This window comes from Patagioenas fasciata, chromosome 2, assembly GCF_037038585.1.
Source record: "Patagioenas fasciata isolate bPatFas1 chromosome 2, bPatFas1.hap1, whole genome shotgun sequence".
Taxonomy (NCBI): Eukaryota; Metazoa; Chordata; class Aves; order Columbiformes; family Columbidae; genus Patagioenas; species Patagioenas fasciata.
The window spans coordinates 101,795,651-101,939,829 of NC_092521.1; the positions used below are offsets into that span (position 1 = coordinate 101,795,651).

The 144,179-nt window shown below is 38.5% G+C and overlaps 1 protein-coding gene across 2 annotated transcripts; it reads right to left on the reverse strand.

Annotated features, from left to right (window-relative positions):
* Positions 1-3,210: 3,210 nt before the first annotated feature.
* On the reverse strand, positions 3,211-115,868 carry CTDP1 (CTD phosphatase subunit 1). Of its 2 annotated transcripts, none has more exons than XM_065832162.2 (13): positions 115,318-115,868; positions 99,650-99,733; positions 96,738-96,831; positions 95,139-95,267; positions 93,655-93,805; positions 88,260-88,350; positions 86,921-87,087; positions 84,218-85,303; positions 74,726-74,867; positions 72,075-72,305; positions 65,919-66,081; positions 41,597-41,775; positions 3,211-4,217 (listed from the first exon to the last, which is right to left on the reverse strand). In XM_065832162.2, exons 1-13 carry the CDS (start codon positions 115,638-115,640, stop codon positions 4,076-4,078), a joined length of 2,982 nt encoding a protein of 993 aa, XP_065688234.1. In that variant the 5' UTR covers positions 115,641-115,868; the 3' UTR covers positions 3,211-4,075. The 2 variants fall into 2 exon arrangements, with proteins under 2 accessions (XP_065688234.1, XP_071660745.1); XM_071804644.1 differs by lacking the exon at positions 115,318-115,868 and adding an exon at positions 114,724-114,779.
* Between the last annotated feature and the right edge of the window lie 28,311 nt (positions 115,869-144,179).

A 144,179-nucleotide genomic window follows, 5' to 3' on the forward strand; every position in this document is an offset into this window, starting at 1 on the left:
AAATAATGCACAGCTTTCCTCCTAATTTAACTTTCGTATCACATAAACACACTTTTGTTTTGTTTTGTTTTGTTTTGTTTTGTTTTGTGTGGTTATCAATTTGACTTGAAGGTTTAGTTACCAGGGAACATTTCTACTTCAAAATACCCTGTTTTTAAGAACTTCTATGTGTGCTTTTGTTTTATAATTAAAAATGGTTCATGAATGCTTTCCTTTTGGCTAAGTCTGATTTAATAATTTCTGGGAGACTTCTCATGCTGAATTTTCAGCTACATGAAGAGATCCACTTTTCTTAACAGGACTACTATATATTCATTCTGTGACTTGCCATCTACTGCTATGTTCACTGTAGTAAAAATAGGCTGAGCTGTGAAATCTTTAGGTGCAGCTCCAGGTTTGTGTGTGTGGATTTTCACGCTCATATGACAGTCACCTGTTCTTGCCAGCAGGAGCGCCAGGAAGGAAACTTGAGACTTTCCACCCTCTGCAGAGGATGTTACTATCTAGCACTGAGAAGACTCACACAAAGCCTGAAAGAAAAAGGATTTGCATTCTTGGAGTTCTTCACATCTCAGCGCTGTTCCCTCGTCTTCTCCCCTCTCCAGTACAGGCACAAAGAGAAAATTTGGCCACTACCCAATGCTTTTTGCTTTTATCATGGGTCCCACCATGTCCTCTACATACAGCTGTGATGTCTTCCCCTTCTCTTAAGAACTGCTGAGGGCAGATTGAGATGGAAAACATAAAACTGCTGGTCTTTAAATGGAAATGACTGCTCTTAGCTGTTCTTAAACTGTCAGACCTTAGGAGTCATCTTTCCTGGAGAGCAGCAATAACACATGCGCAGAGAACTTACTAAAGCAAGGCGTGCTCTATGCCCCTTCTGTGCTCACTTCCATGCCTGGTACCTCTTCAGAAACCAGCCCTGCTCAGTAAGTTCAGCTGCCTCAGTGGGAGTCCGGTCTTTGCTTCTGCTCTGTGAGAGCCCTTGCTGGCAGCAGGCCCTTGCTAGCTAGCTACCTCACATCCAGAAGCAGGTCAAGAAGCTAGGATAAAACAACTGGTCAAGAGATGTGAGTCACTTAATAAAGAGTTAAAAGCCATTTCACAAAGCACATTTCCTGCCTTTCCTAGGACGTTCCTGCATCTTGAAAAAAGCCTGGTTTTGGGACTAAGTATATCAAAAGACTTCTTGTTGGCAATTTAGCCAGAGCATTTAACTTATCACCTATTACATTTTCAGTTTCCATTTCTTTCTCCTGCCTGTGCAGAGAGAGAGGCTGGTGACCAGTTTACTAATATAACCATCTAAAGGAGCAGGAGTCTTCTTCTAGACAGAAAGCGCACTCAGTGCCTTCTGGGTTGCTTTGGCTCTGAGCAATGGGTGGATGCCTCTTGAAACTCCCTAACCTAGGTCCCCTTCACACCTTGAGGACTGGAGAGCAGGGGTCCGAATTGAACATTAAGAAAACATCTTCACAGAAAGGGTTGTGAAGCAGTGGAACAGGTTGCCCAGGGAAGCAGTTGAATGACCAGCCGTGGAGGTGTTTAAAATGTGAAGAGATGAGGTTCTTAGGAACATGGTTTAGTGCTAGAGTTAGGTTATGGTTGGACTCAATGATCTTGAGGGTCTTTTCCAACTGGAATGACTCTATGATTCTCCGAAACCTACCGGAGTAATTAATGTCAAAATAAGAATTGTCTGTGCTGTAACGGTCATTGGAGAACTGCTTGGCTTTAATTCTGGCAGCACAATGCCTGCTCCCCGGGTCTCTGTGTGCAGCACTAACTGTGGGTTTCACAGCTTTCGTAGAGGTGGAGGAGTCTGCACTGACATCAGACTCCTAGATAGATGCAGCTCTCAGTCTGGTGGGGAGCCCTCGCTTGGTCTTTACACAGGGCTCCACATGATATTTGGTCTAGGGGAGTGCTGATCACTTTTAGGACTCCTGCCTGGACACACACACGCAGCTAAACCCCAAGTGGCAGCCATAAATTAAACTGGGAAGAGGATACAGCCTTTCACAGCAAAAAGCTTCTCAAATTGTACATGTATGGAACCACTCCCTGCAGTGCTACGAGACTGCTGTGCCAGGAGAGCAGCATCCAACAAGCAGCTTGAACTGAGGCAGAACATCTCTGAGCTAACAGCAACCTACTCCGTTTTGCTGGCTGGCTGTGTTTGCATTCAGAGCGAGCTCGAATGCTGCCACAGAGCTGCGTGACGGGCAGAGAGCATCAGCCAGAACGAGCCTCTGCTGAAATTTGTGCTGTCAAGTCATTACCAGCATCACAGTGACCTGAAAAGTTGCTATGATTTCAACTAGGTTTATTTTAGGAAAACAGAAAACATACCCCACAACCCCTGACATTTTAATATTTAATTGCAAGGAGTCATCCTCTGATGGCTGGGGAGGCTGCATTGAAGTTGCTGGAAAAAGTACTTTGATTTCCCATTTTATAAGACCTAGTCTTCTTTTGTTATACAATGCAACTCACTTGGAGAATTCCTTCCTGTTTTCATGGAGAACTACAGTAGGCAGGTCACTGTAGACTTCAGCTATGTGGTACCTGTATAAATGTCCAAGAAGTTTAACATTTTCCCACAGAAAACACTGTTTTTGTCTTGTGGATGCTGACCTTGCATTCTGAAGCAGAAAAGCAGTGTGAATTTGATAAGATTCTCCTATTTTCTCCGTCTTCCTTTCATTACCATTATGAAGCTTTGAATACTAGGCTGTTCTTTGTAAACCATCAAGATTCTGTTGAATCTTTTTACTGCTAAGTGGCAAAATTAAGTATTTCTGCACCAGAGAGTACTACTTTTTAACCACGACATCTGAGTTAATGAGTCTTCTTTTGCTAACACGTTCTAAAAGGATTTGTCTCTCCAGTTTCTAACAATTGAGAATAAACCATGGTTCTAGCCTCAGAAATTCCATAACAGAGCAGTAACTCTTACAGTATCTTCAGAGGCCACTCAAAGAGACCCAAGAAAATGTCAGAATGTAAGAGTTCACATACCAAAGAAAAGGGAATCTTCTGAGCTAGTGTTTCTCTCCTCTCCTCTTCCTCAGTTACCTGCCTGAATCTACAATTTTGCAGTTGCTTTCAATGTGTTTCATTATTTTCATTCAGAGTAAAGGAAAGATAATACGGAAAGGTGCCTTGGATTTGATGAAAGCAAATGAACAGGAAGGAGAAACAAAGTGTACAAAATGAATTTTTATTAAATGAAAGAAAATCTGTTTTGTGGGTCAAATATGAAATAGAATATACAAAAACTTTACATCAGATCTCTCATCAAAGAAATTACATCCTATCTAGACTGAAGTAGCACTCATTCTTTCCAAGACAACACGAATGGGTGAATATGCTTCTTACGGCAGTACAGGATCACTCAGTATGCTGTGCTAAATTTCCGGTTACAGAGAAGGAAAGTTTAAAATCTAAACGATGTCCCTAAAGAACCCAACTATTCCACAAAGTAACTTAAGAACATGAGTTTTGATCATTATGTATTCTCTTAGAAGCAAATGACAGGTGGGTCAAGTGCTGAGTTCACAAAGCTTGCATATCACATTCTCTGTTTCTATACAAATATAAATTGTTCTTCTTTGTTTTAAAAATCCTTCTATATTTGATAGCATTTATTTGTGGAAAAAGATGACCAGTTCATCAGGTTCCTGCTGTACCACCCAGACTCCTCCTTTTTTTTGAACATCGTTACCCATAAGCCACAGACTGCAAAAGTTGCTCTATGTTTAATCACAATCGTTCTATCACTGTTCTGTAAATGAAGGTTCTGATGGGCTCCTAACATGTCTTTGGCATAGCACACCAAATCCCATTTAATACTTTTTTTGCTTAAAAAAGTATATTTTCCTTTAGTAAAACACCTTAAAAACATCTATTTCCGATTTTGTAAAATAATGTATCACCTCTTGTGTTGCTTTGCAAAATATACACACACATTTTGGAAATACATTGAGTACTGACATAGTGGACTCATCTGAAGTCCGATTTGTTTATGAGAAATAAAGTATAATTACAAGCTCCATCTTCTGCATGAACGTCACATGAAGTCATTCAATTCAGCTTCAAGCGCTGCTGCCATTTCATCTGCTTCAGAACTGCTTCCTTCCTCATCTTCGTTGCTAGATTCTTTACTGGATTCACTGGCAGCATCATCTTCATCCAGTTTGCGCTTATGACCCCTGGAAGGGTGGACAGAGATAACGTCCATGAATCGAGGTATCTCATTGCTTATTATCACAGACCACTATTTAACAGGAGAAAAAAAATGGGGCTAAAGGACTCAACTGCTTTTCAGGTCTAAACAAAAAGTACAGCACTTGCTTTTAAATGAATGAACGGTAGTCAGTTCACGCAATTGATTTTTAATTGCTGTTACTTACTGTCAGCTGTAGGTGCAAAGAATAAAGTACAAGGCTGTTTGAAAATAATTAGTTGATTTACTTTCCTCTCACATCCCAAAAGAAACAAATCCATTGTGTGAACAAGAGATTACAAAAATACATTATATGCTGTTATATGATTTTGAAATATCCAAGCTTCTGCCTTTTTTAAAAAATAAAATCTTAACTGATAAACCAAATCTCACTACACCGGCTTCTACATTTTCATGCTTCCAAACATAGGGGTCTTGTTCTTCCCTTTTACGTCTCTTTGGATTAGTACTACCAGGCTGAACAACACATTTCTTAGCATCTCCAGAGAATTAACCAGTTTAAACAGGACGCCGATGTGCACCATACCCTGCCGAAAGAGTCATGTTCCTGGTTGTGAAAGATCTCCAAGGAAGTTCTAACGCTTCAACTGGGACACAGCCATAGCAAAAGAATTTGGATCTGTGGAGTCCTAAAATCTTTTTTCCTTGCCAAAAGGGAATTTTATATCAGACATATACTTCTGAGACAAAAATAAAGTTGAGACACTGCATTGCATAGAATTCATAACGAGCTGCAGAAACACCTTCAAAATCCTTCCTTGATCATTTGATCAAATTTCAAGTAGAGCAATATATGCAAAGGGAGTATCTCTTAAATAACTATCCTTTTCCTTGCTAGGTGAAGTTTCATTAAGAGGAGAATGCATTCACTTGCAATTATGAAAAATTTATGCAATGATCTTTTATCTTTTAGCAAAAACCAGAATTTTAACAATCCTGAGAGTATAGAAAAGTAGCATATGCCAAAAAAGACCTTTAATAAATACTGACTTCAACTAGGTTTATCCAAAAGAAATAAATACAAACTTACTAGCTTGTAAGCAACACTGAAATAGAAATCAATTTTTATTCATACAGACATTCTTATTACCACTTTCCCAGAAACATTAATTCTCAGGAGCCCAGACTACTTGATTCATAGGCTGGCTGAGTGACACCTGACATCCCCTTTCTCAGCTTTCCAGGGAGATGGACAAGATGGGGTATGAGGTCAGGAGGGGAGTCTAAGCCAAAAGGGGAAGCGAGCAGAACTATGTTACCCTGTTTATCCTTTCTGCTGCACCAGTGGGACCAAAAGATTGACTGCTGCTGCTTTACTGAGTGCTTCCTCACAGTAACAGCAGGTGGTTTTTCTGTTCAGCATAGGGTGGTAGGATTAATACTCCAGGGAAGAAAAGCTGAAGCCCTGGAATTCAGTGTGGGGTGTAAATTCCTAACAAGGAAAAATGGGATGAGGTGAAAGCATTTCCTGAACATTTTGCTACTGAAACTCAAATATGGCCTGATGAGGGAGTTACAGGGCACTAAATGCAGCCTAATACACGATAAAAAGCAGTTTCTCAGGCATAACACTGATTTCCATGCAGCCTACATTAGCATGCAGTTTGGATGAGGAAGCACTCAAACTAAAAAGGCCCAGTTAGAAGAAATCTTAGCGCATTTCCATTAAAAGCTATACAAATGTGTGGAGCGTTGAGTTGCACTTGCTCGCTTCACAGTGATTTCAGCCTTCAGAGATACAGCCCTACTTTAGCTATTAATGATACTATTAGCTGGAGAAAAGATAATTGGGAAGTAAAGAAAGCCGAAAGAGTCTTACTCAGCAAAAGCAGAAAAAAGTTGTGCATTTTATAACAAGTAGTGGATAAGAAGTATACATATAGTGCTAACTGAGAAGTAAAGATAAAGATAGTAAAGACACAGCCAGAATCTATATCACAATGTTCACAGCTGAAAACATTTGTTTCCCTCCCTTTATAACACTGCACCTATAGAAACTGATGGTATTTACCAACTGAAAAATAACATTAACAATCTAGTAGCTATGATTTACACATATGAAATGTGTACACACAACTGTAGATGATGTATTAAAGAATGTGGCAGGACAAGCAGGTTTTTAGAGCCAGCACAGATACTGTGAGTTTGCTGGGATCAAAATCTATAGCAAAGATCCCACAGAAAAAAGGGCTGTGAAGAAACATTTCACTGCCAGTTGGTTATTTCTTAAAAGCGAGGAACAGTTAATCTACTAAATAGTTGAGACAAAGACTAGCAAAATTAGTAATTTATGCAAAGCCACTTTTTTATTTAAATCTGCTCCATAGCAATTAGGTTTCAGTGAGGACAATCAACAAAATACAGGGCCCTGGAACATTGTAACTAGCTAATTGAAGAATGGAGTTCCAGTCTACAAAAAGACTTGCCAGAAAACTTATAGGGACAGTCCTGACATATTTTCATCCCTCACTCGGTTGTGTTAAACAGTACTGCTGGAAATGAAAGAGACTGAATGTGATCTGTTTTGTTAGATCTTGTTCTTTTGGGAAGGCTAGAACGACAGCCCTCTTCAATCTAGATATGAAAACTCCCTCACTCATGGGGGGGGAAAAAACAAAACCAAAAAAGAAAACACAGCTAGGCATTAGTCCCCTGCTAGAAGAAACAAAAAATTTCTTGAGAATGTGAGTTTTGTTCTTATTAAGATATAAACACCTTTCACTACTGATGTATTGTAAACTGCAGCTTCATAGCTATTCCAAAAACATTTAAATGAGTATTAGGAAATCAAATGCAAAGCTAAGTCTGATGGAAACATGGAGGAACAACATCAGTAATGTAGCGCTGCATCTTCTATTTGCAAATTCAGAAAAGAGAGCTAACATCCCATTAATCATTTATGTCTTCAGAGAGAGCAGTATATCCCCATGGCGGCTTATCTATAAACATAACAAACAATTTAAAATGTATATTATTCTCATTATTTTGTGCCCACTCCTTGTTGTTTGCAGTTTCAGAGCCATAGTGCATAACACTTTTGAATGAAAATGTTAAACACATACAGGATTCCTTCCTGATATTTAGAGAAAACAATTCAGCAGTATGTTGCAGGCTTCCACTAGCCTGATTTGCATTATTAAAAGTAATTTTGCTTGACTGCTATTAAAAAACCAAATAAATGTATAACTTAATATCTTTAACTTCATAAACAAACAATGAAACTTTCCAAAATATTTAATTTAGAACTTTAAATATCTGACAAATCTGTGAAAAAACTTGTACAATTCTTATTTATTTTGCCTTTGTATTAAATATTTTTCCATTATAATACCCAGTACTAGGAGGCCCATCAGTCCATGTGATGGAAAAATCTTTTTAAAAGAGAACTACATAGAAAAAATATTTAAATTCATTTTCAAGATATTTAAATAAACTATAAATGTAAATAGTAATGATATTAAAATTTTAAAAGCCTCATAATTATACATGTGTAAGAGTTATTTTAAGGAAAATTTAATCTACAGAATGCTAGTGAGGAATATACTTAGTGGTATTTCAAATGAAGAGACAGAAATAGAACACATTCCAAAGTTGCAACAGAGCATGGTATATGGTAAATAGCACAGGAAAAATTATTGAAAATAAAAATCTATTCAGCTCTTGATCTGTTAAAATGATCACTAAAATATGATTGCAAAGCACAACTATAGGTCAAATGAAAACTTTATTCTTATGATTTCAATTAAAATTCAGTTCATTGAAAGAGCCACAGAGAACAAAGCAATGACAAAAAAGTTCACTGTTTGTTGCTTCTATTATCCTAAGACCTTAATTTATAGTTAGCTGAAAATAAATGATGTTGGAAAAAACATTTTTTTCTATTAATTGAAAACCATATTGGCTCTGGTCTGCTTGCATTGCAATGGCACCCTTTTAAGATAGACAGTGCTACATTAAAATAGAAACATCTAACGAGCAGAGGAACTCCAAAGGCAACATAACCCTTGCTTAGAACAAAGCAAACCCAAACCTTTTCCAAACCTAGTTTTAAACCTGAAAAAGAAAATTACAGCAAGTATTTAAATAAATTTTCATGTATACTTTAAACACCAAATACCCACAAACCCCCATCTCTACTCTGATAACAAGTAAACTTCTAAATTACTATTGACCTGCTTTTTTCAATAGCTCTTAAAATTGGCACAGTAACAAAGTAGAGTCTCCAGACTAAATGTGTTTAGTCTTTTACAAGCAATCAGCTTACAGCACTGACGTCATAAATCAGGACTTAAATTTGGCACCAAATACAGTTAAGTTGCTCTCTAATGAGAATACTCCCATAGCAGCCACAAGCAGTTTGGAAGGCAATGGTTTAAAAAAGGCGTTTTGGAACAGTTTGCTGCCTTCCAACAGCATCACGGCCCGGCAGTACCACCTGTGCTGCCCCAGGCACACCTCTGCAGTCCCATGTGGAAGGTCTGTCCCAGCGTCCACACACACCCAGCCCACAGCTTTCTGTAAATCCTTCTGTACCAGAGAGAAGGGCGACGCTGAGTTTGGTAACGCAACAGGGATTTGACTCCCTTCTGTAGGAAGTGACTATGAGAACAATTTATTTAGATAAACGGGTTCTGTGGCAACACCCTTCACTTATTATGAATTAGAGTTGGCAAACCAGGAAAGCTATTCTTCAGCCAAATTTGAAGATGTCAGCCCAGTACTTGGCTGGCAAGGTTAAAGGATGTGAGATCTGAGAACACACAGATGGAAAATAAGTGTTGTGGGCATTTAAACATTACCTAGGACAGACAAGATTAAATTTTCAGGGAGATGTTCCAAGTTTTGCAGTTACATTTTCTTAACATGGGATACATGGCGACATCTTTCACATACGCTTGATAAAATAGTGAGCAATTGTGCGCACAGCAGGTCTGCAAAACTCAGGTGTCTACTATCTGGCAATTCCTCTCATGCAACTGTGCAGGAACATTGAATTTTCTGTCCTAGTGCTCCTCTCTGGGTCTGGCATTGCATGCTGCCAAGCACACAGCTTTTAGAGCAGAGTGTCAAACTTGTTTTCACCGGGGGCCACAGCAGCCTCGGGGTTGCCTTCAAAGGGCCGAATGTAATTTTAGGACTGTATAAATTTAACTACTTCTACATTTATGCCGTCCTAAAATTACATTCGGCCCTTTGAAGGCAACCGTGAGACTGATGTGTTCCCTAGTGAAAATGAGTTTGATACCCCTGACTTAGAGCAACAAACAGCACCAACTTCACACTGGCAAGCCGAAGTGTGCGTGTGTTTTCACTTTACTCTCATGCTATGACAAACCCGACAATGTCTAGTGCTGTAGGAACAAACACCAGACACCTCACACGTTTCCTCATGGACCCATCCAACGTTGTCTGCAGGATTAAAGGATGATGCAGAAATCTAATACGCAGAAAAATGCACAGAGAATGTTTATTGCACAGCCCTGGCGTGCAGAAGGACACCCTGCAGTTGGATGAACAGCATGTTTTGAATGCTCTTCACAAAAACGTCTTCACAGAAATCCACTGATTCCAAAACGTATTTTAACTCACACAACGGTAAAGTGAGATCTAATTAAATTCTGCACACTTGTACACTGTTCTAACAGTGAGAAAATATTCTGGAAACTTGTAAAACTATTTTAACAACAGCCTTATAGTTCTCTGAAGTAAAGACTCATTGTATATCTAAATTGAAAGTTTTAAAGTCAGGAAACCATAGAAAATCTAAAATAAATGCAGAAGTTACTACAATGTGTCAATTTTGTAAATTTTGCTAAAATCATCCATTTGGCAAGGCATTTTCCTGATATTTATACCAATGGTAAAATTTAATAACAAAAAAATTACCCCAACTCATTGAAAGCGGTTATTTCTTAAAAATTAAACATTTGCTTGGATATTTCAAAAACAAACAGTGTAGCAAAAAAGCTTTACAATGAAAAACTGTGCACTGACCTAATTTTCTCTGCACTGAACTAATTAGAAAGAGATAATAATTGAACTGGATAATGCAAAACAAAAAAATTGAATTTACAATTTTACTTACATAACTAAATGATGGATAAGTAAACTATGCCTCTAAAGTATTGTTATTTTATTAACTTCAAGCTGTTTAAAAATAATCCACTTAGCTGTTATAAGACAATACTTACAACACACAATATTGACTATTTCTTCAAAAGGCAAATACAACAGCTGCAGTTTTATATCACATAACAAATACTCTTGCAATTGATTCGCAGAAGACAACAGCAAATTAAATATACCTTTCAATATATGGAATGCTAGACTGTTACCTGACACTTTCATAATGGAAAATGTACAGATGCACTCTCTTAATTTTATTGTAAACAAGCAAAACCACAACAATCTATTCACCTTTCCTGAATAACCTCAGCCTCCTTCTAGACAACTGAATTCGAATAAGCCCTCAAGAGGGGAACAAGTCAATATTCAAACAAAAAATACCTGTGCATCAACATGTCGATATTTTTAAAGGTAATCCAGGCCTTTGCTGTTTGAATCAAGTTATCTCTCCAATTCCTTCTAGTTTACAGATATCACTAATTCTGATAGCAAATATCAGATGGTAGATTTATTGCTCTGTGGAGATTCTGGGGAGCTCTTGGAGGCCATAATAGGAGATATCAAGGAACAGCAGTCAGCAAAGGAAACTTCAAGCCTTCCTTCACCAGTGCCGAACAATTACAGTACAGCAACTCTGCCTGGATTCGGTTTGCAAAAGGTCTCTTGAAAATGGTGTAACTCAAACAAATTTCTGTTACGTGAAGCACTGCAGGAGATAGAACATTACTCTTCATCACTATCTGAGACTAAGTTTAATCACTGGAGAACTAAATATGAGCTGTTGTTTTAAAAATGGTAGCATGTAATAAAAAAAATTAAGATGAAAATTGGGAAAAAAAAAAGTAAGATGTATGGGCCATTTATAAAATTCAAAGCTACATCAAAATAAGGAGTTGGAAAAAGCATCTTATTTCTCTGAGAAAAGTCAAACTACATTTTTCTCACAGGTGCATACTGTGTGTGTGGAGGTACCCCTGTGCCAATACAGGGGAGTACAACTACAGTTTAAAGACCCAGTGCTGCAAAGTAATGCTTGGAATTTACCTGTCCTGTCATCCTGGCCAGATTTGTCAGTATCATCCAATGACCATTCTTCAAGAAGCATCATTGGGCATCTTAACAACTAAACATATACTTTAGCTCATAACACACTGGCTGTGCTAAGAAAGGAGGCTTGAAGTAGGTATTCCATTACTTATGTGATGGCTTTTAAAGTTAGATATTCACAAACTACTTTAATATTTATGTTAATATATATGTTATGGGCTACACTAAGTCATGTTGAAAGCTAAGATCATTTTGTCAAAGCTTTTAACTCTGATTTTTACTAACTTCTATTACACTTTGTCATTTTTCCAACAAATTATTGAGATTAAACTGCAAATAGCCAAAACTAACATTCTTCTCGGATGTTTGCTCACTGAATAATGGCTTTTCTCACAAGAATATTAACTAAGACTAGCTCAGTTTCATCATAAAATATTACAAAAATAACACAAAGCACATCACCAGCTCTGTATGGATACTGGTAAAACTGTCATCTCCATTGGAGCACTGTAAGAGTTGGTCTGATGAACAGTATTTGCCTGACCATCGCCATCAGGGAACAGATGCCCTGACAGAAAGAATTGGACAATGACTCGGAGAGAAGCCTGAGGAGAAAAATGGTGTTGTACAGGTCTCTCCGACCTGGGGGCTACTGGTAACCATAGCTGCTGTGTGGACTTCACCTGCTGCTTCAACCAAACTTGCCCCCCACCTCCTCCCTGTTACAAAGGCCAATGAAGAAGAGCATGTCCAGAAGCTCACCAAGGGTCTTGAGGTCACCCAACAGACCAGAAAGAGACCCCTGAACGTGAGGCGATGCCGGCACAGATGGGTTCTGGCAAGCAAAGAGAGGACTTTTCAAGCCTGCACAGCTAAGCCTGGGTTGCAAAACAAAAGTGGAGATTGGCCTCAACCCATGGGAGTGAGGGGGGGGTGAAGAAGCATAAAAGATGGTTCTTGACTGGACATCATTGAGATCTCCCCACCAAAGGATCACAGATCATGATAAAGAACCAGCAGGACGCTGTTCAGCACCTGGGACCATAGGGACGCCTTTGGACCCACGGTGGTAACCAACCTCCTTTCCCCCTTTTCTTTCCCTTTTTCTCTACTTTCTCTATCGTGTGCCGCTTTACAGGTAAAATAATAAAGTAACACTGTTTGATTTAATTTTAACCCCTTGGCATTTTTGTTGCCTTAATTTTGCGCTTTGAGATCAAAGTAAATGAACCATCATGAGTCCATGACTGAATGGACCGTGACAAGCATAAAAAAGACTTAAAATTCCTTGAACATGTTGTACTCAAAAGGAGTAAGATGCAAACACTCTTTCCATGCAGGTATATTCCTTCATGAAATGTACTAGCTTACTCCTGGCAAAAAAGGGAAGTCTTTCATCCTCCTCACATTTCCAGATGATTTAACAGGATACTCCATCAGTTCATTGGCTTTGCCTGCCTAATGGTGTGGAAGGCCAGTGAAATCTTCTAGCACAGCAAGTCCACTGTCTTTCTAGTGAGCTCTCAGTGAGTATCACCTTATTGTGCAGCTGTTGTGATGCTATGGTACTGCTCCAAACACAGGAGAGCGATCGCCCCGTCTGGCCATTAGCTGTGAGATTTACTTCTCTGGATCTTATAACGTTTTCCTGGAATATTACACTGCTTTACTACTTCTGGGTTTTTTTATCAGAGAAGTCCAGCACTCCTAACAGCAATACATGCCTTCTTGGCACTTCCCATCCTCCCACCTCCTCCTTCCCTGAATTCCCAGCCCTGTCAGCTTCTTTCTTTATTGGTAGGAATTTTATACAATAAATCTTTTTTCATGCAGTAAAACCAATTTGGGAAGACTTTGTCTTGGAGATACAACAGTAATAAAATATGAAGCTACAAAGAACGTAGGAAATAATTTATCAGTATTAAAAATTTGTATTTTAAGTCCACATTTTTCTTCAGACATTCCAGTGTGCTTCAAGATGTTTTAGAAAAGTCAGTAAAATACAAGATGAAGTGACACCAAGGCTGGAAGTCGCCTGTTGGAAGAAGAAATGTTGAATTTAAACTTGTTAGAAATCTGGGCTAGAAATTGCTATGTTTCCATGAGATACAGAGGAAAGTGATGTCAAGGCTTGATTTATGAAAAAGAAAAATCTGAATTAAAGCAGTAAGAGTATCTGACAGAACTACATGACTTTTACAACAGTTTTATAGGGTTTGTGTAAATTATATATACAGCATACCAATACAAGCAAAATGTCCAAAACAGAACACCAACCATCTTTAACTATGCAAGACTGTTAAGCTGCCTAAAAAAGCAGGTCTCCGTTCATTAAATTTGGATCTCTACACTACTAGGTCACGGAGCAACACAAGTTCAACCTGGATCAAACTGGCATATGCCAACCTATCTGCCAAATCAAATCATACCACTGAGAAGTCACCATACCTGTTGTTTTCATAGTAGCTAAGATATGACAGACTACTGCATGCAGCAGATTGCAGCTCTGCTGACTATCAGTACTTGATCCCATCTACAACCTGCTCTACAATTTTTTCTGTCAATATTTCCAGAACAAATTTGAACTAGCAAAGGCAGTTTGTACTTGATCTGCACTTTCTGTTGTGCAGTTGCAAATATTTTGATGGTACTGTCCAAAAACCAGATTGACTGTATTGTTCAGCTGCAGCCCTTCCCACACCTCTAATGAAGAAGACATATGAAGGAAAAGATGCTTCACGTCTATTATAAATCCAGAATAACAGGTTGCTACTGAACCTGGTCTTATCTATGTAGCAGTATCAGACATAGGCTCATATAAAGTACAATTATCAAGTTATATGGATACACAAGAGGAATGTGCAAAAAGGTATTTCTCTGGGCCCCAAATGACTACTGAGAGAGTAAAAGTACTTCAAACGTTTAACAAAAACTAAGATGGTAATAAGTTGTTCTCTTTCTAGTTGCTACCTGAGAATGAGATAGCCCCACTAGTGCAGGGACAGGAGCAAGGTCTGACATGCCAGGCAGAGGCATGACTGGAAGAAAAAACAGATGCTCCCCTCTGCATGACTTTGGGAATAAAATCACTTTGCAGACCCTCTCCAAACTGTGCAGGCTCCACAGCAACACTCTAACATCACACACCATCCTCCCTGCTCTGAGGGACTGTTATGACAGATAGAACCCAAGGTCATGGACTAAATGAACTCAATGAGTATTTGAAAGAGATAAGATGGACTACGGGAATAATACCTGTGCATGCATATCCATATCTATTTGTAGAAAAACTGTTATTGATTAATTGGAACGTATTGGTAAGTGTAAGACCCGAGCATGACACAAATGGTACAGAAGAAGAGGTGGAATGTGCTCAGTTGGCCAAGATAGACATAATTTTCACAGAAAGCTGACAATGTCTTGGAATTGGCTGGGGCAGAGTTAATTTCCACATGAAGCTGGGAGGATAACAAAGCCAGGGCAGCTGATCCAAACTAGCCAAAGCAGTATTTGATACCATGTAAGATCATGCTGAATATAAACTGGGGGCCTGACTGAGGGGAGGAACTCACTGCTTGAGTGACTGGGGTGCTTTTTGTTCTTTGGACCGGTGGTGCCATGTGATCATGTTTGAGCACAACCTGCTCTCTAGATCTCTGTTGTTCCAGGATTAGCGGTTTGGTGCAAGGATGTTGATGATCGGCACTCAGGGGATTGCTGCTCAGGTGCAGTTTGGACATAATTTTTCTGAGTTTGTGACTATCCTTCATTTTGTACACTCTTCCATTGTTATTATGGTTATTATCTTTTCCCTTTTTCTGCTCTGTTTAACTGGTTTTACCCCAACCCATGAGTTTTGCCTTTTATTTTGCCACTTGTCTTCCCCATCCCAACAGGGGTGAGGGAGGGATGAGTGAGTGACCATGTGGCTCTAGCTGCCAGCTGGGGCTAAACCATGATAACAATGCAGGGACAATTCTTCACAATCAGCTTGATATAACATACTTCTGAAATAAGTTCAAGTTTTCTACAAAATCTGACTTTATTTTTTCCCAATGGAAGAACCTATTTGGATTGCAAATGATGAATAAACTACTTACAAATGGGAAGATCTATCCATTTTAACTCCTACAGTTTTTTTCGTCCCCTGCAGTAAGAAGTAGCACTGTCTCTCTTCTACCAACATTTTTAGCATACGCCATTTTAACTGTTAAATACACTGCTGTTTAGCACTCATTACACACTTGTAAGGGTCAAGATGAATGCACATTAGTTATTACGTGAAGTTTAAAGTACTTTTAGAATTCATTAGGGAAATGAGAGGGTTGTAATATATCTTCTATTTTTCCTGATTGGAACAATGTTGCCTTACAGCATTCCTGCTAGTGTCCTGAGAACTATCTCAGTAGTGGCACAGAATAAAGGATTAATAACCTTTGTAAACAGTTGTTAATGTACTTCTTAGTTTCCTTATTCTCAAAAAATGTTTAGATAACCATACATCTTGCTGAGGCAAAAAACTAAATTCTTTAGTAGCTTATAAATTGCATTGAAGCATTTAGCCTGACTAAAGGAAAAGATGCTGCCTAAATTACCTGAGGGCCAATCCTAGGCTATTCTTCAGTCTTCATGCCAGTTTTTTTCACTGATACATAAACTGAAGCAGTATGTCACTAGTTTTCTTCACTCTGAACTTCTGCATTACATCTTTCTTACCCCTCTCCATTCCTTCAAAGTCACAGACGCAAAACATTAGTTTGTCAGACTGCTGAAATGGGGTAGCGGTGGTAAGAGTAAGTGCTCAAACATGCACTCAGTGCTGGGGGAACTTTATCTCCCATGTGAGTGGGAGCAGGATACTGGAGCCTGGTACTGTTAATTGCTCCTGTGGAGAAACAGAAATAACTCCAAAACAATCTGATGCTTACAGTTTCTTAATTGAATTCAGATCGCCCTAGAGGAAGAACTACCTACTGTGTGTGGCACAAGCGTTCTTAAGTCGAAGACAGAGTGAAATGTTTTTCCTATTTCTCCCCTTGTGAGTAAATACTGAGAGCTCAGTTTTTTTGAAATCCACTCAGGTTTCTAGTTGTCCCCCTCTCGCTCTAGCAATCATGGGAACCAAGCTGGAGCTGCTGATTCTACAAGGTGGCACAACAGGTAACAGACCCTTAAGTAGATCAAGTCAAGAACTCCCAGCTCATTTCCCATTATCCTAGTCTCTTGCAACCTTCATTTCTTCAGACTTAAATTGTACTCTTGCCATTTTTTGGATCTACGTAACACCTAAATAAAATGTTTCATGCAACAGCACCTCTCCCAGCTGGGCTACAGAGCCAGCATCAGATCACTGCCCTTTGTGCATTGTTCTGAAAACTCTCCACTCCTACCTGTGAGATAGTTTTGAACAGTCCCACAGCCAGCCATCTCAAGGGGTAGCACTACATATCAAGAGTTCCTCAGGGAGGTCCCTCAGATGAGGTCAATAGCCAGCTCCCATTTTCCCAGGTTGGGGTTAGGCTGGGATCTCATTAGGACAGCCTCTCCTCCTCTTTCACCACACTCAATGCTGCTATAGGCTCCCAGGACTTGCCCAGGGCTTTTCTGACTTCCAGGTGGCTTACACATACTCTTTCCTCCAACTCTGACCACAGCAATACTGATTTTACAATTCACTTAACAGTGATAGGCTAATTAAAGCAAATAAAACACCTGTTCTTGATTCTGAGACAAACTCATCTTTATTGCAGAAGCACAAGAAAAACAGAGCTAGATAAGAAGACAAATCTAATGTTCACCTAATTTCTTCTTCTTACCAGTCTAGATCACCCCTTAGGCTTAATGTCAGGGTCCTTGAAGGGTGCCAGGATCCTCCCCTCCCTGCTGCATATGGACTCTTCTCCAAAATGACATGTTGGTTTTCAATACTTCACACTTTCTTCTTCAGCTGGTCTCACAGTTCAACAAGAATCCTCTCCTAGAAAGCACCCCTCTGTGAATGCCTCTCATCACTTATCAGCCCTCCCTACTCCTAAAATGATAGTAACAAATATTTGATTTCTACACTCTGCTTCTACAAGATCCAGCTGTTGTAGACATGAGTTTCTTGCAGATCTATTACAGAGAAATATTTTCCCTCATGTTCTAGCCACTCCATTGTCCTGGGATGGAAACTATTAGATAATGGCTCTGCAACGATAAAAGGCAATGACTGCAGAAAGACTTCAAATACATTGGGAAATCAATTTCATTACTTCACCCAGAACTCTAAGCTATACATAGATTCACTAAATCATTACAGATGGTAAGTCAGAAAAGAGAAATGTAATAATACAAGCAATTCCCATATATACCTTAGTATTTATTAGCACATTTAAGGAGAGAAGGAGAATGAGGTAAATGCTCTTATGCCTGACAACCTACCTTATGGTCCCAAACATTTGGCTCCTGTTTAAACTAGAAAAAGGAAGCATCTTTAGATTCTCAGTTAATTTTGCAGATACCAGCCCACTTCTTATGGAAAGTAGAAGTGAAGCCAATTTATTGTTAAAGTAAAATGAGAAAATAAAGATTTCTTTTAACAGCACTTTCCTAATTTTAGCAACATACAGACTCTTAATTGCCTCTATCCTTCCCCTGAAGTATTAGAACTGTTAAAACTTAAGGTCACATAAACTTACACAGCTAAGCCACATAGTACTGAAGTAGGAAAACCCATAAGAAAAAAATTGTATTGACTTCTTCATTTTTAATGAATTCTTTATATATCAAGACATACTAGTTTTCAAATTTGTAACTGAAAAACAGTATAGGAGAAGTTTATGTTATTTTTCACTTTTCCAAAGACACTCCTCTTCCCGATCTCAGTTGAATAATTACTATGTCCATTAATAGATACAAGCTTAATATACATGGTCATGTGCAATTCAAGTTATATTAACTGCACATACAGACACACCTGGACTGGATAATATTAAATTATTGCATCTAAACAACCTCTAGCTATTTTCACAGCAGACAGTAAAATAAGCTGAAGGCACATGGTCACTCTAACCAGGCTGTATTTCAAAGCATTTTCAAACTTCTCATCTGACATGGTCTAACAAAAACACAGACAGTATAAACGATCACTTTGTGACAAAAGCAGTCTTGTGCAGTTTACATGCTTTTTAGCAATGATTTGAGTCCTCCATATTGCGCAGGGAAATGTGAAGATACCACAGAAGCACGTTGGAGTATCTCACACAAGTTCAAAAAACCACTGTTCAGCTATTGAATGATTAAAAAAAAAACTATAGAAATATAAAAACTTACATTATTCTTAATGTAAAATTGATCAGATTTAGCTGATAGTTAAAGTGGAAAACACCTCACTTACAGCCAAATGCTAAAGAAACTTGGCAAAAAAAGCAACACTGCATCCATACAGAGAGACTTTTGAAAAAAATAAAAATCACTTAGAAAAAGGGAAGATGATTAAAAGAATAAACTGCTGTTTACATTTGATATGTTACTGAGAAACAATTTATTCAAGTATTTTAGGAACTATAAAAGCAAATAAGATATTATCTTCAGAAAGAACCATCCTGGGAGAAACCAATAAAAAACAGTCAGTCCCCTTGAACTTCAGCTATAGTACCTGCCATGTAAGATTCATGAAAAAAATCTTATGTACTACTGATAATACTGAAGTTTATAAGGACAAGATCACCATCACTGACCATACAACAAACAGCAGTGTACTCCCATGCATTCTGCTGCTGCAGGGGTGAGCAGGTCACAAGCAGCCTTTGGAGAGCAAGTAAGCATTGATCTTGCACACCAGAGAGCAGAGCCAGCTCTTAGGACAGGTGCCATGGATATAACACGTGTAACTGCAACACTTTAGGACTGCGGGAATGGCCCAGCTACACCTTAAAGAGCTGCCTTGAGGTTAACCTGCTGTGGCAGTTGCACACACCCCAGTAAGATCCAAAGCTTTCAATATGACAGCAGATGGCTCTTTAGAACCTTTTGTGTCCTACTGTGGTTGTCCTCACGTACTCACCTCAATCCACACAGACCATCACATCCCCACCCCAGGTGACTCCTGGGAGAGCAGGAGGGGCATGACCTCTGAGACAGGATCCTCAGCCAAGGAGGTACCCAGGCCAAGAGAAGCTTCTGGATCTCACTTGTAAAGACTGCAGCCAGATCTGAACAGCCTATAAAACGGGGGGGACCCCTGCCAATGACACTCTCTGAGTGGTCTTCTCAGAGCAGCAGGACTGCAAACAGAGCCCTCCCCTTAGATCAGGGACATCATCCAAGGAGACTTGCCAGGAGTGAGTGCCCTCACCTTCTCCTTGGTGAGTGATTATTTTCTTCTGGATACACCCTTGACCAAGCCCTTCCTCCCCCCAGGTAAGCAATTACTTCTTCTGGGTACCCTTGAGTGAGAGAGGTCTCTTTTTGCAAGTGCATGCAGACTGTGGATCATCATTCTTGTGTGGTTGTACAGTAATAATATCCTCAACTTGTATATTGAACCTGCAGCTTATTAAGTGCTGCTCGAGTGTTTATTGATTTTGGATTACCTCTCTGCTTGCATGGGTTTCAGTCTGCTCGGTTTCAGTTCTGAGTTAAAGCTGGTTCAAGCTTACATTTGCTGGGGGTCATTTTGGGGTGTCTCTGTGACACACACACACTCTAAGGCAGGCCACAGTATAATGGAGCTGCTTGCTTTTTGCATTAATTCTGTGCCAAGGTTTGCTTGGTTGGGCCAGAGAACTTTCAGATTGCTCAGTTCACTTTCTGAAAGCCTCTAGGAGGCCGAGCAAACATGCACAAGCTGTGCACTTGCTCCTTGTAGGAAATGCAGAGAAATACAAGACCATTTCAGTCTCCCGCTCTAAATGTGAACCAGCACCTTGGTTAATTTTAGCTCTAGTTAATAGTCCAAACGTGTGAAAGTTTACACTCTCACAGTTCTCTCCTGTGACTTTTTTTTCTCTTATTCAGTTAATGATCTGAGGCTTTCCAAAATGCAGATATCATATTAGCCCTTTGCAATAACTCATCAGTTAGCAGCTCAAATTATTTCGGAATCTATAAGCAGCATTATACATAAAGTGAACGATGTCCTTTCGTGACCTCTCCTGAAGCAGACTTTACATCTCTGCCTTGTGCTATGTATATTAATGACAGACATGTGGCTGGATTCTTTGAACAAGGACCTTCTTCAACAGCTGAATAAACATACCTTTGTTTCCCTACTGATCTATGCACCTCTGAACACACAACAGACCTAGTTAGACTTATTTTTTCTCAGTTATATTTCAGTAAGTTTGAGAGGTTTGATATTCTTGTAAATGGGTATGGAACCAGGTTGAGTATCGCAACATCCCCCTGCACGACAAAATCCCATTCTCTTTCTCTGCATGTTAGGAATTTCAACACAGTAAAACTATGTTATCAAGGAGAAAGAAAAAATTCAGGATACATCTCTGACAAAGAGGAAGAAGAAAAAGATCTGTAGAATTATACGCAAGAATATAGCAAGGAGATATATACATATACACGGATGTATATATATACAAATAAAAATTGTTTCTCAATTTTGACATGAATTGTAAGCCTAGTTCAATAACTGGAAAACTGGAATTTCAGAGAATTACATCATGTTTGAAAAGCTTTACTGAAGAATTTTCCATGTTTTTCTGATACAGAACTCCCATTCAAACTCATGTTTGTTGAGCTCAAAGTTTCGAAAACAAGAGTATGAAGGCAAGGTGTCAAAGACCAGCTCTAATCTGTATTTCATGCAACCAATTTCATTATGGAACACTAACTTATGCCAAAATAACAGCATTAATATGTTATTTGCCCTAAATTTCTACCTATGACAAGCCACTTGTCAGACAATCCTTAGTCTCTTACAAAACTGACTTTCTTACTGCAAACTCTAGATGGCAAAAGCAACTGCTTTTCATTTTTTGAATCAAAAGGGGACTTGGAAAAAAAATTGCTATGTCCTTCTAAGGGCTGTATCACCCTCTGAAAACTAGTTTATTCCATGCTTATATCCTTCCCATTGCAGCATGGACAGTGACATTTTTGAGAGCTAGTCATGCATCATAATTTCCATTACTCTACAAGTTATAAAGAAACCTAGGGTACATGGCTGTCAGCATTGTTGTTTAACCTCTTAATTTAGTACATAAATAAGAAAAATATGTCACCATCAAGAATCATACTAAAAGAAAATTCAGGTAACGCATGCTTCCCAAATGAAGCTGCAAGCACAAAGCTTGCTTAATCATGTGACATACCTTTCTTAAATCCCCTCATTTTCACAGTATTCATCAATTTATTCTTAAGCATTAAAGATATACACAAAGAATATATAAGATCATATTCCAGAAAAGCATGTGAAATAAATTTTAATAAGAATATACAGTCAGTTTCCTACAAAATTCACTGATGAAGTCTCAGGGCAAAACAGGTCAAGAGCAGCACAGATCCTTCCATCTGACCCAGGTGTATCCCTCAGAACTGATGCCTGGGTTTTGGAGAGAATTCCCTCAGTTCCTCCCACCCCACCCCCCATATGTTTTTTTTCATAATTGGTTAAGATAAGAAGAAACTATGACTCTATATATTAAAAGCTGATCTCTTTGTATTAGTATCTGGCAGTTTCTCTATAAAAAACTATTCCCTTCAAAAATGCTTTATTTGCATCACATATACAAGACAGCAATCACCTAAAATTCCTTCTTACAGATATTGTTATTTTAATTTTTTTTATGCATGGAAGATAACTTTATGTCCATGATGCCCAGGAAATCATGGGTTTCAGTCTTCCCCTTCCCATGTCTTATGATTCTAGATGGAAAGAAAATTGAGACATACATAAATATACACATATGTGGTAAGGACTGTGACTTTAAGAAGGAAGCCATTTTGATGGCACAACAGAGTTGACAGTAGGGTTTTATCAATTGTCCTTTCAACAGACCTTAAAATTATCTCTCTTATGTAATGGAAACAGCTGACAACTCTGAAGAGTAAGGAAATAAGGAACATGATAGATTATATTGAAGGGAGAAAACAAGCAATCAGGAATACAAGGAGCATAAAAGCCTCAACCAGTCCACGGGAATTATTTATTCACGTTTTTATTTTTAGAAAGATGCAATGGCATTTCCATCTAGAATAGTGGTTTCAGGTGATAGGAAGACTGATCAATTACAGGGCTTTAAAGTACTACCAGTGGGACTAAATGACAGAATATCTAAGATGGGCACTACTCAGACTCTTAAGACATTAAGTGTATGATTCAGAAACTTCTCTTACTCCAGCTTGGGAGCCACTGAAAGACATATTAGTAGAAAATGCACCCATCCCATTATCACTGAAAGGGTTGCACCACTCACAGAAAGGGTGCACCACAGCAGAGAGTAACTCCAGTGTTGACTCTGTGTCATCGTTTAAACCCAGCCAAAAACCAAGCACCATGCAGACACTCGCTCACTGCTCCCCAGTGAGACGGCAGACAGACTCAGAAAGGTAAAAGAGAAAATTCATGGGCTGAGATAAAGACAGTTTAATAAGGAAAAGTAACACATGTAAGCAAAGCAAAACAAGGGATTAATTCACTATTTCCTTTGGGCAGGCAGGTACTTAGCCATCTCCAGGACAGCAGGGTTCCATCATGCATAAAGGTGACTTCGGAAGACAAATGTCATAACTTTGAATGTCTCCCCCTTCCATCTTATCTCAGCTTTACACACTGAGCATGATGTCATATGGCATGGAATGTCCCTTTGGTCAGCTGGGGTCAGCTGTGCCTCCTTCTCAACTTTTTGTACTCCCTCAGCCTACTCACTGGAAGGGTGGTATGAGGAGCTGAAAAGTCCTTGACACTGTATAAGCACTGCCCAACAACAACCAAGACATCCTTGGATTATCAACACTGTTCTCACACTAAATCCAAAACATAGCACTACAGCAGCTACTAGGAAGAAAACCAACTCTATGCCAGCTGAACACTCTGCTGTGCAAGGTGTTTTACTCCTAAAATACAAAATTTTGATTTACAAGAGCATATTTTCCTGTCTGTTGTCTTCAGGACTTGATTTTGCTGTGTTCTCTCCCCTTTGCCTCCTCCAGAACTGTTCGCTTACATCTACCATCCTTGGCTCTTCACATCTTTTCTTAGTTTCTCTAAAACTTGTACCTTTCTTTCTTATTGTATCTTCCTTCCTTTTCTAACTAAAAATCCTCCTCATCCTCACAAGAGAAACCCATCTCTGCAAAGACATCCAGCCATGTAAAAACTAAAAAGTGATAAAATAGAGAAGGGATCCCAAGCTCAGAAAAACACATTTATTTTTCAGTTGCTGGAAAGACAAAGACATTCCTTGATAAGCAATACGGATGTCATAGGCATTACACCCTAATATTCACTGTATAAATGATACTTGTGCCCTCAGTTTCTGGAAATAAAGCATCAGCTTAAAGCTCATATTTCTTCCTTTATGAGCAGTGAAGAAGGTTAAATCTGTATGAGGAGCTGGAAGGAAAACCTAATGAACACAGGAGATTGTAAAGGCCTGATGGGTTGTTTTTCGTATTAAAAATCTGGCAATGTTAAAACTGCATAAGGTGACAGCAAATATCAAACAAATTTTAATTAGTAGAGTGAAGGAAAACTTTCAAGGCCTGCAAATGCTTATGTCCCTGTTGTTGACCTCTTTTGGAAGATCAGCTTTTCTACTGAGAGGAACATGCCATTTCCCTCCCTTTCTTTCACACTTTGATGCAATGTCAATAGCATCTAGAGAAAGCTATTTTTGTTGGGAACAGCTTTTAACAACTGGCTGCTTTTGATCGAATATTTTTGCAGATAACTATCCTTCCAAAGAACATACTTGACTGCAATGCTCCCTAGTTGTATACATGTGCAAATCAGGGCAGCCAGACTATATGTGCTGAGGGTCACTTCCTTCCCCTTCCTTCCAGCAAGACATACAAAGACCAGACCGGTATATCATAGGACAGGCTGGGTTATCCTTGACAAGAGAAAACTCAAGTAACACAAGTAACACCAGGTGTAGTGGGAGCATAGGGGAAGAGACACTAAAGAAAATTTAGGTCCACTGATAAAAGCTGGGGCACCACAAGATTCTAGATTTCTCTACTGCAACTCCAGAGAATGTTCTCAGATGGGTGGGAAAAAAAAAAGGCAGAAAAAAGGGGAAACAAAACAATCCAAACCCTTCAAAGAGATAGCACACCAGAAACATTCTCTTGGAAACATTTAACTTGTACCACATGGAGCCACCTCAGTTCTTGGGGATTCATAAGCTATCCAAAAGTGGCTGCCCTCCTGGAAGTTGTGCAGCTTGGAGGTGTTAGACCTGAATTTGTGCTCAGCTTCAGCATTTCAGTGTCCATGATTATGTACCTAGCTCTTAAGCTACCCTGCTCAAATATTTACCCCATGTTCCCTGCTCTTTCATTGCACAGTATGGTCCCAGCGTTCTGTCTAAGCCCACCACAGTACTGCACAGCACCGAACCCAAACATCAGAAGAGGAGAGGTGATCTGATGGACCTCGTACTCACAGATGAGGAGAGGCTTCTTGAGGGCCTGAAGGCTTGGCTGCAGTGACCATGAGATGCTGCTGTCATCAAAGACAACAAGAAAGTCTTGTACATCAAATGGAAGACCAGGGAAAAAACTGTCCTTATATCAACCCTTGAGTTTTGCCTTTTTTCCCCATTCTCTACTCCACACCACTGTGATGGGAGTGAGTGAACAGCCCTGCGCAGTGTTTAGTTGCCTGCCAGATTAAACCACAACAAAGATGTTTATTTGAATGAAAGGAGCAATGCTGTCATCTGCTTAGAAGCCTATCTATGTAGAGGCAATATGAACTTGATTTTTAGTTTCTGTTGGGTACATCACAATTCTGGTGGGTTGCTTGCTTTCCTAGGTCAGCAACTTAAACAGGAACTTAGTTTATGGAGAACTGCCTTTTCATTATTGTAGCTTTTTGTCTTTAAGTCTTCCTGCAGACTGTAAATACAATTCATACACATGGCCAAGAGAAGACTTTCTAATATAAATTATATTTTTTCAGTGTAATTGGATGACAGTAGATTCTTACATCCAAAATATTATAAAAGCAAACTCAACCGTAAAATTGCAGAGAAAACTTCTCTGAAAAAATACTAAGGCAAACTGCAACCACTTCTGCGCTCAACTACTCAATATTTAGATTCATTTTCTCAAGTATTTTTCTTACAGTTTTCTTGACATCCACATGCACTCTGTGTACCAACAAGACTAATCAGCAGCTGCAAACAACTGTAATTTAATCTGCAAATTAACTGAAATTGCAGTAGGTATATTTCTAGTAACAGCTTGAAAGTTTAGGCGATTAAATTCATTAACAAGCTTGAAGATATGAATGTCTCATCTACTTAATTGAGTGCTTTTATAAAAAAAACTAAGCCATGCATTCATTTGGTTATATAGATGATTTTGCCATTTATCAGTTTAATTTAAGTAATTTACCACTTGAAATTTTAAAATGAAACAGTGTACTGCAATGTCCCCACATTTAAATGATCAAAAAGAAAAAAATTGTGATCCCTGTCTAGATATGAGATAACCAGAAGTGATGAAAAAGGAATCCAACCCTGAAAGCATACAAAAATTTAAAAAGAATATGTATTCCAGGTGACTTATTTACTACTGCCCTGGTTGACACCGTATGTACTGAGAAAGTACATTTGGCATTCACGCTCATGGCCCATAGAGCTGATTAAAGACAGAAACAGAGTTTTACTTTGGGCAAGCTCTAAGCTCATGCTGTGGATTGAAGATGCATTAAGTGGTTGGAGCACAGCACACAAACTCTTGGAGTTAACCCCCAGCTTAGACTGACATAAAGGCTGAACTCTGACCCCTCTGGGAGGCACACCAAAGCACTGCTCCAAAGGCACCATCCTGACCTGGGCTCAAACACTAATGTAGACACAACCTTTAAGCACCAGAACACACACTCATGGCCACCACTGCTTCTCTGCTTAGAGCTGAGATACTACATCCTACTACATACATAGAGAAGGCTTCTTAATTTCTCATAATTTCTTTCAAACATTTACCACCACATGCTCTAGTGTCTTATACAATTTATTTCTGAAGAAATTTGAAAGAAAACATGCATCCATTTATTTTATGCTTTTGTTAATTTTGTTTCCTGAACAGCTAGAGTAGCTCAAACTATGCTTTATGATTTATGAGTTTTGAGACTTGTCTACATGACACAAAGCTTAATTCCTTCAGGTTAGGAATGGAATAAAAAACATCTTTACCACAGCAACAGCAGAAAACTAAACACAAAAGCTAAAAGCAAAGGACACACAGACCAGCTCCGGAGGTTTAAGATATTAATAGAAAGATAACCTCTCTTTAAAAACCCAACCAAATTGGTATAGCTTATATCTCAAAAATCCCCCTGGGGAACAGTTCCTTCAATCAGATAGCATATAATAGCAAATGAAGAGGAAAAATATTTTTCACTGAGATGATAATTTTGAGGTTTTCACTTGTATTGGCGCACTTTATTCTGTCTTCCTAAAAAGAAGCGCTCAGTGCCTTTCTAACACTATTGTCCTCTTCCGTGGCAGATCCCCCAGATACCCCTTTCATTTGTGGATATTCATTATTTTAGTTGTGGGTTTTTTTCCCCTTTCTGTTTTAAATAGAAAAGTAACATTCCTTTAAAAGCCAATTAGGTCAGGCATGCCTTTTTTTTTAATATACTATCAAATAAAAAAAATCACATTGGAAATAGCACCATACATTCATGTTCCTTAGGCCACCAATAACTTCTAGCATCTTTCCATCCACTTGTGGGTTTACAAGGGTATAGAAAACCCACTCCTATGAGCCTTCATCTGCTACTGGCACACTAAAATCACAAAACCCTGATAAAACTAACACACCCATTTTTCAACCCAGCACTTCCATATGATTTAAAGTTAGTCCCCCAGGCATAAGGTACCACAGCTCCACCTCACAGGTTTCAGGAAGGAAGAAAAAACACCCACTAGTTTTACAGGGCAGATTGGAGACCTAATTTAATTTAATAATGAAAAAAAAAAAACTTGAAAAATCAAATTTTTGGCACAGAAAGACCTACAGAGACATTTTTGTTAGTAAAAACTTTTAAAGAAGATTATACAGAACAAAGCAGAGCAAATTTAGTATAATGCTTTCACAGCAATGGAATTTTGAATCCCCTGCGAAAAGCAATCTGTGAAGCATTACAGCTCCTCCTGTACATCCCACAAAGACAAGCGAACAAGTTGGCTAAAAGACATAATTCAGGCACAAACAAGGAGAATATTGTTGCTATTTTGGAAATACCATTATTTCAGATAGTGTATAAAAGTGCTACATGATTTAAAGTAAAAAAAATATTTGTCTTAAGAAAAGACAACTCAATCAGCAAAGCAGCTTTGAAATAGTATGTAGCATTAACATAAACCTTTAACAAAACACTATTTTCAAAATAATTTCTCTATGCATCTATTGTAACTAAATTCACAAAACTTCTGAATTTCTCTTCATACATATTTTCCAAATAGGAAAATAACATGAATGTAAAGCCGTAAGGTCCTTCAAATGTCTCATGGAAGGATGTGTGTGTCTATAAACCAGGTACAGAAATACATATTTAGCACCTTAAGTCACCTGAAATGTAGACCTAAAGAGAGAATCAATCCCTCACTGACTCTTACCCAATCTCTATGTTTCATGTACTCCTTTGGAAGAAAGCAGTATTTCTGCCCAGATAAGAAAAAACCTCCAGAACAAAAGCAGGCTTTAGACAGAAGTGAGCAGTACTCTAAAAATAGCCTAGGGCCAAATACTGTCTGAGGAGATTGGAGGGACAGCGCAGGGAGCTAAGGAGACAGTAAGGTCTTTCATCTTGTTAACTCCTCACTGAGCCTGAAAAACCTTGTTGGAGAGCAAAAAGTTCCAGATGAAATCTGTTTGGTAGCTTTTTTAGAAGGTAAATGCCTTCCCAGTGGAAAAACATCAGAATATTGTGCCAAAAAGGCAAAATGATTTCTACAGTCCGTCTCCATAGGAAGCACTCCTTTCCCCTCACTTGACCAAGTGACTTGCCCAGTTCTCTTGAACATAAGATAACTGTTAATTTTCTGATATAAGAAAACTGAAAAGCAGCAAGTGGTCAGCAAAGTAACTTGTTTTCCAAGGTACGAGTAATAAACAAAACTCACTTCTGGTTGCTGCAGACAAGAATAGTAGTTCTGCTCTAACAAAATGATCTTGCATGGTGGGGAAAAACCTCAGTGTCAGCCCTTTCCCACTGAGGACACAGGCAGATGCAGACACTGCCTGCCGCTGACAGCTCTTTGGGGCAGAAGTTATGCTGGATCTTCCATTTTGTCCTTATTATCAAAAGAAAAAAAGCAAGTGGTTTCTCTGATAAAACAGCTTAAAACAATATTCTGTAATAGCTTTAAATTAATTACAGAATAACTGAGCATTTTATAAGCATAAGCAATGATGCTTAACCTCAGCAATGAGGAGACAGAACTCCCCATCTTTCTGGTCGCGCTGTTACAGCACTCGTGCTGTTAGACACATACAAATGACAAATAAAACAAAAAAATTTAAAGAACATAAATACAGTGGAAATTATTGCTCACTTGTTAAGAGGCCTACAAGTTTGCTTCCACAATAATTCAAGTCTACTGAGCAACACATGGCAAAATGTAAACATGAACTTCTTTCAGCCAGTTGTTTAAGATGATTGCTTTTGTCTGTTTTACACGGGTACAATGTAACCCTCTGTATCATCAAAACAATATTTTAGAGGCAAATTTTTAGAGGTGAAAATACACATGCAAATTTACAGACTTGTATGATATTTGAATAGTTATTTTCTCTGTTGTAGAAGTCTTCAAATAGTCCTTTAAAAGAAAGACTGGCTTACCAATCTGCAATGTTACTTCTTGCAAATGAAGCACAATCTGTTATACATATTATTTGTGAGGTCATAGCGTAAGAATGACTTTAAGGAGTATATTTACAGTCAAATGATGTAAGTGGCATCTTTAAAAAGAGGGAAAAAAAAATCTAGTTTAAAGGTAAGTGGGGTGATAAACAGAAGCCTGCTGGCAAGTAGATGCAATTTTGAGAGTAATATTTCCAGCTCTCTTGCTTCCTCCTTCTATGTTTAATTGTCCACTGATAACCATTAAATGTTTCCAATATGGTGTTATAACAGCTGAGTTTGTCAGTCAGTTCTCTGGAGATCTACAATTATATTCTAATACTGTTGAACTTTTCTGCTTAAAAAATCCACCAAATTTTCAAATTTTAGCTAAAGCTCCACACATCAATGAATAAAGACACAGAATAACTCACCAGTGTATACTGAAGCTTTATCATAAAGATTGCTATAGGGAAGGAATCACTTAAGAGCTTGGATAGTTTTTCACTTCAATCAAATCTACTTTTCATGAAAAAAGCTACTCAAATGAAACAATGCATAGCCTATAACTCAATTTTTCAAGTATAGCTATCCTTTGCACAGTTTGCTATTAAAAATACATTTCTTTTTTAAAAGAGACAAGAAGAAGTAGCAAAGGGTAAGATTTAACTTACTAGGTATAGGCATTCAAAGTATACCTATTTTCCTCCAAGGAGTTTTGTGGATAGAATGACTCATTCAGATGTGCATAAAATTTGAGAGGTTAATTTTACCAGGGATATATATGTATATATGTGTGTCTGTGTGTGTGTGTGAGAGAGAGACAGACAAAGAGAGATGATATAAAAGTAGCAACTATCAAAAGAAGTTCTTACTACTTAAAGAATGTGGTTAAATGTTGACAGGATGCGTTACAGTTGCTCAAAGCAGCCCTAATGAACCTCTGAAGGTAGACACTGATCAGATCCTAACCTAATCAAAGACTACAGCTGAAGAACTCCTGTTTTTTAGGATATTTCTTTACCTTTAGAATCCCAAGTATTCTGGCTTACAGTACTTATAGTATCTCCAGTAGGAAACACTTGGTATAAAATACTTTTGTAACCATACAAAATGCGAAGAAGGGTGGTCTAACATGTGCCTAACAAACTGTGGGAGAAACACATATACTTAGAACTTCATCATATTTGGCCAGTTTTCAAAAGGGATGGAACAAAGCACATCTTCAATATTTATGTAACTGGTCACCTGACATCCAGCACTCCAAAATCAAAGGTTACCAAGCCACAAACTGGTTTTCGATACTGGAAAACTAGTGGAGTTTGTTTTTTAAACTTTCTCCCCCCAGCTCAAATGGCTGAATCTTTTTTACTTGATTTTTCCAAAAGCAACGAAGTGTGAAACACAGAGCAAGTCAGTATTTTAGCTCTAGCAGATTGTCTGGCAAAACTACAAGCCAGGAAAATGGAGTAGCGCAAGAATGAAGTGTCAGGCAACTTAATGCTACTGATGCCGCCTATTAAAGACCATTTCTGCAAAGACAAACTCCTATCACAACAACTTATCACCTGACAAAGCCTCCATTCTGCCCAGTTTGCTTTTTAGCCCTTTTAAGCTAAGTAAGTCCAGAACGACTTGGAATGTAACAGGCTCGTAGGCACTACACAATGTGGTTTCTAGATGGTACAACAGCAAAAAGTTAAAGGTTTGGTAAGTATTTTAGATATTTGCTCCACATGAAAAAATCTTTATCAGGCTGCAGTTTAATAATTATACAGTAACTCTCTGCCACCTACCTCCTTCCACCACTAGAATACATTTTTACAAGGCAACTGTGTGTATGTCAGCAGTTAGTGTTATATCCATAAGTATTTAATTACAACCCTAAATAAAAGTAATTAGGAATATTCTGTGAACATATTCAGATTCTGACATATTAGTTAAACAGTGTGAATAAGTGGGGTGAAGAGGGGGATAGATATAGTACAAATATGGCATTATCAAGTCCTCTTTCTGAGAAAATGTATTTCAAGTAAAAAAGAATTGCGTGCTCAGAAAAAACCCATAGTATCAATAATCAAACACTCATCTCCTGCGTGTTTTTGATTCTATTGTTTAATTTAAGGATCTATCAATGCCTTTTCTGCTTTGTTTTGTTTGTTTGTTTCCATTTATTCAACTCCTTGGAACCAGGATTTAGAATTTCCTAGCTGGCAATCAGTGAAAATGATTTGTTGCTTCAACATAGTACAGAGGGTAGAGCATTTGGGACTACAAACATATTAAAAAAAAACCAAAAACAAAACAATCCAAACTCCCCCTCCACCCCCCCTTGAAGAATGAAAAATCACATTCAGAGGGGAAAAAACACCAAACTAAAATGTCTTCAAAAAGCTGTTGCTGCCCCAATATTGATTTTGTTGTGTAGAAATTTCGCATTACACAAAAGCTTTCAATTCCTAAATGGAAAATAATGTTTAGCGTTTACAGTGGACAATCATTCAATAATAATAGTTAAGCACAGAAGCAAGTTACGCTTTGCACGCCCAGAGCCCTCTTGCTTCCTACGGCTCTTCATCAAAATCACTTCCAAAGAAAAGTGACATTGAAATTCCGAAGAACAGCCGGCTCTTGTGAAAACAGCAAGATGTGCTGCCAACAGGAGCACCTGTCTTTAGAAGCTGATCATGGATCTCAGTCTGGAGTGCTTCACCATTGCTTCTGGGAAAAAAACTGAACTAACTGAAGCTGCAGTAATTTTTGAATTGCTTATGTGTGTTACATACAAAGAGTCTGATTACTTCCAAGCTGTTAGAAATGCAAGGGAATTCAGTCATTTAAACATACCCTTAGCTTGTTGTAACTGCGAGAACTACCGTAATACCACAAAAAAAAATTGTACCATCAGGAAACAACAACAACAATTTCCACTTTGGAAACTGAATTCAATCAACATTTCTGTGAAAAAGAAAGTTGGAAGTTTCTTAATGCCTCAAAATACCCCTCTTGAATAGCCACCTAAACTCTTCACACAAGTACTGTACAGACCTGAAACACTAGCTAGTTCAGGTGTTGTATTGCCCATATCACTTAAGTTCTAAACCCAAGGAAAAAGCACTTGTAACATCACAAAAAATTAATTAGAATTTTGTGTTTTATAAAATAAATATTAATCACATTCTCTTATTATCTGAAGTATGTTTTCTTCCCCCAGATGTTGAATTCAGAATTTTGGATTAGACTGAATTTATAAAAAATTAGACTAATCATGGTAATAATTATAGAAACAAATTTGGATTGTTCTTGGTGAAACAAACTCAGACTTTTCACAACAACTCAAAACTTCAGAAGCATAACAATCTATAAAATCGGAGCCATCACATCATCTATTTCAAGCTTCCTTTACTTGCTCCACGTTAAGAACAGGAATTCCCAGGGAAGTACCTTCAAGCTGACAAATGCCACCTTATCACTGCAAATTCTTTAAGCAAATCAGTTTTTCCCACAACTGGGAGAGGAGGTGGCTGCCCATCAGGTATCTTTAATATTAGTACAGTTTAGTCTGTTTTTTCCCCTACTCAATCACTATTTATTGTCTTCAAAGGCTGAGTAAGTTTCCTCCTTTAGTGAGGAAACCTCTACTGGATCTCTCTAAAAGGGAATACATTTATTTACCAAATTACATCCAGGTACAACAATTTGCTGCTGCTCCTACCAAACATACTTTGTAGATTCATTATCTCATTGCCGATATCAACAAATGAGCTGTATTTGCTTTCTGAAGTTTTCCAGCAATCTGTATTCCGTGCAGAGATCTTAAGGCACCCAAACAAGCTGCAAGATTCAACCTAATTCACCAACACTTAACTGAAATGCTGCTTCTGCAATACAAAGCTAGACATAAGTTTTGAGGGAATGCAGTCTTTGAGATGTTTTCCTCTGTAATTCCTCAGCCCTTGACATGGCAGGCCCACAGCCAGAACCACAGTGCAGTTTTATAAATGAGTTGATAGTCCAGTTCTAGCCAATTCCAATAATTATCTCCAGTTCTCATAGAGGGAGATCTGGAGACTTACAAAAGGACCTCAGCATTATGCATGATTAAATTTTACTGCTCCAGAAACTTAAGTAGTTCAGAACAACCACAGATCACAGAGATTCAGATTAAATGTCTGAAGCAATTACTCAGGAAAAGATATATCAATGAGAGCAAAGTCAAGTTTTTCTCCAGATGAACGAATTTTTCCAATTGCCTACAATGGCATGCAATTGTTTACTTTAGGATGTTCTCTCCAGAATCAAGCATAATTTTTTCTTAAATATCCAAGTGTTGACCCAATACAGAAATATTGATCGTCTTCATTTTGCAGTTAGCCATCACTGGGTGTCTCTCTAAATAAAATCTACTGCAAGGGAAAGGAGCTAATGAGATTTCATTCTTAAAATTAACTTCATATAATGTGTTCTGTCTAGAGCAGGTGTGCCAAACTCATTCTCACCAGGGGCCACAGCAGTCCTGCAGTTGCCTTCAAAGGGCCAAATGTAATTTTAGGACTGTATAAATGTAACTACTGCTCCATTTACACAGTCCTAAAATTACATTTGGTCCTTTGAAGGTAACTGCGAGGCTGATGTGGCCCCCCCGTGAAAATGAGCTTGACACCCTTGGTCTAGAGTCACCTTACAGAGAGCCTCTTTATCAGACAGACAGCTTGACAATTAAGCGAGCTATGTTGGCGCAGCAAGTGATCCAGGAGGCAGAAAAGGATGATTCTAAACCACCAATATTTCTAAACTTGGATCTTCAGCTTTTCTATACTGTAAAGATGAAATCAACAGTATACTTGCATCACATAGAAAGGAATTCTGGAAGACTATACAGTGTGATAACACTAAGACTTTACTCATGAAAGAATGCAATGAGTTGCTTGGATAAGAAAACAAGAGGACCATCATTCTTTGGCAAAATGCTTGAATTTCTACAATTATTTTGTCAGCCATATTTGAGATATGCTGTTGGTTATTAAAAGTACTTCAAAAAGACTTTGATCAGTTAGTTTCTTGTTATGTTTTGAATAGGTTGCCTCTGAAATTGTTTTTGAAAAAAATCAGATAATGACGAATAACAAATGCAAGGTTGACAGCCTGGGAAATATTGAGCCATAAAAACTTAGGTCCCAAGATGCTCAAAGCTGAGTGTCTTAAGACTGGGAACCAGAAGAAAGTTATAGCACCAGTGAATATCCCGGTTCAATTGGAATGAAAGGTGTCATCAACAGACTTTTGCACAGGAGTTTGCAGCAGACTTCTCTGGCAGTACGAAAAACTACAATTTCTGCCTTCTAGCAGAGTGGCTGTTGAAAGAAAGTGCTATCATATTTGAAAGAAAACACTTAGAATCAAACACATCCTTAAGGTAGTACATAAAATATTACTGTTCCTTTAAAAAACCTAGTAAATGGGTACAGAAAAGATAACTGGGGGATTTCTGAGATTCTGAGCTCAGCTTTACTTGATTATGAACTAGCAAGTCCCTTCTACAGGTAGCTGAAGTTTTGCCTTATATCATGAATCACATAACACATCTGTTCTTCAGATTAAACCACTATTCTCATCTGTTATGACAACAAAGACTAGACAGATTGACAAAACCTGTTTTTGGAAGAACTCAAAGGACAGTTTTAGTATGCAGACTTGTTCTGATAGGACAGCCAAAAATGAATAAAGTAATTTGCTTTAGTTCAACCAGAGTTCAAAGATTTATTCTATGTTAGAGTTTCAAAGACTGGAGGCTGCCTGAAAGACTCCAGATTAATACCACTCTGTAGCAAAGTTCTTTCTTGACTTTAGTAAAAAATATGCACTAGAAACCCACAATGCGAATGTAGAAAAGCAAAAGGCATTTCAGATGTTTTGAAAATAAGCTGAAGTCCAAGCATAAAGTACCATTTAATATATATGTTTATAATTTACCCATTTGTTTAAAAAATTATCATTTCTCAATCAGTCAAAAATATGATCTACTCAGGACTGATGCAGACATTATCAGCAAGAAATTGAGCTAAAAAAATACTTCATGGAGCTATACTTCTACAAAGGAAGTTTAAATCCTGCAAGCAAATTTTTGTTGCTAATAGATATCACTTCTAGTTATCAGATTTATTCTCACTAGTTATTCAGAGAGGAATACGTCCTTCTCAAGATGAAAAACATGTCTTAATACAAGTGTTGAAATTTCCATTCCAAAGGAAAGAAATTCTCAGAAAAGCAACCATTAGCCCTTACATCAGACTTACACAAGATGAAATTACCAAAACTGGCAAAGCACTGGCCTTGGCACTGTGAATTGAGAGCACGCAGAAAGAAGTTTATTAAAAAAAAAAACAACAAAAACCAAACAAACAAAAAAACAGAGTGCACTTGGAACCTGAACAAAACCTATGAAAATCCAATTAAATATCTATACAAATTTTCAGTGAATACGTGATCAAACCAGTCTGATGTACATGAAGCCTAAACAAAGTTAACTGCTTAACAACAGATACAGACAGAAATTTGGTTTATGAGCATACTTCAAATAACCACCATACATTTTAGCTGTAACCTCTCTTGACTAAAACAATCCACTGAAACACTTCATTGCAGCACTGCATCAATCCACTTTGTGTTTGCAACCTTCTTCTTTCATTCCCACTCACCCACAGGGGAAGGTCTTATGTTGGTGGTAAACCTGTGCAAAAAAACCAACAGAACAAAAAAACCAACCCACCTCCTCACACTAGAAAACTGCCCTTTATCAAACACCAAGCTGCAAAACCCCATGGACATGGTGTGAACTGCACTTTGGCAGCAGAGAGTTGTACACCCAGCAAGCTGCCTCCCAGGCCCTGTGCTTCAGGGAGGCCCGACATGCAAGCCATGGTAGTTCACAAAAGTACCAGCACCCAGCTCTCCCACAAAGGAGCAGCTGCCTCTCCTTTACTTCTCTAGAACTTCCAACAGTAAAACAAGCTCTTAAGCTTATTAGAAACTGGAGACCTCTGAGGAAGACTCTCCATATCACATAGTGACATTAACAGAAAACAGAGTAATGCTACAACACACAGTTTGGCTTCCTACTTCAAAGTTATTAAAACCTACAACACAGATTCTATGAAAACTAATATTACAGCATAGGTAAATGAACTGCACAATTTTTTATTTCAGTGTCACTGCTGGGCTCATTTCCCATTGTTTAAAGTGCTCTCTGCTTGGACAGTAATTCCTCAGGCACAAGTGAGGCCCATAAAGAGGCACTGGATACCAGGGTGTTTGTAGACAAGTTATCTTTCAAAAATCTGAAGGTTACCATCATACTCTTTCCCTCAGGACTTAGAATCTGACTGCAAAGCCTGCACTAGAACATATGAACATCTGGAATGGTTCATCTGGACTACAAGTTCACAATCTCACATGAACATGACTACTCAGAAAGTGAATTAGTATTATGTGACCTATTAGAAAGCAGTGTAGGGGAAAGGGACCTGGGGGTCCTGGTGGACACCAGGATGACCATGAGCCAGCACTGTGCCCTTGTGGCCAGGAAAGCCAATGGCATCCTCGGGTGTATTAGAAGGGGGGTGGTTAGTAGGTCAAGAGAGGTTCTCCTCCCCCTCTACTCTGCCTTGGTGAGACCACATCTGGAATATTGTGTCCAGTTCTGGGCCTCTCAGTTCAAGAAGGACAGGAAACTGCTGGAGAGAGTCCAGTGTAGGGCAACAAAGATGATTAAGGGAGTGGAGCATCTCCCTTATGAGGAAAGGCTGAGGGAGCTGGGTCTCTTTTGCTTGGAGAAGAGGAGACTGAGGGGTGACCTCATTAATGTTTACAGATATATGAAGGGTGAGTGTCACAAGGATGAAGCCAGGCTCTTCTCAGTGACAACCAATGATAGGACAAGGGGTAATGGCTACAAACTGCAACACAAGAGGTTCCACTTAAATTTGAGAAGAAACTTCTTCTCAGTGAGGGTGACAGAGCACTGGAACAGGCTGCCCAGGGAGGACGTGGAGTCTCCTACTCCGGAGGCATTCAAGACCTGTCTGGACGCCTTCCAGTTCAACCTCAACTAGATGTTCCTGCTCTGGCAGGGGGATTGGACCAGATGATCTTTTGAGGTCCCTTCCAGTACCTAACATTCTGTGATTCTGCGTGATTTTTTTTTTCCTGCTAACTCCCACTCACCACTAAACACTTCCAATACCTTAAGATAAATTTTAGGTGTATTACAGAAAACCACACACCACTTCTATATGCCACACCACAGGAAAACAGCGATAGAGACTGCACATATCAAATTCCTGTTTTGTTGCCCCAATTCCTTTAACATTCCAATTTATTAAATTTATTAATAAATTTATTAAATTTATTAAAGTGCACCCTATGTCCTAGATTCAGTAATACAAGTGAAGCATTTCATCAGCTATTTTCAAAGTCTGCTCTGCATCAGAAAATAGCCAAGTCAATAGACACATAGCACATATACACTTGCTGTATAGGGCTTCACATCTCCACTAGAAGTTTCCGGGATCTACAAACTGAAAGAGGCTAAAAGCTAGCCTTTGACATATTGCTCAGATTATTTTATCAACAGCATTATTTGTTTCACGTGTCTGTCCATCCTTCTACCAAATATATTATTTTGAGACTGTCATACCCTTTTACCTCATCTTTCCTCTTCCTACAAAGACCAGTATTAAAGCACACTAACATGGAATATATTTGTACAATACATGTTATTAGGGCGACTACTTCACAATATGCAAGTTTAAAGCAAGGAGAAAGACAAGAACTGCAAATATGCTTGCTGTCACTCAAGTCTCTGCGGAGACAGAATGAAATCAAAATACACTTGAAAAATAAAGCAAACTGTGCACTGACCATCTAAAGCTTAAAATATCTCAACTAATTAGACACCTATTGTTGCTATGTATACATTAATACTGGAAACTAAACATTCAGTTTTAAGAACAAATTCTATCTGTGCTAGTCTCAAAAGCTTTTTCATGTTATGTACCACTAATCATTACTAACATGTATTTAAAAAAACACTCGTGAACTTTCATGGTTTATAACTCCTTATTTGTAACTGACAGCAATAAATTTAAAGTGTGGCATTCTGCATTAAGTGGAATTTCATTCCAAGTAGAAAATTTCAGTAGAACTGTAAGGGGGCTTAAGTCCAGCTTCTGCTGAGGTTTGGCTCTTGTTTGCTTCTTGTTTGCTTCAGCAAAGGCTGCATCAGAGCTCTAACAGCAATTCTTTCATTTAAAATACATATACAAGAAGCAGCTCAGAAAAATACTATCTACACAAAGAACAAGACTATTTAAGAATAAAAAATTAGTTTACCTCCTTTAGATTTTCTAAATAAAAGCTCCAAATGTATTTTATTGTTATGCAGTTCACAACCACAAGAGGCTGGTCCAATATGAATGTTGTAAACAACTATGCTTTTTAAAAATCTAGTAATTTGTATTTCATCTTTTTACACAGTATGAAACTCATATCCATTGTTTGGTCTATGCAGTACCCTTTTAACATGACATTTGTGAGATAAAGGCAAGCATTTTATTAAGTTGCATAAGAAGCTAGGATTTTAAAACAACTTTAGGCTGTCGAATTGCAACCTAACTGCATGGTACCTACCAAAAGTCAAAGAAAATGGATGTAGGAAAGATGCTGCATTTCCGCCTCCCCCTCTCAAAAAGTAACTGATTTTGTAAAGATTATTTTTTTAATCCACCCATGAGAATTTTAGAAGTGGCACCAATCAGAGAAATGATCAAGGTATTCTGTAGATTTAACAACGAAGACTAACACTCAACAGAAGTGCTAGATTTCTGTCTTATAAGTGCTATGATTCCGGTGTCAGTAACTACTGGAGAGGTGTAATTGCTTACCAGAAACCCACAGTCTCTGCAGGCTGTAACTCTGCCAGGAATGAGCTGAGCCAGAACATGAGAGTACTGGATCATATTTGGACTCCCTTTCTCCATCTTTTGCTTTCTGGAAACGCTCATAACTAAAATATGGACATCAGGGTGACCATAACAAGTTGCGAAATAATTATCTAAACAGCTGGTCCAGAGTGGATTTACATAATCCGAATAGTTGGGACTGGTCTTTGGAGTATAAAGCCTCTGTTTTCTTAATGTGGCAAGAGATCATGGTGTTCATGGTAACAGATAACTCGTGACATTAGGCTATATGACAGAGCAGAAATAATTGAAAATTATTAAATACGATTTCAGCTTCATTATGCTAACACCCCAAAGACTCCAACTTTCAGAACAGAAACCTCAGATCTTGATGGGCCATGTATGCTTGTGTAGCACCTAGCTTTTAGAAATGTGCCCCCCCTGCCGAGAAACAGTACGTAGTTTTTTTGTTGAAGTGTAATAAGCTCCTAAAGATTTTAATCCTGCTATTTAACACTAGTCTTACATTACCCCTCTGCTACAGTATCTCCTTAGCACATACAACACTAACTGACCACAAACTCATCAATTTAAATCTTCAAACAGTATTACGATCGTAGGCAGAGGTTCCTTTCTGTTAGAGAGGTTTTCCTGCCTAAAAGACACTGGGTCAGCATCTGAACCAGCACTTTGTAAGTATGTTTTCCAGTACTCTATTCAGGTTCAATCCTGGATGCAATTTACCGAATTGACAGGGAAACTCTTAAGAGGTAGAAAGATTAAAAATAGAAAAGCTACTTAAGAAGCCACTCGAAGGCTTTGTTCTAGTAACAACACTACTACCTCTACATGGCTTCTGAGTATAGAAGTATTGCCAAGCTTACTTAGGAACTTTCCTATATAGAGCAAAAGTTAATTACAAATGTACTTGCTCTGTCTTTGCAAATCATACATGGGGAGTGGTATTTAGCAATAATGCAAAGCAATATCCTTTAACATGATTCTTTCTGCCTTTTGTTTTTCAGATTTTGGTGCATTTTCTGTGCAACAAAACATCATAGTATTAGGATGAATTAACAGTGACATTCCATCGCTATGCCTTTCTGCTTCAAATGGTATTCTAAAAACATTAATTACTGGCTTGCTTTTCATCCTCCAAACTTCATTTAGGAAGAAATTTTTCTTTTAGCAATTTGTGGCAGATTAAATTATTTTACCTTTTAGACTGACATTTTTCTGAAGATGCTCAATTACTAGGAATACCCACAATAAACCAAAAGGCCTGTGAAAGCTTCCTATGTAGCTCTTTCTGCAATAAACCTGACAGAGCAACCTTGCTACCACAATCAAAATCTCATCCTCCTTAAGTTCTACTACTTATATTATCCTTCATTAAGGGAAAAACTACGAAAGCTTAAATTCTTATGACTTAAAACTGAGTCCGGTTACAAGAGTAGAAAGAAACTAAGAGGCACATCTGGATCATGTCTGGACTTTCAGCACTTTGTGATACAGGATGATGATCTCAGAAATTCTGCATTAAAATTGCGATAATCTCATATTGGTCTCTATTGTTAGGCTTAAAAACTACTAAGAGGTTGCAGATTGAGAACCATTTCTTAGCATATTTAAAATATACACTTATTTTACCAAGTTCTAGTTTACTCACAAATTGGTTGGTAGCCATCATTTAACAATAGTGGGATGCTAAAATCATTTTTGCAAAAGAGACTAGCAAGTTAAATTTCTTCCTAAGAGACTAAAGCAGAAAAACATCTTAATAACCTAATTTTTATGAATTTCCTGTATAAAAATCTCAAAAATTCAGGATGAAAAAAACCCATAGCTTCCCAAAACCACGCTTTATTTTACTTAAAGTAACACTGCAGAGACCATGGTCCTATATCTGACTCAGCATCAAACCTACTTGTGAATAAGTGCAGTTCAGCGGTCTTCAGATCTTTTAAAACTGGTGATATCCTGATTCTCAGACATTTACTATGCCCATTTCCTTAAATCCATCCCAAAACACTGCAGAGGTAAACATGACGATTTCAGAGTAAAAAAAAAAGGTACCTACATACAGAGGTTAACAAAACACAGAGACTGTTTTGTTAAAATCATACCAAATTGTGCACAAACGCAACGAAATATCATTAATGCTTCTTTTTATATTTGAGAAACTCATACCTGGGTACACTGCCTGTTAAGCTTCTTTCACTTGATGATGATGATGATGACCCAGGTCTCTGGTCTGTCTTCATTCCTAGAGTCTCTGTTGCACTCATCTGAGGTTTTTCACCTTTCTCTTTTGGCTTTTTTTTTTCACTATCACTTTCATCACTTCCTTCTCCTAAGATGTCATCCACCTGCCAAAGAAGTGGACAGTCAGTGTATCTTCCAACAGATTATATATCAGTCTTCCATAATTACTGGATTTCTCTTAATCTTTAAGAATAAGCTTCAGTTTTCCTTGGACATCTCCTTGAAAATTCAAATTCAACCTCAATGTCTTCACCACAGTTTCTGCAACAGCTCTAGCAATTAAATATATTTAGTCTGTGTTTAGATACATATATACTCACATACATGATATAGTCACATTTGAAGGTGTTTGCACTTTATTACAACATCAACAGCTATAAACAATAAAAGTGTTGTCTGTTTAAAAATTAAAGGGATAGGTGTTTTATACAATCATAACATATAATAACACATTTTATACATATTTTATACTATTACAGAATCACTTGGGCAGGGCATATTAAAATCTCTAGCTAATTAATATGCTTATATTTACAGGTATATGTTGATAAATATATAACTTTGAAGAAGTGTACTCCTAAATAATACAGTATGAATGGAACAGAATGTACAGAAGCCCACTCTAACCAGATTGTCTGCTTATGCTAACTAATAAAGGCAAAACTATCAAAACATTCACACATTTCAAATAATTGTTTGGTCTTTGCTTCTGAAAAGTTACCTGGGGTTTCATACTCCCCTAAGAACATGCTAATTTGCTCTGACAGGTCTGGAACTGCTCAAACCATCACTAAAAGCAAGTCATACTCATGAGCTATCCTTCTGAGCCTCAAAAGGTTATATTCTGTTTGAGTCAGCAATAAGCCTTCAGAAAGTGATGAAAACATGAGAAAACATGAAGATCCTACAGTGTCTCTGTTTTCCTGAAGGTAAACAACATGGTGAATGGTCTAGTTATTGTCATGTTTTGTTTTCTTTCATTTGGCACAAATATGGCATTCTTTTGACTGCCATTTCATATTAGAATTACTGCGGTGATTACACATGTAACATGCCTCATTTCTGTAGAAGGGCATTTAAAATGCATGTAGAAATCATAGAAATATGGCAAATATTGAAAATGTTTGCATATGTAAACAATTAATGTGGGATGGCCCTTATAAACCACTTTAACTAGAAAGGCACCCAAAATATAGATTCCTGCCTAACTATTGACTAAGCTGCAAACTGTGCTGAAAAAAAAAATAGAAAGATTACCATCTCCATCTTCCAGAATTCCCAAAAGAAATGGAAAATAAACTATGTTTTCATTGAGGCAGTGAGATTTAAGCCCTTCACTTGAACAAATCAATAGGTAAAAAAAAAAAGCACATTCATATTTAAGCAGCAACTATCTATCTAGACACACCACTAAACTTATTTTTTTTTTAAAAAGCTGAAGAACAGAGGAAACTTTCAACCTGGTTCAGACCAAGGCAGATACTGATGTACCAACTTCAACTTCTGCTTGTAACATTAGATTTTATATGATTAATACAAATGGAGCACATAGTACTTCAGAAGAAAATGCCAGCTAATACCAAATCTTACTGATAAGATACAGTGAGGAGATGTTTACTCCTTAAACAGTACCATAGCAGCTATCTTTAAAATACTTAGACTTTTATAACACAGCAGGAATGATTAACATTGAAAAAGAAAAATGATTCATCTCTTGAAGATGACAAATTGTTCCATTTAGCAAGAGAATGAAAAGCCTGACAATTCTTTTAAACACCTGATTATAAAAGCCAGAATGTCCATCTAATAAAAGCTATTTTTTCTCATTTAAGAGGAACACAGCAGACATGCACAAAGTATAGAGACCAAAGAGCAATGAGATTTTCGGTCTTGTATTCTCTGGTTATGAGCGGTAAAGTACCTAAAGCTTTGTTTAAAAGACATACAAAACCTTTGGTAGTATTAACAAATGAGATCAGCTGGAAAGTGTTCTTACTACAGAAGTTGAGTTTACACAAAGCTGAGTTATTAAACAAAAAAGCTAGCAGATCACCAGCTCCATCCAATTAGTGAGTAAACTGATGCTCTGCAAACAAATACCAGACTAAAAAAGGCAAACAGATGTTTCACATGTCAATTCACATGTCACTAACTTTAGCTGCACTGCATTTCTTTTCATCTTCTTTCAGTTAGCTGAATAAGTCTGACTCTGTGTTTCTGGTCAGGATGACATACCTACATCATAAATGTGATCAATACTGATTTCTTTTAATACATATCTCAAACTGTATGTGTTCAATTACTTGAAACATAATAGGCTGCTAGTCTTGAAATAAGTAATAATTAAATGCAGCACACCTTTTTTTGAATATACTTTAATACATTGCTGACAACCTGAAATCCCAGTGTGCTCAAAACTGTTCCTATGAACTGAAACAGTGCAGTGTTTGGGGCTGGTTTTGCTTGACATTTTCTCTTTTTACCAAAACATGTTTTGGGACAGATCTCCTACACACTTGCATGACTTATATGAAGATTTATTATTTGCTATTAAAGAGACAGTGTTTTGGTCTTATAGTTTGTTTCAAAACTACAGGACACAAACTGTTCAAGGCTGTAAATACACAGCATGTATTTTAAAAATTATCAAGTAAATGTGCACAAACAGGCACAGAACATGAAATACAGTGCTTTTTAATTCTATCCTCAATTACTTCTGAAGTATCTTAAGCCATATCTGCATGAGAAAGCTGTCCCTGAAACATGGGCAACTTCCAAATGCTTCTAACATCCTAATAGCTTTGCAGTGCATTAGCAATTCTGCCAAAAGATGCTCTTCCATGTAATTCATTGTTTCTCCAGCAGAAGTGGTAGGCATGCTGTTTGTGGATGATGAAAGGCTTCCCCAGAGGGCAGAGAGCTTGGTTTTAAAAGCTCTCATAATTCTTCATTCGCTCCTATAATCTTTACCCATTTCTACTTCCAGCATTCCCTTCTGCTTTGTCCCAAACTATTGCATTTAGTAGATCAGCAGAGTTTTTACATATATTTTACATGAAATGTTAGTGAAATCAGTGGACTATTTCAGGAACTTCAACTCAGCAGTAAAATGAGAAGATAAATAAAGAGTAAATGGGAAAAGTGACATTAAAAATTACAAGTTAAAGAAGTACTTCCGAGCCTGTGAAATTTACAGTGAACGACGGTATTAGAATGCAAATCAAATCAGAGAGAGTGGTGGTTTCATCTTCCTGGAGTTATGCACTGAACTTTCTAACCTTCCAGTGCAGAGGTATGAAATCAAAACTGTTCTGTCAGTGGCAAAATAAACACAAATACTACTGTTAAATTTATACTACCTCCACATTATCAAGTAGTTAGCAGGAATTAATACAGTACCAATAATTCTAAAGAAGGTGTAGTCATCTTCCTGTAACCCAGGCTGCAAGAGGCCACCCCACAGTGCTGCAGCCCTGGAAGATTCAACGCCAGCCAAAAAGTACATGCAATTTGAAACCAATGATTCTGACCATGCAAACAAGCCCTACACTGCCCCATGGCATTGTGGTTCACTGGGAATATATTACTGGCAAAGTATCATGGCCAAAGAAGGTAAGAACGAGAACTGTTTTTTAAAGAGGTTATGTTCTTCAAAAGGTTCAAGCAAGGCTGCCTAGATGCTGACACTAACATGGCACACAACTAACGTTATCTAGAATAATATTTATAAAGTTGTTATTATAGCCCATTCACAAATGCTTGTCCTCTCTTTCCTCAAGCTCCTGAAATCACACCCTAGGTATCTGGTAAAGCAATGAAAGGTTTATCTGGAGTGGGGCAGGAGAAATGAGATTCATGCAGCTGACTTGGAAAGTTTAACCCCTTGACACACCCAAAAAGCACTTTTGCAAGGAAAAAGAGACATCATGACAGGATTGATAAAGTGTCTTCATGAGCAGAGACATTTAACTTCTGTGGGCAATCATCTTTGATTTCAAATCCTGCTTGGTTCTATGCTGAACAGCTTAATACAGATTTTAGCCATATGTAAAAGTTCAGCAAGATTAGGTATTATTTAAGCATATGTGTCAGAGCAAAGTTTCTATGATGGCTGTTTGAATGTTGTCTTCCACCTAATACAGAAATACACTAATTTTTACATGTATTTTAAAGGTAACCAATTTGTGCTACATTGTATCCTTGATAAAAGGGGCTGAGTTCAGCAATATACCTATAAAATCTTTTCCATTTCTAGTGAACCCAAACAGGAAAAAAGAAATATCAACACCAAGGTAAAGAAAATGTAGCTGTACTGATACACAGGGTTCCACTGAAATTCCAAAAGCTAACAAACCTTTTGTAGAAACAGGAAAAAACATATGAAGTCAAGTGAATTTATCTTGATTACAGACAACCACAGTTATTCATACTGTGAAAAAATTCAAAGTAGAATATGATTTTAAAGGCTTAAAAATGGTTATATGACCAGCTTTCAGGATACCCAAGAAGTTTCAAAATAAAGGAACTCATTTTTCTTCATATTTTTTACCATCTGCTGTATTTAATCATTCTTGTTCTTTGTTCTTATATTCATGAACACACTTTTGTTTTCTCTCTAGCTTTCAGCAAAAAGACCCACCCAGCCTCAAAATCAGTAGTTTCTTCATTAGCAATTACAAATAATGAAAACATTTTACTTCATTTTTGTAATTAAAAAGTATTAATTAAATAATCAAAGACATTACTACTTTGTTCCTCAGCAGCAGAAGTCCCAGAATAAGAGATCTTCATTCTCAAATTTTATTACTGAAAATACACTTTGCTTTTCTTAATATCTTACAGTATATTTTTGAGCGCGGGGTGATTGCCTTTTTCCTCTGAAGGGGCACTATCCATGGATAGCTTTTTTTCAGTTTAGGAAACGAACAGATTTGAGTTATAGTAAAAGTCAAGCCTTTTCAATAAGGGCAAAACCAAGCCTGTAACATCTGATTCCTGGTACTCGTGGTCTGGAATTCTGTTGTTAACTGTTATTGAATTGCACACAGAAATATTATCAGCCTCTGGTAAAGACATACCAGTTTCAGGATGAAGAGTAATAATGTTAGAAAGCTACTTAGATTAGAAATGAAATAAAACATAACTTAGACATTATATACTGATATTGTTACTAAAACACAACACTAATAACACTGTATCATTGCTTATGACCAAGTGAGGCTGATAATTCTTCAAAGATCGTCATATAGAAGTTCTGAATATCTTTGAATTTCCCATCTAGAAAGCAATGTCTAGATTTCAGTAAAAACTTTGTTAACATTCCTGAGATCTTGAGGACAAATACTTGAAAGGGCTAAAAGAAATGAGAGATCAAGTCTTTCCTTGGTAATTAGGGTGTCTTGAGTGCTGACTTAAGGATTCTAGGCAGACCCTCTAAAACATTAGTATTATTATTCAGCATAATGAAAATTGCTTTCCTCAATTAAATCAGTAACACTTCATGATGTTGGAGAGAAAAAGCCCATTCCTAGCTACCAATATTTGAAATATAAATTTGCATGGACCAAAAGTTACTAACTCTAAAATACAGAATGAGCTTTCAATTCAAAGTCTCCAAAGAGAAAATGTTTCAAGGCAGATAATATGACCTCTCCAAAGCCATCCTGAGTCAGTAACATTGCTGCAGCCTGGAAGCTATGGCTTTATCCAATTAAAAAGTCATCCATATCTCTAGTCTTCCTTTCCTTTATTCTGTTTTCAAAAGAAATTTTCTGCCAAAAGTTCCTTAAAGAGTAATAGCCATGTAAATCTCCATTGTATTTTCTTCAAATGGTGAAGTCAGAGAATAGAATTAAAATTACCACAATACCTATGGCCAGAATACAGCTGTTCACCTGTCCAGCAGGATAGATTTGATGGGAATCAACGAAAAACAAGAAAAGCACTTCACCTCTGCCTTGACTGCACATTAGCTTATGACTAGGATGGAGAGGAAGGACCGCTTGATCCTAACAGAGGCAGCAAGGGTGAAGCTCTGCTTCTTTGATGGCAGCATTTCTAAAACAATAACCTAACAGAAATACTAGCTGTTCAATGTCCCTAGCTGTTCAATGTCCCTAGCTGTTCAATGCAATGATTCTTCAATGTAGACTGCTGGAAATATCCATGCCAAAATTCCAGAAAAGGTTCTGACAACATGAGTTAAAGGCCAGCAAGTGAGGATGATCTATAGTTACTCTTCAAAGAAAAAACTATGGGTTTAGTCTGTTACTGACCATTACTTACGAAAAGTTCTGGCTTGAGGCAAGACAAAAAGCCAGTAGTGGGAAGAGGCCTGTCCTGGGGCTCTTTTCAGGGAAACAACCCTCTGCTGACACCAGGGGAGGCAGCAAACAGCCTTTCAGTTGAGTAACATTGTTCCACTTGCTGTGCTGTACAGCTTAGTTTTGCAACATCGTTTCATGGTTTGCCTTGTATTACTTTAACAAGTCATTAATAGCTAAATATTATTAAACAAAGGCAGACCTGGCAAAGGGTCAAGCAAGACCCCGTCCTCCACTCCAAGCTTAGCTCTGTGACCACAGCAAGCATGCCAGGAGTCATCAATTGAAACCTCACTAACTAGACTACTTTGATTACTCTGCACCACTTCTACAGCTAAGTTGCAAGACCTTTAGTAGAAGAAAAACTTGATTTTGCGCCTGGATTTCTGCACTTCTTTGTGCCTCTTCCCCATATTTCTGAGTCCATTATTAATAAGTTTGGTTGAAATGGGCTAACAATATTAATTTATTCTAACTTCCATTTCTGTAAGCAGCTATGGGGCCATTTCTTACTAGACAAAAGAATCCACATAGTTTGACATCAAGAAATTTAATTCTAAACGTGGTGGCTAATCCAATAAGTTTTAACTTATCCTTGATCTTAAGTTTTGCCTCTATGTACAAAACTTTTTCATTTCACCTTTTTTTTTTTCCCCCCTCAATGAACTAAATAGCTTTTTACGTATATTCTTACAACCTGAATGCTTAGGAACAGTTATCTAAGGAGCAACACATTACAACTCATGTCTTCAAAAAAGCTAGCAAGCTTTTTAACATACTTCGAGATGTGATATGACATAATACATGTGAACAATTGAACTTTCCTACAAAGTCAGTATTAAGAGACTTACGATGAATTTAAATCACTTCGAAACAAAACATTTCCTTCTACAAAGTGGTCACTGGGAGGATAAACTGTCTAAAGTAGGTTAAGTCATCCCTCAGAACATGAAATCTAACTGAGAATGTGCGATATAACTCAGTCCCATTTCTTCACAGTAACCTCAGAAGAACGTGCCTTTCAAGTTCTGTTTCATCTATTCTGTTTCTTTGGTATTAGAGCATTTTTTCCTTTCAAATTTCTGACTTGATTTTGAGAGTCACATAATACATTCATGCATGTGCTTCAACATCCCTTTGTCTCAAGCACTTCATATGCAGATTTCACTGTTCTTGACAACAATTATCACTGGCTCATCTGAGCAGGTGGTGAATCAGTAAAATCAGAAGTGTAACAAAACCTAGTACTGTTCATCGCTTGAAAGAAAAAAAAAAAAAAAGAGTATTTTTTCCTCTACTTAAATCTCCATAGACTGAAAACTGTCTTTGTACTATCCTGTTTTTGATAAAGGCATGCTTCAGGTTAAAAAGTCTGGCAGTGCTATTGTATCTATGTTGATAGATCAGAAAAAAATAGCTGTAAACCGTTTAAGGAATTTACCAAATGTAATGAAAAAAGCATTTATGAGATTTATTTCACATATAATTCATGTAAAGATTGGCCTTCATGTCTTGGATCACTATATTTAAATTAAAATGCATTCTGCTGAAACAATGAAAGTAAAGCTGGTTGGAAAAAAAAGCTACGCATTTAAATACTTAGTCACGAACTGCATATTCTTCAGCATTGGTTTCCCTACTGAAATCAGAGGATTTGACTAGTAAACGTGCTCAATACTGCAAGCTTGAAGGAAATGGACACCATTTGAGCACTTCCATTAAGCAGAACATTAATCTTGCTTTCTCTATTTCACTTATCACACCTATTTAAAAAAAAGACAAACACCTTATGGGACATCTGAGAGTTTGTTAGTCTGTAAACACCAAGAATCACAGAATAATTTTGATCAGAAGTGACCTCGGAAAGACACAAGTCCAGCTCCCTGCTTGAAGCCAGTCTAGTTGTATCAGGTTACTCAGGGCTTTGTCCAGGAGAGTTTTGAGTACCCAAGTTCTATTCAATGAAATATGCAGATCCTTGATCACTAGTCCAAGGCTTAATCACCCTCAAGATGAAAAGACTTCCCCTTACATACAAAGTAAAGCATGTTGCAATTTGTGTCTGCTGCCTCTTGCCTTGCCACTGATCACCTTTGGGATGGGTCCACTTCTGTCTTGCAGTTGTTGAAAGCTGCTGAACTCGCCACCATCACTAAGTGTGTTTGAAACGGTGCATATTTTTAAGGGAAAACACTAGTCTGGATCTTGGTGGGCTCTAAGCAGAAGTATGTTTTAATATTGCACTTTTTTTTTTCCCTAGGACAAAGAACCAACCATTACACTTAATAAAACATTCATTTCTGTTCTCTGGAGAGCTGATGCTTTAATGACAATTGAAATAAAAAATATAAATACTATTAATTTTAAAAACATAGGCAAAAGTAGCATGCTAGAGTTTGGCTTTATTTTCAAAAATTCAAAACTTCTAATTTGCCTTTTCTCAGAGAGCCAGAGTAAGAACATTGAAATCACAGGACAAAAACTAAGCACCAAAAGGGATGAGGTGTTTAGTTAAATTTATCCAAAGTTTTTTCCCTGCCCTGCATAACACTACTGAGCATTAAACAGAAACATAAATGAGTACACCTTGAACAAATAGGAGGTAGATTTAAATTTAACTGTAGGGGCTTCCTTGCAAGATTAGCAAATCAAGAAGGAAGGAGGACTGGCACCTTGAGCATCTCATGCTAGACTGGACTACATGCAACAGAACTCTCATTGCTCCATTAGCAACATCTCAGTAACAGCTTAATTACCTCCAACCACCTTCTTGAGCTCAGTTACTGCTTATCTACACTAGTTCACTGTCCCACCTCATTTTGTCTAACAAGCACCCACGCCATAACAGCACATGACAGCATGAACAAATCACTGAAAACTCTGGAAAAAGCATCTCTATGAAATGTGTAACCACAAGCTGAATACTGGAAGTCTGCAACAGGAAAAGGAACTATTACTTTTAAGTTTTAGGTTGTATGTATTATCATATGCTCTTTTATGGCCAATATAGAATTTCATAAACTGACAAACCAAACCATCTGCTACTATTGCGGTTCACTGGTACTACTGGCAGATTCTTCTTAGGGATAGAAAAATCTGTGTCACCGGGCAATCTTTTAAGTATTTCCATACCTGCAAGTCTTAAAAAACAAAACCAAGAAAAACCTGCAATGGAGAAGAAATCCAAGCTGCATGCCCAGCTTTAAGTGCCACATTTTAGTAAATGTCCTGATTTCACCTTAGGCAAACCTTCATCTTAAAGGAATGAGCTAGTGAGTGAATCTACAGATAGTAGCCTGTTATACTCAAATTCTGTTACACTCTTCTTGTAGAGATAAGCACTACCTAAATATCCAGAGACTGAAAAACCTAGAGAGTCTGTTGATGCTATACAAATCGAATACTAGTGTACACAAATTCATAGAGCAAAATGAAAGGAGCAAGGAGAAAAATCTTATACAAACAGACCTTCAATGAACTTTAATCAACAGAAATTATCTTTCAGGTGTGTAAAATGAAGACTAACATCAATGTAATATTTTCCTAGCCAACAAAAAGGCCTGGTAAAGACTAGAAGTATCCATACCCATTAAATAAATAAAAGGTAACACAGGGAGACACTTCAGGGATTTCAGTCTGCTGCACAAATGTATCAGTATAGCTCCCACCTTGCACATCTTCATAGCAAATAGGTGAAAAAGTTGTAAGTTTATAGTAGTACTGCTCACCCTTGTTTTAAAACGGGTCAATATCATGATACTTTTTGTTCTCAAAGCCATTCTTCCCACTTCAAATAAAGAATATTCTGCTGATATGCAGCAAGAAGCAGCTTTGTGTCAACATTTTGCAAATCTCTGCTAAGAACCATCAGTTTGGCTGTTAACCAAGGCACAGTTTTGTCAGAAGTCATAACTTTCCTGTCATTCCTAGAGATTTAGCAAGAGACATGCACCAACAGTCTAGTGATCAAGGGTTGTTTTTAGTAACATAAATTAATCTGTTAATGAAAGAACACTTGCAAAAGGTGTTTAAATACTATCAAACAAGATACCATTGACATATTAAGTTAGAAATCTTAACATACTATTAAAAATGACACATGGCAATTTGAGAAGGCACAGTGCCCAGGCTCTGAGTGATCTTCTCTGACACATTTCACTGCCAAGGGGAGACATCTGTAGCAAGATGCTAATTAAGTGCTTAGGGCAGCATGTTATCAGTATGCTAATATCAAGGAATTCTACAATTTCTGAGTCTAATCTGGTTTTATGTTATAAAAAAAGAAGTTTGAGTACAAATCACTTAACATAAAAATATTTACTCTACTTGCATTGCTTCCAGTCATACCCTCAAAACAAGTTTTCTTTGGACATAAGCTTCATTTTACAACAATTCTTTGATTATCAAAATATGTTGAAGTGTCATTGACAGCATCTGCTCTTGTGAAGTTCCGGTTGAAAGCGCAAAACAAAAATGAAAGAAAATCCATTGATACTGAACACATTCACTACAGTGTCTACCTTCATGAGCATTTTATAGAGAATAGCATATTGATTGCCCAAACCTAAATAAGCAATGAGATTTCTCTAGAACAAAGACTAGGATGAAGTGTAATCTACTGCTAAAACTTACTCCCACTCTGGCCCAGTGGATGGATGATGGCAGGGCGGTGGATGTGGTCTACCTTGACTTCAGTAAAGCCTTTGACACAGTCCCTCACAGCATCCTCACAGCTAAGTTGAGGAGGTGTGGTCTAGAAAATAGGGTAGTGAGGTGGGTTGCAAACTGGCTTAAAGAGAGAAGCCAGAGAGTGGTGGTCAATGGTGCAGAGTCCAGTTGGAGGCCAGTATCTAGTGGAGTGCCTCAGGGGTCAATACTGGGGCCAATATTATTCAATATATTCATTAACAATTTGGACAAGGGAATAGAGTGTACTATCAGCAAGTTTGTTGATGACACTAAGTTGGGAGGAGTTGGCTGACATGCCAGAAGGCTGTGCTGCCATCCAGCGGGACCTGGACAGGCTGGAGAGTTGGGCGGGGAATAACGTGATGAAATTTAACAAGGGAAAGCATAGAGTCCTGCATCTGGGCAGGAACAACCCCAGGTTCCAGTATAGGTTGGGAAATTACATATTAGAGAGCAGTGTAGGGGAAAGGGACCTGGGGGTCCTGGTGGACAACAGGATGACCATGAGCCAGCACTGTGCCCTTGTGGCCAGGAAGGCCAATGGCGTCCTCGGGTGTATTACAAGGGGGGTGGTCAGTAGATTGAGAGAGGTCCTCCTTCCCCTCTACTCCGCCCTGGTGAGACCACATCTGGAATATTGTGTTCAGTTCTGGGCCTCTCAGTTCAAGAAGGACAGGGAACTGCTGGAGAGGGTCCAGCGTAGGGCAACAAAGATGATTAAGGGAGTGGAGCATCTCCCTTATGAGGAAAGGCTGAGGGAGCTGGGTCTCTTTAGTCTGGAGAAGAGGAGACTGAGGGGTGACCTTATTAATGTTTACAGATATATGAAGGGTGAGTGCCACAAGGATGGAGCCAGGCTCTTCTCAGTGGCAAACAATGATAGGACAAGGGGTAATGGGGTCAAGCTGGAACACAAGAGGTTCCACTTAAATTTGAGAATAAACTTCTTCTCAGTAAGGGTGATAGAGCACTGGAACAGGCTGCCCAGGGAGGTTGTGGAGTCTCCTACTCTGGAGACATTCAAAACCTGTCTGGACATGTTCCTGTGCGACCTCACCTAGGCATTCCTGCTTCAGCAGGGGGATTGGACTAGATGATCTTTTGAGGTCCCTTCCAATCCCAAACATACTGTGATACTGTGTGATAGCATGTTTCTTGGCATACAGAGGCAGCTTCGAACAGATCTGGGCAGGTTTCCTCCATCAATCCAGCTTGTTGTCTGTCCAATTGGTTTTAAAAAGGGAATGGGATAGTCGATACTTCTCTTTACATACTCATCAGTTTATCTGGTAACATCTACTGAACTGATAGAACAAATCTAAAAAAAAACCTTGTTAAAAAACATGAAATGTGATACAGGTTTTTGCAGCCTTCACTTCAAAACAGAAAATACCAGATTTTCTGAAAAAGTACCAGGATACTTATCTACATGTTCTCTTTCAAGCCATCCCCAAAGGCATTAATCAATGCTACAGCCAACCTGCAAGTACACTTAGTACATTATACTTAAATTCAGAGAACCATTTAGGGCTTAATCCATTTGGTTATTCCATTTAAGTATGAAATCCAAGAGTGGGAAGGAGCTTGATTTGAACTAATTCCCCATCACTTCAACCTGAATTACAGATTATTTAGATTACATTTAAGATTCTACTGTGTTTCAGCTCAGAGACAAGCACCGAATTTGTGAAATGCTGCAACCAAAAATGCAGCCTGTTACTGAACAGTATAATGATCAGAAACCATTGTTTTTGTAGAATAACAGTCACAACTATAGACTTTACTCCAGTATATAGGAGAGTCCAAATAATCCTCATCCCAAAAAGGAGATATATACAAGTATAAACAAAAGGTTTCAGGTATACACAGTATGCAGACAAAATCCCTATTTTTTTTGCATCTCAACTGTTTCAAAGCTTTCTCACAATGAATCCTAGGTTTTACCATCCCAAGGTTAACTGAAAGTATCTCTCACTTCAAGAAACTGAATACTCATCACTAAATAAATATTTTGGAGAAAAATCAGGGTTTTTTTCCATTTCAAAGGTTCAATTTCTGAACTTCCTGTTCAGCATCATATAAAGCTGCTCAGAAGCCATAAACTACTAAGTGAAATTGAAAATGCGAAGGTGAGAGCAAAAGACAGGCAAAAATCTGCTTTCATCTGCAAGTATTACATTATTTTCTGCAGGTATTACAGCTGCAAAGGAACTTAAACTACTGCTGTGTAGAGAGCAATTGGAATATAGTAGGGCTTACTACTTAAAAAACACTGTTATATAAACACAGATATTCTTTGTTTACTATAGATTTATTCACACATACTATGAACAAGCCAGTTAACCCACCCTGATCCAAGCTAGCTGTAAGCAGAGCTAGCTTGGATTTGCCACGACTTACTAATTTTAACTTAAGTTTAGCATTAGTTTTGCCAGACATCAGCTGGCTTTGTGAAGCATCGCTTGGTTGACAATGAACCTCCCTCTTCAGCAAGCCTGATCAGCTTGGTCTCATTAATCACAAGAGCCATGATGCATTTTTCAGTGTGCTCAAGCTAACATAGCCATGTCAAATAATGAGCATTGGGGAGAACTATTTCTGAATTGGCTTTACTAGAAGCTTAAAGATGACAGTGAAGACAGGTCAGTTTTGAAATAATTTCTGCTGAACTGGGCAATGGGACTGTGAAAAGACTCTGTACAATCAAGTGTACAGCTTTAAAGTGAAAGAGTGAAGAATTATGAGCACAGCTAGCCTACTCAATAGCCGGAACTAGACATGGAATAAGCTAAGAAAAAAAGACAACAATCCAAAGCACAGCGAAAGATAAGTCCAGCAGCTGAAGAGTAGTCAGTTTGTACAAGCAGCTCAATATTAAGGTGATAAATACTATGCAGGTTCTGATATGATCTCTGTGTCACGGTATGCCAATTACGTTCAGTCCTCAATACCTCTGTGATGAAGCAAGTTTGATGTTGGAGCACTAAAATATCTGAGATAGGCAGCTGTCTGTGTTCATCTCAGAGGAAGTGCTATCATCATATTTGCTATAACGAACAACAGAGAATATTGTCTACAGCTGACTGGGACTCCTGGCAAACAGAATGTGCAAGCTCATATACAAAAAACATCACAATATAGAGTAACAATGACATTATCTCAAAAATTTAAAATTAATACCACTGCTGTAGTCCCGAAAAAGTTATAGCAGCATGCCATCCAGGTAATTATTCATTTTCTGACTGCATTGCAGCAGGGAATTTTTTTACATCAGTAGGGGGCTCTAGTACTGCAGCTTTTCATAATCTCTGTTCAAGTTGTACATGCAATGGAAGCATTCTTGATGATGCTGACACAGGAGCCAGAACACTTACAGCTGCAAGACTATCACACAGAGGCAGAGCTGAGTGGCTCCATTCAGTGCTCTCTGAAGCTTGTACCTGACAAAGATGAAGACTACCAAAGGAAAGATATTTTATCTCAAAGATGTCTTAGAAGTGAGCAATTGCAATTATGCATAATTTCAATTATTTTAAAATAAGTCATCTGATTATAACTGACCAAGAAGAGCTAATTAAAGGGTAATGGTACAAACTGTCATTCAACGCTGCATTTCTAAATAAGTTGGTCTTTATGTCACCAAAACTGACTTCAGTTTCTTTTAGCTCCAGAATTCCAAACACAAATTAATTGTGTAAGTAATTATAACAGACCAGCATTATGTAAGATTGCAAAGATTCTCCATAGCACTTCACATATATTATGCTATAATTGCATAGCTATATTTATTCTTACATCGAAATACAAGTACCACAGCATCTTGATAAAATTAAAAAAAACCCTAGTTATGAAGAAACAGTTCAGACTTACACCAGGACTTAAGAATACACTTTTAAATATCACTCATAGATAACACCAGCTTGAATTTAAATGTAAAAAACATGTTAGACTTGTGATGAGACTCAATCAGGCCATATATGCAGCTGCTCAGAATTACATTGGGGATCAGCTTGCAAATTGTTTAACATGACTCAGGCAACTCATTCTCAACTGTGGCCAATTAGTGTTGACAGCCTAGTTGCATTTGATTTAGAATATGGAAGTAGACACATATGTTAAAATGAGATTATTGGACTCTATTTAAGGAAGCTTTGCCCCATTTTTAGTGAGCAAACTGCTGGAAGCAGCTTACAGATTCTCTTTACTAAGGCCAAACAGAGAAGGCTGCAGATATATAATGTACTATCAGCATTCATAGCAACACCAAACAATGTATGGAGATGCCTTCTTCCCCAGAGAACAACCAACCTTGACTTTAACACCTTATACATACATTCTAGAGGTGGAAGCTTTATAGACCTACTTTCCATTTCATACATAATAACATTAGAATCATGCATTTGCTATATACCCAGGCATACTTTAAAGCCAAATAAGCTATTCATACCTGCAGAAACAAACATATAGAGTTCAGATTTAATCTTATTTGCATACTAATTTTTACTCTGCGCATCGCAGAATGACAGCAACATGTAAAAAAGAAGCTACTTTTCTCAGTAACTCTAAAAAAGCTGTGATTACTTGCAATGAAACACTTTTGGAAAAATGGCAGAGGATCTGAATCAACTGTTGATTGCAACAGAAAAGTATGAAGAACATGTAAGATGGCAGAAACATCTTTGTTGATAAGTAAATCAAATCAATCTTTGACAACCAGTCAATAGAATAAAACAGGGAAACACAGACAAAACTCGGGCTGTCAATCTTATGACTATAAATGTTATCAAATTCCTCAAAAAGAGGTCAGCTCTGAAGCAAGCATGGTTGCTTCTTTAGTCAATGTCCCTTTGGTACAGTCCATTAATAATATATACTGTAGCACAACCATTTGTACTTATCTCATGATTAAATTACCTGTTAAAATACCTAGGTAAAGTAAAAGTGAATTAGTCTCAATCATACATTTTCTTGTATTTTCTCATAACAATAGCCTGAACAGCCAAGAATATGACTGATTATTTTCATTTTGCACAAGACTCCATATAATATCATCACCTTTTTATTAACAGTTTGTCATGAGTGCCATCAAAGTAATCCTTACATATGATAGGTAGTTTCCATTTTTATTAGAAAATGCAAATATACAGTGTGCTATATGAATGCTGAAAGGTTCCAGTGTGTTTCCCATATTTCCTCACAGCAGATAAATTCATAAAATACCTCTAAAATGAAAATAAGATGTCTAAGTACACCAGAAACTGTGCTTAATGTTTTCTAAGCAACCTGTGTATGAAAACCGAAGCCATCCAAAAATCAATTGCCTACTTGTGATAACACCAAATCCTTCTCCTATTTTAGTAATCAGTAATCCTTGTAAAATGTGTTATTACATAAAAAAAGCTCTTTAGAAACACTTAAAAAAGGTGCTAGAGTTGTACCATGATGCCCTGTTAAAAAAAACCTAGAAGATAACCAGCTCTATGCAATTAGTGCAGAAATTGATGATGTGCAGATAAATATCAGACTAAAAGAAAGGAAAATACATGATTCACATGTTGATATTCCAGTTTCACTAGCCTTATCTACACTACATTTATTTTAGTGTTCTTACAGTTATCTGAATAACAGTTTCAACTTAAACATGACCAATCAACTTTTTTTTTTAAATATGTTTATGTCTTCTGTAATTAAAAATAAATAGAAATGCATTGCTACTTTTAAAAATTGTTTCAGTTTTTCAGTGGAAAATGAATTCTCCAAAGCAAAACAAAGGCAGAAAAAAGTGACTGATATCCAGCTTCCTTTAAGTGCTCTTCTTTCCTCTCTTCATCCCACTGTACTGATCTCTTAATTCTACACTGCTGATTCTCACTGCTAAACTATTAAAAACAGTACTGGATAATTTTACTCAGTTTTCTCTACTAAATAGGTGTGATACAGGTGAAATAATCACTTTAACATGATAACATTTAACACCGAATTACTTCTATGTTATTTAACCATAATAGAGATGGGTGAAGGTAAAAATCTTAAATGGGGGAAAGCAGTAAAAATACTTTCCTTGTTTTACAACAGCTTCAGGCTACATTCATTATAAAACAAAGTAACACTTCTTGGTGCATCAGCCAGGCACCACACCACAACAAACACTCCATGAAGATAAACCAGCACCCTGATTCCTAGCACCACAGTCTCACCATTTTCCAGCAGAACCCTAATCTCAGAGTAGAAGGTGGCAGGCAACACATTTGTCTTGATGGAGTAAGCCACTGGGTAATAAGAGCTCCACACAAAGTGAAAAACTCACAAGGCTGGAGGACTGGAGTGTCTCCAGCTTCCATGCTACCCACTCTTCTGTGTGGGAGAAGCCGGCCAGAGGCTGAAGGGAACATGAGAACTGGTGTGTGAAGGAAGGTGAAGGGAGGTTGTTGGTGAGTAACCAGCACTGGGAAGCACAGAAGCCCATCACAGACCTCAGCCAGCCAGTCTGGGCATCTTTAAGTCTGCTTAAGCCACAAGCTGTTTTGGCAAATTGTCTTCATATGGCCTCTGTCTTGTATGTTTTTGATGAAGAATAGTGCATTTACCTTTGATACTTCCCCATATGTATACTTTCACCAATAGTTACCTCAGGAAATTTTTTTAAAGTTCAAGCAGAAGTAGTCTGATAACTGTAAAGCAGAACTCATAACTTCCAAGGGCCAAGGTGCCTGGATGATGATCACTAATAACAGCAAGTGTACACACAGGCTCATTCTTTAAAAAAAGGCTACAATTTTTAAGTACAGACTGCTAACTAAATTTAGCATCTGTACAATTTGCAACGTGCTACATATTTAGGTGTCACACAGGAAGTTTTGTATGAGAAACATAGTTGTGGAAATTCAAAGAACTGTTAATGTGCAATGCAGTGTCCAAGTGAGTCCCACACAGCTATTATTTTGCACTAGATACCACAATCTCTGCATTAAATTATTATTTTTAAACTAACCAAGAGACTAACCACTTATTGAGATAATAGTCTTCACTAAACTGAAGGAGAAAAACTCTACCTCTTAACTCACTGCTTGGTATAGCCACTAACTTAAAATACAAAACAGAAGTTAAGGAATAAATGTGCTTAAATTAAAGCAAAATGCAGAGTGACAGTGTCCTTACGTAAGAATAAAATGTTGTTTCAGTCTTTATATATAGCACATAAATTCCAACTTAGTTTAAAGGAAAAGATTAAGCAGAATATGAACCAAATCAATGGAACCATTTTGATGCGAAAGTAGTTCATTAGGCAATTCTCACTGAAGAAAAATCTGTATACTTAAATGCACTGATGCACAGAACATACTTTTGTGATGTGGTCACTTTGCAGCTGCTAAGTACATATCCAGCCAGATGGTAGGAATAATTGCAGCTCCACTAACTGAAGTGAGATATGAGAAAGCTGGAGGTCTGACTGGTATCAGATTCACTCCTTCTCTTCCCCTTTCCCAAGTCCCAAAGAGAGAGGAATTTAAACCAGGAAAATATATAGAGATGATGACACTTGGTAAGATACAAATGTTACTCTCAAACATCATGACAAAACTACAGTAATAAACGCAAAAGCATAAGGTTCATACAACTAATAGACTATATGTGCACAGCTATTGCAGGTCATTAGTAATCCTAGGCCATCTTGGATGAGAAGGCACTGCAAAATACGAGTCTTTCTGCCTTACTGAACTTACTTCAATCTTACCAAAATCTTAGTGCCTTACTGGAAGTTCCTTTTTGAACTTCCCATCAGTGAAGCCCATATCCAGCCCATACTTGGATATCTGACTAAGACTGGTCCTGCAAGAGCTGACAGTGACAGATACAAGTACATATAGCTGTCTGTCTTCTACCGCTGCTTCCAGTCTACTGTGGATGTGGCAGCAGCCTACACATGAGCAAGAGAGAACAGGATCCTGAGCTCAGTACAGAATCATAATTCACACGAGGAAGAAAACAAAATAGAAAAAAGAGGGTCATTCATTTTTCCTTTGTCACTGGTAATTTATAAGGGAGCATCTTGGAATCTTTCTATGCATTTCTACAATTTACGTGGACTGGTGAATTAGAAAGCACGTGAAAAATAAAATAAAGGAACTGTACTGCCAGCCACAGCTCTTAAAGGAACAGACAAGAGAATAACTTGTAGCCAAAAGGAAGAGAGGAACAAAAAGTTGACCTGGCTTACTTATCTCATGGACAAGTGATTTATCATACACAACCTAATTATGAAAGAGATACTGATTATGAAATGGAAAAATCTTCCAGATTATATAAAGCTGGTTCAATTAAACATTTTTAAAAGAAGTTATCACAATGCACAGGCCTAAAAAAAAAAAACCAAAAAATAAAAAACCCCACCTTTTAGGTCTGCAATGCACACCCACGTGGAAAGAATAAATTTTACAGAAAATTAAAGTCAAGGTCCATCAGGAAGCAATGTAAAAGAAACACAGCTTATTTATAGCACATAGGACATGACAGTGTTAATATCAGATCAACTTGCATAATGTTCTCTCCAGGTGTCATTTAGCAATACAAATTCCAAAGAAAACAATCCATAATAAAAAGGAATTAACAATAGCTAACAGAATTCCTTAAATATTTATCATAGATCATTTTTGCTGGCCTTCTTTAAACACATACATAATTATTATCAGTGCAGAAAGGAATCAATATGCTGTAAGTTCACAGAAGTGGCTCTCCATGAATTCTGAAGAAATATCCTCACAAGATGAACCATGAGTAACCTCTGGAAATGAGAACTGCATATCACCCTGTACTGAGATAATCAATTACGAATGAAAAGACACATATGTTTTCACATGATTTGTATGCCATAACCTTCCTTTGCGCAACTTGCTTTAGCTAACAAATCTTATTTCTGGAAGCAGAGCAATTTGAAGTCTGAATTCCACTTTCTGTTTTCTGTCAGTAAACTACAACAGATCTGCACAACACCATAGTCAGCAACATCTACCTAGCCCAGGGAAAGGACTCCATGCAATCACATCAAAAGCACACAATGAAGGGTCCCGTACCTACCCTACAGTAAGCAGATGGGCAACTGGACCCCTGCTGTAATGGGGGATAAGATGACCTGCAGACAGCCCAGGACAGACTTCTGCAACAGCTACTTCCCAACACAGTCAATGAAAGGAAAGGTAGATACCTTCCATGTTTTGAGAAAATCAAAGTCATCCTGGAACAGGTATTATGGACAAGATATATTTCTAGTTAGTTATTATTGACTGCATTCAATTGTTTGGGAACCTCATCTTTAAAGATGTTTTTCAATCCTTGCACTTTGGTGAAACCAGCAACACAGCATCAAGTTTACCACATACTAGACACAATCCGATAAAAACAGCTTATCTATGGAGTAATCATTTCCAGGTTACATATCAAGTAACCAGTTATTCAGAAATAAAAATGTACCCAGGCCTTTAAAAATTACTATGAACAAGTTAATTTAACTGTCAGCATCTAATTCTGCTTTCTTTCATCATTCCATAGCAGAGACAAACAACAGCAACCAGTTGCAAAGCAACTGTGTCTAGCTAGCACAGAAAAGAAAGGGGGTGGGAAAATGTTCTCTCAACTGTTAGGCAGTAGCATTAACAGGCTGTAGATTTTCCAAGTAGGGATCCATTCCTTATGCATTTACTCCGATTTGGCAATTTCCCTTTGAACAGCAATCCTACTACACTGAATACTCTTGTTCTTGCACTTTCCTAAAGTTCAAATAGTCCCTCATGTCAGAGGGAAAAGAAGCTGCCATTGGATCTGGTCTCCTGGATCTTTGGCTCTGAAAAAAATACAAAAGGCTAAGTAACCTTAAACTGCAACCCAATAGCTCGGATGATTTTCATTTCCTTTGACTTATTTGGTATCCATAACACAACTACAACTAAAATGAAAGAAGATAAAAATCCATGTACAATCAAATTTTAGTAGAGATGCCTATCCGTGGCAGTTCTCGCCCATGCAATACTGGAACAGATACTGCTTTTTTACCAGGAAAAGTGACAAGCATATGTTTAAATTGGTTAAATATGGAACAGGATTCAATTTGGGAATAAATAATAATAAAGTTTTCTTTATTGGCTTCCATCTTGATTCTTCTAAGAAAACTCTCCCATGTATAAGCTACACACAAATTCCGTATTGCCTGGAGCTGTGTGGCCTTTTCAGAGATTTTCTGAAAAGAAAACTAAGATTTCCTTTCAATGTTAAGCGCAAAGGAGTTACTTATTGCTTGTTATGTCCACAGAAACAGCATATACAAATGCTTGTATTTCCTATTTAATATCACTGGAAAAAACCCCAGTGCCTAAAGCTAAAAGACTTCTTTTGATCTAGTAAAAATCCTTATCTGAATTTGCCAGGGAACTCAGCATAAATATCAAGGATGCAGTTTAAAAGCTAGAAGTCTGCAATTCTGTCTTCACTGCTCATTCTCTTTCTACTCTTCACCTGCTCCTGGCACTAACACTCATGTAGATGCAACTGCGAGTTACTTCAGGAAGCGGGTAATTATGAAGATTAACCTGGACAGTGACCTTTTCTGATTAAAACAGCTCCCTGAACTGGCTTGCTGTATGGTCCTGTGACTACCAACAGTGGCTCAGGGCAGTAACACAGCAGTTGAGATGTGGGCTAGCTTAATACACTGCAGCAAAGTCACACCGTAACTTGCTTTCACTCTTCTTGGACCACATACTCCTAACCCAGGAGTGTCAGCACCAGCACTTGCAGTTGTGGAGCAAGACATCAATCACCCTTGTGACTGAAACAGACTCCCTCGCTCCACCAAGGTACTCTGCAATCAGCTGTAGAATTTCTGGCTGGCATAGCCACTAAAACAGATACAAATGAAGCAAAAGCACTTTTGTGGCAGAAAGCAGAAATTTCACACCTCTTAGTGACATGATTACAGAAAGGTTCTTACCATTTAACATGTTTTAATAAAAAATGAGATGTGGGCAAACATCCTTTTTATGGAAGTTAAACTAGTCACAGCATCACTGGAGTGGAATGAGCACTAACAGGCAATGCTTATCAAGCTTATTTTCACTTTATTTGATAATGTTCCTGACAGCAGAATCTCCTGTGTATGCTCCACTAAACTTTTATATTTTATGGACTATGTTACCACATATCCTCCTCCTGTTTCATAAGTGTACTCCCATGCAACCCTGTAAAATCCAGTTTCATTACTTACATTTCTTGTACATTAATACATTATCTTTACCAAGATGATGCTAGCAGTCCAAGGTTAGCCCACAAAGGTTAGTCTCCTCTGCCTGTCTCTACAGTGAGCTCTCAGGAGATGACCTGCTGGCACTCCCATGTCCAGTTCAACCTCCCAAATATGTTCCCTGTGCCCCCTTCTCCATGTCAGTGCTTATGTTTGCTCCTTGATCAAAACATGTTTGGGAGGTAAAATACCAGAAACTCCCACCTCCCTTCTCCACCAAAACAAGTGAAGAGTTTCTACTAGTTCAGCTGCCTGAGGATCAGAGGAATGTAAATTTAACAGAGACATGGGTAGGAACAGAGACTAGTGGAAGCAACTATAACCTTTTGGCAGCAACTATAAGTGCAAATCATGCTCTTGGAACCAAAGCAAAGCCAACTATGAAAAAAAAAATTCCATTGGAATTTGGGTTTCATTTGTTCTGAAGTTCATGTAGTCTAGTTTCCACACATAATAGGCAGCTTAAGTATAATTTAATAACAAATCATCGCAATTTAAGATGTTTATATTTGTAGAATAGGCAGAAATACTTTCATTTCTTCTGTTTAAATGTAGCAGCATAGGGACCAATCAATCACAAAATAAACAGTGCTAGAAAATACATGTTTTTAACACAGCCCGTATCTTTAAAAACAAAACAATAAATAGTTAATGCAACAATTCCAGAACACATGTACACTTTCTTTTGCCTTGGTGCACACATTGCAACAGTAATTCATTAATGTTTTCCAAAAGCCACATCATTAGAAAAATTATAAAACCCACAAAATTATAAAAACAATGCATAATAACAATTTGCTTTACAAGTACTAATGACAACACAGAAGGAAAAGACAGATGGATCCAGGGACTGGCATCATGACAAGAAAACATAATATTTCTTGTGAAATTCTGAGATTAAATGGGTAAAATACTTTGGAACAAAAAGAAAATAAAAAATAAGAAAGTCATCAACTCCAAGGGTTACTGAAATTCAGATTAGATCATCACAGCAGTTGAAAGTTATTGGACCTTTCCATTGAATACTAGCTCAAAGTTCCTCCAGAACCTCTCTGGCAACAGCACATCTCAAATTTATGCTATGCTGTATACATAAACTCTTTCTGTCCTTGGTAAAATATGCAATTTCCTTCTCACATTTATATTTTCTGAAGATAACTTTCAAGGTCTATTATGGCTAAAATCTCGTAATCAACTTACGGCCAGAAGCTGGCAAATTATACGCTCTTGCCCCCAGGTGCTCAAAGATGAATTCAAGTTCCAGGGTCACTAGGTTTTATAGTGATGTCACACACAGTTTAATGAACTCATGAAAAAAAAAAAAACGGTGTGCAATGACAGGTAGTTTTTCCTCTATGTATCATTTCATATTATGGTTCATAATGAATTCCAAATAATGTAGTTAACTCTGTAAGAGAAAGCTCCCTTCACCTACAGAACCATGACAGCTACGATTTAAGAGCACTGCAATTATTACACATCTACAGATAATGAGGCCCCATGGTCCCTCTCGGCTCTCTCATCTTCTCTACGGCCTTTTTTAAAACCCACAGACCTCTCCTTTTCCCATCCCACCACTGATTTTGTCCAGATTATTTGAAGAGTTACTTTAAAAAAACCAAAAAGCTTTAAGTGACACCTCACAAAGTTAAACAAACAGCAAATTTGATGTTTCTTATGACCAAGCTCTATTTAAATTAAGCTCTACCCTAAAGGCCTGCTTACACACAGGAGTTCTGCCATTCTTTAATTCAAGTTTGTTTTGCAGAACATAAATGCACTTTAGGCTGAACTGTACTTCTTAATCCGCTGCGGCTTTTATTTGAAGTTACCATAGTGGCATATGAGGTCAGTTCACATACATGCATAATTTAACAGAAGTTAAACTGTTATGCATAGCTAACATTCATTATGTTAGAAACCTGTCAGAATTAGTTAAGCTCACCTCTTTATCCATACTCTCTAAATCCTCTTTACATAGCGTATACAGGGGCATTGTCTCAGACATACTTGGCTGGCGTTTCCGCTTAGATGGACCAGGCTGCTCTTCATTTTCGCTTGCTGGTAGGTTGTCTTCAAACATCTGCTGCTGATGTGGTTGAACAACTCTGAAAAATTTCAGGGGTCCCACATGAGAAAAATTACTGGATTTACAGCTGGTCTAGAAATAAAGTCCTATAAACAATCTATGACTGCTGAATATCTACAACTTTGCTTAATAGGATTCTGTGTTCATTAACATAAGATCAAGTCTCCCAATGACTGCTTCTACCTTCAATCTGATGGCTTAAGTTCCTACTCTACCATTTACAAGGTACTCACTCTCCTGGCTCCCCATTTTTCTTGTAAGTAACCACCAAACCTCTCCTGAGGCCAAAAGTTCCAATAACTGCAGATGTGTTGCCCTTAATAATTCAAGGTTTATGCTCAATTGGAGTTTGTCTGTCACTGGACATATTTATCATTCAGGAAACAACTCTTACGTTCTAATATATTTTTCCTGGTATATGTTATGCTTTTATTCTTGAGTCTCAGAGTGTACCTTTCTCTTTTACAACTTTACAGACAAGAGGCTTGCAAGTAGAAAGCTCATTTCTGCAGCCTTTGCCTTCAGACATTTCCCAGATGCTAAGCCTTGATGAGATACAAAACAGACATTTCTTTTTGGCTAGTGTATTTGAGTATGGTAGCATTTTCTCTTAGCTTTTCTTTTACTACCTCATTAGTTTCTGTGTTTAACCAGAACATGCAGATACAAAAAGGACTGTCAAAGTCTTCATAAAATCGGATAAAATAATCAAAACTTATTGGAAATTGCTTTACAGTAATAAAAATACTACATCTAGAACAACAACATGAGACTTCTGCCTTTCTGGAGTAACTTTTTTTCCTGTGAATATTACTTAACTACTAAAGACTTGTAGAAATGAAAACATGCTACAGAATATAGTTTAACTACAAATATTGGGCTGTCACACTAACCTCCTGGAACACATTACAGCAGCTCAGCACCACCCAGAATCCTATTCATAGATCTCAGGTCATGAAGCTCATAGGTCACATATTATTTATGTTAACCATAAGATTGTGTACTTGAGGAATGATTACCACAAGTAATAAAAGTGAGTGTATTTGAAATCACAAGCTGTTTCAAGTTGTAACTAACAGGTCAGACACCACCAAACTGTTTTTGAGGGTGGTGGCAACTGAGAAAGTGTGCAATGTGGTCAGTCTCTACTGACAACTGTTACAGTGTAGAATGGCCGCTTCTTGTCAAGCCTGGATTTTCAAGAAACAGCTTTAGATAAGCAGCCCCACCCCCAAAAAGTCATTACTTACTGCATTATGTAAATCCTCTCATCAACTTGACAGCTTCTAAATAAGGTCATCTAAATATCAAGGGTGGTTGTTGTTGTTTTTTTTTTTTTTTCCCTACAGCAATACTTCAACTTCAGAATGTATGAAATCTGAAAGCCACATGGAGCTGTAAACCGAACTCAAAATGAGGGCTCGTATTTCCTAAATACACATTTCTCTTCTCTCAGACTCCACGGACTGGTGCAGGAGATGGGAATTCACTTTTTGAGTTGCGGGTCGTGGGGTGAGAGAGCCCAGCAATTGCTGCGCTAACCAGGACTGCACTCTCTGCTGCAGAAGAGCCCCTGCCAGCTCAGCGCTACTCATCGCCACAGCAGGAATGACCCCTCACGGTCTGTCAGTTCTGTACAGATTTTTTTCCTCCCTCTACTAAATATTTTCTATTTTGCAAGACCACACAGTTCTCTTTTGCTATTAAACTGCTTTCAGATAATTTTCATAAGTAAAAGAGGAAAAAAATTACACAGCAGTCCACTGTATTTTCCAAAAATATATTTTAAAAATATGATTTCCATGACTTTTTAGTAGGCACTCTAGCCAAGAGAAAGGTGGTGATGCTATCTACATCCTTAGTAAAGCAGAGAATGGCAAAACAAGCATCTTCACACAACTGCATTAAAAAAAAATTACAAGCTTGACCCTGCCAAGAATAATATACAAGTTACATGCAGCAGGTAGCCAAGCAGATTTTCTTAGACTAGAAATAAATCTATTACATTTTTTTTAACAAGACACTATCATATTGCTGACAATGAGAAATCCTCCTTTTGCAGAATAAAATGTGAGGCCATTCTTGACCACATAATATGCAAATATTAACTGTAAAATAACTGTATTAATAGCTTCTGATGGCTTCTGTCAGATCTTTTTTCCCCAGTATTTTCCAACTGCTTCTAGATTAAAAACACTAGGACTTCTTACCAAAGCATTCCAAAAAGCAATATAAAACAAAGACTTCTTGAAGGTTTGTAAGAAACACTTTTATTTTACCAAAGACATATTTCAGGCTTTACATTTTCAACTGCTTGTTATGTTAATTAAATTTAAAGACATACAAATGCAGGAATTTGTATTTCTTTCTAAACAGATGAGATTGATGAGTACTTTTTCAAAAATAACACCATACTCAGCCCTGCACAGGTTGGTTTGCGCTTCCCAGTCTTACATGCACAAGGACGTGGATGTGCACTAGAACGCACCACATGCAGGGTAGGTTGAACATTTGTGGAAGTAACGAGCATATTAATACTTTCATTGATACAGCACCAGGTAAAAAGCTAAAATAGTGTTATCATCATGAAACCTTAAAAATATTTAAATTCCATTTATGATTTCAATTTGGTACTTTGTATACTTGCTATCAGAATAAGACTGATAACATTAGATAGGAAAAATTGTAACAATAAGCATTTAAGACACAATTCTATAAAAGAAATTAATTTATACAAATCTTAAAGAACTGCTTCAGCCACCAGCATCTGCTTGACACATCTTTTCAAACCAAACATTTGGTGCATCTCAGCATTATTTAAAACCAGAGTGCCACTTTCAACTTCTCACATGTGAATTATATCCACATTCTAGGCCTTGCCTCATCTGTTAGTATATTATTAGCATTCACTAGAATTTAACTTATAATATTATTTTTCTTTGTTCTCATCCAAGATGCCATTAGCATTTGCATGTTTTCTTGGACAACGCTGCATTACACACCTCACGACCTGTATAGGACTTTAGAGTTTACTGTCATATTTGCAAAATACTGTTTCCATATGAAAATGCAAATTGTTAAGATACATACGGAGTGTCAAAGCTCTGACATGCAGGTTATTTTTTAAGAGGAATCCTTCCTGTTGTAAGCCAGAGAAGAGCTTGTGTCAGCTGTCAACAGCCACCAAGCAGTACTGCATTCCCTTCCCTTCGCGCCACAAGCTCTTTGCCACCCTTCCCCTCAGGCTCCAACAGCCATGACAAAAAGCAGGTGTTCAGGTCTTCCAGGCTCCAGCACAATGGTAAGATCTATGCTTGTCACACAAAACACTGACAATATTCACTCAACTATCTGTAATTTACTGGTGACAGCTTCACTCCAAGTTGTGCATAGATAATTAAACTAATCATAGCCTATTTTAAATTACGTTTCATGTTGAATCCCAGAAAGAAACTGAAAATCTTGAACCCGGAATTAAAAAAAAAAGTGAAAACCGAAACAGTTCTTATGAAATGGTACTCAGATAACCTCTAGCAAGGTTGCTTACTAAAAAGGGCTTCCAGTTATCTCCCAAACACAGTAAGAGACTGAGCACCATTGCCATGCTATACGCGGCTAACATCTCTAAGGGGTTCCTATCACAGCTGTGCAATTTTGTTGCCCACTGCCCGAAATTCAGAGTCAGATGAAGCTTCTATAAAATACTGAAGATTATTGGAGGCTTTGACAACATCCACCCACAACAGGAGCAGTTGTGTTAAGAGCTTGATCTAACTCTGGTTAAATTCAATGGCTTAGTTACAAATACTCCCATCAGTCTGTAGAAGGTGAACATATGAGCACATGAAGTTGGTCAGGACAAAACACATTGCCTTCTACCAAGAAACTGCTGCACTAAGGTCATTTTTTCTCGAAAGTCAAGTATCACATCAACTTCTAAACTCAATGTGAAGCTTTTTAAAAAGCTATCATTAGTGTGTGCATTAAGGTGAAAAGCAGGGCGATGACACAGTACTTCTGCCTCAGCTCTTGCTCAGTCAAGACATAAAGCTGTTCGTATTCAGCTTTTTGTTACTTTACAGCCTTTGTGCTCTGCCTGCACTGTACTCCTATCATTTAAAAGTACTTTAGGTGGTATTTGACCACTGCATTGTTTTCCTTAGACTTCACCAAGACACTCCTCACCATCCTAACTGAAGATGGCAGAACTGCTCTGAGTAATACAGACATGCCCCAATTAAGAGATCAGTCTTTACAGGTCACTAATTTTACCACTAGAATGAAATCAACAGGAAATGATGAAAATACTATTTCCCAGCATATATCTCACGCTAATCTCTTTTCTTACAGCTGCTTAGTTATGGGGTGAAGTTGCCGCACTCACAGTAATTGGATTTACTTTTTTAGATTAAAGCATTTCAACACTGAGCATTGATAGTCAAAAACATGTTTAAGTGAAATAAAATAAGGCAGTACAAAAGAGATACAGTCTCACTCCACCCCCAAAACCTGTCTGGGGCTCTGAGAAACTCAACTAAGAGGACAGCTGAAGTATATTTATCTCCTTTTTCATAAGATTTTTCAATGGAAGAACCACCTCTGCATTAAAGAAAAATAGTCTCAGGTGTGGACATTAACTCTTCATTAAGTTGTTGACAAAGGTAGAACACACATCAAAACCTACTCTTTCGAAAGCATTGAATGATGCATTAATATCAACATAAACCATCATATATCTTAGAAGTGTCATGACAATTATACACAACATACAACCTTTCCAGCTCTATTTCTAGACAAATTCCTTCCCACAATAACTGACAAACAAAATCAAGAGCTTTTCAGCTCCTCTCTGGATACATGCCGTATCTTGATTATTTAAAGATTTTCCTGTTCATTTAAATGTCACAGTGAAGTAAAATACAGACCTTAAAGACAGTTAAAAAGGAACTGAAAACAAAATGGCTTCACAAACAAAAGAGATTCAAGAAACTTGTGCTGACAGAAACAAGAAAACTGAAATAAGACAAAGCCTATAAAAAGATAACTAAAAAACCACAGGTTGAAATAATGTAGTAACAGGAAGACAGAGTAGAAACAAGCTACACTGATATGAAAAATTTTACAAGGGATGTACTGCAAAAGTGGCAGGGGAAGGTGAAGAAAGGTAGAAAACTCCATTTATAATTGTACTTGGTATTTTTTTTAGTAGTTTGGAAAATTTAATTGCTTTATAACAACTGCTATACTCTGAACACATTTTGTAAAGGAATTTTTAATCACATTTTACAAAGCTAAAGGCTTCACCTTTAACTGGATACTTCTCTTCCACTGGAGTCAACAAGCCTTGCTAAACTTACCATTTGCTTTTATCTTTTACGTAGATACTTAGGGATGAATGTTAGATATGTTATGCATCCTTAAGAGACAAGTAGTGTCTTTGTAGGTTAACCAAATCCACAAATTTTGACAAAGTCTGCTGCCTCTTACTCCTGCTGCTGCTTTAGTGTCTTGATTTAGAGATATAAGTCATCTGGCCTTATTTAATAATACTCAGCTATGCCCCTCTTCTACCACTTCTTATATTTCTCAAAACACAAAGCACATGTCCCACCTGAAGGAATAAAGTGAAGAGGCAAGTGTTGTAAATAGAAGTCAAATGCTATCTGATAGAATATGGATTGTTTGTCTACAAAATATAAGACTTGTTAAAAAAAATTTGGCTGTCTCACTTCAGAGAGGATTTATTCTAACATTCTTTAGAATGTCAAGCTACACACTGCATTTATTTGTTTTCAGGTTTCTAGCTGCACTTAGGTGAGGCACAACAAGCATCTTGAATTCTATCATCCTGATTTCAGTCCAGCTGACTATTCACTGTCATTGATTTCCTTGGCTTTTAGAAAGCAAACAAAACAGCTAAGGCAAAGACGAAAATGTGATCAAATGGAAAGTTAAATTTACTACAGCATCTGTAAACATAGTTGAAGTGACTCTTAGCAATGCTTTAGGTACCTGAAGGATGAGTGTTCTCCATGGACTGGTAAGGTGATGGGAGGAGCTGGAGACTGGATGTACATCGATTGGCCAGAGGTCTGAGCACCTTTCCTGATCAGCTTTCCAGTGTTGGGATCATAAAGTCGAACTTCAGGAGCAGGTTGAGACTTTGGATGGATTGGCGTTGGGTGAAACAGAGCTGTCTGAAATGTGCTGTGTGTGTCAGGAAACATGGCAGGGCTATTCTCTCTGTTGAATGATGTTAAAAAAAATTATTTAGAAATTTAAACAAGTTATCTAACCAGAATATAAAAAGTGAGCATTTCTTTTTTTCTAAAGTAGAAAGTGGGGGCAAGGGGGGAGAAAAATGGTTTGGAAGATTTCTCAAGAAACATTTCTTATTCCCCACCCTCATTAAAGTCTCACTGAATTTAAAACAGGAAAATGCAAAGACAATGTCATATTTACACTATTAATAAAAAAGCCAACAACCCACAACAAAACCCACACTATTAAATGTGCCTCAAAAATTTACTTAACATATAACGTCACTCAAATTGTTTACAAGTAGTCACAACTGCACAACTAGAGCAGCATGATAATCTGTATACATACAAGGGCAAAAGCACGCTATTGTATCAAATCTTCGTATTTCCTCTACAGCTTGGCTCTGAGATAAAATAAATACACTGTATTAATCACAACTCATTCAAACTCATTTGTTAAAATACTAAGCTGCCTATGATCTGTAGGAATCATCCTCATGGCATACTATCCAATTATGATGAAGTGCCACAAAAAAGGAAGCAAATTGAATAATTAAAAAAAAATAAAAAATGAAACAGCATGTTATGCACCAGGAAACCCATGCTATAAAAAAACCAATCAAACCAAAACACAACAGTTAACCTATATTGTAACAAATAGTAGAACTGCCACAAAAATGGAGCTTTTACCATATGCTTTCATGGAAGTTTCTGAAATAGTCTTGTAGCATCAATATTTAAGGTCAACAAACTCCAAGTTTGTTTATTTTTTGTTGTTCTTAAGTTCATTCTATATGCAAATATTTTCTCAGAGTTCATCCCTACTCCAGTCCATAAGTGCTTTGGACCAACAATCACTGCTTCAATAGCTTCATTAAGGAGAAAATTCTTTCCTGAAGAGGCTGCCCATATTAGGTTAATAAAATTATTTGCATTAAAATAGATGTCTTACTGGCTGAAGTCTGGGAGTGGGGGAAAGTATGCATTTAAGGTCTATTGTATTTGAAACATAAGTGGGAAAAGTTATCATGTTTCAATAAAATGGAAGAGTAAAGTAAGATAGACAGAAAATCCAACATTCATCTAGACCTCAAAAATGATGCTTACAAGTCGCTGTCCAGATCTGTACTGAGAACTTGGCAGTGTCAGGCCTCTGGGACAAGTTAAACAACCCATACAAATATTCCAAAGTTTGACTTCAAAAAATCTGATAGCGCTTCCTAAAAATAAAGTATTCTAGTCAAGCCGTAAGTGGGCTACATCTGTTTCCCAAGTTCCATGGATCCTGGGTTGCTACCTAGTCTCCCATTTGATAAGTGACCTCACTTCCAGATGTTTCTACTTCTGGTATCTTTGGAGTGTATGAGGATTTCACACATGCAGATTCTGCCCTCAAAAGGCTAGTGCCTTCAAAGCAGAAAGCAAGCCACTAGCCTTCTCAATCACACCAGTATCACTTTAACACAGAAGCTCCAATATTTTATGCCCCTTCCTGTCTAAACATGGAAGGGAAGATCCTCTGTAAGCTTGCAAGACACTATTAACATGAGTCTATCCAAACAGATAAGTCAAGAAGCAGAAGCTGGCTCTACAGTATTTTGTCTGAACACATTCATGTGTAACCTTATCTAGGTGTTCCTGCTCCGGCAGAGAGATTGGACCAGATGATCTTTTGAGGTCCCTTCAAATCCCTAACATTCTGTTATTGTCATGAGTGATTTTATTTTAGTCAAGGCACTTTCCTAAAGGGGAACGTTCTTAACAGCCCTCTGACTTGCTCTGTATTAAAGTTTTTGGCTCTCCCTTCTATTTGTTGTCATCCTAGTGCAGTGATTATTTTTAACCCTTTCTCCTTTCTTACCATCCTCAAACCTCCTGTTCTCTCACTAATTCCTTTCTGCCAGTTTTTGCTTCTCTCTACATGCCTTCCAACCCCTCTTAGATTTTTTCTGCTGTATTTTTCTGTTTCTCCCTTCCTCCTCACTGTCAAGTCTCAGAAAAAAATTCCATAGTTTAACAGTTTTTCATGTTGTGAAAATGTGCATGTTTTCTTCATTTGGCAGCATGAATGATCCTGCACCTCAGTGGCATTCCCTGTGTTAATTTGTGGATGACCCACATGGTCAACTGCTCCAGCTGAAGCCTGTTAAGGACAACTACTAAAGAAATTACTGATAACATAGGTTTCCCCCTGCTCTGTTAGTTGCCTCCTGATCCCTTGATGGTCTTCAGTTTAAGAAGCACAGAAACAGACAAAAATGGAGGATTCTTTCATAAAAACTGTAAGCATTGCCCACCATCCTGAATTTGTCAGAAACTGATTTTGTAGCTGCATTAACAAATTAGCACATTGCACGAACAACATATTTTCATGGTACCTACTTCCCCTCACTTCCCACTTACCTGTGTGTTTTGATGTAGTCATCCTTCAAAGGAAAGAGCTGCTCCTCAACCTTGTCCCAGCGCTCCAGGCAGCTCCACAGCCAGTCAGGGTTCACAACATGAAGGTCCTTGCAGTCCTGAGCTTGCCGGACTTTTTCTGTGCCTGTCACAAAGTTAAACATTACAGCATGCCCAGAAACACAGTAGACAGTTTTAAGTACACACTGATTTAAGAAAAACATTTTGTGATCATTCCTACAGGAAAGAGAAATGCCTCTCCTTAATCCAACAAAACAATCACAACTAATAAAAGTGAGATTCTAAAGATTTGATAACCTCAGTCTCAAGCTGGATGAAGGTATTTGTAACTTCCTGAAGCGCTGGCACCATGGAAGTAGTCCACTAACATTAATCCATATGGAAAACCTGCACATCTCCACGCTAACTAGATGAAGAGTACAAATGCACTTTCGTGTTTCATTTCTATTTGTCAGAGTCTAAGCAGTGGCAGCTCTTTAATGCCATTAAAGTCTATTCATACTAATTTTTTTAATGCACAGTCCCCTGTGCACACAGTTTGCCACTTTTTAACAGCCACCCACCCCTCCTCTGTTTGCCATAAGCAGGGGCAAAGCAGACAAACGCATTGTTTCATGCCAAAGGGGAAAAACAAATGTGAAGTTAAATGTGACAGGCTAGCACAAAGTCCATATGAAGCCATCAACAACACAGCAGGCAAGTAATGTGTGATCTCAAATTACACCCTCTGGAAAAGCCATAACAAGAGAAACTCAGTAAGGTTGCTATAAATCTTTGCCAAGATGCATCACAACCAGTAAGAAAAAAACAAGTGAATAGAATAAAGGGTGAAATTAACCTCAAAGGCTGGTCTGTTCCCAGAAACAGCTGGCTGTCCAAATGATTCAAGAATCAATTTCTTCTATTTGATTTGAAAAAATAATTTTACCAGTCATGGTACTTGTTTCAGCATTTATCAGAGAGATCTATGGAGGAACTGACACTTTGAGACAATATAAAATGATCTAATCTGCCAATAAGTCATTAAATATATAAACAATAGAGAAAAACCCTAAGGATTCTGACCTACACTTGACACTTACATGTGGTATTTATTACATTGCACAAATACTGGTGTAGCTGGAACATGATAAAGGAACTTCCATCAATCTGATGGCTTGTCTCAGAGTTGAAAGCCATCACTCTTCCCTTTTGTTATATCCCTATAATTTATAGCATTTCATCGTATCTACACATCAATCAAAATGTTTATCAAACCAAATCATTTGTCCATATTCTGCTTTGGTACAAAGATATTTAAGTACATTTAATATTGTTTAGAAATGTGAAATAAAAGGAGACCATAAAGAAATAAAGGCAGGAGTTCAAGTAGCAACTTAGCCCTCTCCTGTAGGTTTAGAGCAGAGCTCTCAGAACTGAAGGTGAAAAACACATCACTTCAAACACTACCCACTCCTGTTGAAGCCTGTCAATTCTACACAAAGACCCTTTTTTTTTTTTTTCTGCAGATGCTTATATAAAACCCACAACACTCCAGTCTAGTTTACCTTATTTACCAAAAAAAAAAAAAAATATATATATATAGATTTTTTTATCTCTAAGTAAAGTTTTTAATTTAAAAAAAAAAATTTAGACTTCAAACTAATGAGTCCTTGACGATTTTCACACAGGAGGCTTTCAGAAATGAAGCCTCTAGGAAAAAAAACAAAACAACCAACAGAAAAATTCTGACAAGGAAGCAAGAACAGTAATTCAATTTTATGGTTTCAACATAGTCCCCTGGAGTTTTCTCTCATGCCTGTCATTTAACAACATGACTTTACCTGTTTCAATTAAGATGGAAGTCTTAAGTACCCATACTTCTCCACATGATTTGAAGATAAGAACAAACAGTTAATAACAAATACCTAAAGGTCTGTGTACAATTTGAACTATAATCTACCGGGGTAGACAGACTAACTGAAATGTACTTGAGGATTGACCTAACTAGTCAGACAGTTCAGCTTCTAGACTTTTGCAAATCCAGAAGACTAAAACAGAAAGGGCAGGAGATCATTGCCTCTTACCAAAGTGCTGAAAGCTTCTGTTTCCCTACTTTTCTTCCCCAAAACCCAAGAGAAGACAGGAGTGGGGTGACCTTTTCTTCTAGATATAAATGCATTTCTTCCTAGATTTAGATTAAGAAAAAAATGTTCTGTGCACAAATGCAGAGCTATTCCATGGTGTGCAGTAAAACTTTTCTCCATGCTAGCATCTTTGCAATGAAGCAGCATTAATTCAAGAATCCAAGACAAACACAAAAATGAGTAAAGATAAAGGCCTTTCCAAACCACAAATTACTTAGAAGTGCCATATTTTAATTTTTGTCATTAAATAAAAATAAAACCACTGTCCAAAGACACAATGAAAACAATTTTAGAACTCCAACTATGTTAATCCCAGCACACCTTTGCTGTTCAAGAGGCTTTAACTAGCTAAAAAGCTGAACTCTTAAGATGGGAGGTTAGCACACCCAGATAATTCGTTCCAATACAAGAAATCTGTCTTCCAATAAATCATCAGTTACAAAAGCAATCAGCAACCCAGAGCACTTTCATGTAACAGTTGCTGAAAATGAGCCAATTTACAGTGCCAGAGGGAGCTTCCACTGGAGGTATTATTATTTATATAACCTCAGTAGCACAATTGTAGAAATACCTGCAGTTAGAAACTGCTAAATATAATCCTGTATTGAATTTATACACAGGGTATGTTTCAGAGGAAAGTTGTTCTGAAGGAGAATCAAATTAAGACATCTGAAGGAAAATGCATTTAAAAAGTTAGAGACTTGGCTTAGAAAATGTTTTCTTTTGAGAATAAAGGAGAAAAGCAATGACAACATAATATGAACAAAGAGGTAAGACGACAGCTGTTACAAAGAGGATGCTGAAATCAGATTCATAAGCATAGGAGTTTCAGGGAAAAAAACAAAACAGCGAGAGCCAAGAAGTGCAGTGGAAGTTTAAGTACTTCGGTTGGTATTAGATACTGAACCAAACACCAGGCATGATTAGCAATAACATTCTGCACATAACTCTGGAGCTGATTGAATACAACATACAGTAGCATGTGATTTCACTAGTAAGCATATACAACAGTTAACCAGAGCTGCTGGTGCTGTGGGGTAGACAGACTCTGCTTGTAATACCCTGAGAAAAATCTATCTGATACTGTAGTACATCCATTCACCCAACTAAACATATTGCTGCTCCTTTTGGACTTCACTGGGGGAACCTGAACAGAACTATAGAACTGCACATTCATCTCATGTGAAGTTATGTGAGAAGGTGGCTTCCTCCACCTATTTTAAAAACTGATGTTCTACACCGATGATTTGTCAGGTGCTTCATCTTGCTGCCCATTCCACATGCATACACATTTTGCGTTCACAACACCCGGTCATTTCATACCAGATGTATGATAAGGAGCTAACTAAATTTTTCTCCTCGTCAACAGGATCACAACAGAAGCCGTAAACATGAAAGCCACAATGGCACTCTTTTACACAAAATTCTCATGGTTCTGAAATGATAGCTTGAAATGCATAAGACACTAACATAAAATTAAAGCTGGTGATGGGAAGACCAGTGTGCAACCAAACTCACATCCAGAGGCTCAAAAGCCTTCCTGTTTCAACTCTACAACATCGAGGCTTTCTGCTTCATCCCCATTTCTAAAGCACAGCTGCCTATTGCATGTTCCAGCATAATGAAAATGGCATGAGGTAATACAACTGTGTCATCTTGGGTGGTCTTCTATTTCTAGTTGACATTTTTACAAATCAAGATTTCATGCTTATGATGTCTTGCTTGAAGCAAGATTTGGTGGAACACCAAATTTAACTGGGAAGGAGAAACAGTTCTGCAATACTTAACCTTGCCCTCTCCTCTACTTTTCCCCAGTGTAACTTTCCCTTTTGGAAGTATGTTTATTAAGAAGAAAGAGCAGAAAGGATTTTAATCCATCCAAGCAACAATACTTCTGATGCAGTTAGGAACATCTGAAACATCGAGTTGGGCTAAAAATCATTTAGAGAAAAATTGTTTCTCTGGACTTCCCCCTGCCCCATTATTCTCTAATCACCTTTACCTACTTCAAATTCTGGTATAAAATTGTTCCAAAATTAAAAAAGGCACACAAGCCCTTTCACATGAAGCAGCTAGGGTGAAAATTCATCCCATCTATCCTCTGATGGATACAGACTGAAATATATAATATTGGGAAAAGGTTATTTTCAAACCTAGTGAAGGGACTCAAATTCTACTTTTGAGCTTGCAAACAAAGGTTGAAAACACGAAGAAGCCTCCCATTAATCTTGACAATTCATCACTAAAAAAGTGACCAAAATCAATAACGCAACAATAAACTTCCACAGGTGTTCTCCAGGACATACGGTTTCACTACAGCAGTTTGTCTTATTAAAAGTATGAAGCACACTTGGCACTTCAGCAACACAGATAAATGATACCTAAGCTGTGTGTTTACTAAAGCTAAGAAAAAAAATGTTATACTGCATATTTGGCTAAGTTCACATTACTAAGTAGTGCAGCTCAACAGGGAGATCTGCACAGCAAAAGGGTGTTGGAGGAGTAAAGCCCACTCCATATGCATTTTGGGGCGCTTTGTTTCAGATTAGCTCTGCCTGGTTATCTGGACTGAATGCCTGTGAGCACTCAGTCAACTGTGCACTCCAAATCCAACCTCACCCATGAGGAACAGAGTGTGTGGGCTCAAGGCTGCGCCAGGACAAATCTAAGTACTTGATGAGGAGTGGCCACCAGAGTCACTCCCAAAATGCTCCCACCATTCCAACACACCAACATATCCTTATGACAGTTTGTAACCAGGTTGGCAGATGTTGCCTGGAAAATCTTCACTAAGAGTTTATTTCTCTTCAAATCATTTTTATATAGGAAACTTGATTTATGATCAAATCCTGAGATCATCTCCAACAATGTTAACCTAAGGCAAGTCATACACACATTGGTGTTTTGTCCTACAAGAATTAAGTGACCACAAAATGGTGATAGATGTGCTGTTTAGAGGCTACCTCTGGAGTTCAACACTGCACTGTGCTTTGTCAGCAAAAGCCACAGGCTTAACTGGTCAGTGTCCCAGTTTAGAGCAGTACTTCACTGGATTTTTTTAAAGACATGGCCTTTGAAAATACTTTTCAGAAGAAAAAAAAAATCCACAACAAAAAACAAGCAAGCAAACAAAACCCCAAAACAAACAAACAAACTGTGGTCACACCATTGCTATGTCTGGTGAAGACCTCACACCAAATTCAGGACAGGCTAACACAGTTTTATCATCTGGCAGTTTTCTCTCTCAATACCTCAGAGCCAGATTCAGGATTTAAGTAGGTAAATTAGAATTAATAAAATGAACCATAGTTCATAGTACAAATGGTATTTTAAGCAACCTGATATTTAATGATATTAAGCAGAACTTAACATGGCTAGGTCACTAAAAGTAAGGAAATTATTCCCATATAACTTTCAAAGTATAAGAAAAGACACAATTAAGTATATTTTGAAAAAGAAAAGAAAAATACAAGGCCTAAGCTGACATATTTCCACTCCTACCAATCAGAATAATTTAAGTGACCTGAACAGCTTTAACTGCTCCACCAGCAAAAACCCAATACAAAAATCAACTACAATATCTTTTGTTTGTTCAGGAAGGAACATAACACGGTTTATGAAACAGTGTGGTAACTGTTTAGCCAAGTGTGCACACAGCTTTAACAACTCATTATCCAGTTCAGTTCACTGTTGCTGAAAGTAAACAGCAGATGTTTCAAAAACTGAAGACTTATGCAGCCCATAGGTAAGTGGAAAGGACTATAGCCTTTTCTCAGTCACTCAGATTTATGAAAGCTGACTAGATGATACGAAGATCCTTGCAGTTCACAGTAATTTTGGTAGACATTATTTTCCTCCCTATGTAATAAAAAAATCATCTTAAATCCTTGCTCTTGGAGAAAATTTTCAAAATTCAGAGTACCTGTATCTGCAGAAAAACAAGCTGATGATCTGCAGAGAAAGAGACAAGGATATACAAAGAATAAAATATATTTAAATTATTTACTGCAATAGCCTTGCAAGGATGCTATAAATACAATGTAAGATGCTATTCACTAGCTGTTGATTCCATACACCAAGCTACGATGTGGTCACTTTGCAGATGGAAAACCCATCCCTTCAAGACTTAGAGGGTATTCTCTTTCAACATGGACTTCTTCCCTTTTTTATTTCCTCTGATAATTTTTTTCCTCTGTCTTCAAAACTCAAAAGTTAGCAGTATGTACCCCCATGGCTGCTGCAGCTTAAGTATATCCCATTTATTGCAGCTCAGCTAATGCAAAATAAACATAAGTGAACTTGTTTCTGAGTCTTTCGTCTCCTATTGTTAGTGGGATCATTCAGACACACTGAGCTGACGGGTACATTTTAAAATCACCTTTTCACAACCACATTAAATAAAAAACAGCAGAAAAACATGTCTGGTCTCAGGTCATTGACTTCTGAAAAAACTCAAGACAGGACATGCTTTTGTTTACCCCTTTCACCAGCAACTGGACACCTGTCAGTGCTTCGGGTGTTTGCCATGGGAGCCAGACATGCAATGTCTGTAGGGCTCACAGAGCACAATAGGGACCTGTAGAGATTGCTTTCTAATCACAGGAGAATCACTCTGAAAATCACATTGATAGTTGAATTATCACAAATCCAGCTGCAACAGGACAAAATTTATATTCTTAAAATCTCTGATTAAACTTCAGAGTTTCCCCCGTGAAAGGAGGATGATGCAGCATAACACTGCCACCTAACCAGATGTGAGAAGACAGTCTTGAGTTGAAAACAAACAAACAAACAAACAAAAAACCCACAAACCCCAGACTACAGGGAATTCATGAGAATCTTAAAAAAAGGTTATTGGAAAATAGTTTTTCACCTTGTTGTTACAGAAATAATTAGTAAGTGATGATGAAAGATGAAAGCAGTCTTGCTCACTAGGCAGAAAAGGCTGCCAAGTTACCTCTTTTAGAATTTCTGCAATTCTTTTCTTATTAAAAACAGGAGTCAGCTTCTACATACTGACAATAAAGATTTCTCATCCTGGCAATTCAGGAATAGTATTCTTCTTGTGATTTCTTGTTTAAATAAGCAGTCAATATTTGAATATATTTTAAGTATTAAGGGCAACACCAACCTTACATGACTATGAAGGAGAGTTTAGGTCTTGACAAAAAGTCTGAAAATATGAACCACCCTGAATTTTATTTTTTCAAAAGAGCACTGAAAAATAATTTAAAATGTGTTAATAAACTTGAACACTGTAAAATCATATTAATAGAATAAAAATCTGAAGTTAAAATAGTTATTTTTGTATAAAGATCCACATTAGTATCCACTAAGAATGCAGTGAAGAATTTGCTTCTAAAAGTAGAATACAAGGATGTGTATATGTATTTACCTAAACATACAACCCCTCTTAAATTGTACATTCCAAAAACAAGCAAAAAGAGCAGCCTCAGCTGTTTCTCATTATTACATGCTGTGTAGCTTAACAATGTTATTCAAGATTTTTTCCTCTAGAGAAATGTGTATGTTTGGGAGGTTCTCACTTACATTTATCCTATCAATTTTACCACATCATACAATAGTTGCATCCAATGTACAACCACAGTCAGAAACCATCTAGTGCAAGTTTGAAATTAAGCACCTTAAGATTTGAAATTGGAAAAAAAAAAAAAATTATATTGACAGCTACTATCTCTCCAATGAAGTATGACAAGCTTGTCTAATTCTTTGTTGATAAGTGTTGCTATTCCTGCCACTTTAAAAGAGCTGTTCAGCAACTGTAGCAAAACAACAGAATACGAAACCAATGCAACCACCAATTAACACTTCCCATTCACTATTTCATTTATTACACCTTCCCAAATCAGAATCTCAGCTGATTTCGTTGAAACTAATTCCAGTCTCTTCTGGTTTTTAGGGGTTTTTTTGCTACTTAAACATTTATCTACATCAGGACAATTAACACAGACTTGCTACTGTACTACAGGTCCATTGGTACTATTTTTATTCTGATGCTCCTTGACTGGGTCAACACTGCAGCCCCTTTTTGCTACAGTTTGCCTTAGCAACTTTTTATTAAAAGCTACCTGTGCTTTTTGTCACTGGAACTGTACAACGAGATAACAAGAAAGTGGGGTAAGTTTACACTAGCACATCAAATATACAGCCTTGTTATTCAGGCTAATATAAAAAAGTAGCTGATCAGCATATCGCAATATACTGATAAGTTGCCTGGGTTTAATCCATAGATTTTTAACACTACCCATATTTAACAGGGTAGAAATAAACAAACTGCAACATTCTCCTTATAGTCACAAAATGCTGATTTTTTTTAGTCACCGCCTCTTCAACAGGAAGAAATTATACTTGGTCAGCTGTATAAGAAATATCTTGTTCCATTTCTTCAGTGACACACACTTCACGAGAAGTACACACATCCATATTACGGTCAGTGAAAATATACTCCATTCTTTGTAACACATACTGATGAAACAAAGATACTTCTGATGTACTGAAAGCTTACACAAACAACAGTCAAGAAAAAAATAATTCAATAGGTGGGAGATGTGTATTTCTTTATGACATTTAAAGATGTCCTAACAATACCTAGAAGTTTTAGATCATCTAAAAAGTAAAGTTTTAGTTTCGGATTTCATGGTTTTGATTACCAGATATTTAGATTGCACGCAACTTCAAAGGCCAACAATGAGTGAACCAAGGGTCAGGAAGCACACAAAAAATTTGTACTAGAAGCCAGTGGTGGCCTATTAGCTTCTGTGTGGCAGCTTTGTGAAATACATAAGAATTAAAATTTTGGCTTAAGCTCTCTTACATCACCTGTAACAAACACATACAGGCTATGCACAGAGCAGTGGTGAGGTGCCATGAGATTCCAGTCTCTTAAGATAATTCTTTTGAATTCCATACAAAGTGAAACTGAATCACAAGAGCTGGAATCTGAGAAACCGAGAAAGCAAGCTTTGCTATAGTTTTATAGTAAGAACACTATAAGCTTTTCTGACATAAATGTTAAAGTCTCTATTCAACATCTTTAATAGTCAAAGATTCAGTATCACCAAATCTTAACCAAGTAGTAAGACACGACACATTACAGAGGTTATTTAGTGGCTCCTCCCTTTAACAATTAAAGCCACAGTTGATCAAAAAGCAGCTAAAAAAGCCTTTTAGAAAGGCTTCTAATTAATTTTAGGAACATTCCTCCCTTTAATTTCAATTCTAATCTCAGTTACATTAAAGCCGGTGAGTTACAGAAAAAACAGCTCAAGGCATGAGTGTACTGTAACAGGAATGAGGCTGATGGAAAACTCGAGTCTCATTTACTTACCTGTCCTTGCTGCAATGAGATGTGTTGCCTTGTCAGGATCATCAGCACTCAGTACTAGATTCTTCACAATTTTAGCTCCAAGTGCTGTGGCATGATAGTGTTCCCGTGTTTTCTCAATGGGGAAGTTTGTTGGATAGAGTCCACTAAATATTATGGTTACGTCTGCCAACACTTTACTCTTCAGTTCTGGTACTATTTTTCTGATGTCTGGAATTTCCTCAATCTCTTTTTTCAGGTATTTATCATACTTTGTATAATAATCAGTGTGAACCCGTACAAGGATCTCTTCGAGGTATATTAAATGGTCATCATCATCTGTATCATCTTCTTCGTCTTCTTCCTCCATACTCTGGTCTAAGGACTCACCCATTGTAATTCCAGACTGTTCACTAATCTGAGACTCTGTTTCAGCTTCCTTCTTGTCTGCACATCCATTCCCTGAATCACAAAGGCTTTCCTGTTCACTTTCTTCTTGTGCTTCAAGATCAGTTTTCTCACTAATATTTTCATTAGGTAGAGATTGTGCGTCTCCAGAATGGTTCACCAGACCATCTTTTTTCTCACTCTCATCAGTGCAACTCCCTTTATGCAAGCTTTCATCCTCCAGAGGTTGTTCGGATTTCTTCCAGCTTCTCTTTTCCTCATTCTCACTATCTGATACAGAAGGGGATGACTTTCTGATATCCAATCCACCATCACTTTCACTGTCACTAGACAGCTCAAAGTCCAAGTCATTTGTTGTCTTGCCTTGGGTTTCCTGCTTTTCTATTACTGTTCTATCAACTTGTTCTGAAAAAATCTGAGATTCTTTTGTATTTGTCAAATCATTACTGATACCACTGTTCATTTTCTGATCAGTGCTATCATTCAAGGAGTCCTGGGCACTAACTTTATCACAAGAGTTCATATCCCAGTCAGATGTTTCACTGCTTACAGGAGTACTTCCATTTGCAGTGCAAGTGTCCTTTTCAGCTTTCTTGAGACCATTGCTTTGTTCTTCTACACAGGTAACATTCTTTATTTCTTCAGCATCTTTTGCTGATGTCACTGCTGAATCCAGTGCCTCTGTTTTTGTAGAGTGGTTTACTAAGACAGAGAAAAGAAATAAGACACACATTTTCTCAGTGTTCTTTTTTTAAAGTTTAACGAAAATTCAATTTTGTTTTTCCTTTAACATACAGTTTAAACATGCAGTTAGGATTCCCTATATTCAGAAGCGACAACTAGGCGTTTGAAAGCTCTTAAGACACATTAGGTGTCAACAATTACTAGAACGAACCAGCAAACCTAAGAAACCTAACTTTCGTAAAGAAGCTGTGTAAGCTTTTTTTTTTTTCCCTTCAAATCACATGGGTTTTAAGTAATTATTTGTTAACTATGCAAACATTAAGGGATTTATTTTGGAGCATGAGTTCTACAATTACATCTCATGGCAATGAAACTACTGCAGAGAAAAAGAAATCGGGAAGAATTAACTTCAGAAGGTTCCAATTCAGAACTTCAGTTACAAGAACCTCCTTTATAAACTTCCATGGCTTTAATATATTTCATGGTTTTAGTGACCAAAACGTATTTTTATAGTTGGAAAATATATACATGTTTTGGCAACACAAAGATGCTGTTTGAGGTTCATTTGAGACTTTGCTGGAATGCCAGAAAAGGGTAACAGACTGAAAGACAGAAAAACAGTTTTAAGATGTATCTTCAGAAGTCTGCAGAAGAGAGAGACAACTAAACTCTAGACTTCCAAACATCTGCACAGACATTCATCATGAACACTGGATGAAGCCACCCTACTTTGTCTCTTCTGTGTGCATGTCCCTGCCCTGCAAGTACCAATATCAGTCAATCATAGAGGTCCCACATCATAATGGCCTGATTCTGTTTGAATACATTACCATTATATCCGTATTAGACATCTCTAGTTCAACAAGGGAAAAAGAATGATGTCACATATATTAAATTTTTTTAAAAAAACCACCTTGGCTAAACTGGAAAAAACCCTGCCATTGTTTCTTAAACACTGTCTTTCAAATGCATTTTGCTCCCAAATTAACACTAACATAGTTATGTATACTTTATAAATCCATTATTTGTGTTACACTGCTGAGCCTACTGAACATAAGGTTCTCATGTCAAATGCCAGAACACCACATTCAGTAGATGCTAAAAATCCCACAGTAACTTAATTAGAATGATTGAGACAGGAAAGCAACCAGAGATCAAAACATTCATTTGCAGCTGTATGTTGAGAGCAGAGTTTATTAACTGTTGCTCCAAAGTGAGGCTGGGAAAGAGACGCAAAAAGAGAAAGAAGAGGAAGTTGGTTCCCTGACCACCTACAGAGAACAAAATGTTTTACATGTAGGGGAATAGATAAACTAGCCTCTTCTCTACATGTTCTTGAACAATTTGGTGTATTGTCACATAAGCTCTTCAGCCTGAAGAGACAAAATGGTATTAACTAGTACTCCACTTTTGCTGTGGTCACCCACCGAAAAGAAAGCTATCAACAAGAACAGTCCAGTTTTATTAAGCTACTTGCATTTGTGCTGTAGGAGCACACTCTGCTACCTGCAATAGTCTAGGATTGCTCATGTGAGTACAACAGTGGTACTAGGAAGACCACCACAATGATTTACATCAGTCACATTTGAAAAGCGTAAAAAGTTGTAAAACCGGTTTCATAAACGATATAATTACCTTTCTTCTTCATTTGAATTTCTCTTGATCCAGGAGGTGCATTAATATCTCCTATGCCCTGAAAGTATACATATTTCTTCACAGTTATTAAATTGGGTGCAAACTTCCAAACATCCTCTCTGTCATCAATGATGCAAACCATGGAATCCCCACATGGGAAGAGATCTCTAAGAGACAAAACAGTTAAAATGAATTCAGTTTTCGAAATTAATACTATCAATTAAAGTAGTTTCTGTGTAGTACAAGTGTATCTGCAGGACATGCTTACGTATGATTATCAAAAAAATAAGCAGCAACATTAAAATTACAGATTCAAAATACAGCATTCGAACTAATTAAAGTTAATAAAAAAATGAAACGGATACTTTTTCAATCTCTATCCCAAAGGCTAGAAGTAGCAACCAACAAGCCTTTGCAAGAACAAAACATCATAACATTTCAGTCTAGTTTTCACAGTTCATGTTGAATAGCCCAAAGTTGACTATCACACGGACAACACACATTCTATATTTAACTCGGAAAAATACATGAGAACAGTTTTTAAAGGATAGACTCATTCAATCCAAGACAAAGGAAGCAAAAAGTACTAATACTTATATCACCTAGGAGAAGGATGTAAAGTACTTAAAATACACAGATGCATATGAAAACAGAGCAAGAAAAGAAAAAAAGCTTCTTGTTCGCTATGGTCAGCTGGGGAGGGGGCAATCATTTCTAATCTGGCTTTATGAAATACTCAAGATATCTGTCTTCCAGAAAAAAGTCTTGGCTTTCTACTCTGAAAAAAGATGAGAACCTGAATTTAGGCCACAACATTAATTCAAGGCTCCAGATGATTTAATTTCAAGAAACACTACAAAATGGAAGCTGCTAGATTTATAGCACATTTGAAAGCCAGAATACTAGATATTCGAATATGAATTAACCTCCAAGAATTTTGATTTAATAAAAAACCAAAACAAAACAAAATCCCCCCAAAAACCCCAAACAAACAAAAACAGCCCCTAAAATGAAAACAAATAAAAATCCAACACAACACACAAGTCATTACACAATATCACAAACCATAAAGTGGAAATAAGGCTATTAGAAGAATAAAAAGTACAGTCAAAGTATAATGCCATTACTTCATTATTATTCTAGTGTCACAGAACACAGTAAGTAGATGAAATACTGCAATGCCTAACATCACAGTTTTACAGAGACAGTGTTGATATTTAATAGGCAGATAAGAAAGGACATTAAACATTACAGTACAGAGGGAGCAATTTTTATTATATTCAGCATATTCTGTCTCTATTACCCTGTTTCGTTCAATGCATAAGACCCACATACATACCTAAGATTCCCAGTTTTAGAAAAAGGATCAATACATTCATCCCTTGACAATATCCGATGGGAAAAAAGTTTCTTTTCAGGGTCCAAAAATCCTTTTGAAAGAAGACATTAAAAAGTTAATTTTCAAGATGTTTGTTCCTTGTTTATGTTCTATATAATTCAGCTATTTTAATCTGTGCAACAGCAGTTTAACTAACAGACAATTTTAAGGTAAGAGATATTATGTGGGAGAAACGGTAAGCAGAGTGGATCAATTATTTGTAACTTGAGCAGGACTCATTTTTAAATCCCATCTCATTTTCTTTCAACATAGCAACAAAACTGAAATAACTAAATTTGTTACAGCCAAAGAAATTAGGCTGAAAGAGATACAGCAGGTTATAGATACACATGATTTTTGCAACTTACATTTATCTCTCTACAGGTGGTTCATTTAAAGCTAAATGCTCTCCTTAGCTCATTATGCCTAGGGACTGCAGAGAAGTCTCACAAGAGTCGGCAATGTGCTGCAATACTTAAGCACAATGGGCAAGTTAAGGGACAGTTTCAGCCAGAGCTCTTGCATTTGTAGGTTTTAAGTTGTACCTCTAACAAATACTTTAATACATTTACATATAATGAATATGTCCTGGGATTCCTAGAAATATTTAGGCCCAGATACATAACTTTTCTGACTGCACTCTTTAAAAAAAAAAATATCCAAACCAAAACAGAAGCTGTGCTATCTGATCTTAAAGCAAGTGCTATCTGATCTTAAAGCAAGTGCTATTATTTAGGAAAATGGTGACTTGGGTGTACAAACACACATGCACATGCTTCTGAACCTAGCCTCCAATAATGAAGTTCAACTTCATGAGCAGATCAAAGCCACATAATCGCTTCAAAAGAAACTGGCGTTTTACATGCTAATCTGAACTTTTTGTTTTACTGAATTCGTGTTCAAGCATCAACTTCTCATTATTCTTATGAATAATATAAGGCAGTCAATACTTATATCTGGGAACAATTTTTTGAAGTTTTACTTTATTTTAAATGGTGGCCACCTTACAGCCAGAAGCAGAGTTCAGAATAACTGCAGAATCTAACGATCAATTTAATTTTCTTCCAAGGAGCTTTGAGATTTGCACAGAAGACACATTCAACTCCTTTAAGAAGTTCAGTTTCCAAGAATGTTAAGTTTGGTCTTCAAAGACAGAGGGTATAAATTCAAAACAAAAAACCAATCATCACTTCTGAAAAGTTGATCCTGTATGTATTTAATATTAATGTGTAATTGGAATAACTTAAAACCCATAAAAGCAAGAAAATTCCGAGTTAAGGACAGAGGTTCAACCTTAACTCACCCGACTATGCTTAAGAATTGCTGCAAACTCGTAGAATCATCCCCTGTAGTGAGACCCTTGCAGTACCTAGGCATAACGAATTGAGAGAATTAGCTACAAAGATTTATTGCCGTACACACAGAAATTTTGACAAACTACATAAGCTGCCATACAAGTTGCTGTTCTCCCCAACCAAATTCTCATCAATAATTATGGGACTGTCTACACTACATTGGACAGGAGTGCACTGATTAAACAGCAAAACCACAATGAGGCATTCAGTGGTAGTGGTGTCTAGCTAAAACTGTAAGAAAAGGGAAGTTGAACTAAGAAAGCTGAAAACCAGAAACCCTGGCTGCCAGGGATTAGAGATGAGGTAGTGTTCTGGAGCTTTTCAATAATGCTTTGGTAAGGACTTATTAATTTTAATACTTTTTTTCCCCTACTGATAATTTACTAAAAATGCACTGAGGATACAGGTCACCAGAGATGCACTCACAAAGATAAATGTCCATCTTGTCAGGTCTTTCAAAGCTAAGCTACTTGAACAGCAATGCAGAAAACAGCACTGGTCTTTTAAAAAACTTAGTTACATGTCTTAAACTGTTTGCTGCCTTAGTGCTGATAACGATTTTTTTCTGAACTGATTTTTTTTTTATTGCAGAAGTGTCAGTTTGAACAAATCATTCCAGCAGAAAGAGAAATGTTGATGAATTTCTCATTTTGTAAGTATGTTTTAAAAAAAAAATTAAAGCCTTTTGTAGAAGTCAAAATGATTGAAGACAAAGACTTGCTGTTTCAAATCAAAACTGAGCTTCTATTTATTCTGGTAAGTTAGACAATGTGCTAAGTATGCCTCTAAGTAGTTTCTTGAACAAACCAAAGACACTATCATTATCTTTTGGCTGCTATATTATGAGGGACTATTCAGTAGACTCACCTAGCAGAGACTATTCCCCCCCAGTTTTTTGTTTTCCAGTATCTTAGACTGGGTCTTTGCACATACAGTCTTATCAAGCTGTGTTACCTGATTTTATACAGCATCTCTTAGAAAAGCAAATTGTAAATCAGACTTGTAAAGGTAAACACACACACACAAAAAAAACCACACATCACAAGTAAATAACTCATATTGGGAAAGTCTCAAATCTTAGAGACAGATTGAGCTTAATAGCAATTCCTATTAGAAATCATATAACAGTAGCATCAAACATGAATTTGAAGAAGTGCTTTTAAAAATAAAACTTAAATTGAATTTTTGAAGAATCAAGTCACCTCTAGCTCTACCTCTGAACCTGGAAAGAACTACTGACCCAATCTTTCAATAGCACTGGAGACCATCAGACAATGGTCATTACATATATACACATATTCTGTCAATTATTTATTGAAATGCACATTGTAATATACTTGCTATAATAAACTATACATATGAATACCCTCAGCTTCATCTTACTTTCTAAATTACACTATAAATCTTAATAGCAATTTCATATTGCATTATTGTTGTTTAGTGGTCTTTGAACTCAAAATTCACAGTAGCACTGACTTTCACAACCTGCATTTAAGATGTCTTCAGTAATAAATGTATCAAATATCTCTTATGCAGAGTAGGAAAAAAAACACCAATTGGTCAAAATAATTATGTAGAAGAGAAATACTATAGGAAGCCCTAGATTATAAAATCCCACACTCATCTTCATAAACATACTACAAGCTACCACTCTGTAAATGTGTCAAACTAAGGATATAAATGGTGTTTACAAATTTCAGCTAATCCCACTTAACATCTGATAGGAGTCAGCTGGGATGAGAGAAAAGGACTGACAAGATATCATCTGTTTGCAAAATAAGAAAAAAATCTTCCAGGATATGGAAGGAGCAGCTCAGAGTTCAGACTTCAGCAAGAAATATAGGATGTATATGGAAGACCTAAGAAAACAACCTTTTTCTTATTAAAAAGATACCTGTCATTTTATTACAAGTTCTTCCTTTATGTAATGTAGAGATAACAGCAAAATATCAAAGTGACAGCTCTTTGTGAGAATCATTTAACCAATACTGCCATCAAGCGTTCTCCGTATGTATTGGGTTTATATTTCTCTGTTGCTATATCTGGATACGCAGGCGAGTACATGGACCAAAGGCTCTATGAACTGTTTCTCCATATCCACATATTTCAGCTCAAACTATCATTATAATTGTACAAGTAACCTACTTGTAGTTTGAATATTTTTGATGAAGTTCGACAGCTTAAGGCAAGAATCAGAAGTCTCTGGATGGCAGGAAGCAGCAATACCCTACATTGCTCATTTGGTGGCTATTTCCTCTATGGAACAGATTAAACAGCTCAAGTATGATGCCCACAGAGAGGCATGTCACATCACAGGTATCAGTCTGTGCCAGCATAGGGACTGTAGGGTAATCTAAACATTCACTCAGAGATCAAAAAGAGCAAACACAGGACCAAATCACACACTGAGAGATGATCAATCATTGGACAAGCACTTACACATCATGAGTTAATTGCCTCTGCAACTCATTTTTCTCCCTAGCTCTGAAGCATATTTGCTATATGTCTTCTGACCTTACACCACATGCAGATTTTGGCACATAGATCCAAGTGAGGAAGACTGACCACTCACTTTCTTACTATCGGGTATTTAGACCAAGTGTATAAGAAAACCATTCTCCTTTTGCTACACAAGAAATAACCACATTCTAAGGACAGCAGGTTGTGAAAGTGTTAATGCATTAGCAACACACAATGTATAATCCAAGCGCAAGAGTGACAAAGCTTTAGGAAGATTCTTCAAACAACTCAGACAATAAATATCAAATAATGTAGAAACATACACGTGGATGGGCAGGACAAGGCATGCTTCTCCTGAACTTTCTTTGAAGAAGAAGAATTAGCTGGAGATCACAAATAGGTATCCCTTTCTGATTACAGAAGTCTCTTATACTTGTCATTACAAACACCTGTGGCTTATTCAACATGCATAAAGAATCCTCTCTTTACACAATTATTTTCTAAACTGGTCTAGAGCTAACTAAGATAGCCAGCTCTTAACTATTTTGGCATCTTCCTTTCTTGTCAAGAAGTGGGATCATTGGAATAGCGTTGCTCAAGGCAGTAGCAGCAACATGACACAGAAAAGCGTATGTAAAAGACAACTTACAAAAAAAGCTAGGAGACATGGAGCAGCAGCAAGGACAGTTTGACATGCAGAGTCATAACCTAAAACATTGTTAATTATATTGTCTTAGTCTGACAGGCTTAAAGGAAAGACTGAGGTGAAAATGCTGTTCTGTCAAGGCAGACTCAAGATGGAGTGAAAGTCAACATTACAGTTTAAACACATGGTCATACTCCTAACACAAATTTGACCCATATGCTTGCAGGTTTCTTTTACATTTGTCGGAAAAAGCCCCAAAACATTCCAGTCAGCAACCCACACTATAGACTACCACGGCTATATTTTAAATACAAGTTTTCAGTTACTAGGAGAAAGTATTTCTAAGTTCTTCAGAAGAATATATGAAAATATTACTAGATCTGTGCTTTTCCTCAAACAAGCGCATCTCAGCTCCAGTACACAAACAGAACTGCTGTAAATTGACTTATAGCAGCCAAATTATCTTTTGTGAAAGGACAGAGCAGAGGGAGGTTACCTCCTCCACAAGAGGAGATAATTTCGCATTGTTGATTTTTATGGAACTGTTGGTTTAGACTTCTAAAAAAAGTGATGTTGCAGACCATTTTAGAGCCCATCAGCATAATTTCTTACTTAATTCAATAGGAAGGCACTAGTTGTCATGTCACAATCTGATTCTCTAACCATCAGGGAAGCAAAAAAAGGCACATATGTGATGGTAAAAAAAAAAATATTATTTTTAAAATTGCAGGCCATACAGGTACTGCCTTGTAAACAAGCCAAGAATTCTGCTTACAGGCAGTGTTATTGCACAATTCAAAGAACAAATACTAGAAAAGAACCACAGAAAGAAAACTAGTTATATGAGTACGAAGGCTGATAATATAAATATTGTTAAATGTAATGTACTACTCACCTGCAATTGTATGTGCATACAGCCTGCTGCCAAAAGTAAAAACGTGTAATTCGTACAGCTTGGCAATTTTTTCCAGGAATTCCTTACAATGAGGACGCAAACGAGTATGCAACATAGGCTCACCTCGACCTAACTGGAAATGAAATATTCCCTAGAAGAAAAAAAGAGTATGTTTCATATCATCAAAATACAAAAAAAAAAAAAAAGTATCCATATTCTTAACGTGAGTTTCAGACATAAAAGTTATGTGGATGAGTAAAATCCAAAGCACATTTTCGCTCTGTACCAGGCAGTCAAACACTAAGTTTTTCAAATGCAGGAAACTGCACTGTTGAAAAGTTTATGATCAAGGTAATTGTCACTCAAATCTTTACTTATGGTACACCAATATGGAAAAGCAACTTGAGAAATTTCTCAGGAAGTTCAGGATCTCACTCTAATCAGTATTACTCAGTGGACTTCCCTCAAATTAGTTTCAGTGCATATTGAGCTCAGAGAAAGACCTTGTTGCATGAAAATATATTATGTCTATGGAAACATACCTTCAGATAGCAAACCAGGAAATAAGTTTGCAGATAAAGATCTCAGTTAAAACTCTCAAAATCTTCTAAAAAATAGTTTGTCTCCAAAACATGCATTCATACAGATGAAGATATAGCTTTTCAAATACACAAGCTTTTTTCAACATTTAAGCTGAATATTCACTGTTCCCTTTCCTCCCAATTGCAAAGTACATTTACAGGTTTGTTTTTTTTTCTGCTAGCAGGTGTGAACACATATTGAACCTATTGGGCATGAGAGAATGGCAAGAGGAAAGAGAGGAACTAAGCAACCACAGTTTGCGTCACATTGGAGTTTGAATCTGCATCCTCCTGTTCAAGACACTGTAGACACATTCCAATGTGCCCCTACTCTTAAAGTTTCCAAATTAGAAATATTACAAGCCAGTAGTCCCTATCAGTTCAATGACAAGTATTTCACAAAGAAGTTAAACAGCACCACTCAAACTCACCTCCAAAAAAAAAAAAAAAAAAAGACAACTGAAGGAAAAAAAAAAAGAAAATAATCGGTAGATATATTCATGGAATGACAGACACAGTAACACACAGCATTACTTTAAAAGGGACTTCAAACAGTAATTCACTGTATCTGCCTCAGACTTAGGAAGGAAAAGTCTCATTACTGAGTGTTCCAAGTGTGAATTGTAGAAGGAAAGCAGAGATTAAAAATAGCTACCTGAAACTTCTCACTTAAAGTGACTCGGAATGGAAAAGTACAGGAAAGCATGAGTGGAAGAAAGAAAACAGTCAATTTAAATGTAAAGGAAAAAAGAACATATGTCAGAAAACTTGTTTCTCATTTTCTGTTATTCTTCAACTACAATTTCAGCTAACCACAGAATTTTTTTAAAGAAGCATTATTTAAATATGGTTAGAAGTACTCCTGTTTTTACTTTGGCTTGAAAGTCAAGACCAAATACTTGCCTTATTGGACATTTGTTGGCAGTGCTGTTCTGTAGTATGGATCAATGTCTGGTCCAAATCTACCATGAGCACCAGTTTTCGATTTCGATGTAGTCGCTGTTGATCTTCTCTTCCTAACTGTTCAGCTTGCTGTAACAAAATATCCATAAATAAGCTTAGTTTAGAAGAAATAAATTAGGTTTACTGCCTTCTGTGTATTGTAAACTTGAGTTTTTCCGCTACAAATTAACTGCAGAAGAAATGATACTTCAACATAACTGCAGTGATGGCAGCTTTGTCCACAATTTTTCTGCAGGAAAAAGAATTCCCAAAGTCTGCTCTCAGATCTTTGTAACAGTAGTAGATGTTAAAATTGATAAAGTCTACACAACAACTTCTAAATTTAACAGAAAAGTAACCACCAAATTAAAGGCCAAGAGTTTTGAGAGAAAATAGCAGTAGCTTTGGGGAACACAAAGGACAAGTTCATCAGTAGGCCTGAAAACTTTGGCTGCTATATTGAGTAATTTTGTATCAATTAGGTACAATAAGTCTGACCACACTAGGCTGGGTATTAAACTGAAGCTGCTAATGAAAAATTATTGTAACTGTTAACTCAATCTTGAAGAATATATACCCTCAGATATAGTTAGATTATGTAGCTCTGTGTGGGCACTGATACCAAAGACCTTATACTTCAGTGAATCTGAGTTGAAGTTCAGAACTCTTGTGCGTATTTACAAATTTTCAAGTATCACATTAAGCTCTGTGTTCACATTAACCACTTCTGATAGCAAGCTGCAGTGTTGCTGACAAGACAGCTAAACTAAAAAGTAAAGCAGAGCATTATGAAGAAGCAGGAGTCAAGTGCAAACTGCCCTTTGAAACACTCCTCTATGACAAATACACTTTTAGCTGCTTACATCTTCTCACTGGTGTTCCTTGAGGAGTTATCAAAAAAAAAAAAAAAAAAAAAAAGGGTCAAGCAGCAACATAAAAGGGCAAAGAAAGATCAGGTTGGTAAGGAAGATAAATAGAATGCTTATCTTCAAAATAAACATGTTCTTTACTCTAAACTGAAAAATGAACAAGCATATTTTATTAACTTATCTGAATGGAATATTTGAAAAATAGTGAAATCAATTTAACACACAGGTAAGTTGCAAACAAACTAGCTTTACTGTATCTAGTAGGACCAACTTCAAGGTGAAGGTGAAGGTTTCAAAGACACAGCAAGCTTGGAACACATTTCAGTTTGTGGAAACTGAACTTCCCACAAGCCGCGCATTCTTAGAGCCAAAATATTACAGTAGTAAATTTTCAGGCTGCTGTCACAGAAATGACATCTATTCAGTGCACAGCTCTAAAAAAACCAAAACCAAACCACTATAAACCCTGACAATAATCAATCTGCAGTAGTGTAAACTCAAAAAACAAACAATCAATCAAACAAACAAGCAAGCAAGCAAGCAAGCAAGCTACTGATGTTCAACACCAAATTCCTCTTCAAAGGGAAGTGAAACTTACTGTATGAAGTATATGCAACATAGAAGCAACTTCTATAATTAAGCTTCTCAACTGTGGAGCTACAGTGACTAAAGCAAGCATGATGTTACTTACCTCAGAGCTAACTTTAAGTTCTGGGACACTGTGAACCATAGACACAGTTGCTGTGGATAATGGCACATTCTGCTTTCCGTTCTTGCTTTGTATCCTAATCATGCAGGTAGAAGATACATCAAAAGAGAGAGTAATAGTTCAGTGGAAAGTTAAACACACTAAAATCTATAGTATCAAACTAGTCACCACCATAAAACTATGATTAAAGAGAGCTATTTTGACTAACACTTTCAAATTCTTGTTAATGTCAGTTACTGAACAAAGTGGATATAGAGATCAAAGCAGCTCACCACAGAAACCTTGCAAAGAGTCACTGTAATTAGTTATGCTTCCATATAATTATTTCATGGAAATAATTTTCATTAAGATGAAACAGACATCTATATATTGATTGGCATCAGTTATAAACCAAGTATAACTACCAAAACATTCAAATTTTTTTTTTTTTTCTCAGTCACTCAGGATGCCATTATCTACTTTTCTCCAAGCCAGACTTTTAAATAAATTTATGCAAAGGATAGACAGAATTACTCTTTATGCACAGCAGAGTGACTTACATGCGACTGCTGCTTCAAGAAAAGCATCCACAAAAATTCCCATATATGCTTTTCCCTTTGGCACAAACAGAACAAGGTACTGCTGTGCCTGTATTTATTTTAATTTATGTGTCTATTATACATACATATGTGTTTATTTTAATTTATGTGTCTATTATACACACATATAGTCTCACTATGTACAATACATTTATATGTCATATTTTTTATACTAGAGATAAGCATAAATACATACAGAATACATATAATCCTCATATATATGTATGAGTATGTGTCTACACACAGGTGTCTGGAATTCCTTGAAAATTGACCAACTGCACATAGTGTCAGTATCCCTGGCCTCCAGATTAGGCAGATTAACTTGTGGGGAACTACCATTATATTTCATTTGGTCCAAAGTTTACACATACATTTTAGAATCTTACATCCTTTGCTTCAGGGTTCAGAACACCTCATATGTAACACTGAACTGTATTTTAAATGAGCCTTTAAAAATTATTAACTGTTTTCAGACCATTTGTTGAATAAGCATAAGAACTGTTTAACAGAAAGTATGCACCACTAACACCTAACAAGCTGACAGTGAACAGGCTGCACTCACTTTTCTTCGAGCAAGAAAAGCATTGATGCTTTTGTATTGCCTGCTAACATAGGCTCAGCAGACATAACACATTTTTCCAGATGTATAAGTCACTTTGTATAAAATGAAGACATTTTCTGAATTAGGAGTGTTAATTGAAAAACTAAATTCACTGCATACCCTAAATTTATCTATTTTTTTATGACATAATAACAGTGCAGCCACATTTAGATGTGACTGTATTTAAACCTTGAATCAAGTGTTCATTCAGGGCAGGAAAAACCGCCATCTGCTATTATCCTAACTTTTTGTTAGGTTTGTTGTTTTGCAAATAATACTTGTTTACAAAATACTAACAGTCAACCTTTCATTAAAAGTTATATCCAATCATTACCTAGGCTACATGTAAGATTCTCAATCTTCAGTTCACTTGTGCTGGTTTACTAGATAATGCTCTCAAAATAATTCTTAATAATGAGCATGAATTAAAATGAAACCAAGGTATTTCCCTCCAAATAAGCATGCAACATTCATTTCTAAAATCCAGGCTACTGTACAGTCCATTTTTGAAAAACAGCTGTTGAATTAGTAATTTGCTATGCATAAGGAACATTCTCTTCACCAACCGCATTGGCAATAAGACAAGGCAAAAGAGAAATACAATCTTTTGAACTTTCTTTCTTTTTGGCCTAAGGCTTAAATTCCCTTAGTTCCATGGCAGAACATTTCACAAAAAAAAACCCCAAACCAAACAAGTTCTGAAGCCTTAAACTGAAAGCACTGGAAACAAGCTAGCTCCCATTCAGACACAGTATCAACACAGCAAGGTCACACGAACGAGACTGATACTACCTCACAGGTATTTACACCTGCACAGATGAAACTCTCCAGTTTATTAAGTCACCGCTGACACAGCTTAAAACTCTCAGTTGCAAGTACATAAAAAGCACAGTAGGATACATTGTGATGAGAATTTATGTCTGGATGCATGCTCCTTATATTTTCTACCTACAGTAGTAAGTTACCCTACATTTATCTCCACAAAACCAGAGTGTGCACAGTCAAACTTGTAACATGAACTGTAAGTATCCACATGTCATCTTATTCATCCATATTCCTAGTTATGAATCCTTGTAATGGTTGAAAGGAAATACAGTTCTAAACAACATATCTGTGACTACAGTGACATATAAGGAGAAAGAGGGTACATATTTGAAAAACTCAGGATGACAGAACAAGTGCCTTGTGCAAAAGGTGCAAAATTAATCACTTTGCAACAGCAGCACAGATCTTGCCTATTTACTCTTCATGTGTTGGCTTTCTCCACAAGGAACACCGATTATTGCCTACAAGCAGCAGTTTTTCAGTGAAGAAATATACTTCATTAGATGATTACACTATGAATAACGTGATCAAGAATTAGCATATTCAGACCACTCGACTTTAAACAACAATTTCATGAGCGAATCTCAATAGATACATATCTTTATTTTTCTTAAAAGCAAATGTCAAAAGTGCTTTATGCTGAAATTTAACTTCTGGAGGAAATTCCTTCTCAACTAACCTTAGAGGAACAGTCTCAATAGACACACATCTTAGGCAGTATGAATTCTGTTCTCCCTCCCTACTAGTATCTACAACTTCACAGTATAGATATGATTCACAACAACCGAGACCCAGAATAGGGAAGCAAAGAAGAAAACGAGAGAAGGAAGAGCTTGGATCCCTAATCACAAGTAAGGAGAAGGAGGAAAAAAAGAGCTGAGGATACTTACTGAGTTAAGTCCTGGCCACATTCTGCACATAAGCCTTTCATAACAACAGGATGACTGCATCCCTCCAGTCTCACCAAGACACCCCTGAAAAAGACGTAGTCATTCCACTTATTGCAGGTTGATTTCAGACACTTAATGACTGCAGAATGAAAGAGGTCACAGAATGGTTATGATTTGACAGGCCCCTAAAAAATATGCTTTTGCACCAACATGGAGAAAAAGACACCAATTAAGCATTCAAAATATTCAATTCCACACTGCCCTGGTTTTGTTAAAAACAAGTTTCTCTTTTAGTGAATTTTGCCTGTCAGCTAAAGCCTTCATATTAGCTGCATTTTCCTGGAGAACCAGACACATGTTTTGGTAAAACTAGCAATGGAATGCAAACTCATTGACAAGCACGGATGGACATCTCACAAGAGGGGCAACGAGAAAAGGGTGACCAAGAAACTGACCAACTGTGTATAACATTCCATTCACGTGAATACTTCATATAAAAGTGGGAGATCATGAGGATCTCATGCCTTTTTCTTTTCCCTTTTTCCTTTTCCCTTTTTCCTCATGGCTGACATTAGAAGAGGACCTTGCTGGTTGTGCCTGCGAACTGAGGCCTAGTGAGAGACTGAATCCAGCTCCGGTTGGCTGCAGAGTCTAATCCAGGACTTTGGGTGCTGGCTCTGCAGTTGCTGAGACTTACAAGATTGGTTTTGTATATTTTGTATTATTTTCTCTATTCTTATTAGTAGCATTAGTAAAACATCTTTAACTTTTCCAACTCTCTTCTCTCTGTCCTTCTTTCCCTCCCGATCGCCTGTCCTGAGTGGGAAGTGGGGAGAGGGAGGGGCAAAAGGGGGAAGTGGGGGGGAGAGGAGGTTAACAATACATCTGCCAGGGTTTGATTGTCACTCTGCAATCTAAACCCTTGACACACACCTTTAAAAGTCACAGTAACATACATGTCACTTTCTAACCTTATCTTAGCAAATAATTTCAGTGTATTAACAAAACAAGCATTATCTGTCTAGAAACAGTTTTACTCGATTACTTACAGCTCCCCATTAATAAACTACTAAGCTACAGAGCTACAAAGTAATGAAAACTGAATATGGAAACTTGAGAATCACAGAATGATTTAGGTTGGAAAAGACCTTTAATATCATTGAGCCCAAACACAAACCTAGCACTGTCAAGTCCACCACTAAGCCATGTCCCTAAGCACCACATCTCCTCTCTTTTAAACACAATCACTTCCCTGGGCAGCCTGTTTCAGTGCTTGACAACCCATTGATGCCCACACTGAGGATTTTTTTCCTCAGAGAGTAAAAACTACATTCAGGTTAGGTTTATTTAAAGACAAGTCTTCACAAGCCATCATACTAACAATATTCCTTTTTATGAAAGGGCAGATCTATTCCATTCTCACTGGCAGTCATCATCTGCTTGAAAATTACACCTCCTCTTCCTTTTGTAAGCATTTAAGATCTCCTTTTTTAAACATGGTATTTCACAGAACACAAATAATAAATAGTACATCTTGGTTTTGTACAAGAGCTGCACAAGAGACAAGTTATTTTTGTGGCCATTCACTACTGGCAATTGATTGTTTGATTATTTAGTTCTCCTCTCATTCCTCTTATGTTCCCATTACTTCATTTGACTCTTCTCACCCCTCCCTTAAATGCTACGCCCATCTTGCTATTTTTTTTTTTACCTTGATTCATCAACAAATTGCTTCATTTTAGGCTCCCAACTCACACTAAGGATTGTGTCAGAACTTCCCATCTTCAACCTGTTGTATGTGTAACAAGCTGAAAATACAGACACCTAAAAAGTCAAAAAAAACCATGACACCAGCTACAGAAATCTGCATAAGAGTTTACAATGACTGAGTTTTTACTCCAATTTAATTGGTTTTCAATAGTTCAGAAAAAAAAAAAAGTCTTCTGATGCCAGCATAGAAGCCAAAATCTCTTCAAGCATTCTCTACTTTGTACCGAAGGCAACATCACACTCCAGGGATGTGAAAGGAGGAGCTGATATACTCCTGGGCTGAGGTATGATTCAAACTAAGACATAAGCGTTTCTGTTCATGTATAGGAAACACTTCATCCCATCCTTTTGATTTTAACGGAGCAGAGATTCTTACAAGTAAATTACAGTTCTAAATTGTTCACCAATATTGTTCCTGAACACCACCTTGATTCCTTATCACATACCAAATAGCACAGCTAAATATCAGTTCTCCCTCTGCACATCTAAATACAGCCAAAATGCCTAATTTGATGATGCTTGCTGGAGATAAAAAGCACATGATACCAAGTCCTTTGTCATGGCACTCAAACAACTCATTCAACCCAAACAGCAAAGGAAGAACTCAAGAGCACCAGCAAACTTCTGAGCACTGTACAACACAGCTGTTTGAGGTTCAAGTACAGCTGTCAGGACGCTAAGCAGACTTCTCCCAGGGGAAAAACACAAACAACCCACATACTACTTCATGCTGCAAAAAGAAGGCCTGAACTCCACTAAGGCTTAAGCATACTTAAATATTTCACTCACTTAAATTTCAGCACATATGCTTTATTTATAAAAAAAAATATACTGTGGAAGAACAAGCATGGAACTCAAGTAAAATGATTTTTGTGCATTTCAGAACTGGAAACACCACTTTTACTGCTGAAGTGAGGGGTTTTCAAAACATAATAGCCAAGATCCAAGACAATTATCAGACAAGAGTGAGCTGAATGCAAGTGTGTGGGTCTATTTTTAAATGGCTGCATATACCAAATAGCAGTTCAAGTTTCTGCTTGTTCTCGTCTCTGGGTCATGAATGAAACCCACTTGAATACGGTCACTCCCTGCTCCATTTCCAGAGAGAAGAAACAGATCTCACCCCGAATCTGAAGAATTCCAATACATTCTACTACTGGCAGCATTAATAGCATGATCTTCTTTCTCCTGAAACTTCTCCAGGACCCACTTGGCAAAAAGCTGAGCTACTTCAACAATAACATTCCTAGGAAAACTGTCGCAAAAGATGAAAAATCTTTTTCCAGTTTTTACAAACTGTCACAACTGTGCAAATAAGCCAGGCACTAGGGAACAGCCAGTAGGCTGTGAAAGGCACACTTTTTTAGGTAGTGGCTGTGTAGGGGGTAGGTCATTCCAATACCCACTCAGCCAAAGGACTGCAACGGGACAGCAAACTGCCCACAGGGCTCCTTTTAAGTAACAAAACTCAACAGGATTTAAGTGAAACTTGAACAAGTAAATAAAGAAACCCACTCTAGGATCTTATTTACATTCTTTCCAGATGTGCTTGTAAATAAGAAACAGATACACTAGGTGTGCCATTACAGCAAAACTTTATTTTTGTTGCAACAGTCATGGATAGGGACAGACATTCACCAATGGCCTCAGGATGCAGATGACAATAAGCCGATCACTGTTCTCCCAGCAGTTACAGACTTAACACATTTTGACGGTTTCTAAAACAAGTCTTTCAACCGTATCTGCTTTCAATCAGCAGCACAGGAAAGGAAAAAAGAAAAAAAAAAAACTTTCATGAAATCCAGTATGAGCATTTTGCTTTTATTACCAGAGGCAGTCAGTGCCTCTTTTTTGGCCTGTTCCCTAGCGCTGACTCCACATCTAAGAACTTTGTATCAAGCACAATCTAGCTGTTGTCCCCAGCAGGTTAACTGCAACGGGAAAGCCACCACAAAGTTCTCATAGCTATGCTACAATTTGCTACTCCTCAGTTGTAACAACCAGTTAACTGGATCACTGAAGTGAACTCACTACAAAAACCACCACGCAATTCCATAAAAGACTGGGTTCGCTTTTTTCCACCCCTCCCCCCCAGCATGTTTCAACACAGCAGCAAAGGATGATGGCAGCAAGTGCAGGAGTTACAGGAGGACAGGAGCAAGAACTTCTTAAGCTAGTTTATCATGGAGGAGAACACCCACATGCAGATGGGGGGACAGGCCATATAGAGCACATGAGCAGGATGGCCATGAGACAGCTTTCCTGAAGAAAACTACAAAGAGCTGTACCTTAAGAGTACACTGCATAACATAGTAACAGACAGGTTATCTCAGTTATTCAGATCTGGTCTAACTTGAGGGCACATTAGCCATGGCCACCTTTACAGCTGGGCTCCACTTCCAGAGGCACCTGCTCCAAAAGCTTACTGCCAAAGAAAGCCAACAGCTTACTTTTTTCCCCACTCATGTTTCTCCTGAAAGCCCAGCCCCTCCTTTTGCACTTCCAGAAAGGACTATTTCAGTACCTTGTGAGGTAGAAGAACTGACCAGCGCCATCCACATTTGCTACTGGGTTTAGAAAGCCAAGGCAGCTGACAGAGAAGGTCAGCAAGGGCGACTGATGGGAAAAGATCAATGATGCAAATCTTCTAACAAAGAGGGCTAAAACCGGGACGAGGACAGAACCAGTTTCAACAAGTCACATTTGCTTCCCACATTAACCAGGCTACTTCATTAGCATTTATCTTAATTATCTTGATCAAGACTAGCTTGAACATATCCATGCCATGGAGATATAAGTTTTATTTATTACCTTAAAGTCTGTTGCAAAGAACCATGCCCTGGTATAGAAAATACAGTGCAATTTTCAAATTTGTGAATGAAAAAATAGACTAAAGTTACAAGATAATGCTACTGCCTTGCACAGACTTGTATCTCACAGTAATCTGTCAAAAGCCAAGAGGTTTCTGGGTTTCCTCAGATCAGTTTGGGATAAAGAAAGATATCAAATACCACAAGATTCATACATCCCAAGTTGTCACTCAGATCACTGAAATCCCCTGTCCTCAATCTGATGGCATATGCTCTTGCAATTAGCATTAAAAGATGTAAAACCATTCTAATGCAGCAAAATGAGACCCTGGTGTGCAGGTGAACGTAAGTGCCTCCACAGGTTCCACAGCATGCTTATAGGCAAATTATCAAGGAGTAAAAATACCAAGTGAACACAACTCAGATCAGTGATTGTTAATGCCAATTATTATTGAATCAACTGACTATTCTAGAACAAATATGACTACACAATCTTTTAGCTGTCATAAGATCAGAATGGCAGACAGATGAAGTCTGATGCAACTTAAAGCCTGCTTCTACAGTTTATTTTACTCAAATTTGTGAAACACTGTATTTTTGTTAGCTTATATCAGAACAAGACCTTGTGGTACATGGCTGCAGTATTTAGAACCACTACAAAGAGGCCTCAAACCAAATTTACATCAAACCACAGCCTCTGTTACACAGGATTCCAGTTTCATAGCTAAGATTTTTCAAAGCCTTAATCACCTTGAAATTACCAAATAACCACACACTATCCTAGTGTGATGCAGACATCAGGGCAACTACACATTTGTAATTAAAACAACTATATAGTAACAACCGATGTGAGCTGTAGGTCATAGAGAGCATAGTTCACACTTCAAGGCATCGTCTCAACTCTCCAAAGCTAATGGGGAAATCATGGGCCTTGAGATCATGTGTTTTTTTTTTTTTTTCCTTCCTGTTAAGAACAAACTTTATAATTTTGAGCTAAACTGTGTGTGAACTTCAAAACGTTCTAGAACAGAAAAGCTGAAGAGTCATTTTTCTTCTGCTTTTCAGGCAAGATATCTATTTTGGATTAGACATAGGTCATGAACGCCAAGAGAAACCTAGGCCCAGAGTTTCTGGATTTTATTTCTAATCTAAAAGACATCTTAAGCATGAACTAAGTCTATTTCCAGGATTTGCAAGCCCTTAAGAAGCATATTCATTTACTCCTGGAGAAGAGTTTGGCATTATAAAGAAGGAGCTAATCCTCTCCCACCTCCCATGCACGTATCTACGGGCAGGTTCTTACATGTTTCAAAAAGGCACTTTAACAATGTACAATAAAAAGGTACAAAACCAGCAAGACAGCTGACAGTGCACTTTACATAAAATCTAGTAAATCTTTCAAGGATGATTTAGAATAGTCTTTTATTTTATTTAGAACATTTTAAACTGAAATCTTATTAGTTGGGAGAATTCAAAATTACCTTTTTTGAAAAAAAAAAAAAAAGGTAAGAATGTAGTTCTCCATACCTGTACATAAAACTTCTTGAAAACAATGAAGTTGATAGAGAAAGAATTCAAAAGTGAAGAGTTGAGAGCTCACATCTTTCTGTCTTCTGTCTTTAGAATTAAGTAGTACTTTTAACAGTAACAAGAAAATAAGCTGTCACATCTCAGTAATTCAGTGAAGCAGCAAATAGTTCTGCAGTTCACTCCCCTCACCAGTACTGTTAACTAATGACATTACTGTTTTATGCATTTGTGTTTCTATTGCCACCTCTCTGATTGTAGTGTTAGCGATCACACAGTGCTTCCCAAAAATTAATACTTGCAGCACAATTCTGGTTGAGAGTTAAGGAACTGCATCATAAGTTACATTTTCTTCACTGAAGAGATGACTATCACTTCAAGCAGTAAAACTAACATCCAAGTAAACACATGCCCTTTGACTCCTTGAGTACACTTAACATCAGAACTTTACACCAACTATAGAAATATTATGGAAAAGGCCCATGTGGCTTCAAACTGCTGACAGCATCTGTAAGAAGTATTTGCAAATCCTACATGCAAACATCATGGCAATAGTCTAATTAAATGCCAGTTACAGCTGGAAACATAATACATACCATAGCCAGTTTCCTTCTACCACATAACACATCTTCAAAAAGTAAGAATTATGCAGGGTATAAACAATGTTCTGAAATAGTTAAAACATAGTAGCTTTAAGAACATGTCCAAATTTAAAAACAGTGAACCAAACCTCTGGTTTTAATATGAATATCCAGGAGTTTCACTGCTACATTAAAGAAGGTGTTTCACTTTTTACCATTTCCCCTCTCAGCATGTCAGGAATCCACTGCTGTCAGCACCTGCTTGTATAAAAGTCACAGGGCAAAAGCAAAATGTGATACAGGTTTAAAAAATAAGAAACTACTACATTCACACACACAAAAAAAAAAGCTGGAAAGGGAAGAAAGAGGTATGGTAGAGTTCCCAAGAAAATCTACTCATAGCTTTCAAATAAAACATTTTTAAAAAGCTTACATTATCCCAGGATCCATTTTCTAAACCACTAAAAGTGTAGCTTTTTAGCACACAGACATCAAGACAAGTTCATTGTTTCAGGAACATCCATCTGACAGCGGGCTCAGAAAATCTAAGTCATCCAAATCTATACATAGCATATACATTTATATAAAATAAACACTACCAACATAAATTGCATTTATCCAAAAAGCTGAAGTGGCAGAGTGGTGCCTGTATACCCTAACTGACATAACAATAATTAACCTAAACCTGCAGCTTTCTCAAATCTCACTTCAACTTTCACATCAGTTATCAAAGAACAATAGTCACAGTTGAACTGCTGCAAAGCCAGGTGCCAACAGCCTTGGATTAATCCCATCTCCAATTCCTTTTTATTTTCAGGTGTATACCTTCTCAAATCCCCACCTCTCCTTCAGGTAAAGGCACATAATTCCCCCTTATCTCAGACCAATGTACCACTGTATTCCTCCTACCCCCAGCCAAGATCACATGTGATTACATGGACAGATTTGGTTTGCCTTCTGCACCTACAAGCCCACATCTAATGAAACAGCTACAGATGAACACCAAAACAGCCTGGACATCAAAGCAGAGAAAGATGACTGAGAAAGAAACAGTCTGACACACACAGCTGACAGCAAAGCTATATACATGCTTTTTGTTTCTTTCTGTGCACAATAAATATGGGAGGATCCTGTGATGTCTCACCTGCTGCCTTAGAAAGCTGCATCTATTAACAGAGAACATTACACTTCCTCTGAACATTTCATGACCTCCTCCATTAGAACAAAATACTTAAGCAATCATAGTCATTTTTCTGTTACTTTCAAACAATGAATAAAATGGGAAGAGGCTTACTGCAGGATGCAGAATCCTCTAGCCTAACAGCTTCCTCTCCTCCTTTCCCTTTTTGGATACTGTGGCAAACACTACCTTCTCCATGTTTCCCCTGGGACCTGCTGTTAAGTCAAATGAGCACACTTCTATAGGAAAATTTAATAACTCTTAACACCCTTAAAAGCAATTATGAACAAGCCTGTCATAAGTTATGCAGCAGCATGCAAACCAAAGAGCAGCAGCTCCACATTTGGCAACAGCCACGTGACATTGCCGGGGGTGTCAAACTCGTTTTTACTGGGGGCCACTGCAGGCCTGCGGTTGCTTTCAAAGGTCCTAAAATTACATTCGGCCCTTTGAAGGCAACTGCAGGGCTGCTGTGGCCCGCGGTGAAAATGAGTTTGGCACCCCTGATGTATGCTGTCAAGACACCAAACAGCATCGCCTGAACCCAGAACCCCAACACACACTCCAAAAACAGAGCACAACAGTTCAGAAGGCTGCTTGGCATATAAAGGGGAAGTACTACAAATAGCTGTAAAGTTACCTGGAAAGTTAATTAAATTTGCTTCTTGTCTAGCCATGCCTTGTTTGACTAGAACTGCTCACCTCTCCCCTGTACATGGGGATTCACACAGTTCACTCCATTAAACTTGCACTGAGACCTTTTCTGTTACATGCCAGCTGAATGCTACAATTTTGTAGCATAAAAATTACATCTAAAAAAAGTACTACAATGTAAACAAGTGGGCATTAGTCAGTTCTTCTCTAAATGTCTACATCACCACCATATTCTACAGTTCTTTCTCAAAACATCTGTAGAAAGTCAAAAAATATATATACAGGTATCACAATTATCAGTGAAACAGCAGCCTGGAAATACCCCACCCTTTCCTTAAAAAAGGACATACTACAAAAAAATGGATGTGTTTGTAAGAAATAATCTACCTGGTATACTGCCACCTTTTACATAGTAACACACAAAGGAAAAGAGTTTTTCTGGATCTAGCTGGTTCTGATTAGTGATATCTTATACAAATCATCCAGCATCAACCTGGTTATCCTAAATCTAAATCACTACAGTCCCATCAGATGATTAAGGAGAAACTCCCTTCCCATTGCACTGGAAAGAGCACAAAACCTTTGCTCTTTGTTTTGAAAATAGGTTTTTATATTGGCTTTTTTTCTTGCTTTTCAATAGGATTGGTGTTTCTGAAAACATCAGAAAAGATAAAGTATACTTTCAAAAATGGCATATGTCTTTTACTCTGGCTAATTAACTTCCATCAGCAGGCTAGCCTGAGGCAAACAGAATTAGCTTCTGCTGACTGGCAACATTTCATTCATTCGGACAAGCAGCACTTCTTCATTAGGAGTAGGGATACAGATTCTGAAGGAAAACATACAGTTGTTGAGCACTGTTGTAACATACTACAAAATACGGTGAGAAATTCTCACCCAAGTTTCATAATATACATGATGTATGGCAGCACTTTCTTGTCCACATAGAAAAGGGGGAACCTTTTCATCTTCTAAAGTTTTCGGAAGACCAAAAAGTCTCTCCTATTGGTGACAGTATCTATCCTTTCCCTATAGGCCAAGGGTGAGATTCCCAATTCTGCAGGTCTATGTTCAGCAAAACAAAATCTAGACAAAAGGTATAATCAAGTTCCTTGAACTGTAACCTGTAATGTAATACTACTTGCTTTACAGGAGTAATTTTATGCTCCCCTATACACTCTAAAAGGCAACTGGTACAAATTCAACTATCCACATGTGCTAGAAGACCTTAGATGAGCCTTTAATTAACATTTTTAATCACAAACCCCAAATATTCATAAGAATATTTCATAAGGGACAACTTGCAACGAATTCTCTATCATTCTCAAGAAGATATCTCAAAATGAAAGGCTGGAAGCTCTCTACTGAACCTTTAGGGTAGAAAGCCCCAAGTGGAAATATTTTTACATCCTTTTGGTAATGTTTAAGAGTTCACAATACCATCACCTTGTGAAAAATGCAGTTGTGATTCGTGCTAAGATGTTTAATGTTTACAGATATAACCAAATGAGGCACGGACTCTGAACCTGGAAAAAGGAAAAAGGTGATTAAGTTCTACGTAAAAAGTTATGAAACTTGTTTAGGAAGTCATATTGATAGAGGGAACTAACATTTTTAGGGTTAAGCAACTACATAATGAGGGCCTACTAACAAGCTAACATTTTAAGCCACATAATTAATATCTAGTTTAGAGCTGTATGTAACTAATTGTGCTAAAAAAGCAGGACTTCATCAAATGCCAAGATGAAAAGTTTCACAGCACCAGCTGCAACCTTGAGGAGACAAGATAGCCAAGATTTACAGCAAAAAGGGGGTCTCAGTCTGGTTTCAGTCGGCTTGGTAGCTTGGGTTTCAGCCATTTCCTCATAATGAGCCAAATGTAAAAAGTCCACTGTGACAAAGCTGAAGGAGCCTTCATCCAAAGACCCCCCCCAACGACCCCTCCTCAAATTCACCAAGTGACACTGCGCAGGCCCAACAGGGGAGGGTCAAGGAGGGGCTATGGAAATGGTTATCTGAGACTCACTTCATGAATATGTATAGGAGTTCCCGGGGTCATTATGAATATGTAATACCTTACTGTATATAAGCACACTTCTTTTTGTTAAAAGTGTGCGTGTTGGGCATAGTGAATCCCCCCAGCGCACCCAGCGCTGTTTTGCTTATGCTCTAATGAACACATGTTTAAAGAATACAATTAAGAAATTGGATTAAACGTTGTTTATCCATAGAAAAAGCGTAGGTTATTTATTTCAACCTCATAATAATTTTTATTTAGTGAGTTCAAGTGTTGGGTTATCAAGTCAGCTAGAGGGGAGTTTTCCACTAAGTAATACTGTCTTTGAAAATCCAAATAGCTGGGATCCCTACTAGGGTCAGCCTTTAACACCAAACATGTGGTCATCAAATTGGAAAGAGCCAGGCAGGCATGCAAACTGTACCACTAAGGTTTCTCAAAGCAAAAAACCCCTTGGGTCAAGACAAACTTTTAAGACAATTCAAACCAAAAGTCTTCTTTCTTTCTTACTCAAACTTTTCCAATCCCTTTCAGTTTGAAGGGCTACATATTGCACAGCACAACAAGTCACTTATTCTAGTCCTCCAGTCAGAATTTTTGTCCATACATTTTTCTCTTCAGAAGACTATTTGTTTCACAATTAAAGAAAACCATAAGGCAGCATCAGAGAAGAAATAGCATACACATTTGCCTTTGAAAGAGACTGTGGTTTTCTAAACAACTCTAGTATTGAAGTAATGCTCAAAAATACAGTAAAGAAACTAGACAAGAAATAAAATCCACTACAATTTGGGTGAAAGTTAAATCAGTTTACAACACAGACATCTACACACACTTTTTAAAGAGAGCTATAACCATCCTGTAGTTCTACAACATGATGCACAAAACAGTCCCATGAGCTACCTTACTGTCTGCTGGCCCATGGGATTCTGCATCCACTCACACAGTGACAGTCTTTGAGGCCCAGTATGACAAGCAACTTGTAGTAAGAACTCAGAGTAGAAATTCCCATGGTTTGGGAGAAACCTTGTAATAATAAAAGTAATGTGTTACTAAAGACCATCATACAAAATGCCATATGGGACATACACAATCCCAATAATGTTATTTCCTGGTGTCAACATGGATTTTTATCCCCCTAATGACACCACTGGCATTTACACAAAAATTTGATCTAAATACAGGCTACTGCTGAAAAGAGAAATCTGCCTCCCTTTCCTGCTACACTACACTCCTGTTGCAGCAACTGAGCAAAACAAGGGAGTTAATTAGTATGGACCGTTTTGCAGGAGGTCAGGTGGCAAGGACAGAAAGCAAAAAAAGAGACCAAGCCATCTTTAGCTACATGATTTCCAACACCCACCTCAATGCGAGCTGGAGGCACACAAAAATGTGAGCACCCTTTCCAGCCAACTGTTGTATGAGCCTGAAGCAACCACAAAACCACAGTCTGCACCATGAAGAGCTGCAGACGGAATGCTGGTACCACCACATTACTGGTAACTTCTGAGTCTGATGCCCGTTTCCAACCTAATCTGACTGAGCAGCTTGATTCTTTTAGATAAGGAAGTTCCTACAAGTTTTGTGAAAACAGATGCTATTAAAGAAAAAAAAAAAAAAAAAGAAAAGAATGAATCCAAGGGTTAAAAGGAAGTAGGCGAGAGATGTAGTACACTGGTGTTATTTAACAATTCTTAGTGTTTGGCAATTAGGTTTTTCTGTAGACTCCAATGAGCTCATCAAATATTTGACAGGCTATTATGGAAACACTTGTGTCTAACTGAAACAAACTGTTTTTCCTGTAGTTTATTACAAGTGCCATCACTTCAAAATAAAATGTAATTCATCAGAATTTTATTTGCCTTGAAGACTGTAAGATGGAAGTTATTGGGGTCCAGGGTTAAGTGTCTTTCATCTTGGGTATTAAACTAAGCCCTGAGGCTTTGTGATACTAGGTAACCAAAGGAAGATACATTTTCAAAATATATAATCAAGTTTTTGATATAAAAGAATGCTAAAAATCTACAGTATTAGAGAATAAAATCACACCTCTTTCCCATTTTCTCCAAAATGAGAAAATAAAAGCTTTGCTTCACTAGAATACAGGTAGGTTCAAAAGAGATTTTTATTACAACACTCACTTTATGTTCTGCAGAAGAACAGAAGTTTTAGCTATTAAAGCTATGTAGAAAGACACAAAGATATCCAGTTTAAATGTACAGGTAGTAAATATTTTGTAAGACTCTACTAATATGAACCAAACAATAGACTTTCAGTTGTCTATCCCATCAGTAGGGCTTGAAATGGGATAATCATTTCATGTCAGAAACTCTTATGTAAATAGTCACATAAAACAAAATACGGACCCAACCCAGAATCCTGACATACCTGTATCAGTTTCAGAACTATTAACCTTGATGGGTAACTAGCATTATTATTACAGAGAGCAGTGCAGAAGTTTTGACATTTGTGTTCCTCCCACCCATAGAAATCATGCTTCATTAACATCAAAGATCTTTCATTAACTGCTTGCTGTCATCTCTGCTATTTACAGTCCCAACAGGTCAAATACCTTCCTTTCTCAAGTTGTAGTTTGACATTTGGTGCTAAGCCTACCTCTGCCACTATAAGCAAAATCTACTTCCTGCCTGCCTTGGGCTGTCACATCCCCATACCATTCTATTCCCTGCAGACAGCTTATACCATTGTCAACGCCAAAAAAGTAGGTAATCAAACAACAAAAAAATTAAGTTGCTACATATGTGGAAAATTACTTTCATATACCAAAAGATTCCATCTCATGCCAAAGGTTAGAAATGTATCTTGTGCTAAAAGATGTCATTATTTTCAGAAATAGTGATGACCAAATTGACATTGAAAAAACTTAGCCAGTTACATTATTTATCCTCAAATAAAAAGGATAATTCTACTTAGGTTCTTCATGTTCTAATGAAAAGAAAAAATACTTGGAATAGAAATGGTATTTCTATAGCATCTAAGTGCCTGACATTTATTTGCACATATCTTTGGATAATAGATAATTAAGGGCTGAACTGATCAAATCCACTTTTTTTAAGGCAGCAAATGGCACCTACCACCCCGGATAGTTTGGATTTTAAAAGGTGTATCTTCTGGAGATGCTGAATAAATTTCAGCTATGTTGCCTACTATAGTCACACCTGTATTCTAATGCTGCACAACCTTAACATATATTGAAGGTAGGTAGTGCAATGTTATTACCATTACCACAGAACAGGAAGACACAGGAGACTAAATGCTCTACAAAAAACCTGCATTTCTTTAGTCACTTAGAAGTTACGTCTCCAACTCCTGACCAGCTCTACCACGCTTACTTCACGCTGCTTCTACCTATTCTCTTTCACATTCACCCAGTAAATATCATTATAGCACGTAACAGAGAACGCACACTGAGAATTCCAGAAATATAACATGTAGCAATGGTCAACATTAAGAACTTTTAGAGGTATAAGATACAAGTGTGTTAGAAACCAAGAACAACAGTAATAAAGAACACTATTTATTTTCTAATTGTCTCAAAGCAAAGACTTGCTAATTATAATCAAGTGAATCAAAACTATACAACTCAAATAAAAGCTCTGTATAAGAATTAGTGCATTCAAATTCTAAAGTCTACATTGAGTAAAGCTAAACCTAAAATGCTGCTACATCAGATCCAGGGTATTTTAAATTGTTTACATTTACGATCTAAAACCTTTTTTGTTTTGTTTTCCCCTCAAGTGCTTCGCTAACATAATGAAAAAATAAAAAGTTTATCTCCCCTTCCACTCAGCACTACCAAGATGAATTTCATCATGCATATAGTGTTTTAAAATTTTAGTCTGTACTTTTAAGATGCTTTTAGTCTGGCGTAACATTTAGGGTATCTTCATTCTAAGTCAGATATTAAAAGATTGTCCATGTTGCACCAGATGCACTAGCAGAGAGCTGATGTAGCACAAAAGGAAAACCACTGTCTTATCTCAGAAAGAATAATACTCTCTGTACCAAGAAAAATATAACTTCTATCTCTTCCGTAGCATTTTACATTATCAACAGATAAAAATAGAATTTTTTTTTTTTTTCCCTGAACCTTTGAGAACACCCTCACACACAGTGATTTTCAATCAAGAAAGTTAAGGCCTAGCTGCACCCACCCAAATCAAGATAACTGCAATAAAAGAAAATAACTTGCTTTCATATAACAGAGGAAATTGTGTTTCAATTGTTTCCTGTTGAGAAAAAAACTGCTTGAAGTACAGGGTAGCAAACTGTTAGCCCAATTTAACCTAGAAATATGAGATACCCTATCTATTTATTTGAGAATTTAAAAGTAAGCAACATCCAGTCTTTTCAAGGCAAAACCATTGTTTAACTATAGAAAAATATTTTTATTTAATCCTTTACTGTTCTGAAAGTTCAAGTTAAATCATCTCATTCATATTTGTGAAGCCTTATACATTAACAAATCTGCGTTATTAAAAACATTTAGGCTGCCAATATTACACGTACAGTACCTAGTAATTTTAAAATGTCTTGCCACAGTGCTGATTCCCATTAAAATTCCCCCTATCAAGCAGGAACTTATACCCTCTCTGACCAAGTTTTGCACCAAGCCAACAGCAAGCTGCCAAACCAAAGGAAAAAAAAAAAAAGGAATTTCCAAGTAGTTTTGCCAGTAAGAGCCATTTCAGAGGACCCTACAACACGTGAAGGGATGCTCAGTTCACAGGCTTGACGATGCACACCAAACGCCGTGGAAAGGGAGCTAAGCAGGGAACAGGGCTCCCAGCCTCGGACACCGCCCCGCCGGCGCCTGCAGCCCCTGGGAGCTGCGGAGGGAGCAGCGCCCCCTTCCCGCCCCCCGCGCCGGCAGGGATAGAATGGAGAGCGCCGATGGCGCAGGCAGCGCAGCTCCGGCGGGGACCCGCTCCCCGCCGCGCCGTAGGGCCGGGCCAGACGCGCCGCAGGGCGGGCAGCAGAGCAAGGCCCGGCCCGGCCCCCTCAGAAGCAGCGCGAAACCCTCGTCCCGGGGCAGGCTCCCCGGGCTGCTCGCTCGCCCGCCCCCGCCGTGCGTCCCCGCCAGCCCCCGCCGCCGTCCACGCACTCACCCGGGCGCAATGACCTGTCCGGGCCGCGCACACAGCTCCCGCACCACGCCGGGCCGCTCCGCTTTCAGCTTGCGCTCCGTGCCGGCCCGCTGCGGCCGGGTGCTGGCGCCGCTGGCGGCGGGCGGCGGGGTGGTGGGGCCGGCGGCGGGGCGGGGGGCGGGCGGCACCGGAGCGCACAGTGCCAGCACCGACCCGATCTGTACCGCCGCCCCCACCGACACCTTCCACTCCAGCAGCCGCAGCGGCCGCGGGCCCGGCGCCCGAATCTCCGTGATCGTCCCCGCCGGGCCTTCCGCGCCGCCCCTCTCTGCCGGCCCCTCCATCGTCCCGGCCGGGGGGATGTCGCTATGGCAACGCCCGCGCCGCCGCCGCTGGCCCAGTAGCGGGCCGAAGCCTGGCGCTGCCGTTGGGGCGGGGGGCGGGAGTGGGGGCGCCCCAATAGTCACCAGCGGCGCCAACAGGCAGCGAGGTCACAACCCCTCTGCGCAGGCGCGGGGCACCGGGCGTCCGGCCGGGCTTAAAGGCACAGGCTCACCCAGTGCGCCCCTGAGGGGAAGGGGCGGTGCCGGTGACGGGAGGGGGCGGCGGTGGCCCCCGCTGGCGCCGTCCCGCTCGGGCCCCGGCAGAGCGGCGCCCCCCTCTCCCACTCTAAGCACGTTTCCGGCTTCGCGCGCGCCAGCTGCAGGGTCGCGCGAGGGAGAACTACTGCTCCCTGCAGGCGGCGCGCGGGTCGGCCGGCCAGCCCCGGAGCGGCGCGGGGCACGCTGGGAGCTGTGGTTCTCTGCCTCGGGCCGAGGAGCGGGAAACGTGGCGGCGCCGGCCGCTCAGCTGCTCCTTGGGGCTCGGCCGCCGCGGAGCGCGCAGCAGTTTCGTGATGCGTTCCGCTTTCTCCCCGGGTCCCAGGAGGAGGAGGCCGGGAGGAAGCGAGTCGCCGCTCGGCATAGCCTTCCCCGAGCGCGGGCCGCGGGCCTCTGGGCCCCTGGGCCCGTCCGCTGGTGCGTTGGGCGGGCAGGGCGGGGGAGCGGCTCTGGGCTCCGGGGCACACAAGTGGGAGCACGTGCTGCCTGTCCCTGCGCGGGCAAACCCCGGCACGGGCGGCCCCGCTGATCTCCGCAGGGCCGTGGGGAACCGAGGCCTGAGGTGCCGGTGGGGGTGTGCGCGACTCCACCAGCAGAGGTCGCGGGCCAGCCAGCGCACGGAGTGCAGCTGTCGCCTCAGCCGGATGGCGGGGAGGGAGCCCTCGTGCGAGGCGCCCAGCGGCCTGCAGTGTGCCGAAGGAGGGTCGGGATGCTGTAAGCATTCCTGGTGGTGTCCCAAAACCAGGGTTGCTTACCCGGCGTGCATACAAATGGGTCAAATTTATTTACAGAGTTGTGTAACTCTGGATGCTGGAATAGAGCCAGCATGCCAGCAAGAAAAGCAAAAAGGCATTATATGCAAAATCTTATCACTGCATTCACACCCTAAAGAACTAATTGGTTATACATTTGCATATTGCATTACATAATCCTTCTAGCGTATAATGAGCTATGTTCAGCTGAACGACACATTATCTCACGGTCTGGAGATATGTGTTAAAGCAAGACAATTAATAGTGCAGGCTTCAAAATGTCCAAAGCTGCAAGGTCAGTAGTGTCTGTAGTTCGTGATTAGATGTTTTGCAAGTCATTCTCTGTTATATGGGTAGACCGGACTAAAATGGAAAGGATTTACATTTCTTTAGGTTAGCAATTGCAGACAAGATTCTTTTAAGTGCTGGCAGCACTGGGAATGCACAACTACTCCAACATCTCTACCAATTGTGTAGCAAGTATGCAAAATTTTTGTTTGTCATGGACACTCCAAGAGTTAACATGTGTGGGCACAGAAACTAATAGCAGAAGGCACAAGGGGCTTCACAGCAGGTCCTTTCCAGAGGATGTTTGACTGACTTGTTAGCAACCAGGGCTTTGGCAGGGAGAAGCCTGACAGCACACAGCAGTCATGTTCTTCTGAGGTTTTGCCTCCTAACCTGTCAGTAGAGATACCATAAAACAAAAACAGTGTGGACTGGTTGGGAATTTGGCCTGCAAGATGTTGCTGTGAACTTCATTACAAGATTGGGTTGTGAGGCAGCCACCATCACTGACAACCAGAGACAGGGAAATTCTTGAATGAAAGTTGCTGTGCATCTTTTATCAGCACCTTGTGTACAGGGATAATGACACGTTGTGTGATCACATATGTTTTCTAGATCTCTTTGTCATACAGTGAATTGAAGGGAGCTGCTTTTTTGGGAAGCTTCAAGGTTACATAGTAAAGGAGACTGTTGACTGTGTAGTCCTCCATTCATTTGCTACAGAAGGTAGAAGGTATGTTATAAATTAGACTAAGGAACTGTGAGAGGAACAGTTCAGTTGCATGGTAAAGGCATTTGAACACTGCTTAAGAGAATGGTATTTGCTTGTTCTTTTTCTGCTCCAAAGTTCTTGTCCAAGTTAAGTGCCAAGAAAGTGTACATACTCTGTCCTGGGTGTCAGGGGCAAAAACACTGCCTTGCCCTTATTGGAGGAATTTACTTATAAGAAATTTTGTTATTATAGCAATGAACAGAGTTTGATCAGTGGAAAATATGTAGAGGATAAGACCACACACTGAACACAGGATTTGAACTGAATACTAAATGTTAGTAGCTACATGGGCCCCAGTTTTTCTTTGTATTTTCATTTAATATTGTTTGCATGCAGTAAAGCTAAAAGGTGAGTTGTTTCCTTTTTGCAAACTATTCATTCCATTACAAGGTTACACAGTTCTCACTGGGGAAACTGGTAGTATCCCTGTACTATATAGGTTACTCTATTTGCTGTTTCTTAATATGAAATAAAAATAATCGGCACTGAAGACACATGTTCATGTCTTTTACAAGGTCACTGTGGAGCTCCACCAGGAAGTGCTGACTTGTAACACTTCTGCTCACTTCTCATCTGACCATTTTCTTAGCTTGCACCTGGGCATCTTTCTTTTACGAGTTGGATTGATAATGTTCTGCTCAGGGGCAGTAGGCTGTAGCCTGCTTCAAGAGTGTGAAGAAAAAGAGAGAGCCTCAAAGAGCAGGAAAATTCATCGGAAATTTCCCTATTGTTAAAACTTTAACAGACTTCCAGGTCTAGCAAAGCCATGTTCCATCAAGAGTGGTGGTCATAGTAGTCAAGGAAAGGCTGAAACAATAGTTGAGGTGGGAATGGACCTCTGGAGATCAGGTAGTCCAAACTCTCCAGCCCAAAGCAGGGCAACTAGCAGGTTGCTCAGGACCATGTCCAGCTGGGTTTTGAATATCTCCAGAGTTGGAGACTCTACAGCCTCTCTGAGCAGCCTCTGCCAGTGTTCAACTAACCTTACAGTGAAAAAAAACTTCTACTTGTGTTTAAGTGGAATTTGCTCTATTTCACTTTGTGCCTGTTGCCTCTTGTCCCTTCACAGGGCACCACTGACAAGAGCCTGGCTCTGTCTTTGTCAACCCTCCCCTACCTCCATCAGATGTTCATACACATTGGTAAAATCGCTCTGGAGCCTTCTCCAGGCTGAACAGTCCCAGCTTTCTCAGCCTCTTCTCATGTGATAGGTGCTCCAAGCCCTTTAATGTTTGTGGCCCTTACTCTAGTGTGTCCATGTTTCTCTTGTACTGGACCCAGCACACCCTGTGTGGTATCACTAGTGCAGAGCACAGGAGAAGCAGCACCTCCCTGGAACCTAATGCTGCGTGGGATGCTGTTGCCTTCTTTGGTGCAAGGATTACATTTGCGGGTTCATGGTGAACTTGGTGTCCACCAGGGTCTCCAAGGCCTTTGCTGCAGTGCTCCTTTCCAGACACTTGGCCTCCAGCCTGTCCTGGTGTATGTGGTTGTTCCTCCCCAAGTGCAGGACTTTACAATTCCTTTTCTTGAACTTCATGAGGTTCCTCTCTGCCCATTTCTCCAGGATGTCAAAGTCCCTCTGGATTGCAGCACAACCATTCAGCCTGTCATGCTTTCGTTCCAGCTTTGTATCCCCTGCAAACTTGCTGAACGTGCACTCTGCCCCATCATCAAGGTCATTAATGAAGATGTTAAACAGTGTTGGCCCCAGTATTGACCCCTGGGCAAAACCACTAGTGATTGGGTAACTAGTGACAGGACACTCCTAACATGTGTAGCAGCAGGGATCAGCTTTGTATGCATGCAATAACCTCTTTAAGGAGGCTAGAAAAGACTGCACATTTTCTCAGGATTCCCTGAGTGTAACCTTGCCCTGTGTTTGAGTGTTAACTCAGTTAAGCAAACTATATTTGTTGATACTGAATGTCCCCTTATTGTATGTGGAGATGATAGTCCTGGCAGCAGAGCAGAACCATGTCAAAAATGATGTGGCTTTGTTTGCCCTACAAATAACTCAAACCAATGGTTATTTTGTTTTAGTTTTGCCTGCTAATCTCTTTCACCCAAAGATGTATGTTTAAGGTCATGCAGTTTTCTGAACACCTGACATTTTCTTGAAAGCTGGCCAATATCACAAGTTTTATATATTCCAACATCATATGTATCCTACCAGACCTTCTTGGATGGACACAGATAGACAATATTTGATCCCTCAGCAAGAGCTTTGGTGCATGTAAGAATTAAATGACTGAAGTCTGACAGTGCATGGCCACACAGGGCTACAATTGGCAATGTTGCAGGTAAGAGATGAAGTAAGAAGAGCTCACCTCACCTTACCAACCCTGATACGTTAAGTCTTATGTCTGGAACAAACTAAGGGTGTGCCACAGCTTCTACAGTACTGCTGATCTCAAAAAGCCTCTACAGCCCCTTCTTCTGCAGAAACTATTTTGTGATTTTCTCTACACCTGTAATTGTACAGATGAAAAGCTCAGCTGGGAGGATAACAACAGAAATCTACATAGTTACTGTTATTCTTTCTGGTTACTTTGTACTGAGACGAAGCTTTACAAAATAATTACACCAATCAATCCTGCATAGGTGCAAGGGAAAATCCCTGAGATGGTGTGTGCAATGAGAACATTGGGGGAAGAATCTGTAATTCTCTTAAGCAAGTTATAATTCTAAGGAACACACTGTGTTAAAATGCTTGACTTCATGTCTGGTTCTACCAGATGGCTTCCATCAAGAGACAGATGTTTTCCCAGTCTTCCCCTCGAAAAGGACATCTGACTTTAGCCACACCTTCGTATTTGAATACATGGTAGGAACAAAAGCATATGCTGGAGATATCAGCTTCATATAACTGTTGAGTGAAAGCATTGAGGTGGTAGATACAGCCTTGTGGTGAAGCATTTCTTGAAATTGATAGATTTTTAAAAATACATGCATCAGTACAGCTGACTTCCAATGAGATAAAATAAATGATTTGCAGTTCATTTACTTAAGGTTGGAACATGCTTAGCTAAAACTTCTTTTAAAATAAAATACATATTACCCTGCTTTGGTTGTTCTTATTTTAATGAAAAAGAAAAATTCATAATATAATGCCTCTTAAAGGTGACTTGGCTGAGTATTTTTCTGTTCAGACTGATGACTTTTGTGCTGTAAACCCACCACAGTATACTTAATCTACACTAATACCTGTTCCATAGTAATTTTTGGAAGGCTGTAGAGCATGAGGTGGCCAGCCTCCCAAAGTCTACAAGCAGCTTACAGAGATCTGCAAATGGGCAAGAGCGCACACTGTACTCCTCACCTCTCCCAGGAGAGCTGTGGGGTGATTTCCAGGCAGGACATGACAACAGCTCACTGCTGATCCACAGACACTGATCCAGCCCCAAAAAGCCTGGGTGTGCAGCTGCAGTGTGGGGTGGCCGGGCAAAGCCGTTCCCAGCTTTCCCCCATGGCTGGGGATTTGAATGAACCAGCCATCCTGGTGCTTGACAGTCCCCTTGCCAATTACATGATGTAATGTTATTATGAGAGCTGCATCTGAACTACTCAGAAGTGATGCAAAAGTTGTTCAAGAGTCACAGATTGTCCAGTCCTTGTGGAAGGTAGTTTATAGCTATTTATACATAATTCTTAAGTGCAAGAAGTCTGAAAGGCAGTATCACATTTCAACATTAAAACAAAGTATGGAGACATTCAAAACCTCTCACAGCTCTTCTGTGCCCAGACACCTCCTTGGATCCACTGTGATAACCAGTGGCAGATTTCACTCGAGGAAGTGAAATAACCTCATGCTGGTTTTGAGCGTTTTCAGTAGGAAGGGAAGATTTACCCTTCTCAAAAGCCGGCAGGGTTTACCATCAGAAACTAGAGCAACTTGTGCTGTACATGAGCTCCCCATGTGAAAGGGGTTTGGGTATTTTCTATTGTGGCAAACCTTTCCTATTTGTAGCGTCTTGACTTCTCAGCTAAGGACCTTCTGCCAGGGTTTCTGCTGGCTTTTACAGAAGTAACTCAAGGAGTGATTTAACACATAGAATACAATAAAATGCATATCTGGGGCTTGATCCCACTCGCACTGAACTATCACAGTGTTGGCAATTGCCTTCAAAAGAAGACTATGAAAATTCTTCGCAGTAATCAATTAGCAGGTAGTTTAAATTGTACTGTCACCAATTTTTACATCACCTTGCTCCTTGTGTTTGAAAATGCAATCTTCATACTCTGTTAGGAGATTTTTTTTTCCTTCCTCCCAGCAAATATCTTTGGAAAAGCTCTGTACTCCTCAGTGGAAATATAGCAGAGACTAATTTAGCTTCTCAACTTATGTTTTTCTTGAGCAACCTGAAAAAAAAAAGAAAGAAATTTGTGAAAGTTAGTCACATTTTCCCCACAGCTCCTTCGCCACAAGTGAGATTAGTTATGCACAGATGGGTGTGCACAGGTGTATTTTCAGCAGTGCAAATACTTTTGCATGGACATTTTTCTGTACAGCAATCTACAAACTGTCTCATGCCACATCTTCTGCACAAGAGATTACCACATGCACCTTCATGAGCGTGGCTGGCCACGCATACATACCCCAGCACAGACACATCCTTTTGGTCTTGCCCTTGAAAACCCTACAGGTAGTTGTCCTTACTCATAAAGTAAACCATTATTTACTTTGTTGGGGCAACTCCTGCAGTGCCTTCATAGTCCCGCTTTGCATCTTGAAGCTTGCATAGTTTTGAAATGCACGACTCAGAAGCATCAGTGAACACTTCTCCCTTTCCTTGGCAGAGATGCATACAACTTCACATCCCTTCCCTCCTCTGCAGAGGAGAACATGTCTAAATGTTTTCATTTCAAAAGAGAAGCTGATGAGGGAGATTCCTGTGCCATCACAACAGAAGTTCATTCAAGCTCCAGACCTGGTCATCAGCCAGACAGGACAGGCAATTTTTATAACTGAAGCAAAACTTTAGATTGGTGACTTCCAGTGTGTACTCTGCAGGCTTTTAGGGCTGACGGGTCCATGGATAGTAATTAAGAAAGACGCTTTGCTGTCTAAATAACCTACAAATGTGAAACTTTTTTGTCTCACCACCACTGGAAAATGTGTAGCGAGGAAAACAAGCAAACAACCAAAAAGCCCTGCCATAAAGAAATGTGTGCTCTTCTTACTGGATTTGTGTGAAAACGTTATTCAGACAAAAGCTTTTTACCCTGTCGTTCACTTTCTGGAAGACTAAAACTTGTTTGTTTGTTTGTTTGTTTGTGGTTTTTGTTTGTTTTTTTAAGTTTTTATCAGACCAAACTTTTTGCCCTTTGCTTTCCCCCTTTCTCTTCCCACTGCCACAAGTCTCCAGCCCTAGGTGAAAATGGGGGTTTTGGATCCCCCTTTGGCAACAGGCCGGGTGGGTGGTGCTGTGTACTGTCCCCACCAGACGGTGCCCCCAGCCTGGGGAGACAGACACTTCTCTATAGTCCCCTTCAAGCAGAGTGGTCCATTAGGAGAAATGTTGTTGCAAAGTACTGAATATGACAACTCTTACTTAAACAGGAAACAAATACTATTTAGAGGAATGGGGGAAAACCCAACTCAACTTGGAAATGAAAAGTGTGTCGTTTCATCTGCACAGATAAAATGTAGTCTTACAATTCAAGGTTCAGAAGAGTACTTAAGGTAATACTTTCCTGCTTATGGTGGATCAGGAAAAGTTCAGAAGACCAGGCAGGAATGTAGGGAGGGAAGGAAGAGGCTGTCAGGATTGATTTTTAATCAAAGAGAAAAATCATAGCACTGCAAAGAAGATAAGCTGAAACAAAAGCAATCAAGAACAGAGCTGCTTATTGAAGTGACCAAAAAAAAAATTTGGTCTGGTGCCTTGCTGAGGAAAGATGTACCTGGAGACAGAAGTCATTAGCAGGTGAGAGCAGGATGAGGCAAACATCATTTTTTTTTTCAGAGCAGTGGTGAAAACAAGTACATCTGAAGCAGAAGGGGGAAGATTGTGCAACCACATAAATGATCAAAGAAGACATACTGTATACTGTGTTAGCATAAGAGACAAGCGTGGTAGCTTCCTAAGCTGATTGTACAAACCATAAATTATGGGAGTGGCATTAGTCATGAGCGTCTGAACTGGTGAAAGTGGAGTTCCACGTGCATTACTAAGAAACCTATAATCACAGAGTGAGACACACAGAAACAATGTGAGTGTCTGCACAAACCGAGAGCTAAATAATTTTCCTCCCTTACTTGAAAATTTACTGTATGGATGGTGCTGAGGCTTTTCTTTTCCATTGTTTCAGGATTAATTTGCAGGACAGATATTTTTGTATTCTGTCTCATGAAGGCAAAATTTGGACTCACCCTGATCCTGCTGATGGGCAGTTTTAAAGCAGAGGAGAGGTCTTAATGATGATCCATGAAGGAGCTTCAATCAGAATCCTCTCTGTTTCAGGTGCCAGTTTCTTACACCTTTTGATGCATTACACAGGTGGAAAGGACAGCTCTCAATTAGCACAGTCATAGCACATGGAGTAATTTACAAGAATAGTCCCCTGAAGGATACACAGTAAGAACTAAGAAGCCACGGTATGCTGGGGTACTCTGTCACTGGGTTTTGGTCAAGTGTATGCATCTCAATTTGACAAAAATGCTTCTGTCTTAGAAATCTAGGTGAATAGGGTATATGTCTGGGGGGGTATTGTTCAGTATACTAAACCCGCATTTTTATAGTAGGAAAACTAGTCTACTAGTCTAGTAGAAAAACAAGTTGCAGGTGTGAGAGCACAAGTCAGAACCATCCTTGCACAGAATTTAATTACAATTGAGACTCCAGTGAACATCTTGCTTTTCAACTCCATATTTTTCACATTATTTTCATGACATCTCCTTTTCCCTCTTTGCCTTGTTGGCTGACTTTGTGCCCTTTTGACTTATCCCTTTTTTCTTTTTAAGCCTGGTGGTGATTCACTGGAAAAAAATCCATTTAGCCAGTAAGCAGGAATTTATGACCTATTTACAAGTGAACTTCACTATACTTTTCATATGCCAAAGTAATCCCCCAAAGTAGTCCCCAGACTGCCTTTTAGAAATCGTATCAAGTTTGCAGTGAATCCTGAGAATGAGCCCATCTGCACTTATCTCAGCTGGCCTGCCATGTTGCAGCTACTATTCACTTTTTGCTCACCCAGAATATTTTATCTTTCTTTCAAGAACCTATATCCTTGGTGATGGAGTGGTCGCCTTCTGAAAGGTCTCTACAATATTCCACATTGCAAAAGGAATAATGCAAAATCATGGCATTTGGGGTTCTACTTTCTGCTTCCAGGAGTAACACTCGGCATAACTCTTAGTCCTTGAGCTGTTTCTATTTCTGTTGCGAAGCGTCCACATTTCAGAGAGGATAACCCCGTATCTATGAGCCAGACAACCTAATGTTTTCCTAACATTTACCACAGGATGGCAGTGCAAGATTTTACTTTGCAACCTGTGTTTCTATTGTGTGCGTACGTGCCTTGTGCGTGTGACAGCACAGTTAGCCAGAAGATTAAAACCAGTAGTGCTTTTTTCCATTTTGAAAACAAAGATATGCTAGTTTCCTTTCAAATAGAGCTGGATTATGAAAACACAGAACCAATGAGAAAACAATGCTGCTGCTGCTCTATGTGAAGAGCTGCCATAAATGCTACATTTCAGAAACACACCTCAGCTTTGTTTCTATGCTGACTATGCATTTAATTAATTTACACCTTCCCCCCACATCTCCCTAGTATATAACTTATATTTCAAAGATCGTTTAGATGATGTATTCTAAGCAGCTTTTGAATTCAGGGAGCTAGTGTCCTAAAATTGCCTCTTTGGCCTGTGTGCTAATGCACATTCCCTGCTGGTGTGGTCCCAAAGCACGTTCTGCTGAAAAAGCTGCAAACAGCTGCCAGAAGTTTAGTTCAGCCTTCCTCCTCTTTCTCCAGCTTTATACTTCCATGTTCTTTTTGGTGAGGCAAATCAGCAAATTTGTTTTGTCTGAAAGTGTACCTGACAAAACCAGATAGTTTTTAATTTGATTAGTTCCCTCATCTGGCTTGCAGCTTGGGTACCGGCACCAGCAAGAGGAGGCAGCAAGGAGCCACACCTCGTGCCCTGGCTGGTTGATGTGATGGCAAAGCTGAAGAAACCTTTCAGGCCTGGGCTCCACTGGTTATTGATTCAACTGACTTGCCACTGCAAATGCTATATTCTGGTATGGCATTCACAACAAAATGCCGATGGCGTAACTTGCCCCGTGACATTTCTCTCAGGATGAAATACAGTAAAGTATCATCAGGGCTCTATTAATACCAAAGCCAACGCAGGATTTAAACAACGCGTCCTGCTTTGAACTGCTACTGAAACACACCCATATACCTGACTTCGTACTGATGCATGTGTACATGCTAGTGAATTGCACTGACTGCATAGCTAAATCTTTATGAAAAGACTCTGCAGGTGAGCTCCAGGAGACTGAATGCTGTATTGACAACTGGCATAATTTCACAGGTACTATGATTATATGAGAACCTTGTTTGTCACTAAAAAACTTCACAGTTCAACAGAAGAGTTGAAAGTATGAACTCTCTGGCTCAAAAACATGAAGACACATTTGGTTTGTAAATCCATGATCTCTAGGATAGTGCTTTGAATGCTGGGGACCTGCTTTATGATATTTAATCCTTGGGACTGGCAGCCCTGTGGTTTCTTCACTCCATCATGCCAGTTACTGAGCGAGGAGAGTGTTAGGTCTCATTTTTAATGCAGAGAAGTGACAGCTGGGCACTCTCAGCTCTGAACTCTGTTGCTTCTGTTATCATCAAGCATAAGCTCCAAGACATACAATTTGGTATGGGCAATGTTCACCTATTTGCTCAGACTGCTGCCAGAGACAAACAGTTTGATAAACAAAAGCTAAAGGGTTGTTCAAGTGGCAGCTGCTGTCAGTGTTGCTACTTTTTTAAAGCTTATGTACATGTGTCTAGTAGTCCCAGTAGTCCACTGACAGATAAACAAAACATACAGTTCAGCAGTGCTGCTCGAGGTGCAATAAAGGCTCCACATAAATGCAGCGGAGCAGCACTTCTATTTTCTTCCCTTCCCAATAAAGGACAGGTTTATGTTTCAGAAGGTTTCTGAGATGACTGATATGATCTTGCTGCCTCCACAACCAGCCTGTGGGGAGCGGGAGTCTGCACTGGAAGACTTATTGGAGGAAAAGTATGTTTTCCATAGCTAGTAACACCCAGCAGTCTCAGCTTTATCTGAGAGAAGTACTACTCTTACATTGAGTGTCAGTCTTAGACTTCAGCCCCTATCAGTAACATTTCTGAAATTTGGTGTTTTTCTTTGTAGGGTAACTTCAGGTAAATCTCCTTTGTGTGTAAAAAGAAGAATCTTTATGTAGTATGTGATGTGGCTGAGGTGTGGCTATGTTGTTTAAACAGAACTGAGGAGAAACATCTACCTGTTCACCATAAACTATAGGAAAGCTTTCCCCTTCTCTTTCAGATGAAATATAATTACGGTTTTCTTCTTTCATACATAGAAAACAGTAACACATAGTCATAAACAATACATGTTTGTGTGCAACTGCAGTAGCCCTTCAAACCAGACCTTTTGTGGTACAGCTGATAATCTCATATGTTTCGAGATGCTGTATCCTAAAAAAAGACACTTCAAGTTCATAGCTACACAGACCCTGAGCACATCACACAGCCTATGAGGAATTAAGCTTCACAAAATCCCTGGGGCACAGGGAAGTATTTTGATTCCGGATGGTGATGATATATATTTCCATAGCAGTCTCTTCCCCACGCACTATCTGACATTACAGAACGTATGGCAACGCAAAGCCACAAAGAAACTAAATTAAGAGAGTAGTGGGCGTATGACTTGCATGCAATGTTTCCCTTTCACTGCAAATTTCTCATTTACTGTTATTTTTGCATAGGCCTGTGTGACTGAATTCCCATAAAGTGGTCTCCCACACCTCAGGCAGTTATTAGAGCAAGAAGCAGTCGCTGGGCTGACCCGTGCCTGGAAATTAGAGAAAGACAGACACAGACCAGGCATCTGAACAAGAGACTGCAGCGCGGGAAGGGATATATGAAGCACTCTGGCACAATTCAGTTGTTAGGCAAATGATTAAAGCTAAAAAGGAGGAAAAATGAACTGCTTCCCCGGTTGTATATATAAGCTGGACATTTGTGGAGAGTGAGCGAGTGGAGTGATTATCAACAATAAAGGAGTAATAAAAAGATAAGATCTTTGCATTCCAATTAAAAGAAAAATCATTGCAACAGGATCAGATGTTTTCCCTGGCAAAGAGGCAAAGAATTTCTCTCCAGGCAGGAGACAAATACCTACCTCTTCCCTTTTATCAAGTATTAACCCATAGGCCTCTGATAGTAAAAAGCAGAGAACCACCATAGGAATTTCGATTGCAGATGGAAAAATGCTTTTATTTTTTCCCCTTGTTCAAATTTGAAGAAAGATTGGACCAATGAATCAATGGGGTGGAGGCGAACCAAGCTATTAAGAGATTAACATCAGGGGAAACTTCAGAGCAAGATGTCTTTTTTGATGAAACTATGTGAGAAATTAAAGAAACAAATATCAGCTTTGCTTCCCCTTCCTGCCACCCCCACATTAGCCACATCTTTGCAAAACATACCATGCAGCATGTACTGATAGAATGGCAAGGCTTACTTCTGCGATAAAGATTTTTCTTGCCGAGACTTTCAAAGCTCTAAACAATGAAAAACAAATATCAGATGAAATGATCCAATGACAAGTTTGCAATAGTCAGTGTTGAGGTGACATATGTACAAATGCTTGAGTCATTGGAACAAAAGTATGTTTGCCTTTTCTGTATTGTTTTTTCAAAATTGTTCCAAAGTAACTAGAGTACTACCTAAGGGTTAAGCACATGATTTACTGAAGACCTTCAGAGGCCACATTCTGGGTTGTCTTCCCTCTGTCAGTGCCAGGCAGGTAGAAAGATAATCAGAGAAGAAGTCAGTTTCACTGGCTAACCTTAAGGATCCATCGTGGAGATTGCTGCTTTTCACAAAGTCAAGAAATGTCATTGATTCAACTCTTCAGCAAGCCAACTAACTGCTTAACAAAAATTTCAGAAATTATTTGAAAAATTAAAGTGCTTCATAATTTGCTATCAAGTATAGTTTTTTGAATCTGACTGTTGCTTGAAAATTTTCAAATCTATTTTCAATGGAAGACTGAGGTTTTTATTTTCTGCATGTTCAATGTAGACCTGAGAAGAGTATCTGCTTGCCATGGAAAATATTGACTGTAACTGAAAAACAGAATGCCTGAAATGATAAGGAAATATGCCTGAAATTATAAGGAAATATGCCTGAAAATATAAGGAAATGCAACATTTCGTCCAGCATATTCAAGCCAAAATATTTTCATTTGAATGTGGCACAGTGGTACCTCTTAGAAAATGTAATGCGGGGACTTCGTTTTCCTGTTCTCTTCCCTGAACAAGTTTCCCATCCTGGCCTCAGCTCCCACCATGCCAGGGGAGCCGTGCTCGTGCCAGGGACAGCTGTGCTGTGCCACGGGAGGTGAGAGCTCACAGGGACACTTGATCAGGCAGGTGGGACTTCTGGCCTATGAAGAGATACTGCAGTTGCATTCATAGATCACAGTTTTGAAGTTACCACTCCTCTGCTGAAATATGTCAGTTTTCCAGTTGGAAATCCCTTCTCCAATTTTTCTGAACAGAACTTATGTTTTTCAGTCTCTTAATTCGCAAACCTCTTCTCCAGCACTTCTTCTCCTTTGACAATCCACTAATAGTTTCATTCCCTTCCCTATCATTGGTTCATCTTTCTTCTTATGTGCAAGCATAGATCAGCTGAAACATGTATATCTCTTGTCTCCTTCCAATAACAATCTGATTCTTTACATTAACCTTACATTTCAAACATACTGAGGAGAAAGGTAAGAGGTTTGTATACCTGGCATTTGTTTCAGTACTGGGATCCAAACAGAAAGTCATTACATCTCCCACTTCTGTGTTTTACACACATTATACAAAATGTTTTAACTGTATTTGGCAGAACACAATTAGTCAGTGAACAGACCTTCCTGATAAATATTCCCAGGTTCAAATCTGCAAGCAATAGTCTGCAGCTATTGCATACGTTAAGTACAATGTCTTGGAAGTACTTAAGCAAATTTCTAATTCCTAGTGGATGTTTACTTCATAACCACTGGGAAAAAATACACACACACACACACACACTCATATATCAGCATATATATAAACCCAGCTGTTGTTCCAAACGAAGACTCCTCATGTAGGTACCCAAGTGGTGTCTTACACTCATTCCTTGTGGTCAATGAGTATGATGAATACATCCTTAGTAAGAAGATGACAGTTACTTCCTCATGCCAGGGGAATACCCAGAACAGCATTAATAGATGTCAGTTGCAGGAAAATTGTCTGACCCCTGGAACCTTTATTTTTTGCAGAGTAGATAGTAGCTATTTATTTAAACATTTTTAGTATTGCATATATTTCATGAGGTATGTGTTTTAAAAAGTGAGTTTGCAGTTCTGTGCAAAGTATTTCTCAAAATAACGTGTTTTTTAATTATTAGGAGTTCAGGAAATCACCAAGACCCATCTTAAAATAGGCCAACAGCTGAGCTTCTCGAGGGTACCTGCTAACCCAGGTAGTCCTAACTTAGCCGTAACTTGGAGCTCTTAGAGCTCTTGGAGCTCTTAGAGCCTTAGCCTTAGCCTTAGCCTCCTATTTTAGGTACCTGAATGTGATCCCTTCCTTCCACAGTTTTATATCTTTGGTCTAAACCAGGGAGTTGAACTTTTTCTCTTGAATTCTAGGTGACTGCCTGAGTGACCAGGCTACTGGCTAATATGGGATAAATTTCTCTCATCCTCTCCTGTGAGGGGTGCTCCACTTAATATCAATAATTAAGTACTTATTTGAGAAGGTATTTGAACTTTGAACTCTGAACTCTGCTGTATTTCCCAACTAATGGGCTAGAGAGTCAGGGTTTCTTCTCTCTCTCTGCCCTCTTCCCTCTACTTCAATTTCTAGACCAGTAGTACTTAATAATTTATATGAAACGGAACATTTCCAACAGTAAAGATGGAAAGAAACCAACCCCTTGGTACCTATATCGTCCCCAAGTTATGCCGCTAAAGAGAGATTTGGGAGAAAGTGTTTGGATGTAAGAACTATCTTTAGACAGATGAGCGTTTGGATCCCACAAAAATTTTGATCGAGTTGAACTTAATACTTTATGGGTCCAATCTTTATCTGCCCTGACTCTTCCCTATACAGTGAATTTCAGGCAAAATGGGCCATAAGAAAACCTATTAAAATATTACCACAAAAAAGCAATACTGAGATACATATTGCAACTCCGTTGACTTTCCACTGTCTTTGAAAGGTATTACTAGATCTGCTTCCTTTAGTTCATTTTAAATGTTATATTCCCCTGGTTATTTTTGTTAACTGTGTTTGCCTGATTTTGCTTTTAAAATATTGCTTTTAAATATTAAAAGGTTAAGGTTTCTTTTTTCTGTTTCCCTTCCTCCACCTTTTCTGGTCTAGCATAAATGCCAGCAGGAGAAAATGCACTCTCAGACTGAACTCATCCACTAGCTGTAAATATTCTGTAATAAATTAAGTACAGAAACAGATACCTGGTACTCTGGAAATATGGCTTTAACCAACAAAATTGTGAGAACTTGGGAAAATATGCACTGACAATCAGCAAGAGATCGAACCTGATGAGTAACAGGAGAGATTTGTCATTGTCTTCTGCCACTGAAGTATTTACAGATGAACTCTACTTGCAGAACCAACTAGGCATAATATACTTTTGCACACAGGCATATTTTCCTGAACAATATGGGAAGGACAAACTTTTGAATTAAAAAAAAAAAAGAGAAGTTCAGATCAATCATGCTTATTTTCATCTTGCTTTAAACGTGCTGTTTCCTTTTTTCTTTAAATAGTTTTCTGTCTGGTTGCTTAAATGTCTTTGTAAGAAACTACAATACTCAGAGAAGGAAAGTCCCTGGTGGTTTTTAAACACCACTTTTATTGAGATTTTTTTAGTTAAAAGAAGAAAAACCAAAGAAGTCCTTCAGTCGTAGAAACCCCTTATCATCATGACTACTGTGTAAATGCTATCAAAAGTAACCAAAATAACATGTATGTCATGAGTTAGTCTATGGAGGTGTCTAAAGTGGTTTGGGATGGTACATTCTAAAAGAAACCTTTTTAGATGCGAAAGAGTTAGGTCTGAAGCTGTATTTGTCAGACAAGATTGCTATGCAGATTATTATTTAGGTGTGTAATTTTACATTGTTTAATGTGCACAATAATCACGGGAAATGAAGACACACGCATAAGCCAGCAAACACATTGATTGTCTGCAAGAAACATAGGCCTTTCGTCCAAACTTTTTCCTCTAGTACATTAGTTTACTCTAAATAATCTTCTAATTACTAAAGCTGACAGCTCTGAAGACATTTTGTCTGTGCACAGTACAGGTACAACATATATAATGCTATTTGATGTTCTCTCTCTATCACCATCTAATTTTCTCAATAATTTCTGGCAGACCCTTGAAAATAACTTTGGAAGAACCAGAAAAGAGCTTTTTCCTAGGAAATGTATTCATAGTATTGCACCAAACCCTCTGTAATATTGGAAATGCCATCAAGATATTAATGGTGGTAGTCAATTGCTCCAACAGTGCAGACATGTACACTAAAGATCACAGTTATGCACTTCTACAAAGTCTCTGTAGTGTTCATAGAGCATTTTGGAAACTGAAATACACACTTCAGTGAGCGGATGAACTTTTCAAACTGTGTTTCTTTCAGGCAGGACAGAAAGTCAGATTATCTAAATTATACCAGTTGTTACTTTTTGCTGTACAAATCATGACTAGGTTCACAGGAGGTAACTATGGATTACTTTTGCAATCAGGAGGCAGAAGGGAAATAATCCCAGAAAAGTCTGGAGAAAAGAGAGTATGTCTTGTGGACTTCTTTGTTTTCAGACCACAATTTAGCACAGAAAAGGGATAATTTTGAGACTCCACTTTCAATAAAGTCAATAGCATATCTATTTTGTAGCTTTTGATGACTATGAGATACTGATGACCTGACTGCATTAATTAGCCAGGTGGAACGGGATCAATTCGCCTCTGTAGCATTCTGTCACCTGGCTGAGACCCAGCATTGGGGGTCAAGAAGCTGAATTCAACCAGATGTATCTGAGAAAAAACATGAGGTGGAAAACGTCTAAAGGCTGTCACCTGTGTGATGGCATCACTCCTGTTGCACGTAGTTTGATGCAAGGGGGTTTCCAAGGATCTTTGTCTTGTTTCCCCTATCTACCAATTGAATATGGGAACAAATTTCAGATATGGTTAGAAACTACTTCTTTCAACTTGAAGGCATTGGAAGATATGGCCTTTATTCCAGATTTACATCTCATTACAGAAGTTCACATCTAGTATTGTAAAACAGACTGCAGTAATGCACTGTGCATGGGGCTGCCACTGCAGATTATGGGTGACATGAAGCATGGCTGTGTGACACAGAACATGGCTGGGTGGCACGGAGCATGGCCGGGTGACACTAAGCATGACTGGGTGTCATGGAGTGTGGCCAGGTGACACAGTGCGTGGCTGGGTGGCATGCATCATGCCTGGGTGACACAGAGCATGACTGGGCGGCATGGATCGTGGCCAGGTGACAGCGTGCAGCACACTGCCCATGAATCAACACCGCTGGCAATGCTTGGAAAGCTGCTCTAAGTAGTTGCTGCTGATAGTGTTGCCACCAAACACAGTTCATGACCATTTTAGCATGCAAAACTGAGAATAATATCAGGCACACGTGTGGTGTTGCCTCTTGATCTGCTTCTTACTGTGGTGATTAAGATCAGCTGAGTTGAAAGACAAGGCAGCGCTGGCACAGTGTCACCCTGAGAAGACAAAAGCCATGCAGTTGACTTCCAGTGATTTTAACTTTATCCACACACGTGTACCAGTTGCTCAGATTCCTTTCTCCTTCCCTATTTCCCTATGTACTACTTGGAACTAGACACCAAAGGTATTTAAGTGTGTTGTAGGGTTATTAGAGGTTTATTTTAAGCATATTCAGATACTCTGGAAAGGTTTTATCTACCTAGATGGACTGGATAAATTTACAATTGTACTGCTTACTGGGCCAGGTTGCTTTTTCCTTTTAAACTCTTGCTTTTGAGCTAAGCATTCAGTGGCCTTAAGGCATGAATCCCTTCTTTACTAGCAGGCTTGATTGTTCCTTTTTGTGTCTGTTAGGAGCAGGAAGCACAGAAGCTTGGAACATATATTGCTATGGGATGATTATGCAGCGTCTTTCCAACACCAGGGGAAAAGCACAGACTCCTCATAGAACAGCTGATTCAAATAACACACAGTGTTATTCCACCAGAAGTAGTACTCTTATTTATTATTAAAAGGCAGCAACACGTCTGTCTAGGTATTAATTTCATGTTCCCCGTAATTACCGAGTGCTGGCCTCTGCTCACAAACAAGGTAGTGAGTCACCTTTCAAACCTTCCTCTTCCTGTCACTCAGTCCCTGTGCTTCATCACCCTCTGTTCAACAAGAAAAAATGCACCAGGCAAAGCTGACTTTCAGTAGTGACTTCTTAGGCTTCTTTTACAATGAGCCTGTAAGATGAAATCATAGCGTTCTGTGTTCTCAAGTTTATCTCAGTCCATTCTCAGTGCACAAATTAAATCTGGCTCCTGTGGTTCAGCGTATTTTGAGCATGGATGAAGTTAGCAGTTGGCTGAACACCCAGCACTGTCACTTTGTTTCATAGCTCTGCCGTCAGAAAATGACAATTATAAACCAGTTTCTCTAGCCTGCTGCCCAGGTGCCTGCCTGAGACTGGAAACCCAGTGTTTGAATCAGTAAATTGTTGTTGTTGTTTGTTTGTTTTCCTAAATTAGCATTCCTAAAACACAAACAAACAAACGAAAAACAAAACCACAGCTACAAAGCACATAATTTCTGAGCCTGGCTGTCCCAGCTTGCATACTCTGGTAAAGGAGAGTGCTCTGTTAGAACACTGGCAATTCAATAGATTGAGCTGAGCAATCAACATACAGCAGCAACAAGAGGTGCGTGTTACTTCATGTGCATTAGACAGAGTCTTCATGACTAATCAATCTCCTAAAGCATTTCTAGGGATGGAAAAATTTTACAGTTAATAGACTTTTGAAGGGTAAATGGAACAATTATCATCATCTCATGTGGCCTCTAAGCCACAGATTTCACCTACACTCTGGGTTGGATCCCATCACTGAAGTTGAACTTGAGTGGTTGTTCAGACTGCTGGGACTTGGTCTCTAAGTACACAGAGATCTCCAGGCATCAGCGGAGGAACAGGTCACACTCTACAGCTGCTTCTGACAGCTGTCCTCAACTCAGCATTAAAGAACAGTTCCAGAACCAAACTTCTCCCATGTACAAGTAGTCCTTGGACTGGGATAGGGATTACAATTTGGTATATGCTAACTACAGGCTAACTTGGTTTCACATGGCTAAGACCCCTTTTTTTCATGCAGTGTAAGTCTATGTGCATCACTGACTAAACCAGTGAAGTTTCAATGAATCTCTCCTCCTTGCTTAACTGCTTTGTTATTGCTCCTTATCTGAGTATCATGATTGGCAATATGAGGACTGTCTGTCAGCTTCAGTGCTAAAGAAAAAAAAAAACCACCAAAACTGAACAAGATCATACCGTTAATGATTTCCAGACAGTGCTTTCCAGTGATGAAACATACATGACTCATCTGCTGGACCATCAAAGTTACCTGAAAGAGGTTAGATTAAAAGAACAAAATAAAAACATAAGGCAGCATCAGCATTAGGGGATTTGTCAAATTATGATTACTGAATTAATGAAAATAGTAATTCCGTGGACTGATGAAAGAATGGACACACAACAGACTGCCTGTCTCTTCTATATAATCTCTTTTGCACAAGGGACTCTGTCTCACTATCTGTGATATCTGTGGGGGTTGTGAAGGAGAAATGTTCAACTTGCTCCTCCTTTAAGCCCTGGTAGGGGTAGATGTAAGATGTTGTAAAGAAAAAAAAAAAAAAAAGTAGTGCAAAGCCCACAGCACATTTAAACACTCTAACAATGCTAGGAAATTGAGATGCCTTTTCTAGACTGTCAGCATCTCATATTTTCTCCCCCTGCAGCTTCCACACAGAGCACGGGCACACACTGTGCTCCTGTTGGAGCTTCTCCTGCCTTCTTTTTCCTGGAGAGGCAACATCAGGGCTTTTCTCCTGGGCCTGTCTGCACAGACTGACCTGCTGCCTCGCTCCTCTTCTCTTTCTCTCATCTTCAGCAGACAAATTGCCCTCTCCTCTTCTTCTTCCTGATGTTTTTCAAATATTCTTGGTTTGGCTGTTCCAGACAGTACTTAATCCTGTGCAGTCTCAAAGTGGATGAGGATAGCAGTTCTTTAATATGCCTTTCTGAGTGTCCTTGCACCAAAAAAAGTGAATCTTATTTGAGAGTGTTGGTGTAAGAAACATGAATGCAATTTCCTGAAGTTTTGCATGAGACATGTGGGAGCAACAACGTACCTTTCATAGCCTGCCAACTTCATTTCATAAGGTCTTGGAGAATGCTGACCCTAGGGACGGTTGATAGCCAACTTGTTATTTTGTATAGCTGATATTTGTTATGCGACATTTACATGAGCAAGTCTTACTGTATATTGGCATACGTATGTGCCTGTCCCTCTGCTCATGGCCTACATGTTAGAACTTTCATAAAGGCGTACTCAATATACCACATCCTTGCTTTGGAGACAGTTGGTTTTGTAGAAGTTGTCCAGCAGCTGCAAAGGCGAATTCTTAAATTAATTACATCTCATTTACACAGCCTGATAAGTTTAACCAGGGCTTTTCCCTTCACCCAGTATCAGAAAACAAAAATTACTGGATGCTAGGTAGGAAATGCTGCTGTTAGCATACTTAGAAGCAATGCCAAATTCAGATGAAAAGTAATAGATTCTATTTAATGAGTGTCCTGTCTTCCTATCCCCAAATCCTCAATGCTTTACCATTAATAGAGTATAAATTCTTACAGCATCCTTGTTAGGGAGGTATGTAGACCAACATTATTATCCTTAGATTATAGAATGAAAGAAATGAGGCAGCCTGGTCTCTGAGGTTATGCCTATACTAATAATTCTATTAGTACAGACATAGAATAACTAGTATACAATTATTCTGTATTAATAGAAAATGATAATAAAATGGGCATTGCTCATTCCTTGGCCCCAGAATGACTGGCACAATGTATTTTGTGTCCATACAGATGGTGAAAAGCTTCAGCCAAAACAGGGTGGCTGCTTTCACATTTCCTGCTGGGAATGGTTCCTAGTCTGTGTTTATACCCCAAAATATGTCTATGAATTGTCTGGAAGAGTGTTAGTTGACCCAGGTCAAAATGTGCCACAGATAATTTTGCAGTACGCCTTGGCCCATAGTTTGTGAGTAGAGACATAACCAAAGGATTTTACCTAATGCCATGCAACAGCTATGTTGCTGTGCTTTATTTTTGGCATCATCTTCTGCTTTGGTGAAAACTGACTTCTGCTGCTTCTGCCTCTCTGTTCCTCTCTTTGTCTTCTGGCCTGCCTAGGGTGTGTTACCACTGGGGGGCAGGTCTCTAGGGGAAACAAGCATGGTTTTTTTTCCTACTAGCTCACTTCTAACAAGACAAAAAGTCTTGGCAAATATTTGTCATTTTGCAGATTTTTCTACGAACATGTAATTTTTGATAAACTGGAGTTCCTGTTTAAGGACTAGATTCTGTCACCTGTACAGTCTTGAAGTGACACCTGTGTGCAATGCTTTGTTGAAAGCAATAGGGCAAGATACTGCTCATCATTAGAAAGGAGATTTGGGCCATAAAGTGTCATGCTACAGAGGAAAATAAAACCCTAGACAAAATTCAATACTAAGTAAAAGTGACACACCATACCTCTGCCATTATCTCTGCAAAAGGCTCAGTTTTGAGCAAGCTGGTGCAACTCTGGAAACTAGTGCAGCCCTATATTGAGCATGTAGGAATCCTACAACACTGTATTATAAGCAAGCTTAATATCCTTCATTACACTAAGTGTGTGTAATATGGGCCAAATTAATCTCTGGATCAGTTCTAACCAATGCATTAAAATCCCTTGGTTTATTAGTTAGTCCCAGAACTAAATATTTTTCCACCTTTCTGTCTACCACTGTTGAAGCAGCAAGATTTTCATTAATTTTCATGCAACACAGCAAATTGTTTCCTAGAATTTAAATCCCCATTTATCTTGTAAAAGTCAGGGGGCTTTGATGAATATGGGAGTTGAGCCAACATTAGTGGGACATTATATTCCAAAAAAGCTACATCTAACATAAGAGGCACATTTCTATACACAACTCATCTACTGCTGTGAGCAACATACATGTCTGTTAGAGTGGACTTAGTATGTTTTTCTCAGAGTGTCTATTCTAACTGGCTGGAACAATAGCAGCAATTTGCTGTCAAGACTCAAAAAAAATCTCTGTACATCCATCTTGCAGACAGGAAAAATTAAACAGAACATTCACTAGCTGTCTGGGGTGGGAATCAGAATGCCTTTGACAGTGGGTTGAAAAGAAAGGGGAAGAAACTGTCCATATGTACAGGCAGGCAGACCAAACTCATAACAGTTGTAGAAAAACTAGATGCTACTCCTTTCATTCCCAGAATGTCTAACATCAAACCAATTCAATGCACTCAACAGCTGTCACTCACATGTGCTGCAGTGCAAAAGGTGCATACACGTTTTAATTTCCATTTCACAATTTCTGATCCACCTGGAATTAAAAAAAAAATAAAATCCTTCTAAATGGAACTTGCTATGCTTCTTCACAGTCTCGTCACCTCAAGATTAGGCTCCTGTTACATGCTTTGCTTTAGGCTATGGCTTGAGATCATTCAGAGCCTGAAGCAAGTGAGGAATGCAGCAGCCACAGACTAATCAGCACTTAAGTTGGCAGCCCATAACACCAGTGCTCTCTGAGCTGCGTTGGCTGCCAGCAGGATTCAAAGTATTGGTGCTGACCTTTAAAACTCTGGATGTAGGCTCTCTCCTCAGAGCATACTACCAGATGGCCATCAGCAGAGGCATTTGGGTGAGAGCTCAGCCGATAGCAAAGACTGCCGGTGGGGCACAGTTTGCCAAAGACACCTTGACCCAGTGATTCACTGCACTAAACTTCCGAGGGTGCTGCGAAGCTGCTACATTTTTCTTAAGAATTTGGAGAAAGACATTCTGAGGGACAGACTTACTTATCTCTTTTATGAGCTGATTCTAATGCTTAGTGTAGGTGTAGCTGTTTACCTTGATAAATAAACAAATGTGCAATATCTGAAAGAGATTAAAACACACTTGCAGTTAGCACCGGAGATGCAGGATTACTTTATGTGTGGGTTGACATATCTATCTCAGTGGAACCTCTGTTTTACCTTACAAAGTACTAAAAGCCAAATCTAATTACTGTGCTTCAGTGAGAAATGTCTGTATCAAGTCAACAGGACACAAGAGACAAGTGCTGAGTGCTTGTTCCAAACCTGGTCTGTGGAAAAACAGGACCTAAGCTAGTTAACGTAAAGTCCAGTTATAATGCAGTGTTTTCTCTTGGGTGCTAGAAATGGCTGAACATTCAAGCATCTGTACATTGCCAGTAAATGAATTGTGTAAGTGACCCCAGCCACAATACTGGATTTTACCATCCAGAGTGCTAATAGAAAATGCACTGATACATCTTACCAAAGGAGAGTCCTGAATGTGAAGTAGCAGTAGAGGTAAAAACAATTCTCAGGCCATTGTACAAGGCAGGAACTGATAGCGATAATGAAGATTTCTTCTCCTTAAAAGGGGCAAGAAGAAAAGTGCAGTGGCAGTTGCATGCTGAAGCACACACAGGAGCCTGGTTATGATGATGCAGCTGTAAGGAAATCCCATTTGTAATGAAGCAGAATTGAAGTGTGAAATTATTTCAGAAGATCTTTGGATGGTTTGGAGGAGATGGTTCCTGTCACCTCAGGTTCTATGTTGAGAAGACTCAAGAGCTATGCAGTCTTTGTTCTGCCCTAAGCAACCATCGTGTCTATGAAAAAATAATCATGGATTCTCTCTAAAGGGGAAAGACCTCTGTTCTTTGCAGTGCTCTGAAGCTTTGTGAAGGTGACTTAATTTGATAACTTTTACGCTTCTCACATGTTCATAGAAGTGTACATCACCATGTTAAAGACACATTTTAAAAGACTAGAATGTGTTAATAATTTTAGAATTACTGCTTAACAAACAGTTATGTATTCACACATGAGCATGCATTCCTAAAGCTATACTTTTTAGGGAGGGTAGATAAGTATGATATTTGAAAATAAAGCCACACGCAGGTAGTTTTCCCAATGACTATCTACTATTTAGAAGTTGTCATTCAGAAAATTGATGGCAGTGATACCAATGCCCAGCAGATTGCCTTCTGGTTTACTATATTGATCTACTTAATATTTTTCCACATTATACACACAGAGCCTTAAAAATTGCTTAGCTTGTAAACAGTTTCTCCATTACAGAAAATAATGAGCAAGTAACACTGGCTGCATCCCCTGGTCCTTAGTATTTGTCTGAATGACTCTTCTAGTCACAGTTACCACTATGTCAAAAGTAAAAGACCCATTATTGCAGTTTCTACTCTGTTACCTGGTTGCCCTATGGGATTCAGGTAGGCAAGGAATGCAGAAGCAAGTCCAAAATCTAGCCCTTTCTGACACAAAACAAAATAATAAAAAAGTGAATAAATGCAAAAAATTAGGTTCTGTGTGACTTCTCCCGCTCCTAACACCACTGGGAACTGAGAGCACTCTGTACCATGCAGGACTAGGTCCTGTGATAGAGCATGCTTCTGCAGTAGCTCATGTAAAAACTGCCCACCCACACATCTTATATCCGATCAAGAAGAAAACATCTTTTAAACAGCATGGTGTTTTACTGCATACAGAACAAGGTTCTTTATTTGCAGATTGAATCACTGCTTAACTATGGACAAAATTGTGAAATTTCACAGTTTTAGACAGCAGCCTAATTTTTTACAGAGATATTTCCCTATTTTTGTAGCTATGGAGACAGCCTTTTGTTTCTTTAGAAATAAGCCAAGAATTAGGGGCCAGGCCACAAAATACTTTGTTTTATTACAAAACCACCAAAACGTGATTTCTCACCAGTTTAACTGGCAGTGAGAATATTTCACACAGCAGTACCATGTACTGATGCTCTCCTGGGGAAGCTCAGCAACAGTAACTTTGGCTGAGAGTTAGGACTATTTTTGGAAGCTTCAAAAGTATCTAGGGAAAGTACTTTTCACTTTTATTCACATAAACAGTATCTCTGTTTATTAAAAAAAAGTGAGAAATGGCTTCTCTTCAACTTCAAATGGCTTTGACAATAAAATTCTGCTTATATCAAGGTCTTGGGAGACACATGAAGCCTTTTGATTAATGGGGTGTTTGGATGACGAAGAAATGACCTGAAGACTCAGGAAGAGATGCTTCAGACTTCCACTCCTGGAGCACAGTGAAATAAAGGTGAGTTCACTTACATCTTAACTCTGTGTCACCTACATGTTTAATCTCTCACGTGCCTGCATGGGGATAGACTATGAAGAACTGTACAGTCTTTTCCACCTTAAATTACTAAAAGGAAAAGTAAGTCATTCCTGCTCCGAAAAGAAGGAAAAAAACCCCTATCTAAATGTTTAGGTTCCTAAGTACAGGCTTAAATCTTATTGAAGACTATAGAATTTAAAGTACATACTTAAATGTTTTGCTGAATAGTGGTATGTTACTGAATCATGACCAAGACTTCTTAAGCTGATGTACTGTTATGCATGAAATCCCTAATATGCTCAACATCAACCCTGTACTTAAATGCTTTGTTAAGGGTGAATAGACTTTTTCAGGGCTTCTGGTTCATTCTCTACAAGAGTGTCTGGCTGGATCAGGAATTCAGAATAAAGTTGATGAGTAAAAATGTTAGAAAATAAAAAGCCTAACTAGGGCAGGAAATTGTGGGATAAGCCTGGGCAAGAATTTTCTAGGCAACTAAGCTGCCATTGACAACTTTAAGGTTCAGTACACTCTGCTGTGGTGTTACCTCTCATTCTGATATGTGCTTTCCAGTAAACAAAAAACAAGATCAGGAATTTTACTAGAAATATATCATCTTTTTTGATATAAATTGTCTGATTTCCACCCCTTTGTGTCTACCACCAAAGGGTATGCCCAAATACTTACATAAGCAGTAGGCTAAATCTCATGATATGAACAGGGAACAAAGCAGTTTAACACTGTCTGCCACTGAATAATAATTTCCAGTACCATTTTCTAACTTTCTTTTTCTGTCTTGCACCACTTCTGCTATAAACTCCCTGATACCAATGTGTCAAACCTGCAATGTACCCTGATGCTCTTGCTGCAAGCTGTGGATCAGCAAATCTGTTTGCAGTTAAGTGTATATATGCTGACAGGATTTACTGGTTATGGCTAGAGTGATCAGCAGTGACGGAATTAAACCAAAATTTTTGAACAAAACATCAATCAGGCTTTAAACATCAAAGATGGTCTCAAACCAGCTGCCACTAGACTTCAAGGAAGATCAGGTTTGGGTTCAAACATTGCACCCTATGGCTGTCCAAAAGCTGTTCAAATGAAAACCCACAATGAGGTTTTGTATCTGTTGTTCCTCATCAGAAACATCGGTTTTAACTGTGTGGCAGTACATTTTCCCATTCTGCCAGGCGCTACTTCATCCTTTGCCCTCAGTTTCTCTCCTTTTCGGTATTCATGACTTTTTGGATGTCAGATCTCATGAAAAAATTGTCAGGAGTGGATTTCTGAATCTAGGCCATTCTTACATGTGAAATTAAGTAGCAAGCAATCCATATGTTAAAACATTAACTAAGTAACATGCACTAGGCCTGCTGGGGAGCGTTGCTGCTGCCAGCCCCCCACTCCCACTGAGTGCTGCTGCCACAGCCAGGGGCCCCCTGGCCCAAAGCGGCCGCCCCATCCACAGCCGGCTCCTTGCCAAGATGTGCTTTTGAAAAAGAGCAATGGGAAAAACGCCACACTTCAAATTACTGCAAGCCATTGTCTGCTGAGTATAAACAAGAGGCTCCATCCAATCCCTCTTTTCACTGCATGCTTCTCTGTGCTAGAGTACTTTTTGCTGCTCGTTCAGTAGCTCTCCTTTGCCAACAAATAACAGGCATTAAGGATAGAAAAACAATAAAATTACATGAGGAGAGAACAACAATCAGTACACAAAGATAAACATCAGCAATAAACACTTTCAGCTGCCAGCCCTACAACATATATAAATGACTGAGGGGTGTGGGTGAGGGAATGAAACAGAAGTGGTGAGTGCAGATCCAGAAAGGAATGGTGTAAAGGCTCCTGACAGGAGCTTGAGAAAGCCTTTGCAGTTCATGAATGCTCAAGACAGAAAAAGTTTAGGCAGGGTAACTCACTACACCCAAATGCCACATCACTGAGTGTCCCTTTGGCTTGCTGGACTTGAATCTGTCACAGAATCACAGAATGCAAGGGATTGGAAGAGACCTCAAAAGATCATCTAGGTTAATGTGATATGTCAAACATCAAAGAAAGAAAGGTGGCACACATGCCATAAAACTGACCCTCTCAGAGTGAAAGAGGAAAAAAAATATGTTGTTTCTCTCTATGATATTGAAGTCTAGTCTACAAGTAGAATAACATGCTTTATGTTTATGGGGTAAGAGGATCTTTGCTAGGTACTTGCTAGATATATTTTTCATTGTCTAGTATTCATTTCTAAGTAACAGGTCTTAGATTTGTCATTCTCCTCCCAGTTTCAATGCTGCCCAGCCCAAATCTTAAGTCATTATTATTTTGAGAATTCTGAATCTGATTAAAGGAACAACACTTCCTGCAACAGGCTGATCAGAGGTAAGGAGAGCTTGCTGTTTGGTGCTGTTTTGAAGTCTGGGATGCTCGAGGTGGTCCAGCACAAGAGCACGTGATGGGCCAAGTGCAGGTCAAGTGATGAGGAACATATGCAGAGTTCAGTTTCCCTGACCTGTGGCTGGCAGCTCAGATGGTCCCACAGCCAGAAGTGGAAGTTCTGGGTCAGTTCTCTGTTTTCCTTTTTATTTTTTTTTTCCCTTTTACCTGCTGACACTAACACACAGTTTCACAGCTGTGGACAGTTTCAGCTTAACTTTATACTCATGGGAAGTGGTGGCTGGCAACAGATATTC

Bases quoted from the DNA above. Each gene is read 5' to 3' on its own strand.
- CTDP1 (XM_065832162.2), bottom strand. From the start codon at position 115,640: ATGGAGGGGCCGGCAGAGAGGGGCGGCGCGGAAGGCCCGGCGGGGACG. The intron at 93,806-95,138 runs GCAAGTATTTGG...TTTTTCTTCTAG, and splicing joins GCCAACAAATGTCCAATAAG to GGAATATTTCATTTCCAGTT. The intron at 72,306-74,725 runs GTAAGTGGGAAG...ATCATTCAACAG, and splicing joins GACTACATCAAAACACACAG to AGAGAATAGCCCTGCCATGT.